The 122,860-nt window shown below is 52.6% G+C and overlaps 4 protein-coding genes across 4 annotated transcripts; 2 read left to right on the top strand and 2 right to left on the bottom strand.

The window, feature by feature from the left end:
• The first annotated feature begins 1,476 nt into the window (after positions 1 to 1,476).
• PLBD2 (phospholipase B domain containing 2) lies at positions 1,477 to 22,975 on the top strand. The gene is made up of 12 exons (XM_032876216.1): positions 1,477 to 1,817; positions 7,830 to 7,923; positions 10,834 to 10,992; positions 12,763 to 12,863; positions 13,083 to 13,297; positions 16,970 to 17,067; positions 19,219 to 19,379; positions 19,980 to 20,075; positions 20,336 to 20,407; positions 21,004 to 21,156; positions 21,650 to 21,812; positions 22,037 to 22,975. Exons 1-12 carry the CDS (start codon positions 1,528 to 1,530, stop codon positions 22,202 to 22,204), a joined length of 1,770 nt encoding a protein of 589 aa, XP_032732107.1. The 5' UTR covers positions 1,477 to 1,527; the 3' UTR covers positions 22,205 to 22,975.
• Positions 22,976 to 24,956: 1,981 nt separating this feature from the next.
• On the bottom strand, positions 24,957 to 32,852 carry SDS (serine dehydratase). Its single transcript, XM_032876215.1, has 8 exons — positions 32,715 to 32,852; positions 29,740 to 29,894; positions 29,303 to 29,342; positions 28,904 to 29,043; positions 28,713 to 28,804; positions 27,756 to 27,983; positions 26,005 to 26,129; positions 24,957 to 25,247 (listed from the first exon to the last, which is right to left on the bottom strand). The coding sequence occupies exons 2-8, from the start codon at positions 29,890 to 29,892 to the stop codon at positions 25,039 to 25,041; spliced, it is 987 nt and encodes a 328-aa protein (XP_032732106.1). The 5' UTR covers positions 29,893 to 29,894; positions 32,715 to 32,852; the 3' UTR covers positions 24,957 to 25,038.
• Positions 32,853 to 43,278: 10,426 nt separating this feature from the next.
• Positions 43,279 to 68,035, top strand: SDSL (serine dehydratase like). Its single transcript, XM_032876214.1, has 8 exons — positions 43,279 to 43,359; positions 56,777 to 56,970; positions 57,199 to 57,238; positions 58,110 to 58,249; positions 61,215 to 61,303; positions 62,005 to 62,232; positions 66,474 to 66,598; positions 67,662 to 68,035. Exons 2-8 carry the CDS (start codon positions 56,797 to 56,799, stop codon positions 67,853 to 67,855), a joined length of 990 nt encoding a protein of 329 aa, XP_032732105.1. The 5' UTR covers positions 43,279 to 43,359; positions 56,777 to 56,796; the 3' UTR covers positions 67,856 to 68,035.
• Positions 68,036 to 84,875: 16,840 nt separating this feature from the next.
• LHX5 (LIM homeobox 5) lies at positions 84,876 to 93,375 on the bottom strand. Its single transcript, XM_032876108.1, has 5 exons — positions 93,203 to 93,375; positions 90,835 to 91,058; positions 89,837 to 90,114; positions 88,997 to 89,162; positions 84,876 to 85,243 (listed from the first exon to the last, which is right to left on the bottom strand). The coding sequence occupies exons 1-5, from the start codon at positions 93,373 to 93,375 to the stop codon at positions 84,876 to 84,878; spliced, it is 1,209 nt and encodes a 402-aa protein (XP_032731999.1).
• Between the last annotated feature and the right edge of the window lie 29,485 nt (positions 93,376 to 122,860).

The raw sequence follows: 122,860 nt of genomic DNA, 5'->3' as shown, positions 1-122,860 counted from the left end.
TTAGTTTTGGCTTTATCCAACCTGTGTTTCCTTTGAAAAAATTAGAAGATTTAAGTACATTGTATCTCCCTTTCATTTTTTACACAAAATAAAGTGTACTATATATACTTTTTTGCACTTTGCTTTTTTCAGTGAACATTATGTCTTAGTAATCACTCCAATCCAGTTTATAGAAAACTTCCTTTTTCTTTCTTTCTTTCTTTCTTTCTTTCTTTCTTTCTTTCTTTCTACAGCTATATAGTACTCCATTGTGGGGTTGATCACTTCCTCAATGAATTTCCTACATATGGGCATTTTGGTGTTTCCAGTATTTCAAAATTACAAACAGTGCTGTGGTGAACAATGTTATGTGTAAATATTTAGGTGGGATTGCTAGATCAGAAGGTAAATCCATGTGAAGTTTTTTAAAAGACACTACCTATCTCCCCTCCATTTAGCACCCCTACCAGCCATGTACCTATGTCCATTTCCCCAGGGTCATCAAGAGAGTATGTTGTCAAGCTTCTTAATTTTTTCTAAACTGACGGCTGAGAAGTCATTTCTTTTAAAAGTAGTACACTTTCTGTGCAGTCTATCCAGCTTCTCCCAAAGATAACATCCCACGTAACCAAAATATAATGACCACAATCAGGACATTGACAATAACCCCTCACTTTTAACTGAATTACAGACCTCATTCCAATCTCACCAGTTTCACATACACTCAAAACTTCTGGTGTGTATTTCTATGAAATTTCATTCTCAATGTAGCTATAATTTGCGTTTCTCTTATGGTCAACGAAGTGAGCATTTTTTCTAAGTTTAAGGATTATTTTTCGATCATTTTTTCATGAATTGTCTGTTCATATTTTTTGTCCATTTTTCTATCTGGTTTTCACATCCCCCCTCAAATTTAAGGAATTCTTCATATATTAATGATATTAGCCTTTTATCTATGATATATGTTGTTAATATTTTCTTCTGGTTTGTCAGTTATATTTTGACTTTGCTTATGGTGTTTTCCGCATATAAGTTACAGAACACTTTATATAGTCAATTGTATATATCTTTTATTACATCTGAATTTTAAGTCATAGTTAGAGGACTTTTTTCACATACAAGTTGTGGAGGAATTCTCCCGTATTTTCTTCTATATATGCAGTTCTGTTTTTTACATTTAGATGCCCATCATTCAGGAGTTTCTATTTGTGTATGGTGTGAAGAGTGGATCCTGGAGCAATTAAGTAAATGTAGCAAATTATTAGCAATTGATGGGAAGCACACGGGTATTTACCACGGTTGCAATTTTTCTCAAAGTTTGACAATTTGAAAAATAAACAGCTGGGGGTAAAGCCTGTTAAGCAGAGTTTGCGGAGGCTGACGGAGGCGTCGGGGGCCCTTTAAGATAGTCCCCGCCCACCCCGGAAGGGCTCCTTCAAGCCCCGCCCTCCGCCTCTCCTCGCCCTCTCCCCAGTCAGCTCTGGCCCCGCCCTCCACAGCGGAGTCAAGTCACGTGAGCCGGGCTGCGGCGCCCCGCTCCGCGCCGTCATGGTGGCCCCGATGTACGGCTCCCCAGGCGGCCGGCTGGCCCGGGCGCTGACGCGGGCACTGGCGCTGGCCCTGGTGCTGGCCCTGCTGGTCGGGCTGTTCCTGAGCGGCCTGACGGGCGCGATCCCGATCTCGGGACGCCAGTGGGGGCCCAAGGGGCCGGTCCCTCCCGACTCCCGCAGCCGCTCGGTGCTCCTGGACGCCGAGACCGGCCAGCTCCGACTGGTGGATGGCCGCCACCCGGATGCCGTGGCCTGGGCCAACCTCACCAACGCCATTCGCGAGACCGGGTAAGGGTTGGCCTGACCTCGCGCGGGACCAGCTGGGGGTGGGGGTTGCACGGGCGCGGGGCCTCGCCTGCCCCTAGGGCAGTGCTCCTCGCTCCCTGGGGGTCAGTTTCCCCGCCTCTTAGGCTGCAGCACAGTCCCCTGGACCAGGTCCCTGGTTGGGTCGGGGCTAATGCAGTATCCCCTCAGCTCGTGGGGATCAGCCCCTCGCCTTCAGCTAGTTAAGGGTGACAGTACCTCGGTTACACTAGAGACTAGATCCCTGCCACCCAGGCCCTAGTGCCTCCATCTGGATCAGGTCCGCGGAGCACGGCACCCCCACCCCCGCCATCCCCACCCCGCCTCTGGGCCAGAAGGCTTGTGATAGCTCTTCAAGGGAGAAACTCTCACTTCCTTGACGGTGGCTTACCCCGTGGGTGCCTTCCTCTTGCCTCTGTTCCAGAACTAGGGCAGCAAGACTGAGCCTGGATTCTAGGCCAGTATGAAAACCCAGGATCTTTAAATTTATGTAGACCCAGATAGTATTTTTGCTGGGGCTCTGCTCCTTCTTTCTCTCCTCCCTCCTGGTGCAGGGGAAAGTTGCTCTCTGAGACAGTACCAGCCAAGTGCTCCGTCCTTGGTAGTCATGATTAGCTGTTGTTCTAACCGCCCCCCGCTGCCTGTGTGGGCTCCCATTTCCTTGTCTGTGGCTCCCATTTTGAGGATATGCTCTGGCAGGGAGGTTGGGTGGTACCCTTCTCAGGCCCTGTACCAAGGCCTGTGCCCATTCATTCATTCATTCACTCACCTGATGTACTTGGCCTTGGGGACACAGAGCTGAGCAAGATGGGTCTTCATTCAGAAGGGGAGACAGAGAGTGCCAGAAAGGGTAACCTGAGTCAGTGGTAGTGGGGAAAATCCACCTTAAAGCCTTGTCAGTAGGGCTCAGGCCGTGGATTAAGGCTATGCTGGGGATTTTAGTGTACCCTAAGTTCCCCCTCTTCCACCCATCCATTTTGCTGGCATGCATTAATTCCTGCAGGTGTTGGAGAAATACGGGACACATCCCCATTTTGATGCTTTGTGGCACTGGGGAGAGTATCAGATAGACAGAGGGAAGATTATGAAGAAGGGATTTGCGGCAGACGTAGGAGCTGGGTGGGGCTAATCTGGGAAGGCTCCTGGGAAGAGGAGGCCAGAGTCTGCTAGTTACTATTTGTGGGGGGAGCTAGAGCTCTGTGGCTCTGTGGCTCTGAAATCTGGTGACCCATTCTCTGCTGACTCACACGTGTTTTTGGCCCTGCTTAGCAAAGCCAAGAGGGCATGACAAATCTCTGCTTCCACGATAGCTAGGAAGGAGGCACAGAGGTGAGGTCCAGCTTGGGGAGGGGGCCTTGTCCTATTGGAGGCCCCTACGGGGCTGTGTTGCTCTGAATTATGGAAAACAGAAGTGGAAAGAGGGCTTCCTTGATGACTGTGCTGGATGGAGAGCTCTTTGTGGCCCAGCTCCCTTGCTGTGTGACCTTGGACAAATCACTTTGCCTCTCTGAACCTGTTTCCTCTCCTAAAAGTGAGGCTTGAAGGGAAATTCAGTGGGATCACAGAAAGCACCTGTGTTTGTTTACTGGAGGAAGGAATGAGTGAAAGAGAAAGGAGCACGTGTCCTCTGCCCCCCATTTTATAGTTAGGGACACTGAGGCCTGAGGCGAGAGCCCAGGTCTCTTCCACACTTCTCGCCCTCACATCCCGTTTCCAGCATCCTTTCTGTCCAGTTGGCCCCTTTAGCCCTGGGGGCTGTGCTGTAGAGAGAACTGTATTAGAAACCCCTATTTTGGGGTGGCTCAGTGGGTTAAGCGTCTGCCTTCAGCTGAGGTCTTGATCCCAGAGTCCTGGGATCAAGTGTCATATCGGGCTCCCTGCTCAGTGGGGAGTCTGCGTCTCCCTCTGGCCCTCCCCTCTGCTCATGCTCACTCTCTCACTCTCTCCCAAATAAATAAAATATTAAAGAAAAAAAAAAGAAGCTTTCATATTGGAAGCAGGGAAACTGAGACCCTTAAGATCGACCTCTTAGAACTTAGGGATAAGACGAAAGAAAGACACCTGAGGTTTCCTGGCCCCCGATCAGCAGAACCTCTGAACTGTGGGTGACTGTCTCATTTTTCAAAGGATGAAGGCCAGGGATTTGACTCTTCTGTTTACCTGGATTTGGGATCTCTCCTCTTCCTGTCCCGCAGAATTTGCCATGGGGGATCCTAGGATTGTCAGGATAAATTCCATGTCCTCTTTTCCCCCATGGTCTGTCCTATTTCGTTTGTGCTGTATCTGACCTTGGACCAGCACTCCCCATGAAGCCTGAGACATTGAGGATTTGGTGCTTGGCCATCAGAGGTGCCCCAGGAGGCAGGGCCTGTGTGTTTGGTTCCAGCCTTGATCTGGGGAGGCTGGACCCCTTCAGCCCTGCCTGACTCCCCAGCCAGATGGTTGGCACAAATCATGAGTCACCGTGGAGCTGGGGCAGGAAGTGAGTGCCAATAAGAAGGAATAACCCTATTAAGAAGCAGGGAACCCGCTTAAATCCACCAGCTAAGGAGCAGCAGCCCAGTCCAGTAAAGTTGGTAGATACCATCCGTCTGTTCTTGGAAGTCAGAAAAGGTGAACATAATGCCATCAAGAGTGAGGAGGAATGGTAGCCACAGATTATTAAGGTAGGCGAGGGTGACCACGGTGCACTGTCCCTCGAAGCAGGGTGTGGGGACTGGGGGAGGTGTGTGACGCCCTGCTCAGCACACAGCAGTGGTCTGGTTTTCCTCAAATGTGGCCTCTTTAGCGGAGTCATCAGGCATTAGGCCCCCGTGACATAAAATCACAGTGTGGCCCATAAACTCTCCAGAAAAAAAAAAAAAAAAAAAAAAAGATTGGAGAAAGAGATCAGTGCTGCCAGCTTCTTATTTTTTTTGAGTGAGTGCATTAAAAACAAAACAGAACTGCATTTATTGACCTCTGTTAAATTTTCTCTCCTAAAAGATCAGCTATTTTAGAATCAAGTGAGCAGAAAGGACATGTTCTTTCATAGAGAACAGTCTAATGGGTACATTTAACTTTAGAAACACTTGTCAGTGGTTTTCTTTTGACCAGGGATGGGGAGTTTTGCAAAGTTTTCAGTTGGCACAGCAGTGAGGGACTCTAGAGGCCGTTGCCCAAGTTCGAGCCTCCCTGTTTTACAGATGGGGAGGTCGAGGCTGGAAGGGCCAGGAAGTATAGTATAGAGCAGAGTTTTAGGTTTACTCTCAGACTGATCTAGGTTCCTATCTTTGCCTGCCTCATCTCTGTGGTGGGGATGGTGAGAACCCTGCAGAGTTGCGGGGGTGGGGATGGGGGCGTGAGGTATCGAGGAATCATTTGATTAGGCTTTGGCCCGAGGCAACAGAGGGATCCTCAGAGATCAGCCTCGGGCTCCGGCACTAAAGTCTGGTGGCTTGAACAAAACCTCTTATATGGGAACGTCCCCCACTCAAAGTGTTCTGGAAAGATGGGGGAAACCCATCTATCTAGGTTTTCTGAGGACTCGGGCCAAGTGACTAAAACCCATCTAAATGGAACCCCCCCCCCCGGTTGCCCTCTGGAACAAGGCAGCGCACAAGGAGATACGGGGGTGGGTGGTGATTGTTAGACAAATAATTAACCTTTCGTGGTTAAAAAAAAAAAAATCCCAGCAGTTTAGAAAAGTGAGACAGGATGTATGAGATAAGTCCTCCCATATATAACCACTGTTAGCTCTTTCTTCCAGAACTTTCTGTGCATAAATAGGCCTAAATGTGCATAGGTATGTGTAAGCACAGGTATGCACGTGTGCTTGCGTAAAATGCTTTCATACACAGTGTTGTCCTGAGTCTACCATTCATCCTTCTCTGATCCTTTTTTCTTCTTTTTTTAATGTTTTCTCTGACATCTTGTCAGCACATGGTACCTCTTTCTCATCACAGCCGTTGCCCTGCTATGTCATTACCTGCTTGCATGCCAGCGCCCCTCCCCTCAGCCACCCGTCACCCCTGCATTAGCCTTGGGAAGGCCAGGCCTGAATGCCATTCACTGTGGCGCGCGCTGCCCTCCATGTCTGGCACCCGGTAGGCTCTCAAAATGGCTTGCTTGACGAAAGTATCAGGTGAGCGTGTTTTGACCGTCTTTTCCTCTCCAGAGTCCTCCCCAGGCCACAGCCGTTCTCGCCCTGGAGCTCTTGGCAGATCCTGGCTCTGCTTTGGTTTGGAGACTCTTCTTGGTGCCCCTGGTTTTCTTCGTGGAAATTGCCTTAACAAATGTTTGTCCCTAGTTACAGAAGCCACCTGGCGAATAGTTTTGTGTCCTAGGAGCAAGAATGAAATCCGGAAACATAAAGGAAAGGATGGATAGGCTTGGCCGCACAAAACCCCCCCAAAACCTCTGTAGGGTAAAAGCAAAAGCAGAAAAATCAATTAAGTCAATTAAAACACAAACATATTTTCAATATTAGTGACAAGCAAAGGGCTAATGTATACATAGAGAACTTCACAAATCAATAAGAAAAGATAAACACAATGGAGAAAAGTGACTCAGGCACTTGAACCAAAGAACTATAAATGACCTATAAAAATTCAAAAGCAAGTGTAGGGGCGCCTGGGTAGCTCAGTCAGACAAGAGTCTGACTCTTGATCTCAGCCCAGGTCTTAATCTCAGGGTTGTGAGTTCAAGGTCCGCGCTGGGTCTGGAGCCTACTTTCAAAATTAATTAATTAATTAAATTTAAAAAATTAAAACAAGTGTAATTGAAGTAATTAAAGGATTATAATTAAAACAACACGATTGCGTTTGCGTTTTTCCACCGTTGCCTTGGCAAAGATGAGAAAGATCGGTAGGAATCATTTCAAGCAAGGGAGTGGGCAGACAGGAGCGGGTACGTTGTGGCGGGGTAGCCCACAGCCCAGCGTGGGAGTGGGCTGATAGTGTTGGCCTCACCTGGCTGCTAGTTAGAAATCCAGGGTCTCGGGCCCTGTCCCAGATCCCGATCCGAGTCTGCTTCTGAATCAGGTCTTCAGGTGACACGGCTACACGTCTGAGTTTGGAAAGTGCTGCTTCCCAGAGGGAGCAGGAGCCTGGAATTGAACCCCGGCCCTGCCCTTTGCCAGCTCTGTAAGCTTCGGCAAATGTATCAGCTCATGTCGGGCACCAGTGCCTTGGAACGAACCACCCACCAAACCTGCTGGCTTCGCAAATAACCAAGGGTTATTGAAGGATCCGGGGGGCACCAGGGCAGCTCTGCTTCATGCCATGGGTCTGCTCCGTGTTTCTCTCTTGTCCCTGAGAGCAGCGGGCTGGCCGGGGCGTGTTCTCCTGGAGGTGGCAGAGGCATAGCAGGGCAAGCGGAAACAAAGGAGGCTTCTCAAAGGCTAGTGTTCTACCTGGCACACGGGCATTGCCTTCCATTGGAAAGCAAGCCGGATGACCGAGTCCAGATCGGTGGGGCGGGGAAGGACTTGGCCGTGGGTAGAAGGGACCGCAAGGCCACACGGCAGAGGGCCTGGACAGGAGGAGGGCAGCAGCGTGGGCTTCCTCGGTTGTGAAGCCCTGTGCCTTCATCTCCTCCTCTTCTGTGCTTCGGGGAACAGCAGTGCCTGCCTGGTAGAATCATGGGGTTGTCGTGAGGATTGAGTGAGTCCGTGGATAAGAAGTGGCTAGAATGCCATCTGGCCCAGAGGAAGCCCTCGGTTGACCCTGACTGGTGTGATGGTGGGGGCTGGGACGTGGATTAGAACAGTTCTGGGCTGGCGGCTGTTTGTTAGTGCTTATAAAGTTAGAAATACCTGTGCCCTTTGACAAAGCATCACCCCTTTGAGAGATTTCCCCTGACATGTGCACAAAGACAGACAGACGGCCATTCACGTAAATGGCCGTTCCTCACTGCGTCTTTTATGGTTTAACACTGGAGATGGCCGTGTGCCCAGACTAGGGCTGGCTGCGCGCGTGCCCCCCGGGCTGACTGGTGTCCGCTCCCCTCTCTGTCTAGGTGGGCCTTTCTGGAGCTGCGCACGAACGGCCGCTACAATGACAGCCTGCAGGCCTACGCTGCGGGCGTGGTGGAGGCCGCCGTGTCTGAGGAGGTAAGGGCCAGATGGGGGAGCCTGAGGCTCCCGCCTCCCACCCCACCTGGCGCGCACCCCCAGAAGCTTGGAAGGGTCCTGAGATGAGATGTGTGCGGTGGGGCGGGGTGGGGGGGCTGTTCCCACCCTCCATGTCGTTGGGCAATAAGAGCTCACGTGCATTCCCTAAAAACTTAGGCTAGGCACTGTTTGATGCATATGAAATCATGAAGCCCAGTAGTGAAACAAACATACAGACTGAAACGTGCAATATTACTCATCCCTCTGAGCCCCCCCTTCCCAACCCCTGCCCCCAGAGGCACCATCCCCCTAAATGTCCGTTCATTCTTTCATTTATATTGAGATATAATTCACATGCCATAAAACTCACTATTTGAAAATGCACAATTCAGTGGTTTTTAGTGTATTCACAGGGTTGCCCAACCATCTCCAATACCCAATTCCAGAACGTTCTCACCGCCCTAGAAAGAAACCCCACACCCATACCTCCCCTCTCTCCCTCACCCCAGCCCCTGGCAACCATTAACCTACCTTCCGTCTCCACGGGTTTGCTGATTCTTGACATTTCATGTGAGTGGGTGGTCTTGTGTATCGGGCTTCTTTTCCTCAACATCGAGTTTTCCAGCTTCATCCCCATTCTGGACTATGTCAGTCCTTTTTTTTGTGGCCCAGTAATACTGTCTCGTATGGACGGACCACATTTCATTTATCCATGCATCCGTGGGCAGACTCTTGGATTATTTCCACTCTTACTTTCGTTAAACTGGTTTTACCACGTGTGCTGAATCCTCAGGCAACATACCATTCTGCTGTACTCCATCTGGGGCTTTAGAAAAGTGCAAGTCTCGATTTCAGAAGGTGGCCCGTATCAGAAGTGGGTGAGAGGTCACAGTGACAGCCAGTCCCCGGCAGTGTGTGGGTAGAGGTGTGACAACCACTTGGAAAGGTCATTTGGCAGTGGTGGCCTTGAGCCTGCACGTGCCCTAGGGCCACCGAGCACCATGTGATGGATCTTTGGGAAGGATTCGGCAATACAGACGCCTCCCACAGGCTGGCTGCTGAGCGGGAAAGAGCAGGTGACAGATGACTGCGCACAGGGGACACCCTGTGGTGAAACTCACACTTCTCATTCTGACAGCCGGCAGGGACCTGGGTATCCACTTGGGACCTTCATGTCTGGGGAGCTGCTCAGACGCTGGGCCTGGCAGGTGCTGCTTGGGGTGTAGTGAATGAGGCAGGAGTCTGTCTCTTGAGGGGCCCCTAGCCTGCCAGGAACTGAAGCAAGGCCCCAGGGGCTCTCCTGTGATAAATCCTGGACATACGTACCAGGAGCCTGGCCCATGTTCTCTCCCTCAGCCCTCACACTGGCCTCCCCGACCTACCGAGAGAGGCGTGACCAGCCCAGTGAGGCCCAGAGAGCTGAAATTACTTACCCAGGGTCACACAGCCAGTGAGCGGAGGGGCCAGCATTCAAGCCCAGCTCTGTCTGACCAGAGTCTCTGTTTCTAGGCATTTTGCTCAGCCACCCGCTACCGCTCACCACCACCACCCCCCCCCCCGCCCAGCCCCACTGGCCTGGGAGCTTCTTGTGTGTGGTGATTGTTTCCTGTCCCCAGCTGTGACCCCTGTACTCGGGCCAGAGCCTGATAGAGGACAGGCATTTGGGAAATGCTTCTGGAAGTACTGGAAAGCTGCACGGAGGAGGTGGCATCTCTTTGAGGCCTCGAGGGCAGAGGAGAATTTGGATGTGTTTCAGGGAGTTGGCAGTGGAGCAGAGGGGTCCCTAAGCGATCAGTCTTGGGGTACCGGGCGCTGCCACCATCCCCTCACTGGCCTGTGTGTCTTGGGAATATTTCCAGTGTGGTGAGGGGTGTGGCTGGAAGTTAACCCGCCAGCCTTGGCCCCGTGAGGTCTGTGCTTTGGGAAATTACAAATCCGCACATTTCCAGGGTTCAGATCTTGACTCTGATTCATTGTCTGGAGGACCTTGGGTAAGTTAGTCACCTGCCTGTGCCTCGATGTCTTCAGCTATAAAGCGGGGATGGTGGGGATAGCACTTTCCTTCCAGAGTTGCCGTGAGGTTGGCATGGGTCTGTTCATACAGAGTGCCATTCCTGTGAACTCCGGGCATGGACCCCTTCCCTGTAGTGCCACAATATAGGGGACGTCCCTCCCCCTGCTGGAATGCCAGCTGGGTGGATTTGGGATTCCGGGCTAGGCCTGGCTGACCTCAGCTGGGCTCACCCGTGCTTCTGCGGTCAGCTGGCGGTTCGGGGCGGGGGGGCAGCTGAGTGGCTTAGAATGGTCTCCTTCATGCGTCTGGGGGTTGGCTCTCTATCAGCCGGGGTGACGGGAGTGATGGGGGAGACGGGGCCGACATGGTCTTGAACCTGCCAGCAGGCCAGCCCAGGCTTGTTCACGTGACATCAGGCCTCTTGAGAGCTTGAGGCTTGTTCATGTGACATCAGGCCTCTTGAGAGTGAACCAGTCTGGCATTCACTTGCACACGTGTCCATTGTGAGTTCCCTGCCGTGTCCTCGGGGCTTAGGACAGGACGTGGTAGGGGTGCGAAAGTCGTACTTCGTTGACTGACCAAATACATCTGTAGCTTGGGGGTCTCCGGTAGCCGAGGAGCCCTTGTCTAGAACAGACTTGGAATACTAAAGTCTCTCAAGAGAGGGGGACATCCAGAAGCTTTGGGCCCTGATGGGACAAGAGTGGGATGGTTGAGAGGGGCCCCGGGGGGAAGAGAACCCGCGTGAGCAAAGGCCTCACCAGGGCACTGTGGTTCTCAGAGGCCTGGCTGAGGTTGAGGAGTCTGAGCCCGAGTGGGGAATCAGCGGGGTCCTTGGCAAGGCTGGCAGCCCGGCCCCCCTGTACCTGCCCTCGCCCACCTTGCCTGCCCCACAGCTCATCTATATGCACTGGATGAACACGGTGGTGAATTACTGTGGCCCCTTCGAGTACGAAGTTGGTTACTGCGAGCGGCTCAAGAGCTTCCTGGAGACTAACCTGGAGTGGATGCAGGAGGAGATGGAGCTGAACCGGGGGTCCGCTTACTGGCATCAGGTGGGTGCGGCCTCCACGCGCCGGGGGTCTGCTCTCGGCACCTGCCGCGGCTGTGGCTGCTACTGGCCCGGCTGGCCGGCTGCCTGTCTCGTGCCCCTCTTCACCAGCCCTTTCCCCCTCCCTCCTTTCCCCTCCCTCCAGCCATCTAGCCATCTATCCATCAGTCCTCCCTCCATTTGTCTGTCCATACATCCAGTCTTCCCTCCCTTCCTTCTTCTTTCTCCCTCTGTCCCTCCCTCACAACCATCCATCCATCTGTCCATTCTGTCTTCCGTTCCCTCCATCCTTCCCTCTCTCCCTCCCACCCACCCACCCACCCATCCAACCATCAGTCTTCCATTCATCCCCCCTCCCTCCCTGTCCACCCTTCCTTCACACCCAGCCATCCACGGGGCTCGTCTGTCAGCACACACACCACCCACAGGCTTATCCATCTTCCTCTCTCTTCCTCTCACCCATCTGCCACCCTCTGCCCATCGTAGGCCAGCTCTGATCTCTCACCAGCCACCGCCCCAGCCATTGACATACCCCCTTTGGTTGCCGTCCAGCTTCCCGCCCACCATCTACCTGTCTGTCCACTCCCTGCCTACACTTCTTCCCATTCACTTGCCCAGTTGTCTGTCTGATACCCACCTTGTCTCCTTCATTCCCCACCTACCTCCTGGCGATCAGAGCACCTCCAGGTGTCAGTCTGTCCATCTGTAGCTCCACCACAGCCACTCGCTCTCCCCACCGGGGGCCGTCTGGTTACCTGGGGATGATGCCTGCGCCCCTTTTGCGCCCTCTCCATCCCTAGGCTCATCTCCTGCTGACCTCCTGCTCTGTGGTCCAGCCTCCCTGACCTCCTGGTTCCTTGAACAAGATGTGTTTCCTCTTGCCTCGGGGCTGTGCTGCCCCTTCTGCCCAGAGCACGTCCTCCCCCACAACCTCCGTCCCCACTTACCTGTGGCGCTGTAGTGAGGGACTCAGAGTCTTGTCTTCAGCGAGACCCGAGCCCTGTGAGGACAAGGCAGGGATCAGTACTGCTTTGTTCACCACAGGATCTGAGGCGCCTAGCGCGAGGGCCAGCACATAGTAGGTGCTTTACATGTAAAGATTGGTTGAATATTTATAGATAAAGGAATGGATCTGTCTTGTCCTGTCCGCACATCCAGGCTCTGCACCCGACTGGACAGCTGTCATTCTGTCCACCCTGCCCTCCACCTGGACGATTGCTTCTCTGTCCTTGCCTCCGTTCTACCTAACTTAGCAGCCACGCATCCATCTCTCAGTGCTGTGTGACTGTCTGTCCATGTATCTTACCCTTTTGTCCGTCCGTCCATCCCTGTTACAGATGCTAACAAAGTGTCTGGTGTGTATCCAGAGCCAACCACGGCCGCTCGGGGACCCTGTGACAATCTCCCTAACTAGAGAATAGTGACGATGACAATGGAGACAAGTCAGCTAGTGAGACATATGCCCGGAGTGGCAGAGCAGCCAGGAGCTGAGCTCAGAATAAGGAACAGTTGACAGTGGGTCACGGTCGGCTGGGAGGTTTTTTGGAGGAGGGGGCTTTCAGCTGGGCTCTTAAGTGGAGGTAATTTAGGTTGGCAGAGGGCAGAAACATCTAGTTAGCTAAGCGATAGCAAGAGAGTGCTTGGCACGGAGGGCTGGGTGAGGGGGGTCAGGGCTGTCTAGATCCTGGAGGATGCACCGGGGCCCCTCACATTGTAAGAGAAGGCGTGAGCCCTAGGGGGAGAGGCCTCACCCCGCCTGTGCCCCTCCCCCTAGGTGCGGCTGACCCTCCTGCAGCTGAAAGGCCTCGAGGACAGCTATGAAGGCCGTATGACCTTTCCAACTGGGAGGTTTACCATCAAACCCTTGGGGTTCCTGTAAGTGCCACTCCCGGAGCGGACAGGGTAGGGGAGAGGGCCATGCACCTTATTCTCAGACAGACCTGGGCTCCCGTATGGGTTCTGCCTCCTTCTGGCCCAGCCTTGGACCGCTCACCTAGCCTTCCAGAGCCTCAGCTTCCTCCTCTGTGAAGGGGGTATAGAAACAGGCTGCCGGCAGGCCGGCATGGTAACATTCTAGCATCCTGCCCTCCTCAGCTTGTTGCAGCTCGCAGGGGACCTGGGAGACTTGGAGCCCGCCCTGAATAAGACCAAGACCAAGCACGTTATGGGCTCTGGCTCTTGCTCTGCCCTCATCAAGCTGCTGCCCGGCCAGACGGACCTCCTGATCGCCCACAACACCTGGAGCTCCTACCAGAACATGCTGCGCATCATCAAGAAGTACTGGTTCCAGTTCCGGGAAGACCCCCTAGGTGGGTGGACGTGGGTATGTCCGTGTGTGTGAGCGTGCGTGCGGGGCACACAGTGCAGGGGGTGGGGGTTGCTGGGAGCTGTGGGCCTTGGCCCTGTGCACACTGTGGAACCATTCTAGGCGTCCGCCTTATTGTTGACATCTTGGTTTCTTTTTAGTTCATTTTCATGAGGCGTATCAGTTACCTGCTGTTGTGTAGCAAGTCACCCCAAATTTAAAACAACAAAAGCTTAAAACAATCATTAATTTTTGATCAACGTGTCTGTGGGTCAGCCGGATGGTTTTGTTATGCTGGGCTAGGCCCGGCTGATCTTGGCTGAGTGACTGATGGTTCTGCTGTCGGCGACTGAGGCTGGCCTCCTCCGCATGTCTGGGGGTGGCTCTCCGCTGGGTGCGGGGGCAGCTGGGTGAGCTCAGGCTTATTCAGGTGACATCTGAGCGGGGCAGTGTGGAAGACCTCTTAAAGGCTGATTGAAATGGGCACAACCCCCTGCTGCTCAAAGCAAGGCAAGTGGCCAGCTCTGATTTGAGAGGAGGGGAAAACAGAGCCCAGCATCTGATGTGAGGAGTCACAGGGTCCCATGGCAGACAGTAGGGACGCAAGCTTGGGAAGACTTGCAGCAGACACTCAGGGCAAATGCTCAGCTACAATGCATGAAGACATGAATACACCCTTCCTGTCAAATGTGAAAACTTCGCAGCTAAGGTCCGAGTACCCCAGCGTGGCGATCTCCTGCAATCCCGGGCCCCAATGTCCACCCCAGAGGTAGCCACTGCCAGATGTTTAAAGTACCTCCTTCTTGGTGAAACTTAAAATTAAATCCAATGTTGCCAGGAGGTGGCGAGTCCCTCTGCTAATGATGGCAGTACCGGTTAGCGCTGTCACTTGGAGAAGAACCTCGCCGGTATCTGATAAAATTCAAAACCTGTCACTCCCGCGGTCTAGCAGTTCTTGGCTCAGATCTGTCCCTAGGGAGCCATTTTGCCTTCTGCACAACGATGGTGTACAAGGGTGTCAACTACAGTAATGGTTGGGAAACAACCTCATGTCCATTAACTTAAGTAGATTTCTGCGTTGACACGTACACAGAGAAGCGTGCACGTCACACGAGTACGGCTCCAAGTGTTGCTGCCTGTGTGTGCACCCAGACCGAGAAACAGAACGTTCCCAGCCCCCCTGCAGCTGCTCTCCCAGCCCTTTCCAGGCACGTATCCCCACCCCAGCATAATCTCCATCTGCCTTCTTACAGCGTAGATGCGGCGTGCCTGACTTTGCATGTTACGTGCACGGGCTCGCTTGTGTCTGACTTCTGTTGTCTAGCGCAGTGGCTGTGAACTTTATTCGTGTTGTTGTTTGTAGCCACAGATCTGTCCAGTTCATTGCTCTAGATCCATGAACATTGTAGTCTCTTCCGACAAGAACCTATGTGAGGGGGCGCCTGGCTGGCTCAGTCCGCAGAGCACGCAACTCTTGGATCTCGGGGTTTTGAGTTTGAGCCCCGTGTTGGGAGTAGAGATTAATTAAACAAAGAAACGAAAAGCTACATAAGTCATACACATAGGGTATAGGAAATTGGAAAATACACTAAAACATTCATATACAATCAGAATCACTTGAACACCCCGTAACTCACAGGAGATAATTTCTGTGAATATCTGGTTCTGTTTTTCTTCTAAATGAAATGTTCCTTATTTTCCCATTTGTTTTCGTTGATTTTTATTATGCTAGTAATATGTGAATACATTCTTGCTGATGCAAGTTCCAGCAATGCAGATGAAGAAATATATCTCTTGTGATACACTTCTTCCAAATTCTAGACCCTTCCTAAGGGTATACTTGCTGCCACTTTGGTTTGGATCTATCTAGACTTTGGATGTTTAGAATGCACTTCTATTGTGTATATATGAACCTTTTTTTTTTTTTTTTTTTTAGTTAATAGGCTTTATTTGTTAGAAAAGCTAGAGGTTTATAGATAAATCAAGTAGGTGATACAGAGAGTTCCCGTATACCTCCCTGCTCCTTTCTCCTGTTATAAATGTGTTGCATTGGCGTGGTACGCTTGTTATAATTATCTATCAATGTCAGTACGTCACTCTCAGTAGAAATCACAGTTGACATTCAGGTTCGCTCTGAATAGTATGGTTGTACGGATTTTGGTAAACGCACAATGATGGATATCTACTTGTAGGGTTCCATACAGCAGTTTTGCTGCCCTAAGCAGTTTGCTTTCTGGATTTTTTTTTTAAAACATAAATAAGACCGTACCATATGGATGGTTTGCAGCTTGCTCTCTTTGCTCAACAGCTGGCCTTGGAGAATTTTGGATATTGCCATGTTCAGTCCACCTTCTAACCGCTGATACTAAACTTTAACTAGTTCTCGATTGAGGATTTGGGCCATGTCCGGGTGTTTGGTGTTTTCGGTCGGGGCTGTGGCAAGACAAGTGGGCCCCCAAGTGGAAACCCTAGGTTAAAAGATGGACATAAGTAGGGGTACCTGGGGGGCTCAGTCGCTTAAGCATCCAATTCTTGATTTCGGCTCAAGTTGTGACCTCAGCGTTGTGAGACGGAGCCCCATGTCAGGCTCTGTGCTGAGAATAGCGTCTGCTTGTCCCTCTCCCTCTGCTCCTTCCCCCACTTGCTCTCTCTCTCAAATAAAATCTTAAAAGAAAAAAATATGAAGATGGGGATAATTAGTGGTGCCTGGGTGGCTCAGCTGGTTAAGCGTCCAACTCTTGATTTCAGCCCAGGCCTTGATCTTGGGGTTGTGAATTGAAGCCCAGCATTGGGCTCCTTGCTGGGTGTGGAGCCTACTTTAAAAAAAAAAAAAAAAAAAAAGATGGGTATAATTAAACATTTTAGTCTCTGGATACATACAGCCAAATTGCCCTCCAAAGTGGCTGGTCCAGTTTACACTTGTCCACAAGTCTATGAGCATGTCAGCTTTACCCCAAACTTGCCAGCACTGGGTGTTATGTTCATTTCAGTTTTTTTCATTCTGATAGGTGATACATGACATCCTGGGCTGAGCTCCACCCTCCGGGTCCGTATTAACTTTACTGATGGCTGGTTTACACACACCTTTAGGATGTATATATTGGGAGGTCTGGACAAACACATGCAGTCCTGTGACCTCGACTCAGTAAAGACAGAGAGCATTTCCATCCCTCCAGGCAGTTCCCTGTGCCCCTTTGTAGTTATTCTTCAGGTATTGACTCTTCTAGTTTTTTTCCCATTAGGTAGTTATGCCTATTCTAGAAGAGAAAAACAAACAAAAACCTGAATTACTTTTTAAAAAAATTTCTGGTAGTAAAAAAATAATAATTTAATTGAGGTGAAATTCACATGGCGTAAAGCGAACAATTCAGTGGCATTTAGAATATCCGCAGTGTGTGTCCCCATCACCCGCATCTTGTTCCTGGATACCTTCATCACCCCGGAAGGAAGCCCCAGGAAGCTGTCATTCCCCAGTCCCCTTTCCCACCAGCGGCTCATGGCCTGGTTTGCTAAAATATCAGAACGGATGGAGGCTCCCCCAAGACCAGCTGCTCTCCTACCTGGAGTCTCTGGCTCTTCAGTTGGGGTGCGGGGATCCCCAGATGGGTTTGTCTGACCTGTACCCCCATCCCCTGCTGGGCTCACTCTCCTCCCCCACCCCGCCGCCCCCCCGCAGAGAACTCTCCCCTGGCTCCGGGCAACAAGGTGGTCTTCTCGTCCTACCCTGGCACACTCTTCTCCTGTGACGACTTCTACATCATGGGCAGCGGGCTGGTGAGTGTCCCTCCCATGTGACCTTTCTCTCCCAGGGGTTTTGGGGCACCGGGCAGCTCGGGGCAGGTGGGTAGATGCAGTGCCCGCCCCCGCCACCATCCCACGCTGGGCCTCTTCTGCTCTGGTGCTTGGACCACTGGGGAGTGGCGGGTTGATTCTTACCAATGGATTCTCAGTCCCTATTGGTCAGGGCTGCCAGATCTGGCATTCTCCCTGGACCCTGCATTCTGAGCCGGCTCCTCAGCCTTCGCTGCACTTAATTTCCCTTTTGCAAAATCTTTGACCTTGACCTCAATGACCCTGTTTTGTTTGGCGGTCTTTAGCATAAGCCATCCCTCCCTCCACCGTGCCCTTGCTGTTTCTCATCCTGCCTCCCCTCCTGCCTTCCTCAAACTCCCTCTAACCCGGCCAGGTTTTCTGAATAAATGCTGTTTACAATGTGTTGTTTTTATCGGTTTTCCTGGCTGGGGTCCAGGCTCGTTTAGAAATCTGTTCCTGGCACCCCTCGCCGGGGCATTGAGCCCTGAGATTGCAACATGCGGAGGAGGGGAAAACATTGCCCTAAAAACACCCTCCAAGCAGAAGGTGCTGGTTTCCCTGCAGTTCTGCGACAAGGGGCTCTTTCCTTTTCTTGCTGCCTTCTGAGAGCAGTGGGGGGCTTAGTCCCCTGAAATGGGGAAGGAGGCGTGAGAGGGCCAAGTGGTAGCTGAGGGGATCCCCTCGCTACGGTCTGGCTGGGGCAAGGAGGGGACCGTCTGGGGAAGAACAGCTGAGAAGGTCTCACCCAGTGACCTGGTGGGAGGGGTCCTGGCAGGAAATGTACCTCCCACCGGGGTCTTTAAGGGTGGCTAAGCCACAGACCCCTTTGACAGAATCTGGGATGCTGTGAACCCCTTCTCAGAATAACATTCTCAGATGCAGACACCAAAATATATCGGATCATAAAGGAAACCAGTGATATTAAAAGGTGTTTGGCGAAATATTACATAAATAACCTCTTAACATTATATACGCGCTTCTTTGTGAACTTACTAAATCACAAGCTCTCGGAGCGGATGTGCTAACTACCTTAATTTCCAAGGAATGGGGCGCATAAGTGATATTTTGAGATGGGTGCAACCCTGTCGTATGGTGGGAACACATCTGATTTCTGTTGGTGACAGTCTCAGGTACCACTCACGTCACGGTGGCGGGTCACCTGTGCTTACGGTGCAAGGAGATGCTGAATGCGGTTTGGCAGTGGTGGGAAGGAAGAGGTCGTGTTTTCCCCTCTAAGTCTGCAGACTCCCGGAGTACAGCCCCAGGTTCAGAACTCCCCCATCCTGGGAGGGGAAACTGCCTTCCAGGGCTTTCTGGGCCACACTGATCTGAATCCCGGCAGTGGCTCTGGAGGGAGAGTGGCCGGTTGAGGGTCAAGGGAGGTATAGGCCGAAAGGAATGGAATTAAGTGTTCTCACCTGGGTATTGCTGTCAAGAGGCTTGCTTTCCAGATTCTTCCTTTAAACATCACATTTATGGCTCTTGCTATCTTTTAGCTGGTTTGGGGGCTTTGCATAAGAGAGGAGGAAGCGTGCTAATGCCCTGCTGTAGAGGAGAGGACATTGATTTAAGAGCTGCAAGTTTGCTGATGGAATCTTGGCCTGTCCACTGACCAGCTGTGACATTTGGCACGTCTCTTAGCGTCTTCAGGCCTCAGTTTACCTTTCAGTAAAAAGGAGCATTAGTAGCCATGCTGTGTTTTTCCCAGGAGGGCTGGAAGAGGTCGGTGAGACTGTGATGGTCTACCAGGCAAACAGCCTTGAGTCACCTGATTTTCTCCGCACAACTGCAAGGAAGGGGTAGAAATGGGACGCTGTCTCTCTGGGGAAAGAGTTGATTGACTCGGGTGGGGGACCAGGTCCATAGGAGCAGCGCCATTGACTCTCCCAGGGGCTCTTTCCCAGGGCAAAGCTGGATGCATGATTGTGAATTTCCCTCGGCGCTCAGCCAGGGAACCGGTGAGGAATGTGCACCCAAAGCAGCATGTGAGGTTTCAAAAAGCTGTAATCAATGTACGGACCCTGACTGATCAGCACTGCCACTTGGTGACAGCATACCCTCATCCTAAGTGAGGGGGCCCTTCCGTGCAGCACCCCCTCGGCCCTCCCACAGGTGACACTGGAGACCACCATCGGCAACAGGAACCCGGCCCTCTGGAAGTACGTGCAGCCCAAGGACTGTGTGCTGGAGTGGTTGCGTAATGTGGCGGCCAACCGCTTGGCCTTGGACGGGGACGCCTGGGCAGACATCTTCAAAAGGTTCAACAGTGGCACGTGAGTAGGCTCCCGGCACTGAGAAATGGACCACCTTCCCTACTGACAGAGCCCAAGGGACGTGGCACCGGGGCCACACACCCCCCATACCCTCTGCAGAGCCCTCTCAGGGTTCCTGCTGGAGGTAGAAGGTGTCTTAAAGTCTTCTCCCTTGTTTTATACTTAGGGAAATGGGGGCTTCGCCTCTCCCCTGCAGGCTTTTCCATCTAGGGAAAGGCCCTCAGAGGGAAGCCAGGAAGTGAACTTGGGATTTGAGGGCCCTGGAGGTGGGAGAGCTGTGTGAGCAAGTGGGCATGGGTCAGCGGGGGCCCTCTGAGCCGGAGACATTGGAACTAGATAGTGCAGGGACTTACAACGTCGGGCTGAAGAATTGACCTGTATTCCTATAAACACTAGCCTTCTCTGGAGCAGACAGACAGCATGATGGGAGCCGAGGACACCTGGTCAAGCGGCAGTGTCAGGGTGACAGATGTCAGGACACCCTCCCCCCCAGTGCCACTTCTTTCTCTTGATTGCTGGTGGTGCGGAGCACTGGGGCTGCAGGGAGGCTGGGGCGGTGGTCCCAAGGTGTGTTCATTCCTCCTTCCTTTGGCGTGGCAGGTACAACAACCAGTGGATGATTGTGGACTACAAGGCATTTGTCCCCGGCGGGCCCAGCCCCGGCAACAGGGTCCTCACCATCCTGGAGCAGATCCCGTGAGTAGCCTGGGAAGGAAAGCAGGGGGTTCCGCGGCTGCCTAGGCGGAGGTCTGGATGCACGCCGGAATGTGTGTGGGAAGGTGAACATCTTAAGGAAGGCCAAGTGGGAGGGGGAGGCAGCCTCGGGCTGGGGTAGAAGATCCAGGACCTAATCTTCCTCTGGGCAATGGGGAGCCGCTGGGGGTTCTTGAGCAGGGCAGTGCCCACAGGTGCCGCTTTTCTCACCAGTCTTGCTCCATCTCTCTTCTTGGTCCCAGGGGCATGGTGGTGGTGGCCGATAAGACCTCAGAACTCTACCAGAAGACCTACTGGGCCAGCTACAACCTACCGTATGTCCCCACCCCTGCCCCGTAGCTGCCTCACCCCTACTCAGTTCTCCATGCTGGTCAGGGGTTCTTCCCTGCGCCCACAGAGCGAAGAAACCACCTTGGCCTTTCTTTGGCGGAGAGTAGTGGGACTTAGGTCTGCGCCCACGGAGGGTCGGGGGTGGCCGGGCTCAGGTGCCGTCCCCCTGTGGCTCCCCCATCGGGTCTGCTGTAACCAGGCTGCGTGGCCGTCACCTCCGGACACTCGCTGTGCCCTACCAATGAGAGATTTGCTCCTTACAACCAGTGCATGGTCGCCATGACCCCCATTCCCATTTCACAGACGAGGAAACTGAGGCCTCTAGCAAATGCCTAACTTTCCCAAGGCGCATTCCCCAGCTGTTCAGTGGTGAAGTCAGCATCTGAACCATGTCTCTTGGACCACAGAGCCTAAGCTTGGTCACCCCAGCGAGCCACCTCCCAGCACACACAGAAGACATGACTGTCACTGTCCTGTCATGGTTGTTAGTGATCTTGTTCTGGTGTGACCACCCCTCCATCTTCCCGGGCACAGCCAGCATGGGCAGGGGCAGTGAGTGACCATCCTTTTCCCCCTATAGGTATTTTGAGAGTGTGTTCAACGCCAGCGGGATGCAGGCCCTGGTAGCCCAGTACGGGGACTGGTTCTCCTATGATGGGAGCCCCCGAGCCCGGATCTTCCGACGGAACCAGTCGCTGGTGCACGACCTGGACTCCATGCTCCGGCTCATGAGGTGCGTGGGGGAGTGTGTGCCACGAGTCCCATAGAGCTTTACGCACGCTTCACTGGCCCCCGTGTGTAAGCCTCACTACGAGCCCGGGGGTCACAGGGCGGCGGCCAGCCGTAAGCACACATTACAGGTGCTGAGTGGCCCCCTGGTGCTGGGCACCATGCTTGGAGCCAGAGGAACGGCCCAAAGCAGGGAGTCCCCACTGTGGGAGATGTGAGATCCGTCAAGCCCTCGCGGGGATGTGGGCACGGAGGGTGGAACGGGCAGAGCCCCCAGCACTGCTGTGAGGGGCAGGATGGGGTATCTAGCCCAGATCGGGGTTGGGGGCCCCAGAAGGTCTCTGGGGCGGATGTGAGGACAGGCGTGGAATGATGAGGTGAAGAGTGAGGGAAGCTGGGCACGTGAATGCAGGTGGCTTGTTTCCGGGGTTGCCACCAGTGGGAGCTTGGCCTCCCCTTCCCAGCACGCCTGATGCCTCCTCCCTTCCCACATCCAGGTACAATGACTTCCTGCATGACCCCCTGTCACTGTGCAAAGCCTGCAACCCTCAGGCCAACGCAGAGAACGCCATCTCGGCCCGCTCTGACCTGAACCCCGCCAACGGCTCCTACCCTTTCCAGGCCCTGCACCAGCGCTCCCATGGGGGCATAGACGTAAAGGTGCTGCCCCACCCCGGGCCTGGTGGCAGGGGGTGGGCTGGGATGGTGTCATCGCTGCGGGGCACGGGGTGGCGGGGGTCAGAGTAGATGGCGGACCGGGGGGCAGGGCTGGCATGGGGCTGCGGGTGGGGGCCAAGTTAGGGCTGGGGTCAGGGCCCTCTGGATTGGGGCAGCTCAGAGCCCAGCCCAGGCTGGTGCTCAGTGACCTCTGCCCTGGCCTCCAGATGACCAGCATGGCACTGGCCAGGGCCTTTCACATCGTCGCAGTCAGTGGGCCTACGTGGGACCAGCTGCCGCCATTCCAGTGGAGCTCCTCGCCCTTCAGCGGCCTGCTGCACATGGGCCAGCCTGACCTCTGGAAGTTCTCGCCCATCGAGGTCTGGTGGGACTGAGTCTCCTTCTCTGCCCTGCTGACAGCCACTGGGGCCACCCACCGGCCGCCACCCTGACCTCCTGCCCACCCCCTCCGTGGCCATCGTCCCCTGCTGTGCCCAGATTGGGGGGCCTGGGTCTGCCAGGTTCCCTGGTCTCCGGATCATCTCCTGGTTAGGATGCGGGGCCTGATGAGGCCCCAGCACTGACTCGTTCGCTCCCCTTCAGTGAGGGAGTGCCTCCCCTGTCCCCCACCTCTCTGCATCTCTCTCTCTCTTTCCTCTGTTTCCTTCTCTCTTTCTCCTATGCTGGAGCCCTGTCCTCATGCTGCCTCCTCTTGAGGGCTTGGGAGGGGTCCTCAGATGGGGTTTGGGGCCTCTGGTGGAGCAGGAGGGGACCTTTCCAGTTCCCGCCTCCCAATGTCATTCCTGCCAGTAGCTCTGGGACTTGTGGGGTTTTGGCCCAAGACCTGGGCATTGCCTCTGGTTGGCATCGGTCCTTCCATCTCCCAGCCCCAGCTGCTCTGCTCGCTCGGGAAACAGCCCCTTTGTTTCCCCTTCTGGACAGCTTCCCTGAGGACAGAAACTTGAAAACAAACAAAACCAAAGTTTCTGGTGACTTGAGGCTGGAGGGGCCTTCAGGGCAGAGAAGAGTGTCAGCCTCTCTCCTGCAGCCTTGTGCCCTCTGCCCCCAGCTTGGGCCCGCCCCTGGCCTCAGGGCAGTGCCCACAGCTCCCCTGCTATAGGAACCGAATTGCAGACTGTGCTGCCATTAAATGAGAGGCCGTGGCCCGTGTGCTGTGCTTTTTTAGATAGTGGGGGAGGCTGGGCTGGTGCCCTTTGTCCTCCTTGGTTTGGGTTCTACACCGTCCACCCATGCATCCTCCTGTCCATTTTTCTGTCTGTTCATCTGTCCGTTTATTCGTCTGCTGACCTGCCTACCCATTGTGCACCTGCGGTCTCCCATTCGTTCATCCATCTACTCATCTGTCCATCCATCCACACAGCCACCCAGCCACCCGTCCATTCACCTACCTGTCCATCCATCCATCCCACCATCAGTCCATCTACCTAGCCATCCATCCATCCACTTATCCATCCGTCTACGCATCTGTTATCCATCCATCCATCCTTCATCCATAGATCCATCCATTTTCCGTCTACTCACCTATTCATCTGTCATCCGTCTACCCATCTACTTATTCATTTATCTATATCTATCCGTCCATCCATCCATCCGTCCATCCATTCAGATGTTCTTGAGCACCTACTTTGTTCTGGGTACTATCCCAGGGCCTTGCTAACCAACAAGACTTTTCCAAGTTCCACTGTGGGATACAGGCTGACACGAAACAGAGTCTCTCCCCATCTGATTTTAGCCAGCTGGTTGACCCCAGCCCTCCACGCCTCAGCTCTTCTAGTGGACAGAGGTGTAGGCCTTGCCTCTTTGGGGGGTTTGTGCTGACTCAAGTGGGACAGCCGAGGCTGGAAGCAACCCTGTTCTGCACAGGCTTTCTTGAACTGAGCACCACTCTGTCCCCCAGGAAGAAATGTGGGACCAAGGGACCGATGGTTTGCTGTCTCTGCCTGCCCACCCTTGATGTCCCATCACCTATAACATATGTTTCTGTCCCTCCTGGCTGGAAGTCAGTGGATGAGCCTGTGTCCGGGGTGGGTTTGGGGTGGGTTTTACACTCTCCCCTGAATCTCCCAGTCCCTGCTGGTAGTAGGAGCTCTGCAGACCCGTGTGGATCTGCATCGTGTCCTGAGGGACTGGAGGGGATCTCAAGCTGCACTCTGAACTTGGGGACTCAGTGAATTGCCTGGGGCTGCTGGGGGTGGTGTGGTGGCGCCCCTTCCCAGACCTTGAGGAGCCCCCGGCAGGCCCTCTTCCCGGTTTCCCTGTGCCGGCATCAGCAGCGCTCTCCTGGGAAGAGGGTTTCACCTGGGAAGAGGGTTTCACATCTGAGAGGCTTTGCAAGGCATTCATCTCAAGTCCGCTCCTTCTGAATCCCTGAGATGGGTGTCCGGTGTCAGTTTACACACCCCCGGAGACGGGGGGCTCACTGCTCTGCTCCCATTGGTTCTATGATTGAGTCATTCTGATAGCAGGAAGGACTTCTTGTCAGAAGGAGGCCAGCCTCACCTGCCTCTTGGTTTGGGGGTGGGTTCTGGCTCCAACGGAGGCTGCCCTTGCACCAGCTCTTGCTCACCTTCCTCCCTTCCTGCTTTCTGCCTCCCTTCATGCATGCCCAGTTGGGAGCAGGGTCCTGGCCCCCACAGCCATGGGGCGCCAAGGTTCCAGGGGGCAGGGGTTAGGGGGCAGGGCTACAGGCAGGCAGATGAGGGGAGAGGAGGGAGGGAGGCAGACAGTGATGAAGGAGAAACTTAAAGGATCTTCATTTCATAAATACATTTTTTTCTTTTTCAATGAAAAAGCTGCAATTAGAAAAATGCCTGGGGGGTGGGGCCAGGCTGGGCTTCCTGGGGGATAGGACAGACGGTTCTCAGTCCTGGATTATAGCCCTCTATGCCTTCCGGGGAGGAGGCTCGTGCTGCTACGATCTCTACCCTCCTGCCCGCCCCCACCACGCTGGGGACCTGGTATAGGATACATGGGCCGCTGTCACCGAGCCACGGTGGCTAGGGACAGTCTCAGAACCACTGCGCTGTGGCCAGAGAGGTTCGGGCGGCCCCTCGGCACAGCGGGCTCGTGGGACTGAGAAGCGAACCGGCTGGCCCGGGCCGAGGCTCCCAGGCAGACACAAGAATATTTACAGCGAGGTGCTGGATAAAACTCCAGCTCCTCCAGGGGTTCCCCCGGGGAGGGGAGGCAGACGGGTGGGGATGGTCCCTCACTTGGGCAGCCCATTCTTCATGCCTAGCTGTTCCTTGAGGGCCTGCAGCTGGCCCAGACTGATGTTGCTGCCGCCACAGACAATGACCACGATGGAGGACAGTGGGGCCCGGAGCTTGCCTTCTCCTTGCAGCTTCTGAATCACGCGGCTGTACACAGCAGCCAGGGCTGCCCCACAGGCGGGCTCCACCAGGATCTTCTCGTCATCTGTGGAGGAGGGAGTGAGGAGGGTGGGACCGGGGGGCAGGGTGCAGGGGTGCTATTGGGTCATAGGGAAAGCCTGAGGGTGTGAGCTGCTGGGCTCTCAGACCTGGCCACAGACTCCGGTCCCAGGCCAAACCTCCCCTCACCGCCCCAGCTTGACCTTCCAAGTCCCGATCACGACTAGGTTTCATTATGAGTTCGGGCACTGATAAAATGATTATAACTGCCTGAGCTCTATGTTGAGAAGGCTTGAGTCATCATCTGAGCAAGACTGCCATGGTTGATGAGCACACTGAGTGCTAATACAGATTAAGTGGCAGTGTGAGTGCTTACCGTGTGTGTGTGTGTGTGTGTGTGTGTGCTTGCACACATATACATGTGTCATCCCTGACCTAGACTGAACCCACAAGGAAACCAGTCTATTTACCCATTTCTGAAGCCGGGCCTGAGGCCCATACTTTCCCTTTTCACCTGGGCTACCAGGAAGCTCAAAGTTCGCATTTTTAAATATTTAATTGCTATTCCCTGCTGTCATGGTTATCAAACTTACTTCTTCACTTGTGGCTTTGGCCTTTCCACTTCTACAACTGCACTGTATTACCTTTCACGAGTGGGAAGTTCTAGGAAGGAGTGGGAGATTGGGGTGGGAGCTAGGACTGTCAGGAAAATTTGCAGGGAATGGGATCTTTTAGGACGCCATGTGGATAGCCAGTTAGTTCCTGAGCTAGCAGATCAGGTCTTGAAAGGATGCAGCACATACCCACGAACTTCTCAATGGCGGCCACAGCCTCCTGGTCCGAGATGACTTCAGAGAAGATGGGGTGTTCCTGAAATAGCTTCAGGGCCTGAGCCCCCACGGTCTTCACACACAGGGCCTTGGCCACACTGGTAGAGGTGGGGATGGAGAAAAGGAGGGGAATGGGGGAAACAGGAGGGAGGAGGGAGGCAGAGATTGGGATGAGGAGGGATGGAAAGAGAAAGACGGATTTGAGAGGGAGGAGGGAAGCGGGATCCGTGGGCAGGCTCCCCGACAGTGAAGTCTTTTCTAATAAGGCACAGAGGCTTGACTGGGGGTAAATAGCATATTGTGCTCAACACCCACTGAGGAACAAACGCCAGAGAGACCGCCTTGTGGTTCCTTGAAAGGGCTCTGCCCGCCCAGGTCTGGCCCTGTCTTTCAAGGCTCAGGATTAAGGCCACCTCCTCAAAGGGTCCTCCCCATGACGCAGGCATAGTGACAATTTCTTGCACAAGTATTAAGTGCCAAGGATTTTACAGGCATTATTTAATTCTCACAACCATTTTTGCTATTCATTGGTTTGATTTTAATGGGAGAGGAAATCAAGGCAGAGAGTGTGCAGGTCACTTGCCTGAAGTTATGTGCCTAGGCAGTGGTGGTGTGAGCACTTCAAGCAGGATCCTTTTAACTCCAGGACCTGCACTCATCCTCAGTGCGTTCACTTTCTCCCTGCTCCTTGGAGTCATCACTTTCTATTCCCATCTTGCCCAGGAGCACCTGGGGCCTGAACCACCTTAGTCCTAAGCCTGGCATAGCTCACAGTAGGCACTCAACAATCATTTCCTCAATCCCAACAGTGCAGGATCAGAGCCCAACATGGTAGCTCCTGGGTGCCAGGTTCAGGAATCCAGAATTTTGGGCGCAGTCTTCCCTCTCTGTGATAAGGACTTATCTACCCAATATCTATTCTAGCTGCACACGTGGAGACCTGGTAAGATATTTCCAAGCCTCCCTTGCAGTAGCTGTGGCCATGTGACTAAGTTCTGGCCAATGAGCGGTAACTGGGAGCACTGTGTCTGTCTTTAAAGGGAAGGGGCATCACTTCTGCCCTCCCTTTCTCCTGCCAGATGGAGCGTGGGTGTGATAGTCGGCACTTAAGCAGCTATTTTGGGCCATAGGGCTCTATGATAAGGATGATGGAGAACAAACTCAAGGGACCTGTGCCCTGGCTTCTTGGAGCCCCTGGACTGCCTACCCGTAGACACTTTTTTTTCATTTTATGTAAGAGATGAAGTAAAGTTCAATCTGGTTTAAGACACTGTTATTTGGGGCTCCTATATAATGTGACAAACCTAATCCTAATTAAATACCATCTGTCAAAGGTTGGGGGCTGGGATATGAACTTGGGAGCAGGGGCTGTGTTTATTTACCACTCTGGCCCAGGATTAGCGGTGCTTGCATATAGGAGGGGCCCAGTAAATGATTAGCAAATGAATGAGGTGCGCAAAACCCTGCCACAGGGCAGTCAATACATGCTTAATACCGGACTCTTCGTGTGAGAAAGCATGACGTTCACAGTAGTGAGTCATGCAGACTCAGGTCTGGTCCCAGCAGTACCACTCGTGGTTGTGCGACTTTGGGCAAGTGACCAGAGCCTCGGTTTCCTCATCTGTAAAATGGGACTGACATGGGGGGTGTCTACCTCGCAGCCAGCCCTGAGGTGGGCTCCCCAAGGCTCATGAACAGCCAACGGAGGCAGCCCTGCTGCTCACCTGGTAACCTGGGGCAGGGAGACCAGCTTGCCGGCAGTGGTGGCAGCGTGGAAGCTGTGGGCTCCGACAGTCTCCATGGCGATGATAGGCACGTCCCCCCAGCCCACCTCCTGCAGGCCCTGGACCACTCCGCACAGCAGGCCCCCGCCACCCACCGACAGCGCGATGGCCCCTGGCTTGGCGCTCAGCGTCTCCTTCAGCTCCCTCACGATGGAAGTGTGGCCTTCCCTGGAGGGTGGGGGGGAGTTAAGGCTGGGCTCCCTGGAGACCCCACACAGGGGCCCTAGAGATGCCCCTTGTCCTCATCCCAGGCAGCCGAGGGGCTTGGGCTAGTCACCCCCTCCCCAGCTCCTCCCCGATTTCCAGCTGCCAGCATCCCATGTCCACGCAAAGTCTTCCTCTGGCTACTGGAGCTGCCTGCAAACGTAGGAGGAGATGACAGCCCCGGAGAGCAGCCCTCAGCCAATGCCTGTGGCCACCCGGAATGGTGACAGTGGTGTATAAGCTCCCAGCACCTCTCCCACAGCTGGATCACTCTGGTTTGGGTTCCACGCTGGCTCCCAGGGGCCCCCCTGATGGAGTAAGCTCTGGCCATCCACCGAGGTCTGCCTGCCCCTGAGAGCCCTTTATCCGCTCTCTTCTGGCCTTGGCTCCCTCCCCCCTTCTCTGTTGCGTCATCCCCCAGGTAAACAGCTTTCCCTGAAATCTTTGTCTTGGGGTCAGCTTTCTGGGGACCTGGCTGCAGGTACGTGTGCATCTGAGCTCAAACGTGGACTCATGGCCGCAGGGAACGGGCACTGGCACCCGTGCGTGTGCACCTGCTCTCGTGCCCGTTGCCATGCCCAGCACATACAACTGCTGTGCCTGTGGGAAGATGACATGCATTGTGGCAGGTGCCCACCCAGTAGTAGGGGAGATGGACCCCACCTGCGCCAGGGGACTCTGGGCTCCACATACCAGATGAGGGGGTCGTCAAAGGGAGGAATGTAGACCCAGCCTGGGTTGTTCTTTGCCAGGGCCTTGGCCAGCTCGAAGGCCTCATCCAACATCTGCAAGACCACGGCAGAGGTCAGAGGGGGTGAGGGTCTGGGGGACCCTGCCCTGCCACCAGACGCCCTCCGCAGCCCCTGCCCTGGGTTGGTACTCACCTCACCTACCACCTTGACTATGGCTCCCTCATTCTTGAGCCGCTCGATGGTGAGGGCAGGTGTGGTGCTGGGCACCACGATGGTGGCGGGGATCCCCAGCTTCCTGGCAGCGTAGGCGGCTGCCATGCCCGCGTTGCCCGCTGCCAGGGATGGGGGTGGAGAGTGGAGAGTGAGTGTGTCAGGGCAGGAGGGCCTGGGAGCCCGACTGGGACTCATCTCCAGCCTTGGGACTCTGAACACCTCCCTGAGGGACTACTTGCCTCCCCCTGGAATTCCAAACTGGGGCTACTGCGGATGTTTGTCCTGGCTTGTTGCTCGGGTAACCAGGGCCCAGAGAGGTAGAGCACCTGGCCCGGGGACACACAGCAGGGCACAGGAGGAGGCAGGCAGACCACTTACCCGAGGAGCAGACGAAATGTTCACAGCCTTGCTCAGCCCACTGTAGAGACAAGGTGGGGAGGGTGAGGCCCTCCTCCCAGTCTTCCCCTGGGCTCTCCCCACCACACCTGGAGTGCTTCCCAGTGATTCCAGTATACACTGGCCTCTCCTTCCTTCACACAGATTTTGCGCTGCCCTAGCCTCTCAGATGACATTGCTTCTCCCAAAGAGACTGGCTCAGGGATGTGTTGGGGGGTGGACAGTGGGGGAAGCAGGCAAATGACAGCTCTGGGATCAGTCCACGAGGAGACCCTCCGGGGTGGGCACTCCTTCTCTAGAGGGAGTGCTACTAGCAGATACTGGAGCATTGTGGGAGTCAGCACATCACGCTGGCCTGGCCCCGCTGAGGAAAAAGGACCAGCCACCCCCGCTCCAAAGATGCAGAGCCCCGCCCGTACATTCTTGCACAGGTGTCCAATGCCGCGGATCTTGAAGGAGCCTGAAGGTTGGGCACTGTCCATCTTGAGGTAGACACTGGTGCCTGCCACTTTGGACAGGGACATGCTGTCACGGATGGGGGTCTTGACGTGCAGGGGCTCTCCAGACGTCATTGCTGGGAGGACGGAAGGACACCCAGATGGTCAGGAGAGCTGGCCATGGTGCTGGCCGCTGCCATGTAGCCCTCAGCATGCCGGCGAGTGACCCCTCCCCTCGCTTCCCATGAGGCCGAGGGAAGAGCCCAGATGAGGAGCATCCTGGAGACCTGAATTCAAATCCCAGCTGAGCTGCCTACTCACCAGATGACATTGTGCAAGCAATCCCGCCTCAGCCTCGGCTGCCTCATCTGTAAAATGGGGACAAGGACCCCCCCCCCCACACACACACACAACATGCTGGGAAGCTGTAAAATTCAGAAATAACACTCAGACCTTGCACATTTCAAGGGACATGAGATGAGGATGGATTTGTAGGTGCTGAGTCAGAGTGAGTTTCAAAGATGGTGCAGTGCTAAAAAGGGGCAGGACAGCAGGTGCAGTCTATTTGTGCAAAAACATGGGGACAGACAGACACACACACACACGCACACACACATAATCCATAAGCTTTTGTGTGCAGAGAACATCTTGGGAAATATGCAAGAAACTCATGAGGGCGAGGGGCTTCTGGGGAGAGGGCTGGCACTCAGCATCCCTTTTGTGCTTTTTGAATGTTTTATTGTGCATAGGAAATACCTATTTAAATGCATGTATTTTTTTCATACTGACCTTCTGAAAGCCCCATCCCCAGTTAGAGTAGACTTTTTATAATAATTATTTTATTATGTAATAATCATTTCTAAAGTGATTACCACGTGCCACACACTGTTTTAAGCTTTATAGATATTAATGCATTTAATCCTTTTAATAATCCCAGGAGATGCGTTATTAGTCCATTCTGATAAGGAACAAGGCTCAGATTGTGTTTCCCAGAATGACCACTGCAAAGCTCTTCCCATCTGACACACATCTCTTACGATGTGACACAGATGCTTTTCCCAGTGAGAAGTGGGGTCTGTGCTTCCTGCTCGGGGACCCTGGAGGAGCTGGTGGCCTGTGGCTGTAGGTGGAAGGGACACTCTGTGGCCTCCAAGCATCGCAGTGCGGGTGAATATTTAACAACAGACTCCGCAAAGAAAAATCAAGCCCTGATTTGCTGTGTGCGCGCTTCTGTGCTGTACATGACCTTCCCCAAGGCCACCTTCAAGCTACCAACATGACATCACTGAGCGTGGAGCTGGGAAGAGATGGCACGGTCTGCTCTCTGGAGCCCGAGTGAGCCGGCTCCACTCCAGCCCCGCTCCCAAGGCGAGGTCATGGAAGGGGACGCAGCCTCCGCCTGGCTGTCTCTCTTTGGCAGCTCCGTCTCCAACCCCGGCTGCCGGGATGGGAGTAAGACCAGGCCTCACGCAGAGGGCACACGTAGATGGTCTACCTGACAGTGGATGGCCAGTGTCTCCTGCCAGACATGGGAGGTGACCTTGAGACATCAGCTACCATCACACATCTGAGAGACCCTAGTGAGAACTGTCTGCTGAGCCCAGTTAAGCCCCAGAGCCACGACAGACAGCAGCAATACAATGATTGCTATTGTTTTAGGTCCCTACACCTTGGGGCGGTTTGTCACTCTGGCCAAAGGGACTAGAATATTAATGTGACTTGCCCAAGGCCACACAGCTTGGGGGATGGGGGAGGCAGGATTTGAATTCAGATAGCCTAGTGCAGGAGCTAGGTTCTCTACAGGACCATGGGCGTGGCTCAGACCTCCTGCTCTGACCAACTCCGGGTGATCGAGAATCTGATGTAGCCCAGAGTCTGGCCAAAGACGTGCAGCCCTTTTTCCTCCTCTTCTCCTGGATTCTCCCCAACTTGGGCTGAGCCAGAATTTGATCAGCAGGTGTTTGGGTGGAGTAGCCTATCTGGTCCCCACCCGACAATGTCCTCCCTCATGCTAGAAGGCCAAGCAAGGATGGCTGTCTCTCTCCACGCACTCCCTCCCCCGCCCATTTCCAATGACACCACCTGGGACAGCCCTAGGCTTGGCCACCAGCCCTTCCAGACTGAGCTAGATACACCTGGGTAGAAGACAAGTGAGGGATGGGGTTCCTGACCACCCCACTAGCCTTAGCACCCCCAAACAGGGATAGCTCATGTCTGTCTGAATTAACTAACATTCAGGGTCTGGGAGGGGGTGCTCTCCCCTAGATCTTTTGAACCAAAGCCAGGAACTAGAGGCACTCCTTCACAGGAACATCCCATATCTTTTTGAATTAACTTTAATTAGCCTCCTGGAGGTTCTTCCCGAAACAATGGCACCCCCGTTCTGGCTCAGTCGACCTTGTGCACCTTGCCAAGCCCTGGCCTCAGGGAGCTCTCCTGGTTGGGAGTGGGAGGCATCCCCCACAAGACCCATTTCAGGTAGATTTGGGAAGTCTTCTCCCCCACCTGTGTCTGGCTGCCTTCAGGTGAGGGGCAGAGACCCCCCCATGGGCATTACTCCTTCTAGTACAACATCTTGAAGTTGTGCCGAACATGGAGGAGGGGGGCACTGGAAGCTGCAGTCTGCCGTCGTGTCCCCACTAGGTCAGAACTCACTCCCCTCTCACTCGGCTCAAAGCAAGAGTTCAATAAAAACAAACTATTATTATATCTGACTGGACATTTTAAGTGCATGCTCATTTCATCTTTACAACCTTAGGAGGAAGGGTCTGTTATTATTCCCATTCTAGAGATGAGAACACTGAGGCCCAGAGCTAGATGCCGACCCAGCCAGTCTGGCTTCAGAGCATGGGTTTTTATGCTCAAATGACTCTCTCTCCTCCTTCCCAGGAACCTCTTCCCCCTGCCCCTGGCCGCAGGCACTCCAGATTGCAAGTGGGGGAGGAGCGGGTACTTACCTGCCCAAGGTGGTGGAGCTGGGCGGCCGGGACGAAGGGAGCAGACCGGGAAGGGATGGCCTGGAGACCGTCTAGATGGAAAGGCTGGGTAGAGAGTCCTCAGAGAGATGGAGGGTAGATGGACAGGTAGAATGTCTCGGGAATTGTCCCAGGGGCTACGGATCTGGGGCTTTGGTCCGGGGCTTTATCCCCAGGGCGCCTCCGGGCAGCCAATGGGGGCCCAGGGATGGCCACGCCCCCCGCCACGCCCCGCCCCTGGCCCGCTGCCCCGGGGCTTCCAGGAGGAGAGGGGGAAGCTGGCTGAGCTTCTGCTGGCAGCTTCCTCCTGGCTCTCCCCCATTCGCCCCTCCCCTTCCCATTCTCAGCTTCTTCATTCGCTGGTGGGAACAACACCTGCTTCCCAAGACTGTTCCCAAGGGCTTGCAGGAGGATAGCCTGAGATCTTGCACTTCCCAGCCCTAGCATGTGCTTGGCACATAGTAGGCACCCAGGAAACACACCACGGGAGGAAGGGGGTACTCTTATCCCCATTTTCAAGAAAGAGAGGCTGAGACCCAGAGAGTAAGAGATGAGCTGGCATTTGAACCCAGTCTGCCTGCTATAATGTAAATGGCCTTTCCCTGTCATCCTTTATGACTCTTGTCTTGAAGGAGCAGATGGCTTTACGGGTATGACCCAGGAGGCTCAGGGTTCAAATCCTGGCTCTGCCATTTACCAGCTGTGTGGCCCGGGGCAGGTCAGTTTGCTTCCCTGAGCCTCCCTTTGCCCATCTGTAAAATGGGGATGAAAATGGAGCGTCCCTCTTCAGATGAGATGACATCACAATGTTCTGTGTAGGTATGGGGCCTGGACCTGAGTGTTGAGTGTTAGCAGCCGTCATCATCATCATCATCATCACATGCACCTGAACTCACTCCCCGCCCCATGCCAAGCCTCCTGCCTGTCCCTGGCTGTGTGCAGGGGTCTGTGTGGGTGGTGTGCCCAAACACGTCCAGCCGGATCTTTTCCTGGTCCCCTCAACAAAGCTCTCTTGTCCCGCCGGCCAGGACGAGAATAACAATGAGACAGAGGGCAGTGAGGGCACCAGCAGCCCGCACAACGGTTTCTCTCTGTGGGACATGCTGACCTTCCTCAGGGACTCCCAAGCCCTCGTCTCAGCAGGATGTCCACGCGCATGCGCAGGAGATACAGGGCTGCCGAATTGATGCCACGTGGGCGTCGTGGTGGTGCCATGCAGACACAGAGTCCCTGGGTGCCTCTGAGTGTATACAGTCGGCCCTCAAGTTGCCGGAGCTTCTGCTTGTGCCTGATCCCCAGCCAAGTGTTGCTATGTGGGGTTTCACTGAACCCTCGAAGCACCGGGTGAGTGGGCATTTTGAGTCCCGTGTCCCAGGTGAGGGGACAGGCTCAGGAATTCTGAGCCCTTTGCAGACATGAGGCTGATGAGATGGGGCAGGTGGAGGCCAGTGGGGGCATCTGGCCCAGCCGTGCCGCATTCACAGGACCTGGATGTGGGCTTTGGGTGCTGTGTCCATGTGAGGTTATCCATGCGGCCAGGGGTGACAACTGTCTCATCATGTTGGATTCGTCTCCTCTCCCCCGCGGCAGCATTGGGACTGGGGGACGGCAGGGAGCGGCAAGGGGTGGAAAGAGGTGATCCTGTCCTTCCTGGGTCCTCTGCATATTGCTCCATTGGTTTCAACAAGAGTGCGCCATGTCCTGAGTGCATCCTTTCTTAAAAACAACTCTTTTGAACTACAATTCACATACCATATACTTCACCCATTTATGGAGCATCAGTTTTAGAACATTTTATCACCCCAAAGAAAAACCCCAAACCTGTTCCCAGTTGCTCCCCTTCTGCCTTCCGTGCAGCCCCCAGCAATCACCGGTCTGCTTTCTGTCTCTGTGGATTCTCCCATTCTGGACATTTCATATCAATGGAATCATAGGGCGTGTGGCCTTTTGTGTCTGGCTTCTTTCCCTCTGCACTGTGTTTTCTTTCTTTTTTTTTTTTAAGATTTTTCATTTATTTATTTGACAGAGATCACAAGTAGGCAGAGAGGCAGACAGAGAGAGAGGGAGGAAGCAGGCTCCCTGCTGAGCAGAGAGCCCCACTCGGGGCTCGATCCCAGGACCCTGAGACCATGACCCGAGCTGAAGGCAGAGTCTTTAACCCACTGAGCCACCCAGGCGCCCCTGCACCATGTTTTTGAGATGCAGGATGTGCTTTCGTTGCTTTTCATGGCTGAATAATATTCCATCATAGAGATGGGCCATGTGCTTATTATCCAGTCAGCAGTGGATACACATTTCCTGTCTGGGTATAGCTTCATTTTTAAATATATATGAAATATGTAGGGTGCCTGGCTGGCTCAGTTGGTTAAGCATCTGGCTTCAGCTCAGGTCATGGTCCCCGGGTCCTGGGTCGAGTCCCTCATTGGGCTCCTTGCTCAGCGGGAAGCCTGCCTCTCCATCCACTTGCATCTCCCTCTGCCTGCTGCTCCCCTCTGCTTGTGCTCTCTCTCTCTCTCTGACAAATAATTAAATAATTAAGAAAATAATTTAAAATAACTTAAAATTTAAAAAAAAGAAGAAATATATAGGGATGACTTTAGCTCAGGTCATGATCCCGGGGTTCTGGGATCGAGCCCCGCATTGGGCTCACTGTTCAGCTGGGAATCTGTTTCTCTCTCTCCCTCTGCCTCTGCCCCCAACTTGTGCACGTGCACTCTCTCTCTCTCAACTAAATAAACAAAATCTTAAAAAAAAAATATATATATATGTATATATATATGTGTATATATATATACATGTGTGGATGTGTGTGTGCTTCTGTATCCTATCATGTGGGTGGGAACCCAAGAACCTAGGAGGGCAGGGGATTCACCCAAGAGAAGAGAATGGAGCAGATGCAGGAAGAGTGGCCGTGTGATGGGGACATTCTGACCGGGCAGCTGCTGGAGGGTCCTGGGGGAAGGCTGGCAGCTGTCACTGTGCAGCCATCAGGGGCATCTATTTGGGTCGGTGACTACAGCAACCCAGCGTGTGTCAATTTTCATACAGCAAGTGAGTGACTTTTCTGACAGGCCCAGGTTTTAATCCAACTTCATCGATTTGCTGTGTGACCTTGGATGAGTTAACCTCTCTGTGCCTAAGTTTCTTTAACTGATAGTAGTGTCCAACTCTTAGATTTGTTATGAGGATTTAAACCTAATTGGTGTGAAGTTATAAGGATAGTGCGCAGTGACTTGTGGGCACTTACTAAGTGATGGTCATCTTTATTTTCTGGTGCTCAAGAGGGCATTTGAGTCTAGCTCTGGGTGATGGGGCACGAGGAACTTCCTCTCCCATCTAGTCCTCCTTTAAAATATCTTCAGAAGTAGGGGAGGAAAGTGAAAGCCACCTTCTCCCATTTAGCAGATGGGCAAACTGAGGTTTGGATTTATCCAATGCAGAAAGGTGAGGGCAGAGCCCATAGTCCCAGGAGGAGGGGCGGGAGTCTGGCTGGGGGACCTTGGGCAAGTTTCCACCCTCGCCTCTGCCTGCTGGCTCTATTACATCACACCTTCCCCAGTAGTGTCCCCGAGGATGGCCAGATCCGTATGTCCTTGACTGTGGGAGGTGGGGATACTGATTGTTTTCACAGCTTCGAGAGGAACGGGCAGCTCTCATCTGTTTGTCCATTGTGGCTGGAACAGCCAGCCCTGGAGTCTGCTGATTGGTTAAGGTCTCAGGCTCCGGAGTCCATCACACCTGGGTTGAAACTGACACCCAGTTGGGACCTCAGAGAACTCACTTAACTTCCCTTAACCTTGGTTTCTGGCTGCCAGAAATGGGGACGAATCAGCCCGGTGCCAGGTGTGGAATAAGGGCTCAAAGAATATAGCTGCTATTATGATTATCTTTGGTTTTGTTATTATAATCCAGGACCTTCCCAAACCGTCTGGTCTCTTTTGCCTGAGTCTTCCCTCCTCACTCATGTTTCCTCCCCATCAAGTCTGGGTTGGTACCTCTTTGGGATTTTGCAGCCTGCCGGCCCCTGGAGCCTCTTCCCAGGGGCTCATGAGCAGACTTAGGACAGGTCTGCACTGACCCCTTCCCTGCTGGACTCCCCACTCCTGCCTCCAACCACTCAACATCCTGTGGGGCAGGACAGCTCCCTCTACCCTCCACCAAAGGATTATCTGGCCCCAAATGTCAGTAGTGTCAAGGTTGAGAGACTCTGCCTAAGAGTAATATGGAATGAGACTAATATCTCCCTCATTCTATCTTCTATACTTCTATTAATATGGCCAGGAGAAATTAACTAATCTTACATGGGTGAAATGCGCTTAATCTTAAAAGCCTGTTGTTCTATATCCAACTGCTACTCAATCGACCTCCAGAGAAGTTAAAAGATTTATTTTCTTGGTGAAATTAACCCAATCAGATCAGGTCTATCTTGTGTACTTAATCTCTGTGGCTTCCACCGTAGGACTTGGCATCCAGCCCTCTTCGTGCTCATTCACCTGGCTTTAGTCCATCATTTGATTTGATTGAGACTTTGTGACCCTTTCTTGGGTCAATCGACAACGCCGTCTGTAGTGATGCTTCCCCGCTTTGCGTCATCCAAAAATGTGGCAAACAGTCTCTTGGTGGACACTTATGGCTAAAACTGACCACGGCCAAGGTCAGAACCCCATGGCCACGCTGGGCCTCCCCCATGGGCTTATCATCACTCATCCATCAACATGTGATGGGTGGAGTTGGCCAGGTCCAGAGGGCCCGTGAGGGATTTGTGTCCAAAGTTCGTAGAAAAATCAAGATATTTGCAGTAGGATTTACTCTCAGGCCACAAACTCCATGTGCAACACATGGAGACTTCTTTATTTTTCCTTAACTTGGCTTAATTTTTATTTCAAGAAGATAATTCATTGGAGGCAATGAGGGGTTTCCCCTTCACATTAGAGACGGCAGGAACATTCAGGGGTGCTGGATGGTTCCATTATCTGCCCCCTGCCCCAGCTTGCCTGAGAGCGCCTTACTCAGCCCCAGCCACGTGGGTCCTTGTCCTATAGTCTGGGGCCCATGGCAAACATTCCAGAGAATGGCTGGCAGCTCAAGGTGGCTTCCCCCTGAGTTGTGGCCATTGTCATAAAGTCTTTCTCTTATTTTGCTATTACTTCCATTCCCAGAGGCAGAAAGCTCTCCCTGCTTGTAGGATGCCTGCCTTCCCCATCCCCCAGCAGTGGAGCTCGGGTCTAAACTCCTACCAACTGTTAACTTTGCAGGACGTTTTCGAGCCAGTGGTTAAAGCTTTCGTTGCTTGGAACTGTCCACTGTGGGAGTGTTGACACCATGGAAATCAGCAAATGCTACAAATCAGGACTCTTTTTTGCTAGCTTGCTTGCATTCTGTCTCTGTATTTTTCTCTCTGTCTCTCTCTACTTCCTGGGGGCGGGGGGTGGGGAGTAAGGGGGAGGGAGTGATACATTAGTATTCTCAAAAGATTATTTCTCCCTCACACATGCCCCATTGCATGCATTTTCCCGATTGTGCAGACAAATAACTGGCAAAGAGAAAAAAAAATAAAGACTCTGATGGTGGGATAGTTCTCACTCATTGCCCCTTCTTTATCTAATGGTTGCAACCGATGTCTTTTCCAGCTTTTTCTCTGTCCTCCACTAGCTTCTCGACATCTCTGTCCAAGCTCTATTTTAATGACAACAAAACCAGCCTCATTATTTGAGTCCTCTCTGAGGAGAAGCTTTCTGCAAAGAATTCACTCTTAAGTGGGTGTTCTTATTTTCCACTACTTTTGCAGGTTTGGGTGTAGGGACTTAAAAGAACCCTCTTTTTATTTTGGCATAGTTCTAAATTTATGGAAAAGGAAATCTAAAACCGTGTAGACAGTATTCTACACCGTATTCCTGGCTCCCAATTTCCACTGTTATTAACAACAGTACCCTTAATGTGGTACGTTTGTCACAATTATTGATCCAATATTGATGCACTAGTATTCATTGAAGTCCATATTCTATGTGGACTCCCTTAGTTTTCCCCTAATGTCCTTTCTCTGCTCCAGAGTCCCATCTAGGATAGTGCACTGTATTTTATCATTATGTCTCCTTAAGCTCCTCTTGGCTGTTACCGTTCCCTAAACTTCCCTAGTTTTCTATGACCTTGACAGTTTCGGATAGTCCTAGTCGTGGATTTTGTAATTTTTTTTTTCCTCATGCGTAGAATGGGTTATAGGATCTGGGGAGAAAGACCATGGAGGTAAAGTGCTATGCTCAGCACATGACACGAAGGCTGTATCAACTACCAACATGACTTACCACTGTTGACGTTGACTTTCACCGCCTGGTTGAAGTAGTTTTTATCAGGTATCTTCAGTGGAAAGTTCCTTCTTTTTTTCCAGGTGTGGAATTTTTTTAAAGTTGTATCCATCTGTATGCCACATGGATTCAAGGATGTTTATATGGGGTCCTTACTGTCCTGTTTGGTAATTATCTTTCATCTGCAGGTCACTCAAATCTGTCTGTCTTGGGATGGGGGCACATTACACAAAGCTGAAGGATTTATTAATGCCCCCTGCTTCCCTGGTGACAATGACCTGTCTCATATTGGGTCCACACCATCTCCTAGACAGATTCTTCAGACCTGTGCTGTCCAATCTGGTCACTGCTGGCCGCTTGCAGTATTTGAACTTAGTAAAAATTAAGCAAAATTTGCAATTCAGTTCTTCAAATGCACAAACACATTTCAAGGGGTCAGTGACCACAGGTGATGAATGGCTAGTGTATTGGACAGGGCAGATTATGGGACATTTCCATCCACAATTTCATTATGGCCCCCTGCCCCCTTCCCCCTCTTCTCCTCCTCCTCACTTCCCCAGTCACCCCGGGACAACCAATGTGATCAGCATGATTCTCCTCAAGGTCTTTACATGACTGGTATTTTAGGCACTTTGGGTCACCGTTCTTTGTTAAAAAAGAAAAGTTCTTACCCACTGTACATATATATTTTTTCATTTTCTCACTTACAATGCACCGTGAATATCTCTGTAGGTCCATAAATTTAGATCTAATTTATTCTTTGCGATAGCTGCATGAAATTGCATGCTGAAGGTGTATGATGACTTACTCAACCATTTCCCAATTCAAGGGCATCCAAGCTTTCAGTTTTCTGTTTGTCTGTTTGTTACTGTGAAGATGATCCTAATAAACATTCTCATACTCTTATCCCTGCCTTCTGGCACTTTTAATTTTAGAGAATAAATCTCCTAAATTAAGATTTCTTGGTCAAAAGAATGGGTATTTATCAGTTGTAATCAATATTGACAGATCTGTTTTCCATAAAGCTGCAGCAATTTCTGATCCCACCAGCAATGTGGGAAGGTGCCTATTTTCCCTCATACTCACCAGCACTGGTTGTTATTGCTTTTATGCCCTTCAAAATTTTTTTGCCAACCCAATAGTTTGTTGTTGTTGTTGTTTTTGAAGGACAGTTATTGTTGCTCTGATTTGCATTTTCCTGTTGCTGTGTCTATAACACTTCATGTATCTGTTTACTGACACGTTGACTATAAGCCAGGAGGGCCAGGAGTATCTGTCTTCATCTCTCTCTTCCTAGTGGTCTAGATTTTGGTTGTTTGGAGTAATGTTTGATGAATGCATAAATGAACGGCTTAATTCAGAAAGCCAGCTGGGATGTGGACCCGGGTCTTCTTCTTCTTTTTTTTTTTTTAAAGATTTTATTTATTTATTTGACAGACAGAGATCACAAGTAGGCAGAGAGGCAGGCAGAGAGAGAGGGGGAAGCAGGCTCTCCGATGTAAGCAGAGAGCACGATGAGGGGCTCGATCCCAGGACCCTGAAATCACGACCCCAGCCGAAGGCAGAGGCTTTAACCCACTGAGCCACCCAGGCGCCCCTGACCCGGGTCTTCTGACATTCAACACAACACAGAATCTCAGCTGAGGTCTTGGACTTTTTGAGCCTTGCCAAGATAAGTATTTCAAACCCAGAGAGGGTCTCAAACTAGGGAGCTGCTGGCTTACTCACCAGCGAGATTGCTTGCTTCACTGCCCCAGGCCCATTTCTTTCACCTGGTTCATGCAACTGGGCCTCTGTGGCCTGGAAAGTGCATGACACAGAGTCCAAATGCGATTCGAGAGGACTCATCTCCTGTGTCTGGGGCTCCATCCCTCCTCCCCATGCTGTTCCCTCATCTTGGGGACATCTGGAGGTGAGGATGGTGAAATGAAGCTTAATGAATAACCCAGGGGACTGGCCTGGGTGAGTGTTTGGTGGCCCTAGGTGTCAGGGACAGGGGCTGGCTGACGAACATAGCTCTGGGCTCTGGGACAGGAAGGGTCAGTGACCTGGTCCACCTCTCCAGTCTTATCTGCTCTCTGATGCAGCCATCCTGGCATTCCCACCTTATGCTCTTCCAAGCCAAGTGCTCTGGAGCCAGGCCCCTCTGCTTCTGAACACTGGCTCTGCCACTGCTGTGTGACCTTGGGAAAGTGACTTGGCCTTTCTGAGCTAAGTCTGATTCCACAATAGAGGCTTTGTTACAACATATACCTCCCCAGGATGTTGCAAACATTCTGTGATGTGATGATGTCATCCCTGACCATTGAACATTCATTGCCACCTTTGGCGTTTTTGCCATATCTCTGTGTCACCTCTTATAATAATGCTAATACCAAAATAGCATCAAACACAGAAAGCTCTTTCTACTGTTCTTTTTTTTTCTTTAATTTATTTATTTGACAGAGAGAGAGGGATCACAAGTAGGCAGAGAGGCAGGCAGAGAGAGAGGGGGAAGCAGGCTCTCCGCTGAGTAGAGAGCCCATTGCGTGGCTCGATCCCAAGACCCCGAGACCACGACCCAAGCTAAAGGCAGAGGCTCAACCCACTGAGCCACCCAGGTGCCCCACTTTCTACTGTTCTAAATAGTTTACATATATTAACTCGTTTGGTTCTCACATTAACTCTACCAGAGACTCCCTCAAAACCTAATTCCCAAAAGCCCATTGCTGGCCAGAAACCTTATCAATAACAGAAAGTTGGTTAACATGCATTTTGTGGGCTATACGTACTCTATACTGATTTCTTACAATAAAGTAAGCTGGAGAAAAGAAAATATTATTGAGAAAATTGTAAGGAAGAGAAAATATGCTTACAGTCCTGTGCTGGAAAAAGTCCACATATAAATGGACCAGCGCAGTTCAAAGCCATGTTGTTCAAGGACTGTCATGTTTCTCGTCCAAGTCTGAGTTGTGTGCTAAGGCCCCACTCTTCCAGGAAGCCCGCCCTCATTTCACCCAGACCCAGCTGCCCTATGAGGACCTGCTGTTCTCTGTCTTCCTGGAGGTGGTAAAATTGTCACTGAATTGGATGGCTTCCTCTCCCCTCTAGTCCAGAGGCCACCTCAGGATACAGACTGGGTTTAGCCATGGGTCTGTCCCCAGTTCAGGAGGATACCAGACAAAGATGAGTATATGTTTAATGGGAAGATGACAATGAAGCTGCCAGAGTCCTCATCAAGGATCATGGCCAAGCAGCTCAACTTTACTCCAAGCAGTCAGAAGTGAATCATCAAGCTTGGGGAGGTCACACTCGGTCCTAGAAGGGCAAGGAATATTTTGCCTGCCAAGTCCTTCCTGGAGCTCACCTCCCATTTTTTATATAAGGAAACTGAGGCTCCGAGATGGATATGACTAGGTCAGTTTCACCCAGTGAGATGGAGACAATGTAAATCTGATCATGTTATTCCTCTGTCTCTAGCATTCTATGGCTCCCTAGTATTCCTGGGTGAGGTCCAGACTCTGGAATGGCACAGACATCCCTGTGGACTCTGGCCCTTGCCCACATCTCCAGCCCTAAACCTGCTTTCCTCCAAGAGGCTTTCCCAGCCCTCTGGGGCCAGGTAAGTTCCCCGCTCTGACTGTCCAGAGCCCTGCCCCACCCCTGCCTGACCGCATCTGGGAACACTGATTGCAACGGCTCTCTGGTGACCCGTTGGGACTTCATGAGAAGAGGGGACATGCTGCATTGTCGGAGGCTAAAGTTCCCAGGACTTGACACATAGTAGGTGTTCAGTAAATATTTGTTGAGCAAACGAATGGCCAGAGGCATTCATCTGAACCATAAATGACTGTTTGAATTCCTTTGTTGGGTGTAAAATATTAGAGGTGAGAAGGTGCTTCAGAAAAAACTATGTTTTCTCAGGTGGCAGGTAACCATTGTTTCTTTGGGCTTTTGCCCTAAACTGACCCTGACAGTGGTCAGGGGTGATGACTTGACTCTCAGGGCAAGCCGTGGACCCGGAGTAAGAAGATCTGGGCATGTCTGTGTCACGGAAGAGGTGGTCCAGTGTGGCTCTTGCTGGCTGAGTGGCCTTGGCCAAGTAAGTCTTCCTCTCTGAGCCTGGTTCTTCGTCTGTCAAATGGGACCATGGACAGCGCACAGGGAGGCAGTGAAATTTGTCTCGTCCCCTTTCACAGTGGGACAGTGTGGAGCTGTCCCTTTAACACGGGAGGAGGGGCCAAGACCACAGGAAGTTGGGGGAAGCTGGGAAGAGCTGGTGCCCAGGCAGGCTGGTGGGCTGCCGGCTGGAGCCAAGCTTGGTCTGGAGACTGCTAGGCAGTCAGGTAAGAGGGGCTGGGGCCAAGTGGTGCCTCTAGGGATCTGTGTGCATGTGTGAATGTGAGTGTAGGGCCATCTGGAAGCTTCTGGGGCAAGGTTCAGGGTGAGCGGACAAAAAGTGAAGGGTATGGGTGCAAAACCTTCCCAGGAACAGTGATTTAACTCAGGGTGCTCTGTGGTCTGTGCCCTGGAGAAGAAGGCTGGGTGCCAAGAAGGCTCTGATGGCTGGGCAGCAGGTCCCGCTTGCCAGCGGGGCAGGACTGGGCACTCTGCTGTTGTGCCCAAGTTTTCGTGTCCGAGAGACCACCAAGGAGCCAACACCGATGCAATCACATGAGGGTTTATTCGTCAAGCTTAAGCTTGGGCCCAAGTATACCCGACACAGCGGAATAGGGACTTGGACCCCGAACCAGATTACAGTCAGAGTTTTAAAAGGCAGAGTAGGGGTGGACTTGGCAGTGGGTAAGGACAAAGGGGATTAGGGATGATGTCAGTCTCTAAGGAATTTTGGAAGCAAGGTCTCCAGGACCTTGAGGGGCTAGCTATTGTTGGGAGAAAGGTTATTTATTACCAGTAATAAAAATCTTCTCATGAGACCCTTTAGCTGTCTATCAGTGGGTCATATGCTTGGGAATGATTGTTGACACTATCTTGGAGGTTTAGAGATAAAGTTTCCTAAAGGAATTGTTAAAGTAGACTTATAGGATCCTGGTTGGACCTGTTGGAGTAGGGGGTCGGTCAGGCCAGGATTGTCCTTAGCAAAACCTCAAGGTGAGGGCAGTTGAGTCCCCAGGGGAGAGCCACTCTGTCTGTTTCAAGGGCTTGTCAGTAGGTAAGGAATTTTAGTGGTTTTCTTCTGCCTGTTTCCCACATCATTCCCCCCTGAACAATCTTGACCCTTAAATCTTTAAGGTTGTTGAAGGTGGAAGGTCTCATCTTCTGTAACTTTTCCTGCTGAATAGGGACGTAGAGTTGTCCCTACCTACTCGGGTCAACACTGGTCAGTTGGGGAGTGTGTAGGGAAGTTACGAAAGACAGAGGCAGCTGAGTCCAGGGGAGAATGCTTAGGTGATCTTCCCAGGTGGAAAGGATCATCTGTGGAAGTTATGACAGCAAAGGAGTCAAAGTCCAGTGAGGAGACATGGGAGAAAATAGCAAAACATGATTAGTGTAACAAAAAGAAAATGAAGCTCAAATAGGTTTTTTTGCTATTTGACAAAAAAACCCTTTTCCAGTCCAGGAGTTTAAATCAATCATTAAAGGAGAGACGGACGGTTTAAAATGCTAACTTGAGTAGGTCAGAACCCAAGAAATATTTTGTGACAATCTGGAACGTCAAGATGGCTGCACTTATGCCAGAGCTGGACTCGAGGTGGATACAGCCTTGTTTTTCTTGGCCTCCACATTTCCCCCTCTCAGAGGAACCTAAGGTAGGACCCAATCATGGGTCCCAGCTGGCCTCAGTAACAAAGTCCAGTGGTTGGTATTGCTGTCTGAGTACCATGAGTTGAACCGCACCGACTCTGTCTTTGACAAAAGTAACTAATCTATTGATAATGCAGGGCCCGAAGGTAAGGAGGAGGAGGAGGATAATGAGGGGTCCGGTTAAGGTGGACAGCAAGGTAGTTAACTGTTGGGAATGATTGAACCATGATTCAAACCAACCTTGCTGCTGTTCCCGTCCCCGTTTGCATCTAGCCAAACCTTCTCTGACTTTTGCCAAAGATTCTCGGACTATTCCTGAGTGGTCAGTGAAGAAGCAACATCCCTCGTTTAAGGCAGCACATAACCCCCCTTGTTGTAAGAAGATTAAATCTAGTCCTCTCCTGTTTTGAAGGACAACCTCAGACAAAGATGTTAGGGAGTCTTGGGGGTGGGAAATAGAGGTCTCTATCCATTCTATGTCCAGATCGATGGCTGTCCTGAGACTGTTATAGTGGGAGTTCTGTACGGCTAGTGAAGCAATACCTGTCCCTGTACCTGCTAACCCCATTCCCAATAGCGTGGCGATGGTGATAGCCGAGATGGGCTCTCTTTTATCCTGTCTGTGGGTATCTGCATCGAACCACAGAAGTACCTGCTCATCTGAGTGGTAGATAATTTTAGGAAGTAGCTGAACTAACACACAGAAACCCTTTGTCTGTAGAATCTGACCATGAAAACAGGGGTAAGGCCTGTAGAACATGCCCACCAACCGTCTGGAGGAGGTAGGTGGTAGTCTAAGTTAGATATAGGTCTTGTCTCATTACATAGGGAACGGTATTGGGGTGAGGGGGAGCCTATACAGAGTTCCTGACCTAACACTGATTGTAAAGTGAGTCCTTGAGTCTTTTGATGCCATCTACAGGCATTAGGGCTGGAGGTTATGTTGTACTGACCCAACATTGCGATTCCCTCATAGAAGGGAGGCTGGATGTCATAGCAGAGCCAGCAAGATTGGGTAAGATTGGGCTTGGTTGCATTGAGGAACCTGTAAGCTTGGAGCATCAGGTCCCAAAGTGGGTGCTGAGAGGGGCTGAGGAAGGGAGGATCTTGTGGGAAGGAGGCCAGGATGGGAGTGATTGTGTCTGCGTCAGGGGTGTTATTGGATGCAGATGGCATGGTAGGTACAGGAGTGGGCGGTGGGGAGATAGGGGTTGTCTGAGGTTTGGGGGGAGGAGGTGCTAGCACAGGGTTTGGGCCTAGGTTAACCTGATTATTCTGGGCTGAGAGTCTCAAGATGAATAGTTTTCCCGGGTCCTGGGAACCGAGTCTTACTACGTCATAGATTCTTAAGCCCCAAGTAAGTCCTACCTGCCATCTTGCATCTAGTTTGCCGGGTTCTGTGAATTTTAGGGTGATCAGATTATTGGTTTCAGAGTTCTGCAATGTGCGGTTTCTTTTAAGAGTAATTAAATCATCTTTGTAGGGAGCTGTCCACCAAATTTGCAGGTGGGGACACAGCTCCAGCTGGCACAGTAAAAGTGGGAGGGGCCTCCACACTGCCTTGCCTGGTTTCCTGTAAGGTGTCCCGGGCAAACATAAAAATGTCATTTGTATAGTTGGCTTCTTAATCCGTGGAGATGGGTGTCCCCAAGTAGTTTTGTTAGATCGAGAGTAAGGTCAGGGAACCAAGCCTGTTGTGGGGCAATTTTTGAAAGGGAATATACAACCTCTGCATTAGAAACACGTATTACCTGTCATGTTAGGTTAAGTGGTTGGTGGGGATTGGCCCTGGCATGAGGGGGACATGGCATAAGCAACATTAGTGGGGTAAGTGAGAATGGCACAGTCTTAGCTTTAAGGGATTGTCCTTGTCGGGCTGCAATTTCCATTCTGGAACAAAGTCCTTGAGAGCAGCGTGTGGGTCAGCTGGCTGGACATGGGTGTAGCGGACCCAGGGAGTAATCCCGTCGACCTTGAGAGTGGTGGGCGTGGTCAGGATCACGATGTAGGGTCCCTTCCAGTGCAGATGGAGTGTCTGGTGTCTCTGAACGTACACCCAGTCACCCGGTCGATATCGATGAGGGTCTGGGGGTGGCCCAGTCTCGTAGAGGGCCCTCAGCTTAGGCCACACCTGTTCATGGGTTCGTTGTAACATTTGGAGGGAGAAAAGGAGTTGGTGATCATCAAACTCAGCAAGCACCTCAGGTTTTAAATTGGGAATAATAGGTGGGGGAGTACCGAACATGATCTTGTAGGGGGTAAGTCCCATCTTATTTATGGGGAGTTTCGTACCCTATATAGGGCGAAGGGGGGAAGAGTCACCCAATCCCCGCCAGTCTCTAGGGCTAATTTAGTTAAGGTCTCCTTTAATGTTCTGTTCATCCTCTCTACCTGTCCTGAGCTTTGGGGCCTGTATGCACAATGTAATTTCCAATCTGCCCCAACTACTAGTGCCACTCCTTGTGTTAGCTTAGAGACGAATCCTGGTCCGTTATCTGATCCAATCTTAATGGGAAAACCATACCTCAGTAAGATGTCTTCCAGCAGTTTCTTTTTTTTTTTTTAAAGATTTTATTTATTTATTTGACACAGAGAGATCACAAGTAGGCAGAGAAGCAGGCAGAGAGAGAGGAAGAAGCAGGCTCCCCGCTGAGCAGAGAGCCGTTGCAGGGCTCGATCCCAGGACCCTGGGATCATGACCTGAGCCGAAAGCAGAGGCTTTAACCCACTGAGCCCCCCAGGCGCCCCTCTTCCAGCAGTTTCTTGATCACGGTCTGCGCTGCTTCATGTTTGGTGGGAAATGCCTCTGTCCATCCTGAAAAAGTATCTACAAACACTAGTAAATACCTGTACCTGTATTTTCCAGGTTTTACCTCAGTGAAGTCCACTTCTCAGCAGGCTCCTGGGCGGTCCCCCCTGAGCCGGGTGCCCGGGTTAGATCCATGGGCGGTGGCATTAGTTAACTGGCATGCGTGGCAGCTTGCCACAATCTGTTTCGATCTTAGATCAGGAGTCTTTGATGGTGATCTTTGCATGTCCCACCAAGTCTTCCATTTTTTTTTTTGTTCCCATGTGGGTGCTCCTATGCATTTTGGATAGGACTTGCGGTCCCAGTTCCTCTGGTAGGATTATGCTGCTATCTGCAGCTCTCCTCCAGCCATGTAAGCATTGTGTCATGGGCAGATGCCTGATCCATTGTAAGTCTGTGTCAGTGTAGTTGGGGTTGTCTGGCAAGCTCGGTGCTCCCGGATCAGGCAGTGTGGTCACTAAGACATGGTCCACCAAAAGAGCTGACTCTTTTGCCTTTAAGTTGGCCAGCCTGTTTCCCCTGGCCACTGGTGTGTCTGCTTTTTGGTGTCCCGGGCAATGGATAATGGCCAGTGCCTTAGGCAGCCAGAGGGACCTTAGGAACTCAAGGATTTCTGCCTTGTTTTTAACAGTCTTTCCTTCTGCTGTTAAGAGCTCTCTTTCTCTATAAATGGCTCTGTGGATGTGGGCCGTGGCAAAGGTGTACCTGCTATCAGTATAGATGTTTATCCGCTTGCCTGCTCCCATTGTTAGCGCCTTGGTTAGCGCAATCAGTTCTGCACGTTGGCCAGATGTACCAGCTGCTAACGGTTCTGCCCAGACAGTCTCTGTCTCTGTGGTCACAGCTGCCCCTGCATACCTGATTCCTTCCCAGACAAAGCTACTGCCGTTGTATACCAGGTGTCATCTGCATTCAGCAGTGGTTGGTCCTGGAGATCGGCTCTGACTCCGTGCACCTGAGCCAGGATTTCTTGGTAGTCATGTTGGGGGGGGCGGTTCCCAGTCAGGGTTAGGGAGCAGTGTCACTGGGTTTAAGGCTGTTGGCGCCTGGAACAAAATTCTGGTAGGGTTCAAAAGCAAGCCCTGGTTATGGGTCAAGCGGGCATTGCTGATCCATCAGTCTGGGGGTTGTTTGAGTACCCCTTTCAATGGCATATGGGGTAGTGACGTATAGTTCCTGCCCCATAGCCAGCTTATCTGCATCTTTAACCATGGTGGCCACTGCAGCAATAATTTTTAAGCATGGAGGCCATCCAGTGGCCACGGCATCTAATTTCTTTGAGAGGTAGGCCACCGGCCTCTTCCAGGGGCCTATATACTGAATTAGGACTACCTTCGCCACCCCTTCCTTTTCATCCCTGTAAAGGTGGAAGGGCTTAGTCAGATCGGGCAGCCCGAGTGCCGGGGCCGAAAGCAGGGCTTGTTTAAGGTCATTGAAGGCTTTGTTCATGGCCTCAGTCCACACAAAGTCCTGTCTTTGTTTTGTGGCCTCGTAGAGGGGCCTGGCTATGTCAGCGAAACCAGGGATCCACACCCGGCAGAACCCAGCCGACCCCAAGAATTCATGCACCTGGAGGATGTTTCGTGGCTGCGGGACCCTCATGACGGTCTCCTTCCGTGCATCCGTTAACCACCTTTGTCCATCTCTCAGTTTGTACCCCAGGGAGCTCACCTCCGTTCTGCAGATCTGGGCTTTCTTAGCTGAAGCCCGGCATCCCAGAGTTGCTCTCGTTTGGAGCAAATCCTTGGTGCCTTGTAGGCATGTTTCCTGGTCTTCTGCTGCCAACAGGATATCATCTACATATTGTAATAGAGTCAGATCAGGGTGCTTGGCATGGAACTCACCTAAGTCCTCGTGTAGTGCCTCATATGGATGGTAGGCGAATTTTTGAATCCTTGCGGTAGTCCAGTCCATGTGAGTTGGCCATGGATGCCCTTGTCCGGGTCCGCCCATTCAAAAGCGAAGAGGTCTTGGCTCTTTGGGGCCAAGGGCAAGCTGAAAAAGGCATCCTTTAAGGTCTAGCACTGTGTACCAAGTCTTGTCTGGGGGCAAGGTGGAGAGGAGAGTGTAGGGGTTTGGGACCATAGGGTGCACGTCCATCACCCGTTTGGTTAACTTCCCTCAAGTCCTGGACCGGTCTATAATCATTCGAGTGTGGCTTTCGCACCGGCAGCTGGGGAGTGTTCCATGCCGACTGACAAGGCCATAGTATGCCCGAGTCTAGCAGGCGCCGGATGTGTGGGGTGATCCCTGTCCGTGCAGTGAGAGGCATGGGGTATTGGCGGACCCTGACTGGATCTGCTCCTGGCTTTAGTTCCATGTATATCGCCGGCCGATGTTGGGCCAGTCCCATTCCCCCGGTTTCTGCCCACGCTTGGGGAAACTCCTGCAACCAGCAGTCAATGTCGGTCATTGGTGCTGGGGGCGCTTGGTGAAGACGATATTCGTCCTCTAGGTTCATGACAAGCACCTGGATCGGGTGCCCCTCTTTATCCAGAACCTTTACCCCTTTAGGGTGGAAACTAATCTGGGCTCCCATCTTGGTAAGTAGGTCCCGGCCTAACAAGGGGTAGGGGCACTCAGGGATGACCATGAAGGAGTGGGATACCTGGCCCACGCCGAGATCCACTGTTCTTCGGGTCATCCACGAATATGTTGAGTGCCTGTGGCCCCCTGTACCCATGAGGTTCTATTGTCAACTTCCCTTGAGGTTGTAGCAAGACAGAGTGCTGTGCCCCGGTGTCTACTAGGAATTAAACCCGGGGTAACCCTTAAAGTGGAGGGGCAACGATTTAATTCCTAGTAGACACCGGGGCACAGAATCGTTGCCCCTCCACTTTAAGGGTTACCCTGGGTTCGGAGAGGGGTGCCGAACCCCGACCCCCTAGTTGTCTAAATCTTCGACCTCCAGGATAGTAGCGGAGGCCTTTGGTTTTTTGTCGGGGCAATCTTTTACCCAGTGGCCTTCTTCCTTGTAATACACACACTGGTTTTTATTCAGTTTGGGGCGTTCTCGACGGGGGCCGTCCTCCTTACCTGCTCCTGAAGCCAACGTCTTGAGACGTCTCTGTTTTTCATGTGGGTCATCCGTGGTTGTGGCCAGTAGGATCTTAGCCAGGTTCCGGGTCTAGCGGTCACTTATCTTAGCCTGTTGTTCCTCTAGGCTCTCTCTGTTATTGTAGACTCTTTCTGCCACCACTATCAGATCCTGTAGGCTCTTTTCTCCTAGTCTTTCTACCCTCTGCAATTTCCTTTTAATGTCCGGAGCGGCTTAGTTAACAAAAGCCATAACAATGGCAGCTCTGGTTTCTGGGGCCTCTGGATTCATAGGGGTGTACTGTCTGAACGCCTCTATGATCCTTTCTAGAAATGCCTCTGGACTCTTCATCTTTACTCTGTCTTACATCATATACCTTGGCCAGATTGGTAGGCTTGCGTGCTGCAGCCTTGAGACCTGCCATTAGAGTCTGGCGGTAGACCTGGAGCCTCTCCTTACCTTCTGCTGAGTTTTAGACCCAAGCGGGGTGAAAGGGGAAAGCTGCATATATGAGATCGGGGTTCTGGGTTGGCTGTCTGTCGTCACCCAGGACGGCCTTTCGGGCTTCCACCTGGATTCGCTCTCTTTCCTCAGTGGTAAAGAGAACCTGTAAGAGCTGCTGGCAGTCATCCCAGGTAGGCTGATGGGTGAAAAGAACAGTATCCAAAAGACCAATCAGATCTTTTGGGTTATCGGAGAACTTTGCATATTGGGTTCTCCAGTTGTATAAATCACTAGTAGAGAATGGCCAATATAACATTGGCTGTCCCCCCGTTTCATCGGGGGGTCCCATGGCACGGAGGGGAAGGACAGTGGAATCGGCCGGTCCCAGGTTTGGGGCTGGGGCTGCCCGATGGGTCCGTCCACGTGTCCCTGCTGCTGGCCCACGCATGGGGACCCCTCCATCTGGGAGGGGGAGCGGCACTCCCTCAGCAGCCCCTGATGCTTCTGCTGGAGGGGCAGATGTGGGGGGGACCTGGTAGGGCGGTGGAAAAATCAGGTCCTCCGTGGGAGTTCCCTGAAGGACTGGGGAAAACAGAGTCTTTGGCTCGGACTCTGTTTTCTTGTCAGACTTAGGAGTTGGGTTCCACAGGGCTAGGATCTCAGATGTAGGTCCTGCTTTGGGAGGGAGAAAAGGTTTAAGCCAGGAGGGAGGATTTTCGATCATGTCCTGCCAGACCAGGATATAAGGTACTTGGTCAGGGTGGCCGTGTGGTTTTTCTCTGAAGATGACGGCCTTAACCTCTAAGATAATGGGCAGTTGAAAAGTTCCCTCCCGGGGCCATCCAACATTAAATGCTGGCCACTCAGACATGCAGAAATTCTGAAACTTTCCCTTTTGTACGTCTGTGCTTGGGTTATGAGCTCTCTCCCTGACATCTGAGAAGTGGTCAATCATCAGAGACAGAGGGGTCTTCTGTGTCTGTCCCATCACGCCCTCAGTCCACAGCAAGACAAATACACTTATGACAGTTAACAAGAACACACTCACACAGACAAACGATCCGGCGCGGCCGCGAAGACAAAACTGAAAGTAAGTTAAGGGAGGATCTGACCGCAATGGCAGCCGATTCTCCCCACAGATGAGGACTTCGTCCTCCAGGCGGGGGCGAGGGACGTCTCCCAAGACCCCCGGTTGACGGCCCGCCAGCGCGTCTGCTGAAGCCAATGTCGACCCAGATACTGCTTGGAATTCCTACAGGTAAAAATGCAGATTGGAGCTCCCAGAAAGTATGCGCGCAAACAGGAAAACGAGTGCACTCACCAGCCGGCGCAGGACCCTCCAGGTCGGGGTCCTGGGGGTCTCTCAAATCTCGGTGGGACCTCCAAATGTTGTGCCCAGGTTTTCGTGTCCGAGAGACCACCAAGGAGCCAACACCAATGCAATCACATGAAGGTTTATTCGACAAGCTTAAGCTTGGGCCCAAGTATACCCGACACAGCGGAATAGGGACTTGGACCCCGAACCAGATTACAGTCAGAGTTTTTAGAGGCAGAGTAGGGGTGGACTTGGCGGTGGGTGAGGACAAAGGGGATTAGGGATGATGTCAGTCTCTAAGGAATTTTGGAAGCAAGGTCTCCAGGACCTTGAGGGGCTAGCTATTGTTGGGAGAAAGGTTATTTATTACCAGTAATAAAAATCTTCTTGTGAGACCCTTTAGCTGTCTATCAGTGGGTCATATGCTTGGGAATGATTGTTGACACTATCTTGGAGGTTTAGAGATAAAGTTTCCTAAAGGAATTGTTAAAGTAGACTTATAGGATCCTGGTTGGACCTGTTGGAGTAGGGGGTCGGTCAGGCCAGGATTGTCCTTAGCAAAACCTCAAGGTGAGGGCAGTTGAGTCCCCAGGGGAGAGCCACTCTGTCTGTTTCAAGGGCTTGTCAGTAGGTAAGGAATTTTAGTGGTTTTCTTCTGCCTCTGTTTCCCATATCACTGCCAGCCCTGGCATCAAGGATTTGGCTGGGAGTGTCACCCACGTGGCCTCTGGAAAAGCCTGAGGGACAAAGAGGCAGAAACAGTAGATGGTCCTTGGGCCCAATTCATAGAGGCAGCAGGAGAGGCCCAGTGAGGAAAGGTGACGTGGCCAAGGTCATGCTTGCTGGGACCTGAACCCAAGCCCCAGGCTTCCCACTGTACTGCTCCACAACAGGGAGGGCCCAGGGCTCCTACCTCAGCCCCAGTGGTGGCCACATGCTGTGAGAGCCATGTGTCACTAGGCCACGGTCTCACCTCGGCCCTTGACCTTAGTCTGGGAGGCCTGGGCCCTTATGGGCACCTGGGCTTGATGAGGCTGTAGGAGGTTCGGAGGCTTGTTCATTTGACAAGCCTGCTGTTTTCCTGTGGGCCTTTAGTGTAACCCAGAGGGCTGGGAGAACCCGGGGGTTGAGCCAGGGGCATTTGGCTCCTAAGGACGACTGGGAGTTAAGAGGAGATGCTCATACCTTTAACCACCACTACCATCACCATCACCAGCAGCAGCAGCAGCAGCAGCAGCTCATAGATAAAGTGTGGCATGGTGTTAAGAGCACAAATGCCAAAGTGCACTGCCTAAGTTTGAATCCTGGCCATGCCATTTCCAGCTGCGTGGCCTTGGACAGGTTACTAAACCTTTCTGGGCCTCAGCGTCATTATCTATAAAATGGAGATAATAAGTGAACCTATCTCCAGGTTGTCGTAATGATTATACAAGATGGTATACGAGGTCCTTGGCACTGTGCCTGGCTGGCAGTAGGTCCCACACAACTATTAGCTATTGTTATATGTCATGCATAGAGTCGATGCCTTCACTGTATGGCCTCACGGTGTCCGCATGGTGATTCCGTGATGCCCAAACTCTTCTCCTAGTTTGTTGTATGATTAATTCATTCTCATTTTTCAGGTCTCAGTTTTAAAGATTTTATTTATTTATTTGTTAGAGAGAGAGAGAGAGAGAGCGTGAGCACAGGCAGACAGAGTGGTAGGCAGAGGCAGAGGGAGAAGCAGGCTCCCCGCTGAGCAAGGAGCCCGATGTGGGACTCGATCCCAGGACGCTGGGATCATGACCTGAGCCGAAGGCAGCCACTTAACCAACTGAGCCACCCAGGCGTCCCTCAGGTCTCAGTTTTAATGGTCATTTCCTGCCTTTCCTGTTCCATCCACAACAAGTGTCCCAGTTCTCCTCTTTAAGACTCCCTGTATGTGTGCTTTCCGTAGTAGTTTTCACCATTTTTGATTATGTTGTTTGTCTATACACTTATTTGTCGAATGCTGATCTCCCCATCAGCTCCAAGAGATGTCTGTCTTGCTCACCTTGGTATCCCCAGTTCCTAGGTCAGGGCCTACACCTCGCGGGTGCCCTATAGACATGCGGGAGAAAGGGTAGGCGGGCCTGCATAGCTAGAAGGCCCCAAAGAGATGGGGCCTCTAGAGAACTCTGCTGATGTCTGACATAGAATAGAACAGAAGGGACGATGGCACAGAGAAGTTGAGACTCTTGTTTGGGTCACACAGCTAGAAATACAGAGCTGGTTTCTAACTTTGGTCCCTGACTGGCCCCCTAAGCCCAGAGCCGAGGTGAGGCCCAGGCTGAGGTATGCTGACTTTGAGTGACCCACTGGTCTCTCTCCCTCAGTGCCATGTCCAGTGCCCTGATACAACTGGGTGGGGGTGGCTTAGACTCTGCCGGGCCTGGGGAACCTCAGGGCTATCCCAACCAGGGCCCTGGGGTCCAATCCAGAGACAGGAGATCTGGAATCCTCTGGTGGGGTGGCGGGCATAGCCAGAACTAAGAAAAGGTGAACAAGCAGCTTGGGCCCTGGAGGGTGAGGGAGGCTGCAGCGCTCCTCCTACTGGCCAGTAGTGGAACTGCAGGGCGTGGCCCCATGCTTTTTCTGCCCCAGAGAAAAAAGATGGGTTGCATTTGCTCCTTAAAAATACCCCTCTATTTCCCTCACTTCCCATTTCCTCCCTTTTTGTTTCTTGCTTTTTCCCACGGGGTCATTCACTAACTGTGCCTTTGCTTCAAACCTCCCGACGGTTTCCCCTTGCAAGCGTAATTAGGATAACATCCCAGCTCCTGACCGCTAAGAAGGTTCCCCAAGGGCCTGCCCACCTCTTCTTGCTCGCCTCCTGTGCCCAATCACTTCTCCCTGCACTGGCAATAGCCCGAGTTCATTTCTCCCTCAAGGTGAGACCCTTTAGATGTCTATCAGTGGGCATATGCTTGGGAATGATTGTTGACACTATCTTGGAGGTTTCCAAGGCTTCCAACTGCTCTTCCCTCTGCAGGAATGCTTTTCCCTGGGCTCCCTGCTGTCACTCCTCTCGAACATTCCCCTTGGAGAACTTGCAGATGAAAAGAGAAAATTCAAAGCCCTGTCAGCCAACCCGATACTCTCAGATCCGATTTTGCATCCTGATTCAAATTGTTAGAAACCCCAAACACTGACTGCAAAACCAACCATGTGTCCCATTTAACGAGACGATCGGAAAGGTGAGCAATTACCAGATAGTGGATGATATTGAGAGATGATTATTAATAGTTTCAGATGTTGATAATGGTATTGTGATGACATTTTTTTAATAGCATCTCTGATATGATTTCCATAAAATAAAATTAGCTCAGTGTGCCTGGATGGCTCAGTAGGTTAAGTATCTGATCCTTGATTTTGGCTCAGGTCATGATCTCAGGGTGGTGAGATGGAGGTCCCTGTTGGGCTCCATGCTGGGTGTGGAGCCTGCTTAAGATTCTCTCTCTCTCCCTCTCCCTCCACCCTTGCTCACTCTTTCTCTTTCTCTTAAAAAAAAAAATTAGTTCACTTTGAATAAGAATTCAGTGAATTTGCACAAATGTATACAGTTGTGAAACCATGTGGTTATATTGTTTAAAAAGTTCTTTGCTTTTAGAGATCTATGCTGAAGTATTTACAGATGAAGTAGTATAGGAAGAAAATATATTGTAAGAAGGATAAAGGAGGGAAAAAGCATAGTACAGGGAGGTGGGGTGGGCACAGGTGGGGATGGAACAAAGCAGGCCACGAGCACTTGCCTGAGCCTAGTGATGGGTTACACCAGAGGTTCCTTAGAGAGTTCTCGATATTTTGCTGTGTTTAATTTCTCCATAATTCAAGTTTTTAAAAAGCTTTTCTCTCTTGAGAGACCCTTTCTGACCATGTTTGCTAATACACTGCCTCCCACCCCGTCACCCCTGTTTGAAATCGTGCGATTCTGTCTCCCCAACTAGAATGTGAGCTCTGGCAAAGCAGGGGCTGCCTCCGACTTGTGCGCCCCAAAACATGGAACAGCCTGGCACATAGTAGGTGCTCAGTAAAGGGTTTTTTTTGCATGCATGTATGCACGAATGAATGAAGAATGAATGAACGCATTTTCCCACGCTCATTCATTCATCACCAATTATTGGCCATGTTCTACACCCCCAGCCCTGTGGGCAGCCATAGTTACAGAATGAAAGAGTCCCTAGTCCAAACCTTTTTGTCCAGATGGGGAAACTGAGGCCTGGGGAGGAGCAGATACTTGCCTGGAGTCTCACAGCTTGGTAGCCAGATAAGGCTAAGGAGCCCAGCTGAGGCTCTTCTCCTTCACCCCCGTGCCCCAGGGAAGGGGACTCTTGCTGGAGCTGCCCGAGCTATGGCCTTTGTGATCTCCTGCAGGCCTCCCAGTGGTTGCTGGAATGGAGAGCTCTCTAACAGGCTGCACTAAGCCTGAGCACTTCCACACAGTCACTCCTCTGCTGGAGAGCTGGGCGCTTTCCCAGGTGGCAGGCACGACTGTCTTCCTCAAGTGTGAGAATGTGCAGCCGTCTGGCTCCTTCAAGATCCGGGGCATTGGGCATTTCTGCCAGGAGGTAAGGTATTGGCAGGAGGGGAGGAGTGAGATGGTTCGGGAAGGAGGAGCGGGGAGATGGATGCTGGCTGGCTAGGGGTGAGGGCAGGAGGGGAGAAGTAAACTTGTACTGGGGCTGGATGAGGGGCGAGGAGTGTTGGGGTGGGCTGGGAAGGGACTAACTCCATCCCACACAGGCCCTATGACATCTGCCTGGGTCAGTCCCCAACCCCATTCCTTCTCTTCCCAGGTGGCCAAGAAGGGATGCAGACACCTGGTGTGCTCCTCAGGTGACCCTCAGGGCGGGGTCCTCAGGGCTGCGTTGTGGGGAGGAAGAGCTGGCTGGAGCTGCAGTAAATGTCCAGGTTTCAACCCCCTCAAGATGACCACTTCATGTGTCTTCTTTTAGCCCTCTTCCCATATTCAGGACTCATATCCGAAGTGACAGAAACCCATTCCATACATGTTTAAGATACAGGCTCCAAGAAATGAAAATTCTTGGAATAAGTGGCTTTCAGGTATAGCTGGATCCAGGAGCTCTCCTTTGTATCTCTCTTCCCTTGACTTGTCTTTTTTATTTTTTTTTAAAGATTTTATTTATTTATTTGACAGACAGAGATCACAAGTAGGCAGAGAGGCAGGCAGAGAGAGAGACGAGGAAGCAGGCTCCCCGCTGAGCAGAGAGCCCGATGTGGGGCTCGATCCCAGGACTCTGGGATCATGACCTGAGCCGAAGGCAGAGGCTTTAACCCACTGAGCCACCCAGGCGCCCCGACTTGTCTTTTTTCTATACTAGCTTCATTTTCACACAGACTTCATAGCAGCAAGATGGCCATCAGGAATTCTAGGCCTGCCTCCTATCATCCTGTCGGCTCTAGTGAACAGGAAGCAACCCCTTCTTATTGGTTTTCCTCAATCCATCATTTGGTCTTTTTCACCTAGCATGGCTCATGTACTCATCCCTGAACCAATCATGGGTTAGGTGCTTGAGTTCTCTGATTGAGTCCATCTAGATCACATACCCACCTCTGGGACCAGAAAGAGAACTCAAAGTTGGGGCATACGAGTGCCGGGAAGGAGTAACCCACAAAGGGAAATGGAGGGGAAAGATGGTGTGTTAACAGGCTAAAACAATGGCACCCCCTTCTGTTGCTTCCACAGGGGGCAACGCAGGCATTGCAGCTGCTTATGCTGCTCGGAAGCTGGGCATCCCTGCCACCATTGTGCTCCCTGAGGGCACCTCCCTGCAGGTGGTGAGGAGGCTGCAGGGGGAGGGGGCTAAGGTGCAGCTGACTGGAAAGGTAAGGACCCCAGGAAGGAGAAGCCAGCTGGGGTAGGCTCTTCCCTTTACCCCCACCTCAACCCTAGGAGAGGGTAGCTCCCTGCTTTTTTCTTTCCTTTTTTTAATGAGCAATACCCGGAGCCCAGTCTTCTGGCTGAGCTGAGAGGTGGGAGCGAGGCATATTGTACATGGAAACCTGGGACCTCCTGCCTCTACCTACCTTGAGAAGACTTCCCCTGCATGAACCCAGGAGAAACAGGAAGCTCAGAGACCAGGAGTGTGTTTGTCTCCTTATAGCCTCATTAACACTTGGTATTATTCATTTAAAAATGTTTGCCATTTGATGAGACAAAAAGTATAAAGAAAGGTGATGGTGGCATCATTTCTCATTCTGAGACCACTCCAATAATGAAAGGTGCCCATCACCAGGGATAGCGCTGATTCATCTTGTTGCCAAAGAAACAGAGATGCAAACATGTAATCCTTCTACCTTCCTAGAAGGAAGTAAAAAATTTCCCTGGAAAAGAGATTTTTTTTTAAACAATTAAAATTCAAAACTAAAAGCTGGTCTGCAAATACGTAGTGTCCAGCTTCCTTCCTTGCTTTCTCCCTTCTTTCTTCTCTTTCTTCATCTATTCAACTGTCCTCCCATCCATCACCCTCTCTCCCTTCCTCTCTCCCATTCATCTGTCCATCTATCTGTCCATCCATTCACGCATTTATCCACTCATCCATCCATCTGTCCATCTATCCCATCCATCCATCCATCCATCTGTCCAACATCCATCCATCCATCTATCCACTCAACACCTTTCTCTCTCCTTCCCTTCTTTTCTTCCTTCCTCCCTTCCTTCCTTCCTTCCTTCCTTTCTTCCTTCCTTCCTTCCAACTCATACTATGTGTCTGTACTAGGTTAGAGCTAGGGATATAGAGCTAGTAAGACATTGTCTCTATTCTCATGAAGCTCAGGTGTTGTTGGGGAGACACACAGATAACCAGATGGTGATAAGAGATTGCAGTAAGTGTTGTGATGGGAAGAACACGGCCCTGACAAAGAACAGAGAAAACATATTGCTTTAATCAGCTATTGCTGCTAGATTGTGCTGCATAACAAACAGCCCCCAGATAGCAGCGGCTTATGAGAAACCCGATCTCTCTTGCTCGTGGGCTTGTGAGTGGGCCAGGGTGGCTCTGTGCCAGGCTGCAGGCAGGATTAAGGTCTGCATACATGTCCCCCACATCCCTCTGGACTGGTGGCCACCTGGGACGTGTTCTTCTCCAAGTGAATGGCAGGAGGAGTGGGAGGAAAGACCCTTTTGAGGCTTTGGCTCAGAATGGCTACACTGACACTTCTGCCACATGCCACTGGCCAAAGCAAGTCACATGGCTGGGACCTACATCAGTGGAGGTGAGGAAATGGACTCTGGCCCCTGGTGGGAAGAATAGCAGTCACCTGACAAAGGGCGTGGACGTGTGATTCTAATGGAGGGAGGGGGGAGAGAACTGGGCAGTGGTCCTGTGCCTCAGACTGGGGGAGGTGATCCAGGAAAGGCTCCCCAAGAAGGGTCCCCTGTGTTATCTTGAAAGGGAAATATAAGTCCTCCCATTGGGGAGAGGGTCGTGGACAGAGGAAGGAGCCTGGAAAGGCCTGGAATGGGAGTGAGCCTGGTGCATTCCACTTGCTGTGGCCTGGCCCCTGGGGAGAAGGGGTGACAGGTGAGGCCTGAGAGGGGGACAGTCCCCTCGGCGGACAGGGTGGCTCATAGGTGAGGCTGGCGTAGGGCAATGGGGAGCCATGGCCAGAGTCTGAGCAGGAGAGGGGCACAGTGGGCCCTCACTCTGCCTGCTCTCAGGCCGTGGACAGGAGGCAGGAAGCCGGTGAGTGGCACTAAGGGCTGCATAGTTCTGAGTCTCATGTTTGTTTCAATATCTCTAGAGAATGAGGCCCGTCTCTTCGGTTCAACGGGCAATTCCTTGTGGACAGAGACTATCTCTTTGTCCTCTCTGTGTCCCTCGGCACAGGCTGGGCCCAGCGTGGGTGTTGCTGGGGGCCAGAGGATAGGCGAAGGTGACCTCCAGCCCCCTTGTCACCCTCTATCCCTTGGAGGGGGGCTGTTACTTGTCACTTAGCTTCTGCTGGGATTGGCCAGGGCGGGGGCCCCTCCGAAGTCCTGTCTTAGTTTGGGTTCCCCAGAAGCAGACCCTGAGACAAGGAATGGGGTGCATGTAGTTTGAGAGGTAATTACAGAGATTGTGGGGACGTAGAAATGAGACAGGGAAGGGAAGAAAGCTCACAGTGGTGTGTCTGGGAGTCATCTCTGTGGGCAACTGGGGTTCAGTCCCCATTCGGGGCTCCCATGGAGGACACACACAGGGAGGGTCAGAGGGCCTGCCCCTTGGCACTGAAGTCTATCCTGCCCACTGCCCCGCAGAATCCCCTGGCCAGAAAATACCCTGCAAGTGACCTCTTCACTGGGCTGAGGGGACGTGGACTTCTGCCACAGATGCCAAGCCCACGAGAAAAGTGCACCCACCTTTGATGTGGTCCACGTAGGTCTGTCAAGACCCAGGCTGCCTCTGGCTGCTTGAACTCAACTGGCAGGTCATCCACTGAGCAATTGCTGGTTTTCATGGACACCATCTGTAGGGACCAAGTTGCTATTTGGGGCTCTGATTTGAGGGGGCTTCTCACCTATTGGCTGCTTAGAAGCAGAAAAACTGCTTAGCTGGCCTTGGAGCTCACCCTCCCCTACCACTGCAGGCCGGCCTGTTGGGATTGCGGAAAGCACGTGACATCTACTTACCCGACTGGAAGCCTCCGACTTTGACCGAGGAGGCTGCCGGGCCCACCCCAGCTCTGGTCTCGTCCTTGGGGTTCTCCCCAGCCCATCAGACCCTGGGGCCAGGCAGGAGACCTCAGGCTCTGCTCCAGCCTCCAGAGCAGTCCGATTCCTGGGGGTCCTGAGGCCCTCGCTTCTCTTTAGGTCTGGGATGAGGCCAGTCTGAAGGCGCAAGAGTTGGCCAAGAGGGATGGTTGGGTGAACGTCCCTCCGTTTGACCACCCCCTGGTCTGGTAAGTTTGTTGCCCCTCCCCCATGGAGCTCAGGGCCCAGACCCTCCTTGAGTTAGGGTCCTTCCATTGGACAGAAGGGGAAACTGAGGCCTAGAGAGGAGAAGAGGCTCAGAAGGCAGGCACACTGGAGTTCAGACCCTGCTTCTGCCACTTGAGAGTTGTGACTCTACAAAGTATCTCTCCTCCCCAGGCCTCAGTTTCCACATGGGTGTACAGTGGAAATGGCAATAGTCAATCCTACTTATTCAGTGTGCTTTGGGACGCATTTATCCATTTGATCCTCCCCAGAGCCCTCGAGGTGGGAGTTTGATGTCCATTCCACAGGCACAGAGTGCTCAAGGAACTTGCCCGAGATCACACAGCTAGTAAATGGCCAAGACATCGGGTCCCAGGCCCAGAACTTGCTGGATGCCAATTGATAAGCTCATCCCCTCTTAACACACACATTAACGCTGCTTCTTTCCAAGATCATGGAGGGGATTAAATGGGATAATATCTGAGAACATGGCTGGGAGGTGGGGGGAGGGGAAAGAATGAGTGAATGAGTACATTGAATGGATGAACGCTGAGTGAGCTAAGGGTTGCAGGGTCTCTGCTCCCCTTGCTGTGGATGGGGATTGGGGTGGTGATGAGGAGAGTTTGTGTATACGTCAGCCTTTGGGAATGGGGGCATTTCTCACCCTGCTTTCTCCTCCCCCCAGGGAAGGCCACGCCAGCCTGGTGCGAGAGCTAAAGGCAGCACTGGGAACCCCACCGGGGGCCCTGGTGCTGGCAGTAGGGGGTGGAGGGCTCCTGGCTGGGGTGTCAGCTGGCCTGATAGAAGTGGGCTGGCAGCATGTGCCCATCATCGCTGTGGAGACCCAAGGGGCCCACTGTTTCAATGCAGCCATCAAGGCAGGCAGGCTAGTCACACTGCCAGAGATCACCAGGTAGGCGTGGGCTGGGGCATGTGTGGGGGCTGGGGGCATGCATGTATTGGGGGGCTGAGGGTGGGAGTGTTGCTGTCTTACCAGTGGAGGTAGGGAGTACCCAAGAGACTCAAGTTCACCCTAGGACTCCAACCACAGTAATACCAGAAGGCAATGCTAAAAATGTAGATGAAAGATAGGATTCATTTACGTTTCAGTAATGGATAAAAAAATTTCATTGGTCTGTATCATTACAAAGGCAGTTTAAGTGTTTTGCAGGTAAGTTAGAAAATGTAGGCAAGCCATAAGCAACAGAAAACAAAATGGCGCCCTCCATTCCACCCTCCAAAGATGAACAATGGGTTATGTTTTCCTAATCTTTGTTTTCCCCTTATGCATGCATAGTTACATACAAGTGAAACGAGCCTGGCACATAGTAGGTGCTCAACAGATGTTTGTGAAGTAAATGAATGAATGAATTGACCATATATATTTAAGTTGGGATCGTATCCTTCCTAAACTCTATTTTTCTAGTTCATGTGATCTATCATGACCATGGTTTCATTTTTTTTCTGCACTATCATTAGAGAACTTTTTCCTTGTTACCTTATGTAACCGATTTTAATTCAACTGAGGAAAAGTTCTTATGAACCAACTAACTAACTAATAGAGAGTGGCCAGCCTCCAGACCCTGGGTCATCTTAACATCCTTCATTGTCATCACCCTAACCATCCTCACGGATGCTGTGTTAGTTTCCTAAGGTTGCCATAAAGATGACCACAAACTAGTGGCTTAAAAGAACAGAAATGCATTCTTTCATAGCCCTGGAAGCTAAAAGTGTGGCATCAAGGAACTAGCAGGGCCACACTCCCTCGGAAGGCCCTAGGGCCTCCTTCAGCTTCTGCCTCTGTTTTCATATAACCTTCTCTGTGTGTCTGTCCTTTGCTTGGAAGGGCGCCAGTCATTGAATTTAGGGTCCAGTTTAATCTAGCGTGACGTTATCTTCTAATTCCATCTGCAAAGAACCTAGTTCCAAATTAGATCATATTCTGAGGTTCTGTATGGTCGTGGATTTGGGGAGAGACACTATTCAACCCTCTACAGATACCAGCACTGCCCCTATTTTATTAAACACCCATTACGTGCTAGAACTTACCGTATCGCGGTGTATGACAGCAAGGTGGCTAAAATCAGAACAGCCTGTTAAGTCATCTCTATTAAGCACCTATTGTATACAAGGTTCTGGCTGGCCAGTTAGAGAAACAGTATTTGCTTCAAGGAGAATTCTGTCTGGACATACGAGTCTCCTTAATGTCTTTCTGGTACCGTTTCCACTCCTATCTGACGCCACTCACCCTCCCGTGTCTCCGTGCTGCCTTTCCCTGAAAATTATTTGTGCCTCTAACCTCGGAGCCTTTCCTGTCCCTTGCACCTGAAATACCAGTCCCTCCTATGTTGATGAAATGCTCCAGGGCTCAGCTGGGCAGTTGCTTCTCATATGCAAAGGTCCCGAAGACCTTCTGTGTCACTCCTTAGCTGTGAAAGAGCTTGTGGATGGGCTGGTTTGGGCCCCTAGTTGGGAAGGAGGGGCTTGAGGATGGGGACTGGCTATTCAGCTCTGAGTCCCTCGTACCTCCCTCAGAGCCCAGCACAGTGGAGCACTGAGGAAAGTTCGTGGATTTACCATTTTTGTAAAGGACACCCACCGCTCTCCAGCCTGGGGCTCTGACTGGACCCACCTGACAGTCACCTTGCTGGGAATTCTGTCCACTCTCCCACTGGAATCCAGCTCCTTTCCAGCCCTTGTCCCCACCCCGGGGCAGCAGCGCTCCCCTGGATGGCTGTCACAGCCCTCCTCCATTCCCTGGCTCTGCTTGGAGCTTTACTGAGATAGACTTCATGTTTCATGTAATTCGTCCTCTTAGAGGGTAGAGTTCAGTGATTTTAAGTATATTCAGAGTTGTGCCTCCGTCACCAAAATCCCTTTTAGAACATTTGCCTTTTTTATTTTTTTAAGATTTTAGTTATTCATTTGACAGAGAGAGACAGATCACAAGTAGGCAGAGAGGCAGGCAGAGAAGTGGGGGAAGCAGGCTCCCCGTTGAGCAGAGAGCCCGATGCGGGGCTCGATCCCAGGACCCTGGGATCATGACCTGAGCCGAAGGCAGAGGCTTAACCCACTGAGCCACCCAGGCGCCCCCCTTTTAGAACATTTTCATCACCTGTCCCCAAGTCCCTCCTCCCCTCCAGCCCCCTGTGATTACTGCTCCACTGCCTGTCCCTAAGGACTCGCCTGTTGGGGACATTTCCATTTGGATGAAGTCATACGATACGTGGCCTTTTGTGTCCGGCTTCTCTCACTCAGCCTCACGTCTCTCAGCTTCATCCGTGTTGTTGTCCTCACTTCATTCCATTTTATGGCCAAATACTACTCCCCCATGTGGCCGGACCCCACCTTGCCTATCCCTCCCTCAGCGGCTGCACTGTCTGGGTTTCGGGCTATGGGGACCTTTGCGTGTGGAGGACGTGTCCATCTCTCTGGGCTGCGTCCCTACACGTGGTATTGCTGAGTGTCCTTGTTGCCCCGAGTCCTTTGTCTCCTGGCAGGTCAGGGCGTCCTTCCTCCGCTGCTGACCTACGGGACCCTTCAACCCCCCACCCCCTGGTTGCGTAAGGGGTGCCTTTCCCAGGCTCTCGGGCCCAGATCCACACTCCCCTCAGCCCCACTCCAGCTGCTGGCCTGTCTTCCCGCCCCTTGGCTGGGTCACGTCTTTCCTGCCACCAACCTCTGCTCATGCTGCTTCCTCTGCCCAGAATGTTCCTGCCCCTCCCTTTCCCTCCTTTCGGCCGGGCTCTCTCACCCCAGGGAGATTGGCCCCACACCTCTGTTTCAGGGAGGGTGCCCTCCTGGCAGTCTCCCTCTGTTTATCTACTTAATTCTCTTTCCCCTCCCAGACTTTGTTCTTACGTATTTATTTATAATCGAGGTTTCTGGTCAACCTAAAACATCATACTCATCTTGGTAATTACCAGGTAGCGATCCGGGAAGCTCTGCATCCCGCTGTCTCACCAGCAGGAGTGGAGTTGCCAGCTGTCACCACACGAGGTGACGACCGTGTTATTGACTCTTTCCTGGGATGGACTTTCCATCCCTGTGGCTTATTAATTTTATAGCTGGAAGTTTGTTCCTCTTCATCCTCTATCAGTTTCGCCCAGATCTGCCTGCCCCCGCCCCACCGCCGCCCCAGCCCTCTCCCTTCCAGTGACCACTAATGACGGGTCTGTAGTTGGGCCCGTGTCTCTCTGGCCATTGTTGTTGACTTTGCTCTTAGTAACCGCACTGGTGATAGCCACCACCAGCCCTTCCGAAACCTTACTATGCATCAGGCTCTCTTCTATGCACTCGGACCATTGGAACTCCACCCCCAAGGCACTCTCATAAATAAGGGACAGTCGTCACCTCCATTTTCAGACTTGGGAAGCTGATGATTGGGGAGGTGCAGTGACCTTCACAAGGTCCCCCTGCTAGCGCGGGGCTCAGGTTTGAAATCGGGCAGCCTGGCTCCTGAGTTCTGGGCTCTGGGCCCCTCGGGGCTCAGGGCCGGTTCTGATGGGCTCTCCAAAGGTTCTGCCGGGCCTGAAATACTGCCTGGCTTGGGAAGGAACTGGCAGGTGGGCCATCCCAAGCACAGAGATAAACAGCATGGATGCTGGAGCCAGACTGCCTGGATTTCAATCCACAGTGCTACATTCAGACTCGCTGTGTGTCCTTGAGCTACTTCCCTAACCTCCCTGAGCCTCTCAGTTTCCTCCCTTGGAAAACGGGGCTCATACATTTCTAACTCCAAGGGGGGATTACGAGGATTAAGAGAGGAAACACATGCATCTATCACCTGGTAGATAGTCAATAAATATTGTTATCGTATAGACATGATAAGTAGCTATGAACGAATAAGACACAACTTAGTCCGTTTCCATGCTTGGCTTTCTGGGGTCTGTGCAAGGACAGCCACAATCGCGGTTACAGAGTTGGAGGGGGTGGTATGCCTTTGTTGGTCCCTCATGGGGCGCCCAATTTGGGGGCCACTGCCTCTGTGCCAGTGCTGTGCTGGGCTTTTGCGAGGCTGAGCCCCTGGTCCGTTGCAGGATGGGAAGGGGGCCTGAGGCTTAGAGGGCTGGGTCTGTGAGGGCGGAGGCCCAAGGAGTCCCCAGCTCTGCCCCACACCCCGGCGCTCCCTGCCCCGCCTGCCCTCTCCCACAGCGTGGCCAAGAGCCTGGGTGCCAAGACCGTGGCCGCGAGGGCCCTGGCGTGCACGCAGGAGCTAGACATCATCTCCGAGGTGGTGGAGGACCGCCAGGCTGTGAGTGCTGTGCAGCAGTTCCTAGGTGAGTGAGCCTTGCCCTCCCTCCCCAGGCTCGGGGACCTCCGAAGACCCTGGGTCTCTGGGTGTTCTGTCTTGTCTGTATGCTCAGTGCATACCGCAGGGCTGGGTGCGTACCAGTTATGCGACAAGTGCAGGCTGAACCTGTGGAAGAGTAGGGCCAGAGGCCATGGTGGTGCCTCTAGCCTCCGGACATTTGTATGTGCTCTGCTTCCTGCTGGCCACGCCCCCTACCCCCACCCCAGGCCCTGTTCCCTGCTGATTTCATGTGACTCAGGGCTACTCAGTCAAAATGGCACCTTCTCCGATCTTCCACTCTCATCCCACCTGGGCTGGAGACTCCCCATGGCCTCTGTTCATAGCTGCCTGGTTGTTGTTCATCTACAGTGCTAGATGCAAGCCCCGTGGGGGTGAGGCCGGGCATGTCCTCTTTACTGCGGTGACCCCAGGGCCTTCCTAGCATAGGGCCTGGCAGAGAGTGGGTGCTCCATAAATATTTGTCGAATGAATGGGTGAATGTATGAGTGAATGGAAAGGTAGATAATGGGTGGATGGATGGATGGATGGATGGGTGTATGGACGGACACATTGATTAATGGACACATTGATGGATGGACAGACAGTCAAGTGATGGATAGGGGATGGATGGATGAATGCATGGATGGATGGATGGACGGATGGATGGATGGATGGACGCACTGATTGATGGATACACTAATGGATGGACAGACAGACAGTCAAATGATGGATAGGGGATGATGGATAAATGGATGGGTAGATAGATGGATATGTTGATTGATGGATACACTGATGGATGGACAGACAGACAGCCAAATGATGGATAAAGGAATGGATGGATGGATAGATAGATGAAAGGTGGATGGATGGAGGGATGGGTGGTCAGATTGATGGATGGAGAGAGGGTCAGGCAGATGATGGATTGTGAGCTGGCTGGCTGGCTGGCTGGTGGGCTTCGTGGATTTGCGGTGCCCAGAGCCTACCGAGCACTAAATGCTTCTTCTTCCCTTTCTCTCTTCTCATGCACTCCATTCCCCTGCTCCGGGCAGATGACGAGCGCATGTTGGTGGAGCCCGCCTGCGGGGCCCCTCTGGCTGTCATCTACTCAGGCCTCCTGGGGAGGCTCCAGGCTGAGGGCCACCTGCGCCCATCCCTGGCCTCAGTCGTGGTCATTGTGTGTGGAGGCAACAACATTGATAGCGGAGCATTGCAGGTTCTGAAAGCCCAGCTGGGTCAGAGCTGACGGCTCCTCATCTGGGATGGACACCCCCATAGCTGGCTGAGGGGCCTCTGTGCTCATGGATGGCCATGGAAGCTGCTCTGTGCTTCCATGCCAGCTGCCTCCTACAGGAAGCCCTCCTGAAATGCTTCCCTTGGCTCCCCCACAGACCTAGTCAATAAACACTCCGAGATGAAGTTGTGACTCCAGCTGGTCCCATCTTTCTGGCTCTGCGAGCTCACAGAAGGCCCCCAGCAACCTTGAGGCTGGCCCTGCATGAAGGGACTCTCCATCACACAGCTGGGACCAGAAAGCAAAGGATTCAAACCTTGGAGACAGTCCAGTCATGCTGAACTCCTGGCAGGGCTTCCCTCACCTGGGGGACCTGCCCAGGAAGAGAGGGGGTCATTCTGCACAGCTGTACTCAGACCCGGGTGGGCAAGGACAGTAACACCTGGCTTTTTCCAGAGCTTTGTATGTGCCGGAAACTTCTAAGACCTTTCCACTCATCGCCTTCTTTAATGTTCGGAAAGGCACCATGAAGCAGAAACCATTATATCATCCCTGTTCTAAAGATGGGGAAACTGAGGCACAGGATGGTGACCAAACCCACTCGCTGTCCTGGCGGGCACGTGGCCCAGCCAGGCTCAAACCCAGTGATTTTCAATATGGCTCTATTTCTTGGACCTCAGCCTTCTTCGTGTGCTGGCTAGTGGTGATGGGACCCTGGGGTAGGAAGCAGGACTGACAGATGGGTTTGGACGCACCTGTGGGTCACAACGAGGGTGGGTGCTGGTCCTGGAATTGGGTACCTCTCCCCCACGGGAAGAATCTCTTAGGAAACAGAGGGGAAATTTGAATCTTTTGGAGCCACCAGGGGGCAGCAAAGTGTCTCTGATGGGGAAGCCTGGCTCAGGGCAGGGGAGGCCCAGCTCTGCCCCTCCACTCTCCCTTGGCTCTTTCTCTAGAGGGGGCCGGTCCTTACCCCATCTGGGGGCATGCTGAGGTCCCAGAGATGGCTAGGACCCACGAGAGCTCGGCATTGGGGAGCCCTATCCAACCCTCACACTGCCTGCTGGAAACAAGGCTCAGAGAGTGGAGTCCACCAAGCATCACAGCCCCTGGTAGATAGTGAGGCCTTCCCCTGGGGCCCCCTTTCCTGCCTCCTGCAGGCTGTGTGTGCGTGGGCAAGTGCTCTCCCTTCTCTGGGCCTCAGGCTGCACCTCTGTGCTGGAGAGGGCCCACTTGTAGCTTCCCACCTCCTTTCCTCTCCCCAGGCTGTTGCCCCTGCCAGGCACCACCTCCCTCTCTCAAGAGGAGAACTTGAGGGCGGCAGTGACGTCCCTTTGCCTCTGTCCCCTTCTCTCCTGGACCCCAGACACTGCCCTCCATTCTCAGCTTTGTGCCTCCCGAAGCCACCGGGCCCAGCAGTATTTCCTTGGAATCTTACAGCGTAAGCTCCCCACAATAGAGGGGGCGCAGAGAACCCCAGCAGAGGACTCAGCCAGAATCGAGCTGACGCCGTTCCTCCTCACCAGCCTTGAGCAAGCGAAGCTCTGCTTCAGAGCCTCAGTGTTCTGATCTGTGAAATGGGTGGTTTGCGGGTTCTTGCTACGGACCTGGCATATGTCAATCAAGGTTGGTTCTTACTATGTCCTGAGCGCTTCTCCCCAGCCACGAGGGATGGGAAAGAGCCAGAATGTATTCACAGCTTGAGTACCTGCCACGTGCAAATGGGCCTTGGCAGTCATTTCGTTTAATCCCCCGCAATTACCCACGTGGTTGATACTGTAATGTTCATTTTTGCAAATGAGGAAACTGAGGCACAGAGAAGCTGAGCGCTCCCTCCAGTGAGTGGTAGAGCTCACCTCAGTCCCAGGTGTTCTGTCTCCCAGTCAGGCCTCTGCCCTCAGCCACACTCCTGGGAGACTCGTCAGCTGCTGTTTGCTCCCTTCCTCGTCTAGGCGGGCCGGAGATAAGAAGCCGAGGAGCCTGTTGACCCCATTCAGATAACACCCGCCAATGACCTTACTGTAGCCCTCCCTGGCTGACACCCCAGGAATGCCAAGGGCAGGGTGGGGGCTCAGGGAGAGGGTAAGGACACGGGTGGTGGAAGCCGAGGCCGTGGATGCCATGCAAAGATGGCATGACCTGGTCTCGCAAGTTGGGGTGTGGGCACAGGGACCCTCACTTTCTGTCTCTGCCCTCTCACATCGCTCCGAGGGGCATTGGGAAGCCTAGCCGAGGGTCTTGGGAGCAGGAGCGTCTCTGTGTTTGTCCAGGGCTGTGCGGAGAGCTTGGCAGCCTGGGCCACCAGGTGTGTGTACCTGTCTGGACACGCCCAGCCTCCCCCTCTCCCTGCTGGGGCCCCTGTCCTGGGTCGGAGGACCCCGTGGGCTCCCTGTGGCTTTCCTTTGTCCCCTCACCGGGCTGATTCCAGCACCCTGCCTCCCGAGACCTCTCCTCCATCTAGTCCTTTATTCCAGCCTCAAGCCTGGGAATCCAGACAAGGTGGGATGTGAGGAGGGGGCCCAGGGTCATACCACGGCTGCTCTCCCTTTCCCAGCTTGGGAAGGACCCGTACAAGGCAGGACATGGGGCTCCGTACCTGTGGAGTGGCAGGTTGTTGGGGACCCTCTCGTTGGGGACATGACAACTGAGGCTTCGTGTCCCTAGTCATCTGTGTGTGGTTGTGTGTGCACCCGTGTGCTCATGACCCTGCATGCACGCATGTTTGTGTCCACGTGTGTGCCTGTGGGAGAGTGCACACACTCGTGTATTTATGAGGGAATAGTGCCATTAAGTGAGGGTTATCTGATTTCCCTCCAAGTGTGTAATGCTTCCCATTTGTGCATTTGGGACTTAACATCTCATCACTAGCCCCATATCAAACTTAGGTGTCTGCAGAGAGGCAGGGAGGCAGGGAAGGAGCTAGACTTTTGGGAATGGTAGGGATTGGAGCAAACTGAGAGCTTCTGTTCTATGGAAAGGAGGCAGCCACTGCTCGAGTGCAGTGTAACAGATCTCCCAATTGTTTAGCTCAGAATCAAAGCAATTTGGGAAACACCATATGCGCTCTTTCCCCACATATTCATATAAAGTCTCTGACAAGTCCTGCAAGAAAGTGACTGCTCTGAATTGGGAGGAGGAGCATGTGACCCCAGCCTGACCCAGTGTGAGGGTCCTATCTCCCTGGGCCACAGTGACTGGTTCAAGGGTGGGACCAGGGGCCACACTGTTCAAATAGACTGTCAGGACTTAAAGAGGGAATTGGGAGACACCCATGGACTATTTATTTATGCAAGCCGGGGCCTTCTCCTTTATTCTTCAGCCCACAATTTCTGTCTCTTGCAACAGGAAGCACCCCGATTGATGGCCCACACAGTTCATACAGGTCTCCCGAATTGTATTCACTTGCTTTGAGCTGCCTAGGTTTGAGCCCAATCCGGGCTTGGCCCTCCGCAAAAATGAGGCCAACCTGGGCAGTTTGTTTTTCATTCTCTGCCTGTCTAGGAGTGCACTTTCCCTTCTTGGTCACAGGCACAAGGCTTCATGCTGCTTGCCTTACGGGGAGAACAAAGCATAACCCAATGTGATATTAATGATTGCGGGGGTAGAGTTTTATGAAGCTGGGAGGGTGTTTCAAATCAGTACGTAGGAGCCGCTTTTGGAAGTAGCTGGTGTGAGTGGAGGTTGGGGTGGGTGGAAGTCAGAGAAGACTGTTGCCTAATTTTCCATGCACCCTTGGGGCCTGGGGCCAGCATTGCTCTGACTCAGAGCCTCAAGCCCATCTTCCCTGGGAGGCCTGACAGGACTGTTAGCTGCCGGTGAGGAGGTGGATGAGGCTTAAAGAGGGGCAGCTACTCATGCCACAACACCAGGGGTGAGGGCCCAAGGCTCTTCGTGGTGGCCTGGTAGGGCTCTTTGCTCTCACAAGGGTGTAAAGCCCACTTATTCCTAATCTCCACGTCCAGCCCCTCCAGAGTTTTCTGGGGGGCAGTCTGGCCTCTTTGCGGCCCACGCAGAAGGGTACAGAGGATCCATCCCAGACCTGCACACCCAGTTCCATGATTTTGTGTTGATGCTTTGTTTCAGAATGAACTAATGCATGTGAGTATATCAGGATTACGTTTAGCTTTGTAATCCAGAAAATACAAAATAAGTGGCTTAAGCCAAAACGGAGGTTTATTTCTCTTTCACTTAAAAGCCTGTAGTTAGGTTGCCTAGGGCTGTTGTAGTGGTGTCTCATTGATACCAAAGACCCAAGCTCCTTTGCTTTTGGTTGCTCAGCTGTGAATTAATTTCATTCCCAAGGTCACCTCATAGTCCCATATGGGTGCTGAGGGGCCAGCCATTATATCCTCATTCCAGGCAGCAGGAAGGAGGAAAGGATGAAGAAAGACACATTTCTTCTTTTTAAGGACACTCCCTATAATTAATACATGCTATTTCCACTCATAGCTCATTGGTCAGAACTTAGTCACATGCTATAGTTAGCTGCAAGGAGGCTGGGAAATGTAGTCTTTATAACAGGCAGCCAAATGCCCAGCTAAAACCAGAGGTTCTTCAACAGGAAAAGAAGAATAAATGAAGTCTTCGACATACAGAATAAATGCGTAAGCATACAGATTAAGTTGCTATAATGAAAAAACCCCCAAACTGGAACACTGGTTCCGAGAAGGTAGGCAGTACTATTCCACTGGGTTTTACAGGGACCCAGGTTCGTTCTATCTTATTGTTCCGCCATCCCCCCAAATACCGTCCTCATCCGCATGGTCTAAATTGGTCCATAATCACTAAGGCTGCAGTGGGGGAAGAAGAAAGTAGAGGGCAAGAAGTTTTCTGTCTAAGGGCATCACCTGGATGTGGCACGCTTTGCATCCGCTCACAGCCCACTGACCAAAACTGAATCACATGGCACACCTTGCTGCAAAGGAGTATGGGAAATGTAGTCTGTAGCCCAGGAGGCCCTCAGCCTACTGAAGCTCAGGGTTCGGTTTCTAAAAGAGGAGAATTGGGACCAAAGGGCAATTAGCAGTCTTCACTAGCAATTGAGCAGCTGGGATGAGGGGTTGGGAAGGACCCTGGCTAGACTGAAGTCTGTCTGCCCTGGGGTTAGAGCTCAGATGCCAAACTCCAGACTCACCTCTGCTTGGCTGGGTGATGCTGGGCAAGACCCTGGAGGCTTTGACCATCTGGTCTGACCATGTGGTTTGCTTTGGAGAAGAGGTGAGGAGTCTGGAGAGATATTGAGAAAGTGGAATCAACACAACCTGGTGATTGATTTAGTGGTGAGTGGACCCCCAGGGTTGGTGACCATCTGGGAGGATGGCTGAGAAGGGAGATCCAAAAGGAAGGAGCGTGTGAGAAGAGCCAATGGTCTCATCCATCCATCCATCCATCCAATAATTCATTTAACAAATATTTATTAAGCAACTACTCTGTGTCGGACATTTTTGTAGGTGCTGGGAATATAGCAAACATTCTGACCTCAGGGGGCTTACATCCTGGCAGAGAGGGGCAGACAATAACAAATCCCCAATTAAAAATATGACCTGTCAGATGCTGATAGATACTGTCTGGAAGGATGGGACAGGACACAGGGAGACAGAATGCCTGGGAAGAGGTGGGGGCTATTTTGTTTCACTGAAGTATGCCAAAACAATCCCAGGCATCATGTAGCCTCACTCATAAAGTCTGTCAGTATGGTCCCTAACAGATCAGGAAAAAATTTTTTTTAATGTAAACATCACTCCATTATTGCATCAATCACAATGAATGAATAATTCCTTAGTGTTCTCCACTACTCAGGCTGTATTCAGCTTTTCCAAGATGGTCTTGAAAAAGTCTTGTTGGTTTGTTGGAATCAGGGTCCAAAGGGTTCACATTGCATTTGGTTGTGAAATGGGTCTCGTGGGTCTCTCTCTTAATCTATTGGTAGGCTGAGGTAGGATGGCAAGTAGGCCTCTTAGAAAAGGTGAAATCTGAGGTGAGGTCTGAAGGAAATGAAGAAACAAGCCACATGGGGCGGCGGGGACAGCATGTGCAAAGGTCCTGAGGTAGGGACATGTGAGGAGGCCAGCGTGACTGCAGGGGAGTGGCTAAGGGAGAGAATGGCAAAAGATGGTAGAAGACAGAGAGGTAAAGAGAGAGAGAGAGAGTGTGTGTGTGTGTGTGTGTGTGTGTGTGTCTGTGTGTCTGTGTGTGTCTGTGTGTGTGTCTGTGTGTGTTTAGGGAAGGGAATAGGACATTGGATCATGGAGGGTCTTGTAGGCTGTGGTTAGGACTATGGTTTTTACTCTGAGCATGAGGAGAGCCCTGGAACAGTGGAGCATCAGACCCATGCCCCCGCCTGTATCCCTCAGCCCTGTCTGCAACTTAGAGTTCCATATCCTGTCCAGACACACCTTTGTCTCTGCAATGGACACTAATGGTGCTCCAACCCCTCACTCAAACCCCTTTATCAGGTGGGCTCCCCAGCTACTGGGGGTGTGGCTGTTAACAGCCCATAGCTGCTCCCACCCCTCTTCAAGAATAGCCCATGGGAACGGCTGTGTCCGGAGATACATGAGAAGTCATGCCTTCCTGGGGTAGTCCATAACCAATGACCGATGGATGGAGATATAGAAAAGGCAGACCCCCTTGCGAGCCCCAAGGGGAGCACCTCAGTGGGTGGTGCCATCCATGGAGTAGGGATCCCAGCTGGTGGTGGTTGGGATCAGGCTGAGGCCAGACTCCCCCCAGAGCCCTCTCCTCCCTCTGTTCACTCCCACTGCCCTCCCACCCCAAGCCCTCCCTCCAGAAGTGGGGCCCCAGGAATCCCTGGCTTAGGCTCTGGCTTGTGGAGAACCTACCCTCGACGGACCCTCCCTCCCTCTCCCGGTCCCATCCGCCTCTCCCTTCCCCAGTGTTTGTGCTTTTTAAACTCCACCAAAAATGTCATGGGCTGGTTTCTCTCATTGCTTCCAAACTCCCTGATAAATTCCACTGGCCAGGCAACCCCAGGAGAGGTTTTCTGGAGCAAGGAACCCCATAAATCACCTCGCTACCACTCCAGCGTGGGCAATATCTTATGTAAAAAGGTGTTTCCTGGGAGCGCCACAGGCAGGAGAATCCTATTACAAGCCGCCCCATTAATTATAAAGAGTCAAGCCGACCCTTTGCTGCGATTTTTTATCTTAAGTCCGAAAACTGATTACCTTCACCAATCCTTCCTCTTCCACCCACCCCTCCCCCCCAAAAAAGAAAGAAAGAAAAAAAAACCACCCCAAGGAATAAAATAAATGTTTGAAGACCAAATACCAAAGTTTCTCCATTTAGGAAGGACCAGCAGAGAGAGAAGTGGGTGGGAAAAGGCCTTTTATCTTCCTTTTAAAGTAGGAGGTAGCAAGGGCTTTAGCCTGGGCTTGGCTTATGTACTTTCCTTGCCTCGTCACGCCTAGGAAGTGGGAATTATAGTCCGTCCCACGTTACAGATGAGGGAAACTGAGGCTCATTTGAGGTTACGTGATGTAGTCCTTTCTTCTGTAAGGTGAGCAGAGTGTGGAGCAGGCTGAGTCTTGAAAGAACCAGGTTCCCACTCCACCTCGGCTTCTTACTAGGTGGGAACCTGAGCAGGTGAATTCACTTCTCTGAGCCTTAGTTTCCCCTCCTGCAAAACAAGGAATAAAAGACGCCAGTGGTCCCCCTGCCCGGTCTTGAGGCTGCCCTCCCCCACCCGCCACGCTGATCTGTTTGGTCTTGAACAAGCCTAAGTCAGATCTTTGCCCCTTCCCTCACCCTGTTTAAATCCTATGTCCCCGATGCATTTAGGATAAAGGGCCCATCCCTCACCTTGGCCTACAGAACCCTGTATCATCTGACCTCTGCTGACCTTTCAGACCCCAGCTCCTGCCTTGTCCCAGCCCCTCCTCTTCTCACTCCTCCAAGGGCAGCCATGCCGACCTCCTCCTCTTCCTGGAATTCACCAAGATTGACCTTGCCTCAGGGCCATTGTCAGTGCTGTTCCCTTTGCCTGTCACACTCTTCCCCCAGATCACAATTAAGTGAACACTTCTCCTCATGCAGGTCTTACCTCAGAGGGGCCCTCCCGGCTCACAGCCTGGCCTTGCAGGGCTGAATCTAGGTTTAGGCAAGCAAGGCACTCACCTGGAGAGCCAAAAGCAGGGGTGCTCCAAACTCAGCAATCGAGATAAATTATATTGTAATAAAACATTTTTCCAATTAAAATTTATGCGAAAGAAATTTGTGATGAATAAAATAGTGACATTTTAAATAAAGATGGGATCTCACTTGGTCTTGGGTGTCTCACTGCATCAAATCCCAGGCCTGTCAGATCCTGTCTTGATTGAAAAGGTTGCCGTTTTGCTCATTATGGGCTATTGTGCATTAATTTTGACTTTTCAAAATATTATATGAAAACATGACTTTCCTTGATAACTGAGTTTTTGGTACGCGTCTCTCCTGTCCCGCCACTTACATTTTGCACACAAGGCAGTACCCCTCTTGCCCGACCTTGGCCTGGCCAGGCACCTCTCCCAGCACCCCAGCCCTCTTGATCTCATTCTCTTCTCTTTCTTTTTTCTTTCTTTCTTTCTTTCTTTCTTTCTTTCCTTTTTTTTAAGATTTTTTTTTATTTATTTGACAGAGAGATCACAAGTAGGCAGAGAGCCAGGCAGAGAGAGGGGGAAGCAGGCTCCCCACTGAGCAGAGAGCCCAATGTGGGGTTTGATCCCAGGACCCTGGGATCATGACCTGAGTTGAAGACAGAGGCTTAACCCACTGAGCCACCCAGGTTCCCCTGCCTTCTCTTTCTACTGCTATTTGCAATGATGACTCTTCTCCCTTGGCTCTTGTCTCTCCCAGTAGAATATGAGTTCCACGAGGACTGGGATGGAACCTGTTGTATTCACATCTGGAACCCAGAGCTCAGAAGAATGCCCAGTGCATATTAGGCATTCAACAGATATTTGCAGAAAGAAGGAAAGAAAGAAAGAAAGAAAGAAAGAAAGAAAGAAAGAAAGAAAGAAAGAAAGAAAGAAAGAAAAGAAAGTTCAAGAAGTCAGGTGGATGTCTGTCTGTACAACTTCATTATAGGCTCTTTGGTCCACCTCCCAGGCCCATTTTCCCAATGAGGAGGCCGAGGCCCAGAGAGGGTGAGTTACGTAGTCAGCCCCACACAGGAGAATCCCATGGGGCTACATGTTGACCCCAGAGAGAAGTCTCTGGTGACCTGGAGTGGGCCAGGTCGGGGCTCCCGATCCTGGCTCGCGAACATTCCGGGAACACGGTCCCTGAGCTCCTGTTACCAACTCAGGCTGTTCGGAACCATGCGTCATCTTTACTGTTAAGGCAGTTCATACGTTTCTTGAAACCTTAAATGCCTTTTAGAAAGAAAACGTTATCACCGCTCTAAGTGGAGAAACGGTATCACTTCCCAGAATTAGGTAATAAACATAGCAATAAATAAAAGCAGAAACAAAACGATTCCTGGGTGTTGTCGCTGGCTTCTGCTGGGCCAAGTCCCAGAGCCTGCCTGCAGTGCGTTTGATAAGCCAGCTGGAGACGGGCCTTTACGACCCACTAGCACCCGACAGAGACCGCCGGCCCGTCTCCTCAGTCAGGGGAGTGGAAAAGGCGCCCCAAAGAGTGACTTCCTGCTGTGTATCAGGCTCCTATGGAAATGCCCCATTCCTCCAGATGTCCCTAGATGTCGATCTGATTTCAGGGACCCCCCCCAAAAAATGCATGAAGCAAACTCCCTCCAGAAAGGTCCACGAGGAGGGGCTGGAGCCCGAGCTCCCCCGGCTGGCTCCCACATAGGCTTCGAAGACTCCTCATGCAGCAGCAGAGAATGGACTTTTTTGTGAGGCTTGGGTGTCCTGGAGGTCCCAAATATAATGAAACTGCATTTCTTTCTTTTTTTTTCTTTTTTTCATTTTTAAAAAATGGGGTGAAACACAACGTAAAATTAATAGCGTGAACGTGAACAATGCAGAGGCGTTTAGGGCACTCATAACGTGGCTTAACCTCCTTCTTTATCCAGTTGCAAGACATTTCCATCACCCGAAAAGGAAATTCCGGGCCCATTAAGCAGCCACTCCCCGTCCCCATCCACCCCCCAACCCCCAACCTGTTTTCTGTCTCTATGGGTGTGCCTGTTCTAGACATTTCATATAGATAGAGAAGATCAGACAATATATGGGTTTTTTTAAGTATTTTTATTTATTACTTTATTTATTACGTATTTATTTTTAAGTATTTTTATTTATTTGTTTATTTATTTTTGGGGGTGGGACCAGCGGGGGCAGAGAGAAGCAGGCTCCCAGATGAGCAGGGAGCCAGACTACGTAGTTTTCTTGTGCCTGGCTTCTTTCCCTCAGTGTCATGTTTTTGGGGTTCCCCTGTGTCTTAGCAGGTGTCAGTCTCTCCTTCCTTTTTATGGCTGGGTCGAAAACCCCGCTGAATGGACCTACCACATCTTGTTTATCCTTTCATTGTGGACAGTGCGTTTCCCTTTAAACAGATTGCCGAATTATTCCTGATTAAGCCTTGACCACCTACTACGCGCCAGACACATTCTTATCTTCGCAGGCCCTATAATTTTCCAGCTGGTGGAAACATGGATATCTTTAAGTACATTCTGGAAAGTAATACATTGTGTCTCTGTCCATGTAGGCCGTGAGCTTAGTCCTTGTTTTAAAAAAAATGTAAGAAGTCATTGTTACTCTAACTATACCACGATTATGTCAGTCAGGGTCTGACAATGAACCCGTGCGGGTAGATCTGATTATAGCCCTTCTGTTCACAGCGAACCTCAGAGAGGTTGAGTGACCAACGTCAAGTCACACAGTCCCTGGTTTCAAGATGCTCACAGCCTGGGGATGGGGGACAGAGACACGGCCTGGGTTGGCGTGTTACATGGAGGCTCGGCTGGTGGCTTCCTCTTCCCTTAGTCAGCTTGACTGTGGAATTGGGGACCCTGCTGCTTCTGAGCAAAGAAGACTAAACACGGTGAGGTTTTCCTGCAGTGAGAAAGGGATCGATCGCTCAGGATCTGGGTGTGTTCTAAGCTAGTACTTCTGAAACCGACCGTGTCCTCTGAGCCTCTGGGGGTCGGACGCATTCTGGATCTGAAGTTCCAGAATGGAGCCCTGAGGGTCTGCCTTTCTGCCTTGCTCCTGGGTCCCCCGGGATCTGAATTTGGTTCCCAGCTCTGGTGTGAACTCTCTGTGGGCGCTTAGGCCAGTCTCTTGCCCTCGCTGAGTCTCAGTTTATTTCCTTGGTCAATGGGGGCATGGTCCTCCATCTGGAACATTCTCTGAAGGATTAAAAAAAAAAAAGTGGTATTGGAACTAGAAAGATGCCGGGGTGAGGGATTTCCTCCCAGAGCCCCCAGGAGCCCATCAGCAGGTGCTAGGGGGAAGTGGGGGGCAGTCCTGAGCTCTGGCACAAAATGCAGAAAGAGGAGGCCAGGGGCAGCGAGGCCCCAGAGAAGTGGCGGGAGAGGTTTCTGTTCATCACAGAAATGGCCCATTTGTAATGATCGGTTGCCCAGGAGTTAATAACGCTAATGGCATAGGAAGGGTAAACTCGGTCACTTGGCTTAACAGAAGCAGTATGCAGGGAAGTGTTCAGGTTTCCATAAATCAGCCGCGTGCGGCACTACGAGGGAGACAGGACTTAAAATTCTGGTCAGGAGATGGGTATTCTCATAATCCGAGCTGGAGAGGTAATTTATTCTGTTTATATCTTTTTACTGCACGACAAGGCTTGGGAGCAGGAGCCCTCCACAGCCATTCTGCATTTTAAATATTAGTCCTAAGCACAGTGGGTCAGCTTTTGTGCTCCGTGGGGTGTTCATTTCAGGGCCGGGGCACGGGGCTGGGGCCTGGGGAGAGCCTGATGATGGGGGCTGGAAGACACGTGGTTTCACTGGCCAGTGTTGCCAGAATGACAGCCTGGGGGCCGCCAGGGACAGGCGAGGGGCCCCTTCTGCCCTGAGCTGGAGGGCACAGCCGGGGGCCGGCTAGTCTCCTTACTTGCACGGCTTAGAGTATTTTTTTCCCTCTCTCGGAAATCTTTTATTTTTAAATGATAATAAATACAGGTGATGGAGAGATGAAGGAGAGGAACAGATACATTAAGGGAGGTGGAAGGGGGTGGGGGGGCAAGGAGGATGAGTGGAGAACCAAGGGCAAGGTGGAGAAGCCGGAAGTCCTTGTGTCTTTTGACCTTGGCAGTTTTTATTATGCCCTTTGCCCTCTGGCTGGTTCTGTTGGAAACCACGACCCCACCCCCGCCCGCCCAGCCTTTTCACAGCAGCTGAAATGCACAGATTCATTCATGTAGTTGCTCTGCAGAGAACACAGAGAACGAGACCTTAACCTGGGCCAGGCTCTGTCCTCGGTCCTGGACCAACGTGAGCTCTGGAGGCAGGATGTCTGGATTCAAAGCCTGGGTCTGTCACTCCCTGGTGGCGTGACCCGAGGCAGCTCACTTCACCTCTAGGGGCTCAAGTCTTCTCATCTGCAAAGTGGGGTTAACGGCACTCATGCTGAAGGGTGCCTGAGGGTCTGCGGGGACTCCAAATGGACAAGACTTCGTTGGGCAGTGCTCCTGCAAAGTTGGGGGACATCGGAATCAGCTTGGGAGCTTGAATGTGTGGAGTATCTGGGACCCCATGCCTGGGAGCAGTGCCAGCAATGGGCCAGGAGGCCTGGGAAGACAGGTCCTTCTAGCAAGCAATGATCTCCGATCACACTTTGGGAAAATGGTTGGGGTGTCCAGGGACCAGCAGTCCTCCAGCTCTCCCTCTTCCCTGTCCAGACTCTCTGAGGAACTGCCTCCCTAACTTAGTACACCCAGTGCCACGACTATGGGCCCCACAGGGACACTATGATAGGGTGGGTGGGGTTGGAGTTTCTCCTTTTAGAGTTCCTGGGTCCAGTAGGCTCTTGGAGAGGTGAGAGAAGCTGATTTTGGCAAGCTCCCTGCTCCCCTCTCCGACTTGTCCTCCTCCAAGAAAGCTGATGGGGGCAGGGAGACAGGAGTGGGGATTGAACCTGGGACCTAGATTTCCAGGAGGAATGACATCGCTCCAGTGTGGATGAAATGCTCTTGTGAGCCCGTTTTGCAGTGGGGCAAACCAAGGCTCAGAAAAGTGACAGAGTGACCAGTCAGAGTCTCCCGGACCCCAGAGCCCTGGCTCTGTTCTGCCCCCATCCTCTTCCCAGGTGGCCACTGCTCCCATCCCGCCTCACTCACTAACACTCGGAGGAAGGGCCCTGGGAGCTGGCCCCAAATACTGACCTGGACCCCACAGATGCTGCCCCCTCCTGGAATCTGGCGTCTGGCACAGCCTCAGAGTGTTGATGTGACCACCCTGGGGTTATTCAAGTCCTTCCTGATGCATGGGTGGGCTCCTGCCCCTCCCCGTTCTCCCAGATGGAAACTGTGGGCCTCTGAAGGGCAGGTATACCCTGTGTACATGTGTGAGCACGCACGCGCACAAGGACGTGAGGTTCAGGTCTGTGTGTGTCCATGGGGGTTGGGCATATGGGTTCAAAGCAAGTATGCAGGGGCACGTGGGTGGCTCAGTCAGTTAAGCATCTGCCTTTGGCTCCGGTCATGATCCCATGGTCCTGGGATCAAGTCCCACATCGGGCTCCTTGCTCGGCAGGGAGCCTGCTTCTCCCTCTGCCTGCTGCTCCCCCTGCTTATGTGCTCTCTCTCTCTCTCTCTCATATAAATAAATAAAAACTTAAAAAAAAAGCTGGTATGTGTAGAGATGCATGTGTGTGCTTGTGTGTATTTCTGTATCTGTGCAAAGATGTGTGGCGCACACAAGCGGTGAGAGGTGCACATTAACGGGCACGCGTTTGCACATAGCTGTGTGAGCACAAGCCTGTGGAGTGTGTGCCTGCTGTCTAGCCTGTGCCTGGGTGTACAGCTCAGGAGCGTGTCCATGTGGCTGGTGTGTGTGTCCATGTGCCTCTGCCTCTGTCCATATGTGTGGCCGTTTCTGTTTCGGCACATGTTTTTGTATGCGTGACTGTGCAATTGTGTGAGCATCTACCTGTTTGATGTGTGTGTGTGTGTGTGTGTGTGTGTGTGTGTGTAGCTGGATGGGGGGAGGGGAGGGGTGCTGCCACAGTGAATTCTCACCCTGCAGGTCCACTCAGCTGTCCCTGTGATGGGGTTCCCTGACAGCTCTGGCTCAAGCTTTCCACCTGGGTAGGCGGCTGGGGGTCTGAGCGTTCCCACAAGAGGGAGTCCTCCCACCTCTTGCAAATCCTCTTCTTCCCTGCTCCTCCCTGCCTCTGCGACCCTGTCACAAATCTGTCTGCAGGGAGCCACGTTCTCTCTGTGGTGAAAGTTCTTAGGGAGCCCTTCTCGAAAAATTCACATGTTTCCGGAAAATGTTTGGGGGGCCTGACAGAGATAGGGCCTAGAATCTTGCAAATTCTCTCTTGGGTTCTATGACTCATTAGAGTCAGGACACTGTTGTGGAGTAGAAGCACAACCCAATACGTACATGGGCTCGAATCCCTGCTCTGCCACTCCCCAGCTATGTGACCTTGGGCAAGTCCCTTCACTTATGTTAGCATCCTAATGGGGCGCATAATACCTACTCTGATACAAGTCCAAAGATTTAGCTAGGAGGATGTTTATTCCAGCGTGGTTTAAAGTGGTAAAACAAACAAACAAACAAAAAATAGATGGACCCAAATGTCCAACAACAGAACTGGTTAAAAAGAAAACAAAACCCAAAAAAGGATGGGCCACCCGTCACCAGCAGGTTTCAGCCTATCACTACCAAGAATGATAGAATTCTGACCATGATCAATTTATTAATCCGGGCGATATTGCTGAGTGAACCAGCGCCGGTAACCGCATGGCGCATAGAGAATGATCTCTAGTTTCAAAACGAAGAAATAAAGAAAAAGTCTGGAAAGCAAGACATCAAATACATTACCAAAGTGTTTGAGATTCTGGGTGATTACATTTCCTTCCCTTTGTTTATCTGAAATTTTGAAATTTTCCTCAATGAGCAAGGGGTGTTCATGTGAGAAAGACAAACACATATAAAGGAAAGGAAAAGCCAAGCCAGCCGCCTTGCGGTATTCTCATGAGGTCCACATCCAAGAGGGACAGGTAAGCTGGACTCTTGGAGTATGCCTATCTCTTGGTGGGCCACTCCTCTGCTCCCTCGTCCCCCTCCCCTCTGGTATGCACCCCCTCCCCGTCCCCAGCTTGGATGAAAAGGAACTCAAGGCAGGACACGCTCACATTTATTTTTATCTCCCTCATCTGCTTTTCTATCCCTACAGTGTCCAGGTTGGAAGGGAAGGTAGGAAGCCCTCCCTCCCATCTCCGCTTTTGCAAGTAAGGAAACAGGCCTTGTGTTCAGGGAGTGGCTCAGGCCTCCCAGATCTCATCTAGCGCTCTCTCCATCACGCTGATTTACCCAATGGTGCCAGCATTCCTTCCATCGGAGTTGCAGATCACATCAGCTTGGCTCTCCCTGGGCTCCTTCTGCCCTGATACAGCCTTGCCGGTAACTAGAATCAGCTTACCAGCCCGCCTGAATTACACGAGGCCTCATTAGGAGGGAAGCTAGAGTCTTTCTGACATCCCAGCAGCAAACATATCACACAACCATTCATTGGCCAAGTATCTTGAAGGCCTACTATGCGCTGGGCAGGCTTGTGTTAGATGGTGGGTGGTCTTTATACAAAGCATGGGGCTACAATGCGTTGGGCACGGTGTAGGCAGCCACTTTCATTACCTAGTGGTTCTCAAACACACACCCCTCCAGGTGTGTTCCCCCCACACACACACACACACACGAACTAGAGAGGAGAAGGATTCTGTTCCCTTGGAAGGACTCTGGGGGCAGGCACATACACACACAAACACACACACACATGAAAGAAAACCACACAGCACTGAGGGAAAAAAAGAATTTTTTTTTATTAATCTTTCTTTTTAAAAAAAGTTGATTTTTTGTTTTTTTGCGTTTTTTTTTTAGGTAAACCTCTTTCTGTCTCCCCTCCCTCACTCTGCCCACCCTCCTCTTAAAAATATAAAAATGTCCAACCCCAGATAACTAGAGTACAATAAATAAACAGTAAACACAAAAACATACTTTATTTGTTTCTTCTTTATACAAAATAAGGAAACTAGAAGCGTTCGACTTCCAAAAAAGTATAATACTGTACATCCTGACGACCCCGCCTCCAGGCTCCGGGCAGGGAGGGTGGTTTATGGGCCGGAGCCCGAAATCTTGGCGCCTTGCCCAGGGGGAGAGCGGGGTGGGCGAGCGTTCCAGTCTGGCCTGGACCCCCCGGGTTCACAATAAATGTCAAAGGAAGGAAGGGTTGGTGGGGGTGGGGGGTGCCTGGCCCCCAGGCCCGGGAGGTCCGGACCGCCCCCTTCCTAGAAAGCTGACCTTGATCCTCAAGTGTGGCCACCAGGGGGCGCCCGCGCGCAGGCGGCCCGGTCCTCCCGCCGGTGACACCCCCACTCGAGCGCGCTCCTCTCCCGTCTCTCCATCTTCTCGCGCCCTCTCCGGCTGGCGCTCTCTCCATCTTCTCTCTTCCTCATTTTGCTCCCTTCCCTCGCTCTCCCTTCACTCTCTCCCTTTTTCTTATCATCTTGTTTTAAAGACGGGGAAAGCAGAGTGAGAAATAAGGTCATCACCAAAACGCCACTCGGATGGCAGAGAGGGGTTACGACCAGCTCCGGCCCTCGGCCTCAACCCTATGTTGGTCCAAAGAGGTGGTGATAGGGGTCGGGGGAGGTCTAGAGCGTGCTGGAAATCTGTCGACCCTCCGCAGTATTGACTTTGGTCCCGAGCACCGCTCCCGCCGCCCGGAGAGCCCTGGCAGCGGGCCGGGGTGGGGGTGGGGAGACCCGGGGGCGCCCCGCCGCGCGTCCCGCCGAGGAGCCTCGGCCGCTGCGTGCGGACCCGGGAGGGAACCCCTGAGCGCGGCGTTTCGGTTCCGGCGGCTGCGTCCGGGGGCGGCCCGGCCCGGCGGCCTTACCACACGGCGGCCTCGTTGAGCTCGGGGTTGGGGTGCGACAGGGGTCCGCTGTAGCCGCTGGCGCCGCTCATGGGGAAGGGCGGGCTGGGCCCGCCGCTGAACACCTCGCCGGGCAGGGGGTGCAGCGCGCCGGGCAGGCCTGGCTCGGGGCTCGGCGTGTCCGGGTGCGAGATCATGTCGGTGAACCTGGGGTTGTCGGCGGCGTGCGGGCCGGCCAGCGGCGGCTCCAGCGCGCCCAGCGGCGTCGAGCCGGGTCCCGACGCGGCCAGGAAGCTCGAGTCGGCCGGGGACTGTGCCTGCGACGGCGGGCCGTGCGCGAAGAAGTCGTAGTTGCCTCCCGGCGCGTAGTAGTCGCCTTGATAGTCTGCAGGCGGGGACCGGGAGGAGACAGGGAGAGGTCAGAGGCGGCCAGGCCTGGAAGCGGACCCGCGTAGACAGAGGCCCAGACCCAGCGGGGACCGGCGGACGCTGATTCAGGTTGGCGAGCTCCGCGGAGACGGAGAGAGAGCGTGGCTGGCCGAGGAGGGTCTGCGGGGGAGGATGCAGCAGACCCAGAGCCAGTGTCAGGGAGAAAGACTGTCAGAGGTGCCCAGAGGTCCGCGACACCTACCCTGAGAGACCCGCAGACCAGAAGGAGGGACTCAGAGACAGAAACACAGAGAGAAAGATGTTGTGACTTCAAAGTCAGAGGTTCCCCACAGGCAGAAAGGGAGAAAGACAGTGAGTGGCAGGGGAGACACAGACAGTGACCCATCCTAGACCGTGTCTTAGGGCTGGGGAGAGATCCACAGAGAGCCAGAGAGAGACACAGAAACAGCCAGAGACAGGATCAGCGAGAGATCGGCAGAAAACAGAGTGACAGGGGAGCAAAGAGGGGACTCAGCAGGGAGCCCCGGGGACTCCAGTCAGAAAAGAGACCTAGAGGCACCAAGACCAAGGCAGAGACAGAGACCAGGACGACGGTCTAGGACAAGCACAGAGAAAGAGATGAGAACAGACGTGTGGTTAGAGACACACTGGTAAAATCCTGCGAGAGACCCAGGAGCGAGAAGAAAGGTCAGGAGAGACAGAGGCGCCCACAGATCCGCCAGATGAGTCAGAGACATCAGAGATGCGTGGAGTAGAGCTAGGCAGGCGAGGCTGGGGTGGACAGAGACCAGGGCATCAAATGGTGGAGGGGGGCGGCCGCCTGGCGGGGAAGAAGCCAGACCTAGACCCCACACCCCAGCAGCAGAGAGGGACTGGTGAATTGGCCCGGGGCTGGGGACGTGGCCAACAGCACTCTGATCTCACAAGGCAGCTGAGTGCCGGCTCCTTCCCCGCGAGTACCGGGTGGACCTGGCCCACCCTTCACCCCCTCTAGTCCAGCCCTGCGACCTTCTGGGAGAATGTGGGGGTCTGGCCATTCGCGCCACCTCCCTAGGCCTGACAAGGGAGGGAGGGCATTGGCCTGATCACCCACATCCAACATTTCACGAGCGCTTAAACATGCATTTGCCAGGACATCCAGTTTCTGAAATATTTGGGGACAGAATCCTTTTGAGAATCTGCTGATAGCTATGGGCTCTCTCCAGAAAAATGCAGAAATCGCATTTTTGCCCAAAAAATCAGGGGGCGTAAGGGCTCCAGGTTACAAACCCAGCCATTTTCAATAAATGGTTTCTGCATCAACTGTCTGACCTCTTCCCAGAGTCCTCACCCCGGGGACCTCCTACAGGTCGGCCTCCTGAGGGTTTGGGGTGTGGGACCCCATGAAAGGAGCCGCTTGTCGCTGGTACCCGTGACAATAACCCGCTTTGTGCGGTGGGAAAACCAGCGCACCCCCAAGCGGGGTTTCCTCTGCAACACCCCCACCCCACCCAGCGCTGGGTCTTCGGGTCTCAGTCACCAGGGTGACTTCTGGACGTCCCCTGACGCCCAGCCCCCCTTCTTTCTCTAAACCCTTAAATCAGTCCAAATGGGGGTGCCCTAAGGCGCAGCCTGTAGACGGTTTAAGCAACAGCTAAAACGGTCGTCAATTACTTTTTAAAATCACTCATTCCATTCTCCCCGAAAGTGAAGAGAAAGGTTGGAAGCGGCGAATTGGGGCCCCTAAGGGACGGGGATGGGGGACGGCTGCAGCCCGCAGCGAGCCGGCAAGCCAGCAAGGGCCGCGGCCCCCGCGCGGAGCGCGCCGCCTCCGCCCATATGGCGGCCGGGCCGGAGGTAATTGGAACAAACGCCGTCTGAAAAGGGCACAAAAGCCGCAGCTGGGGCTTTGTCCGCGCTCCCACGGGGAGCCGCCGGCCCCGCCGCCCAGCCCCTTTCTCGCCCGCTGCCGGCCGCCGCCGCCCGGATCTCCCAGCGCGGACTAGGCGGGGCTGCCTCCCTGGGGCTGGGGGGTCCTGTCCCCCATTCCGGAGAAAGAGGGGCCCGCGTGTCCTGGCCCCCACTCCATCCAGCAGACGCGCGGGTAGAGGAGGCGGCTAGACTGGTGGGGGCACACCAGTCCTCGGGGAAACCTTGCTTAATTACCCAGGCGGGGAGAAATTCCCGACTGCACCGTCCCACCACCTCCCAGCGCCGGGCGGAGATGGTATGTGGAACGAAGCAAAGATAGGGAGAATTCGTGGCTGAAGACAGCAGGACGGGTCCACCTTCCGAGCTGCCCTCGGCGTCCGCAGCCCCAAACCCGGGCAATGACATCGTACAGTCTCTCCCCCAGAAGCAGGGCCGCGCAATTTGCCCACAATTTCACGGTGGGGTGGGCCTAGCCAGACCTGAAGATCTAACCTCCTAGGAGGACCATGTGCTGAAGCCTTCCTTTCTGGGTCTGCCTGGGTGCGGCAGGGCCTACCCTACACGTTGGCCCTGGCATTGCCTCCAAATCCACGTGTCTAAGAAAACTCATCTCTCCCCAAACTGGGCCACTAGCCTCCCCGCTCCCCAGACCTGTGGCACTGAACAACTCAGCAGAGATCGGTCTCAAGCACAGGCACTCAGAGGACTCTCCAAATTCAGAGGCTCAGAAACACAAGGGGGAGGTGTTTTCCTTGAGCCCAAAGGTGGGGGAAGTAAAGGACCATGAATGGATTTCCTAGAGCACCTGGGGTCTCAAAAAGCCAGTGAGGGAGCTGGGAATGGGTCACCACTGCCAGTAGGAAGGAAATGGAGGGGTGAGGGGACAAGGCAGGAAGGAAAAGAGGGAAGAAAAGGGAGCAGCGGCAAGGAGAGTTCACCGGAGCCTGAGCCCCAAAACACCAGCAGCAGAATGCCTCTCTGGGAACTCCAGCTCCTTGCAGAGAGTGGGTAACTGGGTGGGCCCATCTCTTACACCTCCAACCCCAGTGAACACTGGTGGGCTTGGGGCTGGACAATGGGCGAGAGTCCTGCCCAGAGCAACTGCCCGCATCCTGGCTAACAGTGCCAGACGCTGAGGGCATAGTCCCCGAGGCAGAACAGGAGGTTTGGACTTGCAAGCTAGCTAGCAGGTGGCCCCGGATGGATTTGGACCCCTCCATCCCTACTGCCTGCGCTGCCCTCCAGTGCCTATGTTCCTGCTGGTGCCAAGTGCACCACACCGCCAAGGGCAAGGGCAGCAGGAAGGCTGGGTGTCAGGTGGGGGCAGGGTGCCTGTTGATTTGCAGTGTTCTCCTTGGTATGATGCTTGGAGTGTGGGAGCCTGTGAATCTCTTTGGGTGTGTTTGTCCGTGAAGTGAATCTGGGGGAGTGGCGTGCACCTGTGTGTGTTGTTGTATGTGATCACGTGCCTAGATTTGTATCCCTGAGGTCTCTGAACTCGTGCGTGCGCACAAGGGAGTGGCACCCATGTGGCTTGCGTGAGTGCGTGTTTATCTGCGTGTATCACTGTATGGGTGAGTGGACCCATGCATCTGATTTTGTGTCCAGGAGGTATCTATGGGTGAGCGGGCGCCCGTCTATTGCTGTGTGTCTGTTAAGGGGTGTTCATGATTGTGTATGTTCCGCGTGCACAGAAGGGAGGGAGGGATCCCCGGCGGCCAACAGTGCCCGCATCCGACGCTGCGTCCTCCGGTCCCTGCGTCCTCAGTCCCCAAAACCGCTGGGGCCTGGTTGTAGGGCAGCGCGTTCCAGGGTGGGCGGGGGCGGGGGTCCTTACCTCCGTAGTAGGTGTACGGAGTGGACCCCAGCATCTCAGACTCGTCCAAGCGGCCGCCCAGCGGACGCATGCGCCGCGGACTCCGGAAGAAGGCGTGTCTCCGGGCGCCCAGTGCGCTCAGCTGTTTCATCCTGCGTTCTTTGGACCTTCGGTTCTGGAACCACACCTGGGACAGGGCGGGAATTGTGAGCTCGGGTCCGGGGTGCCGATGACTCCCTGCCCAGGCCTCCCCTTCTAGGTCCTATAGCCTCCTCCGCATCAAGACTGCCCAGAGGCGGGGGCCGGGCGGATTAGGCCGGGAGAGGTGGAGAGGGGCTTCGGAGAACCAGCCAAGGGTGAAGGATTTCGCGGACCCGTGGGGCGACTCATAAAGACTTGGGCTTCCTGGTCCTCGGCCCGCCCTCGGCCTGACGGCTTTATAAAGGCCTCCCGCCCTGCACGGCTCTAGTCCCGGCCCCTCGGCTCCCCAGCCTCCCCAGCCGGGTTCTGGCGGTTTGTCTGTCTGCCGGCGCACCCGCACAGGGAGGGGGGCACGTGAAAAACCTTGCCCCTTTCTCTGCTCCGAAAGATGGGAGGAGAGGAGGGATACCCCAGTGAGGCTTAAACGGGGAGCGGGCGGGATTTCGAGGGGTGAGTGACCCGCCCAAGACTGCACCGTCGGGAGTACAGCAGGACTATTCCCGATCTTTTGGTTAGAGGTTTGACCGGCTAGCCCTGACGTCGGGCACACAGTCTGCGCTTCGGCGGACCCGAACTAGGCCCCCTCTCAGCCAAGGGGGCTGGGTGGGAGGCTCCCGGACTCAGCTAGCCTGGGGAAGGGTGACCGGGGGCCGGCCGCACCTGGATCACGCGCATGTTGAGGCCGGTCTCCTGCGCCAGCTGTTCGCGGATGTGGCGCGTGGGCTTGGGCGTGGCGGCAAAGGCGGCCTTGAGCGTCTCCAGCTGCTTGGCTTTGATGGTGGTGCGCGGGCCGCGCCGCTTCGTGCCAGAGTTCTGCTCCTCGTTCTCGTTGTTGGCTGTCTCCTTGTCCGACGACGTCGAGTTGTCCGTCTCCTTGGGGTCGTCCTGGAGTGGGTCCTGGAGGTCCGGGGACAAACTGCGGTCCGTACAGGATGACACTGCGGCGGACGAAACGGGAAGAGGACAGCGGCGTCAGCGGCGGCCCAAGGTCTTTCCAATCCGGTAGCCGGTTCCCGCCGATCCAGGCCCCCCGCCCTCCGCGCCAGGTTCCCCTCCGAGCCACGCGACAGCCCCTCCCCGCGGGGGTCCGGCGCCCGCCCACTCTCTCCAGGTGGGGCCGGGCCTTAGAAGGGACCCTTCAAAAGCCCTCGGGGCACTTTTGGGCTACTGCTTGGGTAAGGGGGAGGCGCACCCTCTGGGGGAGCGCGGCCTCGGTGGAGAGGGGAAGGGAGGAAGCTACAGATGCCTTCTGGGCCTCAGATCTTCCTCCCCATTTCTCCTTCCTCCGGACCCCAATTGCCGTCCTCCCAGTGCAGCCTGAAATTACCAGGAGCTGAAAAGACTCCGAAAAGGGGGGAATTGTGTGAATCCAAATTGGGGGAGGAGGGCAACTTGGAAAAGGCCCCTCCGTGGAAGGAGGTGGGGAGGGGAGCTGGTAGTCCTATCCTGTAGGACAGACTCCAAATACTATCCCCCTTCCCCAGCTCCCCTCGCCCCACGCCTTTCTCACGGCCCTTTCATTTGCCCTAGAAAAGCTTGATGGGAGTGGAGAGCTCTGAGCCAGGCACAGAATGCGCACAAGGGCCCCAGTAGAAAGCACCAGGCTGGCCGGAGGGTCTTTTAGGGCCTGAGGCTGGGGAGGGGAGGAGATCGCCTACCTGAGTTGAGGCTGCCCTCCTTGAGGCTGGAGGAGCTCAGGTAGTCGTCCTTGCACACGAACTTGTTCTCGTCGATGACGTAGAGCTCCTCGCCCGTGGACAGCTGCTTGTTGCACACCATGCAGGTGAAGCAGTTTAGGTGGAAGACCTTACTGCGGGCCTTGCGCACCAGGTCGCTGGGCGAGATGCCTTGCGCACAGCCCGCACACTTTGTGCCAAAGCGCCTGCACACACAACATGGCCTGTCACCTTGGAGCAGCCCGAGGTCCCGTCCTCTTGAGCCCCTGACCACTTCCCACCCACCTTGGGCTTTGAGAGGTCCCCATTTCCACATCTGCCAAATGAGAGCCCCCATCCTGTACTCTCTGGCTAGTGCGAGAGAGGGGAGACAAATGTCCTGGGCCGTTCTTGGGGCTGGAACTGTCAAGCCCTGTTCAGGTTTATTTGTCCTCCCCAAGGTTTAGAGCAGTGGGTGCAGCCTTCCCCCAAGCACAGACCCAGAGCACCCCAAGATGCTCCCCGCATCCCTGCCAGATCTGCCTGGGCTGCTTGAGACAAACTTGGCCATCCAAGTTATTTACAGTTTAAACCAGGCCAGCCAGGTTTGGGCCACTCCTTGGCTTTGCCTCCTGGATCCTGTCCAGTCTGCTGCGGCCCAGGTAAGGCCAGTTGGCCTGGCTGGCGGGTTCAAGCCATGGGGTGGGGAGCCTCTCTCCTGAGCTGGATCTGAGCAAGCGGGAAGGAACCAATTGCCGATTCCCAGCGCCAGCAGCTCCCAAGGCCTTCCCGTCCCCACTCTGGGACCTGCGGGAGCTAGCTGGCCTTGTGGACAGCAGGGCCTCGGAACAGTGGACTGTGGAAGGTAGGGATTGAGTCCCCAACCCCCCAAAATCTCCGGCCCTGGCAGGCACCGGGAGAATGTGGCCAGAAGGCAATGCCAAGCCTGCATGGTCGTTACAGAGGATCTCTCAAACTCCCCCCTTCCCGCGTTCCCGTTCCCGTTCTAAATCCCTTTCTTTCTTCCTTGAGCGCTTGGAGAAGGCCAGCCTCCCCCAAGTGGGTGGTGGTGGCCAGCACTGGGAGGGGTGAGGTGCAGGTAGAGAGGGAGAACGAGGGCCCGGGACCCTGGGGCCCCACATCTACTCATACCCATGTCTCTAAACAGGGCGAATTTGGGTGACGTTGATGTAGTGAGGGCATTAGAAGCCATAAGTCACTTTTGGCCTTATCCGGCAGCGTAATTGGCCATATGCACCTTATCAAAAATCATTAGGCACTTTGCAAGCCCCCCACATTAGGGGCCTCAGGCCTCCGGAGCCAGGGAGTTTACACGTGTAAAGCCGTGGCTGACATTTTCTCCTATTCAAATTCCCTAGTGCCGAGCCGCTGGGGCCGGTGAGCAGCCTTTCTCCACGGTGTTAATCACGCCCCCCTTCCCTCGGTGCCCGGAATTCACAGGCACAAAGCCGGCTGCGGGCGCCTGGTGGAAGCAGGCAGAGCTGAGCTGCCGGAAAACTCACAGCCTTCCTGGCCATCCCTTGGCGTTTCCCAGGTGGGGAAACTGAGGCCCAGAAAAGTGATCTGCCCTGGCTCACCTGAGGGCCCCTATGGGCAGCAAGGGAAGGTGACACATCGCAGACTGGACCCCGAAGGTCCTGATTCTCAGCTTCAATTTCGTTTGTACATTTCAAGAGGGGAGGAAATGTGTAAGGAGTTGGTGGAGGGGGGAGCAAGGAGAAGGTTCCCTCCCTCCCTCATCAGAAGAGATCTTCTGGGCTGAGCCCCCTTGGAGTTGGGGAAGTTTCTGTTTGTCCAGGAGGGCTCTGGGGCCCTGGCCTGCTGGGAGGTCAGCGCCCCCCCCCCGGGGCCCCCCCCCCCCCCCCCCCCCCCCGCCCCGGGCTCCTGAACTCTGCCCGGTGGGAGAAGCCTCCAGCAGCCCCTAACTTAGGCAAAAATTCTTCCTCTCTCAGAACCGGGTTTGAACTTCCACCCTGGAAGGGATTGAGGTCCCTAGCGTCGCAGCTGCAGGAAAGAGGCAGAGACGCGCGGGGAGCAAGTTTGTAAGGGCTTCTTCGCCCTGCCCCACCACGGCTCCAAGCCGGCCTGGAGGAGAGAACTAGAGCCAGCGAAACAGCGTTCTTCTTACTCCACCCGGGCTCGGCGCTTTCCCGGACCAAGGACAGGACGAGAGCAGCAGGCTGCCCCGCTTCCCGTGTAAGCTTGTGAGCCCAGGAGGCAGGTTGCGCGGTCTCCCCTTCCCGGGCGCCCCAACGGAGCGCGCGCAGGGCGGGCGCGCGGGGCTGGCGGGCAGGCGGCAGGGCGGCAGGGTGGCGGGGCGGCGGGGCGGCGGGGCGGCGCGGCCTCTTACCTGAAGAAGTCATTTTTGCAGTAGAGCTTGCCCTCGCGCGAGAAGCACTTCTCCGAGAGGTTGGTCTTACACTCGCAGCACTGTACGCATTTGATGTGCCACGCGCGGTCCAGCACGTTCAGCAGGAAGCGGTCTAGGATGGGCCGCTCGCAGCCGGCACAGTGCACCATCATAGCGCCCCGGCGGCTCCGGCCGCCCTGCCCTCCCTTTGGGCCCCCGGCCCTCGGGCCCCCGGGCCCCGCTGCTGCACTCCGCCTCTTATCTCGGCCGCCGCCGGGCGAGTCCGGTCTGGACCAAGACTCAGCCGGTCAAGTCCTTGGGTGATCGCTGGCCTGGCGCTGGGCTGCCCGGGGTGGGGTGGGGAGGAGTGGCTTTCACAGCCTCATGCCCGGGGCCGCGCGTCCCAGTGCTTGTTCCGGGCTCCCCCAGGTGTCTTGGGTGGCTAATGGCCTCGGCGCTGCGGAGCGGCTTTCCCCGGTGGCGGAGGCGCCGGCACTTTCCCCCACTTTCAAGCGGTCCCGATCCTCATCTTTGTCTGGCCGCCGCCTAATTCGCGCATCCTTATTCAGATTTGGTGACGTGGCGCGGCACGTAGGGGGCCCGGCGGCCAATGGGCGCGCGGTGGCCATGGCAACCTCTTAAATTTATAGCATATCTAAATTGGCTACAGCGTTGCGGTCCGGACAGAGCAAAAAAAACAAGGCATCAGTATTGTTGAGTATTAGCTTGTACCTGGTTCGGAGGCTAAGTAAGTATTTACCTTCCAGTTTGGGGCTGGGGGCGGGGGGCCGCGTGATCTGAAAACTGCATCTCCCTTCCTCTCTCTTCTTACAAATATCTGGGGGCCAGGATTCCAGGGCCTGATGGGAGAGGGACCCCTGCCCCGTTCGCTATCCCCGGAACTTGCAGAAGTTGCCCGAGGCCCGGAGCGCGCTCTATGTCCGCCTCCTCTTCGCGAGTCCAGCCCGCCCAAATTAGACTCCCTCATCCTCTTGTCCCTGGGGTCTGCGCCCTGGAGCTGCGACAGCGCGGTTCACAGGGCTCCCAAAGCCGGGCCCAGCTTCTTTTGTCATACACAGAGCTGGGGCCCAGCCTGGGCTTTCTCATGGACACAGAGAGAGAGCGAGAGCGAGAGAGCGAGAGCAAGCGAGCATGAGCGCGAGCCGCGCCCTTTGGGTATCTTTCCCCGCGCAGGCCCAGGCCCAAGTTGGGGGAGGGTGTCATCTGGCCTGGTCTGGGACCCTGGAGTTTCAGGCCTGAGCGCGCGGCCCACAGGGCTCAGGGCGAGATTTGGGGAGGAGGCGGTCTGGGGAGGCGGGTCTTTCTGAAGCCTGATCAGAGGTGGAGGTCACCACGTCTCTCCTTTCCTCGGAGCACCTTCCAGATCTCGGGCCAGCCAGTTAGAGCGCCGGGATGAGTGGGTCGCACTGCCCTGGCGGGGAACGCTAGAGATTGCGTGGGCGCTGCTTGCACACCCGGTGCGCAGGCTGTATGTGCAAGTTCCAATCTCTGTAGGACGAAGGAAGAGTGGCCCGTTGTTAGGGAGCTGAGGGTCTGGGGAGTGTGGGGGTGCGGAGGAGTGCTTGCAGGTGTGTGTGAAGAGGGAGATGGGGGTCTGGGGGATAGAGGAAGAAGCCAGGCCTCCTTTCCCAAGGGGCCAGCCTGGACCCGGGGCACTCCAAGTTTGGGAGGCCCGGAGGGCTCCGCAGGATTTTTCCATCCTGCTCCCGGAAAGTATTGGCAGCCCGCTGACTGGGGAGGTGGACCCTGGGCAGGAGGGAGCCAGAGAAGTGTGTTTGTGGCAAGCCTTGGCTGTGAATGTGTGTTTGGGTGCATTTACTGAGTTTGTTAGTGTATATTTGCTGTTTGAGAATTGCATTTTTGGCTGTTTCTAGACCATAATCCAGCATGCGAGTACATTTGGGTATGTGTCTTTTTTGTGCGAATTTGTGTGTTTGTATTTGTGAATAGTTCTGCTGTGTATTTGTCTGTGGACTCTTATTTTCGTTGGTCTGTGTATAGGCGTGTCTGCTTACTTTTGGACACTCGAATGTGAGGGTGTTTGTATATGCATCTGTGTACAACTATTGTGTGTGTGCACTAGCATTGGTGTATATGTCAGTGGACTTAAAAAAATCTGAATGTGTGTTTTTGTGTGTGGGTGACCGTGTGCATGTTTGAGATCCCGGGTGGATGTGACTGGGTGTGTTTGTGAATGCAGAATTTTGTGGATTTTTGTTTGTGCGCCATTCACAATGTGTGTGTCTGCATGGGATAGCAGGTTTTTGTTTATATGACTCCTGGAGGTTTTTTTTTGGGGGGGGGCGTGCATGTTGTGTGTGTCCTCCTAGCATTGCCTTTGTGGGTTTGGCGGGGACAGGATTTCTGGATGCCTGTGTGGGGGCGTTTGGTGGAGGCACAGAGATGCTGACTTCTCTCTCTGTTCCTGTCTAGGCCTAGCTCTGTCCCCCACAGTCTCTAGGGGAGGTGATCTTGCTGGGGACAGGAAATTGACAGATGCTGGTCACCAGGTGGGACACTGACCCACAGCTGGGCCTCTGAAAGGAAGTCCCCAAATCGGGTAGCTGCTGCCTGATGGTGCTGTTACTCCATCCTCCGGCTTGTCCAGGGACAGGTGTCTACACCACGTAGTGTAGCGTTGTGGCTGGTTAGACCCTGGCTCGGCCAGGCACAAGTAGACTGCATCTCGCCTGGTCCCCACCCCCTCACCCCCCGCAGCCCAGCTGGGAGAGGTCCAAGAGCCCCAGATGAAATCACAGTTTCTGGAAGCACCTGGCCCTACCCTCCTGAGGCACGAGGAGCCCTGAGACCCAGCAAGGCAGGGTCCGAGAGAACCAAGAACACAGCAAGAGAGAGGTACCAGGCTGGAAGTGGAGGCCAATCGGGTTGCCTATTTACCCTTTGTTTCACGGGGGTTTCTCTCTCCCACATTCTCTGCATGTCTGTTTTCCTTTCGGTCTCCTTTTCTTTCTGATGTTCAGCCTCTGTTCTCTTTCTGTTTCCCTTTCCCTCTGTTTCTCCATCACTTTCCTTCTTGATTTCACTGTTTTTATTTCCTTCCCTCTGCCTCTCTACTGGGCGTCCAAATCCAGCACCCGACTCAACGCTGCAATGAACAGTTCTCATCGTGCACCACACAGCTATTGGGTTGCTGGAAAACTCACATACAGTCATTAAAAGCCCCCATCTGACAGCCTCTGCCCTGCTCTGGACTAGGCGCCCTGAACCTGCCCTCCTCTAACACCCACCCACCCACCCCGGTCCTCCCTGAGAGCCGGGGTGCTGCGTCTTCCTAGCCCTGGCTTTGCCAACACTGCCTGGTTGCTGGGGCCTGTGTACTGGACTCCACATGGGACAAATCCACCCACCCCCACCTCCTGGGTGTGTTTAAATGCCAATGCACAGCCAGGCCCCAGGCTGTGGGAGGTAGCAGGAGTTGGGGACAGTCTCAGAGAGCAGCTCTGGTTCTTCCGGAGCCTGGATGTTGTTGGGGGGCTGAATGCCGGAATTTGCAGGAGATGAGGGCTCTACTTCCAGAATCCCTGGTCTGGCCTTCTGCCTCCTATACCTGAGTTTGACCCTTCTCTCCCTCTGAAGTTGCCCTACGAGCCTCAGCCCAGCCCAGCCCCAGTCCCAAACCTCCGCGCCCCAGCCCCGCTGCAGGAAACCCGGCTTGGCCTTTGCCAGCCCTCCACCTTCCAGGGAGCACGGCATCCGAAAAACGCCAGCAGACCAACTATTAGACGAATTATCCCGCCCTAACAGCACTAACAGATGGCGACCAGGCAGCAAAATCCCCTCCTATATGTAACTAATAAACCGCTTGTGTCTTAACAGGGTAATGCATGGAGACGCAATGTCACTTATACAAGATGTTGATGAAATTTACTATATAAAAATCTTCCTCCTAGACTAAAGAGTATCAACATTACATCTCGACAGACGGCGGCGGGATAAGTAAAACAGACAAAAGACAAACAAGATAATAATCTGTTTCCAATCACTTAAGCCCTGTAGAGTTAGTAATATGCGGTTTGCATATTCCCCCTTGAGTTCGGTAATTAATTACCGGCGAAGAGGCACACACCCGCCCGGGGTGGGAGTTTTGAAGCGCGCTGAGCTGAGGCTTGGGTGGGGCGGGGGAGGGATGTGCGGCTTTCCTGTCCTCTCCAGCCCGGGACGCAGGGCAGCGGCCGGAATGGGGACTCTTCAGGGCATCTGGAGCTCACCTACCCCTCAGGCTAAAGAGAATTTTCAGCTGCACCTCCCTACTCCTCACTGGAAACTCTCTTGCGTGGGGTGCGGGGGGAGGGACGTGGCTGTGGTTCAACAGCTCAGAAGGAACGTGGGGGCTTTTCTGGCGGCCGGAGGATCTCCCTTCGCCCCTCTGAAGGCATCCCCTCCCTTTGAATGGGCCGGAGTGGCTTGCTTTCTTGGGGAACGCGCGCTCTGAGGAAACCCGAGGGGTGCGCCCCTCGTCCTGTCCTCCGCGCGGTATCTTGGGCGGCGCAGCGGGCCCTCTCCCGACTTCGATCATTACTTCCCCCCAACCCCCCAGCCAAACGCCTTCTCCTCACCCCCCCCACCCCGCCCCCAAGAGCCGGCGCGGCTTTAACATTAAACAAACGCAGCGAGCGTCTCAGAGCTGCGCTCTCGGCCGGGTCTGCGCGGCGGCGGCGGCGTTACAAATTGTAAATTTAAATTGCTCGCCGGATTCATTACCTCCCCTCTTTGATTTCAGCCAGCCGTGAAAAATTATACTGGTGTACCACTGAGAAACTGTTTTGCCGCAAAGAGCCCGCGCCTAATCACTGGCTTTCTCCCTCCGACAAAAGTGTAATTATTTTGTTTGGGGTGTAAATATAGGCCGCGCCGCGCACACACACTCAGCGTCCCGCCGCGCCGCCGCGCACTGCCCGCCGCCGCGCGGCATCGGCCCGGAGTAGGAGCGAGCGGGGAGGCCGGGCCCTGCTGCCCCGAGGCCTGAGAAGAGCGGTTGGTTTGGCGCTCCGGCGAGACCCAGAGAGCCGGACTGGCAGGCCAGGTCCCCAGCCCCTGTCCTCAGGAGTTCGAGTTTGCCCGAGGACGCCCAGAACGTGTGCGCCCTGGCTGGCCTGGGTGGACGCTGGTGGGGCCTGATGCGAGGGTCAGGGCTCGCGCTCTGGCCTAGGTATCCGCGCAGGGATGCGGAAGGAATGTGGGGGTGGATCAGCCTCCCGCGAGCTCCGAGGGGGCGGCCACCGGGGGGGCAGCCCTGAGTCCACGCTGGAAAAGTATCTGGGCTTGGGCGCCCCCAAGAGCACCGGGGCGTAGGCGGAACCCTGGAAGACAGGGGCGATAAGGCCGGTGTGCCCCTTGCGCTCTGCCTTGGACTGCTTGGTTTCCAGAATATCTCCGCGGGGCGCAGGGCCTTCCTGTCAGCTGAATTGCGCACGGCTTAATTAACGGTCTCGTTAACTGGGCAGCCCCGACCTGGAACGTTTAATCAAAAAGGCAGGGAATCCCTCTGTTTCCTTCCTTCCTTCCTTCCTTCCTTCCTTCCTTCCTTCCCTCCCTCCCTCCCTGCCATTCGCTGGCTGACCCACCCACGCACCCTTCCTTCCTTCTTTCCTTTCTCCTTCCTTTCTTCCTTCTTTCCTTCCTTCTTCTATTTATCTATTCAACAATGACACTCCTCCCCATTCTCCCGCCCTCCTGAGTCCCTTTCCCAGTGCTGGGAGGGGGGGGGCAGCGGCTCTTGAGTCTGAACTTAACCCCTGCCCTATATCTGGACCGGGACTCAAAGGGGCCTATAGGGTGCGAGCCTGCAGGGGCTGGGCAACACTGTCGTGTTGGGTGGCTTTGGGACGGGCACCGGTGCCAGAAGGCTGTGTCTGAGGTGTGCCGGGAGCCAGGAGTCCGGCCATGATGGAGGTTGGCTGGGCAGACTTACCAGGCACCTGGCATATCTGAGAGGGAGCAGGTGGGGAGGACAGTGGCTGAACAGGACTTTGGGTTGTGGGAGATCCAGTCCCAAAGTGAGTGCGTGTGCTTGGTAACGCTGGCCAGCTTAGAGACCCAGATGCTTCTGTGGCCAAGGCCAGGTTTGGGGGGTCCTCTCTCCTTCCTGCAAGCCCGAATCCTGGAAGGCACCCCCTCCCCCAGTGGCCCTACCCTCCTGGTTGCCCGGCCAGCTTATGCGCTATATCCCCAAGGGTGTGGGCTGCAACGCATCGCCAAACTTACACTCCAGTCGCTGGGAGGGCACAGGCTGGGGCTGATTTCTGGGGGCCCGAGGGGGTCTAAGGAGGACAGAAAGAAAGGTGCAAGCCAGTCCGCCAACTTGTGAGGAAAATACTGAGGCTTTTGTTCAGAGAGGGAAAACCCCGGCCCTTGGTGCTGAGCTGTGCGCTGTCCCAAGGACTGCCCGCTGGAGCGCGTATCCCAGGTGGCCTGATAAGCCGAAGGTCTGAGCTGAGAACCGCTGGGATCCTCCTCCTCCTTGCCTCGCCTGTTAGGCCTGGAGGCCGGCCCCAGCTGTTTGGCGTGGGAGGGCAGGCAGCTCTGGGAGCTCGGGGCTGTGGTCGCGGCTTCTTTGGCCCCATTGAGCGTATCTGAAGGTGGAGACCATCCGCCTGCGGAGGAAGCGGTTTCTAAAAAGATGCCTGCAACCCTGCTCCATTTCCGGAACACGAATGGGGAGAGCTTTCCAGGGACGTTAACCTTCAAATTAAGGGTCCCCTAGACTTTCTAATTATCGGCCAGTGAGCGTTTGAGTCTGTATCTTGCGGTCCCTTTCTTTCCTCTAGGTCTTTTTCACGGTCTCGATAACATTGCCCCCCTTCTCCTCTCCTCATTCTAGCCCACCTCCTCTCCCCGCCCCTCCGTATTCCACCTCCTTTTTGTTAGCCTAATACGGGTTCCTTTATAATTCGCTCGACTTTGGCAGCCCGCTCGCTGTGTGTGTGTGCGTGTGTGTGTGTGAGTGAGTGAGTGAGCGCGCGCGCGGACGCGCGCGCGCGTTTATTTCTCGGCTGCTAATGATTGTGTGTTGATAGAGTAAAGCAGTGGCCTCATTAGCCTTTGTTTAGAAGGTGTTAAAAGGGAAATCTGCATCGGAAAGCGGCGGTTTACACCGCAGCCGGGCTGAACAGCGAGCCGGAGCGGGCTGGGTGGGGGGCGTCCCTCCCCCACCTCCACACCTCCAAGCGCCCACCGCCGCGGACCCCGGGAGAGGGGAGGGGCCCAGGGAAAGCGACCCCCAGCTCCTTCCTCCCAAGGCGAGTATGTTTACCCCTCTGAGCGCCCTTCTGCGCCAGAGGCACCTCAGCGGGGATCGCGCTTTCTCTAAAACTCCTTTGAGCTGCCCAACAGTGTGCAGTGGCCTTTCTCCTCCAGGTTTCTTGGGGGAGGAGGAGGGGAAGGACAGAATGCTGTTTGGGGGAAATTCCAGGGATTTTTTTTTTTTTTTCTTTTCCCTGAAGGGGATGGTGAAGCATCTTATTTGGGAGGCGGATACCAATCCATCCACAGTGTTTGGACTGGGCTCCGGGTCTTCTGGCTGGTTGGCTTGCTGCGATATCTCTGTGCTCCAGACGTTGGTGTGGGGGCCCTAAGCTTTAGATCGGCAAGAGTCCTCTTTCTTTCCTCTTAACATATTTGCAGATGGCCACAGGAAGTCTTCTTGTACAGGAGGCTCATTCTTAAACTTTCCTTGTCTATACCCCGCTCTAAGGCTCCACTTGGGGAACAAATTGTGTGAGAACAAATCGTAGCTTCGCTGGCCCACTTCTCTGAAGCTTGGCGAAAGCGCAGAACTTTATTGTCCCTGGCTGCATTGTTTTTCTCTCTGTTTATGTATGTTGAGTGTAAGGTTTGGAGAATGAGCTTTACATACGGGGCATTTCTCAATCCCTCGGGAAAGCAAGGTTTTAGGCAAGCGAGAACATGAGAAGAGATTCTTTATATCCTGGATCCTACGAAAGGGCCCAGAAAAAAAAAAAAAAAGTCTTTTGAGCAGCCTCTGTAGATGAGGCTTGTTGAACTCGGAATGAGATGCTTTCTCTGGTAAAAGGGAGAGAAATGAGGCTGAATTCGTGTGCCGGGATGTATGGTTTCTGAACATAACATAATCCATTGCTTTTTGCCAGGCTTAGGTTGAATTGGAAGAAACCCTTTCTCATCTTCCTGGCTTCTGTCTCCCAGGGGTGGTTTTTCCTTTCCTGGGTTTGATGCTGTGGGTCTTGGGCCAAGCTCAGCTGGTCTGGGCGTCCTTCTGTGTCCACAGCCCGGGATGCGCACCAACGAACTGATCGACACCGCCGGATTTTTTTTTTTTCTTTTCTTTATTTTTTTCAGTCGGAGGGTAGGCCTTGTCTGGGGACAGATGTGGGAGGCTGGGGCCTGGGACAGTGACAGTGAAACGAATTTCAAATTCAATCTGCACTCTCCACGGCGACACCCCAGCCCCCAACACCATGTAGACGGAAGCGGGATTCCGGGTGAAGCCAAGTTAAAATCGGCAGCCGCGATGTGGTGGGATGAAATCAAAGCCGAGTTCGGAGGATGCGGGGAGAGGATAGGAAGATCTCTCTCTCTCGCTCTCTCTCTCTGCTATGCGCGCTCTCTCTCTCCGAAGCAGGTTTGGTGGAGAAAGCAACGGGCGCGCCAGCCGTTGCGGTCGGGGTGAGCGCGGGCGCTGGAGTTTGGACCAAGACAAAGACGGGAGCTGTCCGCGGTGCTGACCCTGCCGCGCCTCTGAAGGAGCAAATGGGCTCCTGTAACCTGCCCTCTCTTCCATTACCCCCTCCTTTTGTCTTTCCTTTACTCTGTGATTTTTGCCCTCTCCTATGCTTATTTCCCCCCTTTTGTCTTTCCTTAGAACCCGCATCCTGTACACAGGTATATATATCAAAGAACAAAACAATTGACTGAAAACGGTGTCTTCTCCTTTCTTCCCAAATAAATGATGTAAGAAAGGTTTATTTTAAATGTACTCTAAAACAGTTACAAGTAGCTATCTCTAACCCCAAAGAAACGAAAATTCATGCTTAAAACAATAGAATTGTGCAATAGCGAATGCCATGAATCTGCCCTTTGATTTATTCTGAAGAAGAGGCTAGGGTTTAGACACTTTGGTTTCAAGAAAATCATATCCTTGGCATCTTCGTGGGTTCAAAAATATAAGAGCTGGGGAGGATTGGTGGTCAAATATGAAGGTGAACAGAATAAGGCACTTGCCTACAAGTCAATAGATGGCTTGTGAGGGTCAAAGCATGGACATTAAGTTGACTTAACCCTTTGAGGCTGAGACGAGATCTGAAAGGATAACAATCTTCAGGATTATTAAGATGGAAATGATTCCTTTTGAAAGTTTGGGTACAGAAGGGTTAATCTGGTGTTTCATTTTCTAAATGTGCACTGTGTTATCTAGACGCCTGGCATGGTGTATAACCAAGCATCGATTCCTCTGCTCAAATTTGTATTCAGCACTTGTCTAAAGAAGTTTGTGCAGGGGAGAAAAAAAATCACATACTCCCTCTGGAGGGGGGTGCTCCCACCCATTCTAATGCACACAGATCTGTACACATTCCTTCTGGCATCTCATAGATACACTGCTTTCCAGAGAGCCCAGATACCCTGAGGCCACTTCTTCATGTGGTCTTCTCTGAACCCTCCAAACCTCCCCACCACAGGGGTGTCAGCTAAGCCCAGTTGTTAGCATTGTCAATAGATCTGGAGAGAGGTCCCTGTGAATTCAATGGGATAGATTCATTCTGGCTCCCCCCCCAGGGCATTCTAGAGCTAATTTGCCCATAAAGGCAGAGGAACCAGAATTCTCAAATGGGGATAATTTGTAATAGGAGGTTGAATCTTTGGGTTGGGATAATGAGCCCCAGTTCCTCCAACCCCTGTCTGTTAAAATTACCGGAGATGTTTCATTAAGGCCAAAGCAGTCATCCCTCTGGATCATATACCTTTCAACCTCTTAGAATGCAGAACCTCATAGTGCCAGGAGGGAAACCTTGACCTTGAGTGAGTAGAGGAGAAGGGGAGGGAAGGAAGCAGTCATTTACTGAGTAACCATTATGTGCATTTGATTACTAATCTTCACTGAGATTCTGAAAAGTGGTAGATATTTATCATGGCTCCATATTACAGATGAGGAAATTGAGGCTCAGAGGTGTTCATTAAGTTTCTTACAGTTACACGGTGATTCTAATCTAGCTCACATTGGTTCTAGAGCCTGTACTTGCTCTCATACCCCATCTTTTCTGGGGCCACACTGATAGTTATACTGGTGGTTCTATCAGTGGTCACTCTGCCACAGTCCTTTTGGATTCCCCAGCCATCATGGCCTTTGGTCTGGATTTGGAAGTTGGTTTAAACTCTAATTCTGGAAGCAAGAAAAAAGAATGGAGAGGACAGAGGAACCCTCCATTCATGTGGATTAGGTGCGTTTTCACAAAATGTGAAAAAAGTCCAGGTCCGTCTTGTAGGAGTCACACCTCATAGTCATCCTTACCTCCCCCGTTCTCTCCTGCCTCATATCCAATCCATCAACAAGTTCGGTTAGCTCTGCCTCCAAAATATATTCCAACCCATCTACTTCTCATCTTCTTCTCCATTATCACCCTAGTCTAAGCCACCATCATCTCATCTGTTTTCTAACAGTAGCTTCCTGACTGGTCTCCCTATTTCTTCTATCCTTGCTTTCCTCTGCAATCCATTCTCTACACGATAACCAAAGTTACATTTTAAAATCATAAATCAGATCTTGTCATTCTTCTGCTTTTAGCCCTCCAACGACTCCCCAGTGCACTTGGAATAAAATCCATACTCCTCACCCTGCTCTGCAGGGGCCTTTGTCATTAACTCCCACCCATCTCTGTAACATGCTCCCCCTTCATTGGCCCGCCTGCTATGCCTCACACACTTCTCATTTTTCTCACCTCCAGACCTTTGCACTTGGCTTTCCCCTCTGCCCTCCGATCCCTATGATATCGGCTCCCTCTTGTCACTTAGGTCTCAGCTCAAATGTCCACTCCTCAGAGAAGTCTTTACTGACCACCTTAGCTAAGCACCCCATCCTCAGTCACTCCCTCCCTAGTCTACCTCTCTGTCAATTTTCTTTGTATCCTTTATCAATATCTAGAATTATCCTATTTATAAGTTGAAGTGCACATTGTCTGTCTTCATAAAATATCAGTTCTTTAAGGGCAGAGACTGTGTTCATCTTGTTCACTGTTGAATCCCTGGTGCCTAGCCCAGGACCTGGAATATAGCTCTTCAATACGTATGTGTCGACTGAATGAATAGTAAATGAATATATAGATGGCCCACGTGGTTCAGAAGTGAATGGAGATGGATGTGCAAAGCTGAGGAGGGGCTGAACTTCATTTGCCTATCTTCTGGGCTCTACAAATGGAGCAGCTGGCTGGGTAGGTTCCCAGGATGGAAAGGGGAAGAAAGAAGTTTGCCCAAAGACCCCAAGAGGGTAGAGTATTTAGGTGGATCCTAAAGACCAGATACAGGATCAAGTTGGGGTGGAGAATCAAGTTCATGCCTTGGAGAGTGATTTTTATTTGTTCTTTGGGGTCTGAAACCTTCTCTTGGTTACAAACAAAAGGGTGATAATGGAAAAAGCAACGGCAAATCACAAGATAGCTAAATTACAAAATCTTTTTTGAAATCTAGCCAGTACTACTTGTGAAAAAGGCAACACAGTATGGTGTTAACAGTTTCAACTCTGGAGCCCAATTCTCCTGGGCTGGAATCTGGATCCATTGCTGACCAGCTGTGTGATGTGGGGCAAGTCATTTAGCCTCTCTGTTTCTCAGTGCCCTCATCTGTGAAATAGAGATAAAAGTAGCATAACCTGTCTCCTGGTGGCCTTGAAGTTTGGCTCTAGTCTGTTTTATTTGTATTGGAGTTTGGTATAGGAGAGGAAAAGGGAGAGCATAGCACGTTCAGGGTTGCGAGTGGGGAAGATGATGGTACAAACAGACTGAATGCAAAGGGAAGAAGATGAGACTCATCTTTTCAGACCTCATTTTCTCCTTCAAGAGGTCTTCTCATATCTGTCAAGGTAGACGAGGGCTCTGAAGGGCCTGGCTTAGAGTCTTAGCTGCATTGCTGACCAGCTCAGTCATGGCAGGAAGGAACGCTCAGCCTCTTTGGGCCTAAGCCTTCTCATCTGTAAAATGGGTACTAATTGTGCTTGCTTCAGAGGGTTGCCTAGAGCATTTGGGGGGACGATGTTTGGGAACCTGGATAACATCCAGCTTTCTAGTAGTTAGCTGCTATTACTGGGTCTAAGTTGGAGCCTATTTTCTTTACAAAGAGAAGTGTCTCTTTGAGCAGGTGAAAGTGAGTGAGACCAATTTGTTGGGCCCTGGGATAGACAGAGTAGGAAGGTGAGAGTTGCATTCTCGGAGGAAAGTATAAGTAACTACGTGTCTGGAGTCATTAAAGGGTCTTTAATGTCTCCGGTGCTGTGGCTGGGGCTGGCCCAGTTTCAGATGGAGCTGGTTCCCATAGGCCACCGTAGTCCCTTTCACCCTTCAGGGGAACCATCCTTTACACAATAGAGATGTTGTACAAAGACGTGTCTTCATCCCACAATGGTCAATGTCACCAGGTATTAAATGCACTACGGAAATGTGACATTAAGATAATTCTCCTGCTAAATCGTTTTGTTAAGTTAATGATCACTCCCTAATCTGTACGCATTAAAAGAAGTCACCGAGTCTTCTCAGGTGCCTGATGTTGTGCTATGCATTGCAATGATCCGTGGAAAACTTGTCATTTTGTTGCGTGCTCAAAACAGCACTAGGAGGCAGGCCCCATTTTACAGATGGAGAAACTAAGAGAAGGGAAGTGACACAGCTGGTAAGTGTCAGAACCCACCACCCAGATTTATACCTGGATCTGAAGACTCAGTCTGAATTTCTGGCCACCGTAATGACATGCCTCTCTCTCTCTTTCTCGGTAAAATTTTAAAGAAAAAAATTCACATTATAATATAATATATATCTTTTATAATTTATATATAATATATAATTTATATATAATATAGTATAATATGTAGTATAAAATATAATATATAATATAATAGGGGCTTCCATGAAAATCTTCCGTGAAGTGGTGCCCAGCGTTAGTTGTGAACAGAGCAGGTATTTCTCCCAGGGTGGTCCCCCCCTGCTGGTGCATCTCATTGACACATAGTCCAAAAGATCCCCTGATGAAATTGAAGTGGGTTGGAGTCCCCCTTTCTCTGAGTAACTCCAAGGAGATTTCCTCCTTCCTCTTCTTGGGTTCATCTCTCTATTTGGTTGACTCTGGAAGCCACCCATTTCCTACCCAGCACTCTGGTGTTGCTTGTCTTTACCAGACAGTGCAGGAGCTGCTAAGCTTGGCAGAGGGGGGCTGAGCTGTATTCGTCTGTTTCTTCCTTCCCCTTCCTTCCCTTTCCTTCTTACAGTTCTCTTCTATCAGACTTTTTTTTTTTAAGATTTTTATTTATTTGTTTGACACAGAGAGAGAGAGAGAGATCACAAGCAGGCAGAGAGGCAGGCAGCAAGAGAGGGGGAAGCAGGCTCCCTGCTGAGCAGAGAGCCCGATGTGGGGCTCCATCCCAGGACCCTGAGATCATGACCTGAGCTGAAAACAGAGGCTTAACACACTGAGCTATCCAGGTGCCCCATATCAGACGGTTTTGATGCAGGTGTTTTGAATGAGTGAATGAAGACCAGGACCCTGTAGTGTCTTACCCCTAAATATCTCTAACAATCCCTGATGATGTTTCATCTGCTGATAGGTCCACCTAGAGCAGGCTTTATTATAATATGCCAGGCACTATTAACATTCTGGGCTGGACAGTTCTTTGTTGTGGGAGGCCGTCCTGTGCGTAGAAGGCACCCTCTTCGTCCCCTCCCACTGGCCAGCAGCTGCACCTCCTCCCACTTGGGACCACTGCAAGCATCTCTAGATGTGGCCACATGTCCCCCGGGGTACAAAGTCATCCCCGCTTAAGAAGTACTGATCTAGAATCAGATCTGCCAGACTATCTCCAGCCCTAGAAAGCCTAAGGATTCTAGAACCTGCCCTGAATTCTTTGAACAATGTGTAGTAATACTGAGATTCTACTGTGGGATAGAGCCTGTGCCGGGACTGGGGCATGGTGTTTATGGAGGACGATGATGCCTCCTTTCACTTGCTCACTGCCTAAGCCTGTATTGTCTCCTACTGTGTGTCAAGCTGAGGCTGCAGTTAGCTCTGGGAATGAGGAGCACCCTTCTCCCCCCCCTTCCCCCCCCCTTCACCCTTCACCCTTCCACCCACATGGCTCACGGCTTGGCTGGGGAGACCCACCATCAACTTAAATTTCCCTTCAGTGTCTACTGCATTACTAGGAACATCAAAGGAGGGAGAGCTGCAGAGTTGCTGGGCTGTTCATTCCTTCCTTCCTTCCTTCCTTCCCCGGAAGCCATCAAGCCCGGTGCTTTTTGCTCTCCTTACTTAATGGCTCACTGTCCTCATTTGCAAACCAGGAAAACTATAATCATGATAAAAGAAACGAAGAAGCTCATGGAGTTTGAGGATTAAATGAGATGATAAATGTAAAGGGCTTCATACAGTGCCTGGCCCAAGGTAAATGCCCAATTAATGACGGCTGCTATTAATTATTAGTGATGAAACGCGCGGTAGTAATAAGAATGGCACAGATTTGTTGAATAATTGTTTGGAACGCATGCGTGGAAGTGCCTTGTCTACAAAAAGGAATCAATAAATATTTACATACTAGAATCATATCCGTATTAAGGAAAATAAGAAGGAGTGATCCCTCAGAATAAAGGAGAGGGGGTGTAAGCTCTCTTTCCTGGACCAGGTCCCCCAGGGTCCTACAACGCACAGGACCATTTCCTCCAACCCCAGAATTTCTCACAGTGTCAGTAGGTGTAGAGGCTGAGAACCACCCCCCTTACACTCCATGGTTGGTAGGAAGACCTCATTCAATTGTCTGGGATTAAGGCCTTGACACCCAAGCCCTCGCACTAAAGGACCCTACTGCAGTGTGTGTGTGTGTGTGTGTGTGTGTGTGTGTCCACACCCAGCCGGGCCTGGCCCACTCCTTCCTGAGCCATTCGGTAGCCCCAGCCAGTCCCATCCCCAGGGCCAGCAACTCTATGGGCTTCTCCAGAGGGTTCTCCTGGCAGGCAAGTGTTGTGAAAACCTCTCGGGGCCTCTTTGCCTTTTCAGCTTCTCCCTGGGAGGCTTCAGGATTTTAGAGACCTCGTGAAACCAGACCCAAGAAGGTCTTTGTTTGGTATTGTTTTAAGATTTTATTTATATATTCCAAAAAGAGAGAAAGAAAGAGAAAGCAGGGAGCAGGGGCAGAGGGAGAAGGAGAGAGAATCCCAAGCAGACTCCGCTCTGAGCACGGAGCCCGACACAGGGCTCGATCTCACCACTGTGAGGTCATCCTGAGCTGAAGCCAAGAGTCTAACGCTTAACCGACTATGCCACACAGGCGCCCCAAGAAGGTCTTTGTTTTCAAAGATGCCACTGGGTCTCTCTCTGGAAGAAGGTGACCCCACCATTGCACACAGGTTTCCACTGGGCCATGTCCTTGTGAAATCTGCGGGTGGGGTCGGGGCATGCAGGTGACCAGGGTGTTTGGGACCAGATTCGTGGGAGCTTTGAGGGGTACCAGAAGTTCTGTGGTCTATAAGGTCTCCCAGCCTGCTCTGTTTCAGTGCAAGTCATTTCTACCAATAGCAGGACCTCTCAGGGGGGTCTTTTGAAAAGTAGCCTCAAAGACGTGTGCCTTGTTGAGGTCGGGGCTAGTATTCTACCTGCCGCGTAGATAAGGAAACTGTGATGCAGAGAGGCTGAGCAACTCTTCTGGATTTTATAACCTCCAACTTGCAAAGCCAAGACGGCATCTGGGGCTATCTGATGCTAACTCAGCAGCATGCTCTCCCGACAGGGAGGCTTTGGTCTAATGGACCTTGTGTTGCCAAACTCTGCCACTCTCTCGCTGTGCGAGCTTGGGGGAATCACTCCACCTCTCTGGGCATCAGTCTGCGGAGTGCGGCTGGTGGATCAGCTACCCCAACCCTGCATGGTCTCGGTGTGTGTGTTTGAACTGATTATTTCCCACCGCGGATAGCAGCGGACCTTTCCCGGACTCTGATCTCAAGGAAGTTTGAGAGCAGAGAGGAGAAAGTAGCAGGGCGCCCCACCCCCTTATTTGATGAGAGAAGTGATTCCTTTCATGTGAATTCTGATTGCCTAGACCTCAAGTCCTTCCTTCTATCATTACTACCACTTCACAGACATCTGAGGCCCGGAGCAGATGGCCGCCTTGGTATTTCCCACGTGGTCAGAAAAAGGGTCCAGATAGAAATCCAGATTTCCGGAGGGCAGTCCGGGGCCATGAACATTATTCAGTCAATGGCTTGTTTCCCCCCTCCTCCAACGATTTCTTCTTTCCACCTCATCAAAGGGTCAAAATGAATCAGCAGACTCTTACTGAGCCTCCTTCGAGATCAAGGCACTTGGCGAGGGGCTGGGGAGCAAGAAGATGAATCAGACTCAGTTCCTGCCCCAGGAGTTCAGCTGGAGAAGATTAAATACGAAACCAGGAAAAGATACGAAATGCCCCCAGGAAGGAAGAGTTGGCCGTGACCAGGCTCATCAGTGTAGATAAACAGAGTGACTGCTGACTGTCCGTGTTCCCTGGAGAAACCCAGGAGTGGGGGAGAGGAGGAAGTCTAGCTTCTGCTCCCATGAGAAAGCACCCTTCCCCTTCCTAGCTGTGAGGCTGTGGGCAAGTCACTTTACCCCTCCACACTATTCATGACTCTTCTAATCTGAGACCCTCAGGGTCCTCAGAGGCCGACTTTTGGAGAGTGTAGAGAGGGAAGTTGAGCCAGTGTTGGGGACAAGACACCCTCAGCACTGGGAGGCATGGTTCCACCTTCAGATTTGCTGTGTGGCCTTGGGAAGGCTCCTGAACCTCTCGGTTGCATCTCCCAGTCTTTGAATTGAGAATTATGCGTTCCCAGCCTTGGTGACATTGGCCAGAGCTTGCCGGAGAACAATGTTGGAGAAATCGGAGATACAATGATTCATATTTGGCAGACACAGAGTTCTGTTTCCTTCTGAGAGTGAACTGATCATGGAGAGGGGAGGCCAACCAAAGACCTATTCTTCTCCAGGAACGAGGAGCCTATGTGGGAGTCCTGGGAGGATTTGGTGGAGTTGGCCCATGGGAATTTAGGGTTGCTCTCCATACCCTGTTCTCATCTGGGGCTTGGACTGAAGAGAGATGGAAACCTCTCCAACGAACAAACAGATGTCCCTCGAGACTGAGTGTATTAGTACAAGTCTGGAGAGAAAAATCAGCAATGGGTCAATCAACAAACATCTGTGAGGAGGAAAGCATGTGTCAGGCCTTGTGTGCAGTTTGTTGTGGGTTCAGAGAGGGATCTCATAACTTCTTCAAGGACCTCGAAGCTTAAGGAGAGGATTCGAGACCTGGCTCCTGGATGTCAGGTTCATCTACCCAGCTACCCACTGAACAGACTCCCATGGGGGGAGACTAAGGACCCCTCAAACTCAGTGTGATCAGTGCTAACTTGTCATCTTCTCCCTCCCATACCAGCTGCCCTTCCAGCCATCATCCACCCAGCGGCCCAAGCTAGAAACCACACTGGATCCTCCTCTCTCGCCCCCCACAACGTCTCCCAAATCCTGCCCAGTCTCTCACCTGCTTGTGGTCACACCCTAGTTCAGGCCAGGCCACCTCTTATCAGGACACCTAGTGTCCCGCCAGAGCGATTTTGCCGTAGAACAAAACTAGCGAGGGGACTCCCATGCTTAAAACCTTCCAGGAGCTTCCCTGTTGCTGCCAGGACGAAACGCAATGCTTTAGTTGGTTTCCAAGCCCCTGCCCCCACCAACCCTCCTTACTTCCTCTCTTGCCTCCTCCTTCCCTCCAGTCCGACTGTCTTGAGCTTTGACTGGATTCACCACCAACACACTCCGTCCCTTCTGAGCCTGTTGTTAATTTCATCTTAATTATTCTTTGTCCCCGACTTCCACTCGCTTCTCTTGCTTTCCAGGTCGGCTCTTAGACACATTTCCTCCAGGAAACCCTCATAATCCTCTTGACCTCTTCTCCCTTCCCCCCACAGGGCTCTGGGCTCACTAGGGGCTGGGACTAGTCCTAGCATCCTGCCCAGGGTGTGGCCCATAGTAGATGCTCAGTACATAATTGCTGGATGCATGGAGACCCAACATGGACAACTAGGGATCAGGCATTATTAGGAAGTAGGGAATATAAAGATTTTGGGGGGGGGGATTTTGTTTTTGGTCTAGCTTTATTTAAATACAATGGACGTATAATAAACTGCACATATTTAAAGCATATGATTTAATGCATCTTGACATACGTATATGCCTGTATAAACCATCACCACAATCAAGATAGCGAATATTGCCATCAGCCTTCAAAGTCACCTCCTGTCCTTTTGCATCTCCTTACCCCTCCCACCCAACCCCATCCCCAGGCAACCAGGGCTCTGCTTTCTGTCACTACGGATGAGTTTGCATTTTCCAAAATTTTTATAAATGGAGTCATAGAGTATGTATTGTTTTGTTTCTTTTATTCAGCATACAGGGGAGCGGAATCTGAGCTGGGCTGGGAGGGATGGGGTATGACTCAGAGAGGAAGCAGAGGGCATGTTAGGGGAAAAGACTAGTGTGAACAAAAATCCAGAGGCAGAAAAATGCAAGGTAACCAGACTAGGCTGCGTCAAGGCTCACTCACTCACACAATACATCGAACATCTGTTTGAGCTCCAGCTTTACGCCGGGCGCTGTGCTAAGAATGGGGCTAGAATGGCATGTGGGGTCTTCTGTTTGATGCTCTAGGTTCAGTGTCCAGCCTTCTGGGAGGCTGACCTGCATGGAGTACAGGTTCTCTTCCTTCTGACTTCTGCTTGGCTTTGGCCAATGGGGATACCAGTGGGAGATCAGAGGGGGGTTGGGCAGTTCCTTGGAGCCACAGCTCCTGCTGAGAGACCGTCTCTACTGCCCGACCAAGCCATCATTCCAGGTGCTTCTCTGGGCATGTGGACCAAAGCCCATGCTCAGTGCTAAAAAGCACCAGAAAATGGTCTGGTGAGGGGACAGGCTGTTTTCTGGTGTCCTTTCCCATTGCCATCCTTGGATAACAATAGAGGCTCATGGCCTCTCCCCGCCCCCCCCCCCCACCAGCCCCAGGGAGGAGCTCTGTGCAAAACCTTCAAACCTGACTCACTCCAAGGTCTTTGCACAGAGAAGCTGAGTCTTCAGGGTTTCTGGGAACTGAGGTCCTGGCCCCACCTGAAAGAACAATTTTTGAATGATCAGAAAGAGATTTTTGAATTTATACCTGGTCCCATTCTGATCAGTATGCTTCTCCCAACAACACAGCCAGGACTCACTCGGTGCTGAAAACCTCTAAAATGAAAGTCCCTAAATGGAAAGTTCTATCTTTTGCAGGAGGGCAGGTCTGATTGTTTGGGCTGGTCCGAGGTTTGTCACAAAGTAGGTGCTACAGGGCCTGTGACCTCCCCCCACCCCCACATGGACCCCATGAAACAGGGCAGACATTTGCATTTCTCCTTTGGAACTAAACGACAAAGCATTGTGAAAAAAGGTCTCTGCGTTTTTGGTCACTTCTGCTCCTCATTACCGAATATCTTTCTAGACCACAAAGACCCTTGTTTTTATTTAGTGAGGAGGCGGTGCGGGAGGAGGGACTGTTGCTTTGAATAGTGTTACTTCTTAAATACTCTTTTCTCTGATTATGGAAGGAATCCAAGTTGATGGTGGAACATTTTGGAGATGAAGCCGGATGTCAAAAATAATAAATAGGGGGTATCTAATCCAGAATAAGGATTTACTTTAATTAAATCCTGCTCCTCCCCTAGGAGGAGAGAAAGCAAGAAATGGGACTTATTGAAGGGCTTAGGGAGGTACAGCCTAAAGACCTGAGGCTTTTTGGCAGGCTGTGGTTTGATGGGAGAATTAGGTCTGTTCAGAGGGACTTTGTGGGTCAAATAAGGGTCAGTCGGTAGAAGATATGGGGGTCAGATTCAGCATCTGTAGAAGGTCAGTCTTGCCAACCCTTAGGGCTATTGCAAAAGGGGATGAGCCTCCCCATCACTGGGGGTGTGCAAGAGAAGGCTGATGGGATGTAGAGGGCATTCCAGTAATGACCCAACTAGGTCATCCATTCCCAGACACCTGCAAATCACCCAGGCCCTTGTAGAAAACACAGACTCATTCATTCGCATACATACCTGATGTTTATTGAGCAACTACTATGCGCCCGGCCCTGGGTGTGGCAGCAAGGCCATCACAGCCACAGGACAGATGAGGTCCTGGTGACCATGTAGCTCATGTCCTGGTCAGGGAGACAGACAACGAAATGTACATATGTAAGGTATTTTTATGTGGTGATCAGAGCTGCAGAGTTAACCAACTCAGGTCAATAATAGAAAGGGACAGGGCCTGGGGACCTGCTTTGGCTGTGGGCCTCAGGATGTGACGTTTAAGCAGAGCCTTGGGAAGGTTCAGGAAGAGTGTGTTCCTGATAGAAGAAACAGGAAGGGGGATGGCAGAAGAGAAGAGTGTGGGCCAGCCAGATGGCATGGGGTTCTGCGGGGACCTGGATTTTATCTACCTGCACAGGAATCATCAGAAACCCTGGGAATGGTGGGCCCAGACAGTCCACTTTTCCAACCTGTTTTCCGGGCAAGCTCGATGTGCAGCTAGCCAGCTTCGAGAGTCTCCAGACAAGAGGGCCTCCTCCTGCCTGCTGGCTTTCTCGTCCTCACTAGCTGTGTCTCTAGGGCAGCCCATGGTCTCTGGAACGAGGAGGGGAGAAAGCTGGGGGAATTCGAGTACTTTCTGGGTGCTGTTCTTGTCCCCCATCCCCTTTGCTAGTCCCTAGAGGGAAGACATTTAAAATAGGAGGAGGGTCATGAAAGTCGTGATGAAGCGGACTGGTAACCTCGTGGGTGCAGCCCCTTCCTGCTGGGAGTTCTAGAAACACTTTCCTGCACACCCGAAAGGGGCAACATGGTTCTCTTGGTGGGGCAGGGTCTGGACAAGGGAGTGGCAGGAGCCAAGGTGCGAAATGAAAATGAGGGCCCTTCACAGTGATTAGGAATTTTTAAAGAATTTTAAGATGGTGATAGCAGAGCGTTTAAGCAAGTGGGGAGTCCCGTGGGACTCCACAGTGTGCACGCCCAGGAAACCCATCCTGGAGAGAAGGGAGGGAGGAGGAGGAAATGGGAAAATAGGGAAATGGGAAAGGTGAGGAGGAAAGGAGCCGTGAACAAAAAGGAGCAGGGAGGAACCATGGGGCTGGGAATCCATGGCTTCCCACATAGGCTTTCTGCTTCACCTACCTGCCAATGAATCCTTCTGACAACCTGGGGGTGGGGGGTAGGGACCATTATGACTCTGGCTCAGCAGAAACAGACCCAGAAAGTTGAAGTCACCAACCCAAGGTCACACAGCTGGGAGGGCAGACCTGGAACCTGAACTCTCAGGTATGACTCTACCCTGAAGCCCCCAAAGCTGGACGTTTCTGCCACAGGGAAGGGTGTGGAGGCGGCAGTCCTGGGTTTGAGTCCCAGCATTAACAGCGCCACAGGGATGCCTTGGGTAAAGGGCTCTGGCCACTATGGTCTCTCGCCCGGACAAAGGCAGTGGCCATCCCACTGGACTCCCCACTGCCATCCCTGCCCTTCCATGGTGGGTTTTTTTTTTTTCCTTTTACTGTGACAAAATAAATCTAATGTAAAACTTGCCATTGTAGCCGTTTTTGGCATATGATTCAGTGTCCTCGGGGACATTCACAGCATCTGCAAATGTCTCGTTGTCTAATCCTACAACACCTTCACCCCAGACCCTGCCTCTGAAGAAACAAAGCCCCCCTTCCCCTGTCCCAGCTCCTAGAGAACTCTCTGGAGTTGACTCTTCAAGATACTTCGTGGTTGGAGGCAGGGCACGCAACAGGTGTCCTTTTCTGCTGGCTTCTCTCATTCGGGGTCGTGTTCTCAAGGCTCCGCTGTGTGGTGGCAGGTGTCCATGCTTCACGACCTCTTTGTGACCAGACAGGATTCCGTTGTCCGGATCAGCCACATCTGTTTATCTGTGGGTGCTGGACATTTAGGTGCTCTCTACCTTCTGGCTGTTGTGAGTAGTGCCTCAGTGAACGTGTGCGTTCCAGTGTCTGCTGGAGTCCCAGTTTCCAATTCTTTTGAGCATCTACCCAGGAAGCAGTGATTTTTTTTTTGCTGTTCTTGTTGTCTTTTAAATATTTTATTTATTTATTTTGAGAGTGAGAGAGAGTGCATGAGCAGGGGAGAAGGGCAGAGGAAGAGGGAGAAACAGGCTCCCCTCTGAGCAGGAAGCCCAATGTAGGGATCAGTCCCAGGACCCTGGGATCATGACCTGAGCCAAACGCAGATGCTTAACCCACTGAGCCACCCAGGTGCCCAGAAGCGGTGACGTTTTTCACGTAAGTCAGATCATATCACTTCTTTGCTGTGAGTTCTCAGTGATGTTGACTCCCCCTACAGCTGAATAAAACCTAGGCTGCCCCCATGACCGGCTCCTCCCAGCCCCACTGCCCTCCTTTCCCAACCCTATCTCACTCCTCGGCCCCAGGCACCTCCCACTTCCTGCTGACCTTTGAACTCCACCACACTTCCTGCCCCAGGGCCTTCGCACTGACCTCTCTCTTTGCTCAGGAATGGGGCTCCGCTCCTCAATTCCCTCAGGCCCCGGCTCAGATGTCAACTTCCCAGAGAGGTGGTCCCTGACACCCTGTATAGAGCAGCCCTCACCCCACTCCCACGACGCCCCAACCCCCTGCCCGGTGCTCTTGGCTTCAGAGCACTTCCTACCACCTACAAGTTTGTCATCCATGCCTTCCTTCCCTTCCTTGAGTACCCTCTGTCTCGCCTCCTAGAACTCAACTTCAAGTCATTCCCTGTGTCTCCAGGCCTCGCCCAGTGACCAGCACGAGGGACCCGCTCATTAAATATTAGGATGAATCATTTGAATTTGCTGACATTTGACTGTTTTGACCTTTCAAAGATGGCCATTCCAAAAGGGTCAACCTAATCCTGAATGAATGAATGAATGAAATGAAAACATGCCTCCTCTCTGAATCTCTGCCTTCTCATCGGTGGGTTGGGGCAGTCATGGCTGAGCAGGGGCAGGGATTGGGAGGCCAGTCCTCCCTCCCCCAGAGTAGCTGTGGCTGCCCCTCCATGTGGGAGGGGCTGGCGGAGGGACATCCGCGGGAGGCCCTGCGGCTGGAGATACGGGGTGATGAATGGTTCGCGAAATAGGTCCTAGGAGGAGACGGAAAGGATGGGCATGACACTATTTAGCTGAGGAATGACCTCCTGACACTCTTCAAATAAATGCAGGCTTGTTATAGAGCGGGGGAGGTAGCTGCCGCTGTGGCCGCTGCCTCTGAGTCTGGCTGGCGGGAGAAAACAGAACGAACCCGCGGTGCGCGCGCGTGTGTGCGCGTGCGAGTCAGTCCCTCTGTGTGCGCATGTGTGCATCCGAGTGTGTCTCTGTGTGTCTGTCTTCTTTGTGTGTCAGTGTGCCTGTCTCCATTGGTGTGCGTCTGACCATGTCTGTTGATGACTGCGTATATGATGGCGTCTGTCTGTCTGGACGGGTTTCTGTCTGTCTTTGTGTTTCTGTGTGTCTGAATGTGTCCTTCTTGCCGTGCGTCTGTCTGTGTGTGTGTCTGGCTTTGTGTGTGTGTGAATGTGAGAGCTGCCCGGACGTATCAAAGGAGCTTCTCTGCATCCCTCGAGCTGGTCACTGCCCATTTTAATTCAATATCCACCTACTACCTTCCAGGCACTGTGCTGGGTGCAGGGAGTGACCCCAGAGTAAAACCTAAACCATAACCCCTGGGCGGTGGGGATGGGCAGAAAGCTCTCAGTACCCCTTGGATTCCCACCAGCCGGCAAAGGGTGTTGTATTAACCACACCCGCAATGAAGGACCACTAGCTGGGTGTGTCTGCTACTACTTGTGCATGTCTTAAAATCTGGCTTCTGCTCCTATGAGGAGGTTTCTGCTCTTATGATTATGCCCACTGGCTTATGGGGAAGCTGAGTACAGACAGGGGAATCCCTTGCCCAGTGTCACCCAGCAAGCTGGTGGCGAAATGCGGGAGTTGGTCAAACCCAGGAAGCCGGACTCTAGAATTCACGTTCTTTTTTATTCACACTCGAGATCTTTATGGATTGACAGTAAGAGCCACCATTTGGGAGAATTTTTTTTCCCCCCAAGTTTCCAAATATCTCTTAGTTTGGAAAGAGAGTTAAGAAAAATAACCTTGGGGCGCCTGGGTGGCTCAGTGGGTTAAAGCCTCTGCCTTCGGCTCAGGTCATGGTCTCAGGTCCTGGGATCGAGTCCCGCATCGGGCTCTCTGCTCAGCAGGGAGCCTGCTCCCCCACTCTCTCTGTCCGCCTCTCTGCCTACTTGTGATCTTTCTCTCTGTGTGTCAAATAAATTTAAAAAATCTCAAAAAAAAAGTTTTAAAAAATAACCTTGATAACTGCCCCAAGGGCTGCATGGGTGCCCACTGCCCACAGACAGAAGATACCCCCTTCTGTGAGCAGCTGTGGGCAGCTGTGGGACTGGAACATTCAGGGAAAGGACCCCCACTTACCATGGTCCAGGCAACATCCTAGCGGGGAACACTAGGGAAGAGCACCAGGTGGAAGAAGTGAAGGTGGCCTTTGGCGTGGGGGGGGAGGGGTCGGCGTGGGCAGTCCTGAGCAGGTGCTTAGGTCAGGTGGGTTTACTCAGGTGGAGGCAGAAGGGAATTTCAACTCATAAGACTGGCAGCAAAGGGCCTGCCTCACGGCGTAGTCTGAGGGTGACTTGTATGCAGTTTCCTGAGATAATGGTTGAAGATGCAGATTCCTGGGCCCACCAAGGCCTGCAGAAACAGACTCTCCGAAGCGGGGGGGTGCCCAGGAATCTGTATTTTAACAAGGGCTCCTGGTGATGCTTATACTCCCTTATATTTTAGAACCACAGGCATTTGGGGTGCTGAGAAAACCTGGGGGACGTTAGGTAGTGTCAGATCACAGATGGCCTTAATGTTATGCTATGTTTAGATTTTGTCCTGAGAGCCAAAGGGAGCCATCCAAAGTGTTTGAACAAGGGAGGGACCTGGCTTATTCTTCTGGTGGTGCCGGGAAGGCTGGTTGGAAGGAAATAAGGCAGCAGGCAGGGAGAACCACTGTAGGACAAGGGTGCAACAATTCATGGGAGAAATAATAGGGCCTGAACTTGGATAGAAAAGTCTAGAGAGGAGGCAGAAAGTCATTGTGCAGTGCATCTGTGGCACTGCAGAAATTGCAAATGGTTCTGCCTTCTATGGAGGTCAGGGATGGGGGACGCATAGTCTTGATCTTTCCACACAGGGCCTTTTTCCAAGTTTAGATCCATACATTGAATTTCACCCAACCAGAGAAGGCTTCCTGGAGGCGGTGATGCTACCCCCAGATCTCAGCGAGGGATAAACCCAAAGAGAAAAGAAAAGGTATTTCAGGAGAAATGGTCCAGTGTTCAAAGCCACTCCCTCCCAAGATGCTTCTTGCATCCAACACATTGGGAACTTCTCCACCGAGTTTTAGAGACCCCTCCTGGGTGTGTGTCTTCCATCAAGACATGGGGAAAGTTGATTAGTGTGAGCGTCAGCAAGGACTGGCGTTTCTAATTAACACGCAGGCAGGGAGAATGCCTCTTCTTCCAGAGTCTGTATTCAGCTGATTGAATATCAGGGCTCGGGCTAAACTATGAATCGTGTGTCAAAAATAAAGCCTGCGCTCTCTTCTTGTTAAAGGAGCAGAGTCCCCATTTCCAGCCCCCTGCCTCCCTGTCAGCTGGCATGCTGCTTAGAGCCTGGTGTGGGGACTGGGGGCTCCAGGTAGGGATGAGGAAGGAGAGGACTTGGGGGGGTCGGGGACAGTGGGCTCGGAGTGGGAAAACACCGGAGGAAGGTGGAGAGGAGCCCCAGGTGGGTTTTTGGGGGCTGCCGGGTTCAGGAGGAGAAGGAAGGGAAACGGGCCATAAAAAGAAAGGCGGCTTGCTGTGGCGGGAGAGGGAGGGGGGGGGCGAGCAAACACAGGTTCATTAATCTGTAGTTCGTCTGCCTTTTCTGTTAGGAGGATGAACTTGATGAGTTAATTAAGTCGCAGTCTGTAAAACCAGTTTATTTGCATAGCAAACTCCTGGGCCAGTGTGCTGTGAGTTGAGTGTGTACGAGCAGACAATTCGGGGGAAATTACAGCCTCATTAATATGCTAATCTGGTTGCAGGCCTGGAACGGAGTTTTGGGTTGGTGGTGCTCGGGGGTGGTGGGTGTTTGGTTGCTTAGCAACCTTTTTCTCCAGGTAACCCTTCTCTGGCTTGCCCTTGATATCCCCCAAAGGATTGCAATGTGGAAGAGGAGGTAAGCGGGGGAAAGCATTCTGTTGTCACAGAACAGTGAGCAAAATAAAAGGCAAACACACACACACATTCACACACACATCCACATTATGCCGGGTGTCTTTGCAAACAGGCTTGGGGAGGGGGCAGGGGAGGCGGTGTGAGTGCAGCAGACAGACACCGATATGCAAATGCCGCGTGTGGTCTGTGGAAATAGACACAGGGGTAACACCCTCCTACGCGCACAGACACACACACACACACACACTCGCGTGTGCACACAAACACAATTGCTGCGTGGGTTTTGTTTAACAAATAAACCCACAGAATGAGACCCTCAGTTTATATAATAATACATGCTCTAGGTAATATCCTCCCACCACACACACACACACACACACACACATCACACACACACGCACCCACACACCCATATCCTGTGTGCCGTCTTTGCCAATAACACAATACATACAAATGCATTAAACACAGTGTGTGATATTTGGATTATGCAAATGATAAATAATAATCAATAATCAACAATGAAATGCACACGTGTGCGCGTGCGCACACACACGCACACACACACACACACGTTCCTGCAGCAGCCAGAAAAGCAAACCAGGGCTACCCAGGGCAACGTGGTGGCCATACAAATATTTTATGCAAAAAAGTAAGAAACAGCGTAAGATGTGTAAAAAGCATATCATTTATGTAAATTAGAACCAGTGCGATAGTCCCTCAGCAGTTGACGGGGCAGATACCCTGTGGTACTGTCACCGAATGGAGCAGTACTCAGCAATAAACAGGAATGGACCGCTGATTCAGACTCAGCACAGGGGAGCCGCGGAAGCCTCCTGCCAGGTGAAGGCAGCCACGCACAGAAGGCTGTGTCTGGTGGGGTCCCATTCGTATACAGGTCAACAACAGGGAAAACTATCTATAGGGGCAGGAAGGTGGGGTCTGGGGAGGTAGAATTGTCTCCAAGTAGGTATAAGGAAACTTCCTCTAGGATGATGGCAACATTCTATGTCCTGAGGTCAAATTGTTTGCATACAACCATATATCCATACCTTATACGTGCCTGGGTAAATGGATACATTTATCCAAACTTACCAAATTAGATACTTTAAACAGGATACATGATCTTACTAAGTGTAAATTAGCTTCGCTAAAGTTTATTTAAGACCAGATTTCATTGGGGCACCTGTGTGGCTCAGTCGGTTAAATGTCCGACTCTTGGCTTTGGCTCAGGTCACGGTCTCGGGTCTTGAGAATGAACTCCGTGTCAGGCTCTGGGCTCAGCGTGGAGTCTGCCTGGGATTCTTTCCCCTTCTGCCTGTACCCTCTCTCTTCAAACCAACCAACCAACCAACCAACCAACCAACCAAATCTTTAAAAACTCCCAAACCCAAGATTTTATTGCAAATAATAAAATATAAAACACAAAAGGATATTTAAAATTTTAATTTTTAAAGATTTTATTTTATTTTTAAGATTTATTTGTTTATTGGAGAGAGAGAGAGAGAGTGAGAGAGCACAAGCAGGGTGAGGGTCAGAGGGAGAAGCAGGCTCTCCACGTAGCAGGGAGCCTGATGCGGGGCTCGATCTCGTGACTCTGGGATCATGACCTGAGCCGAAGGCAGATGCTTAACCGACTGAGCCACCTAGGTGCTCCTAAAGATTTTATTTTTAAGTAATCACTAGACCCAGTGTAGAGGCTTGAACTCATAACCCTGAGATCCAAGGTCGCACATTCCGCTGACTGAACCAGCCAGGTGACCACTACTTAAAAAATTTTCATGACTATATTTGTACATATGCCTCAATGTCTCTCTCTCTGTGTTTGTTTCTATGTATGTATGTATGTATGTATGTGTCTTCTATCCATTGGAAATAGAGGAGTAGGTAATACAGTGGGGAAGAAAAGGAAATTGTGAATGGGTGATTGTGGTAGATTGGATCATTGTTCCCAATTCCCCACTCCCTCCTGGTATAAAGTTAAACTTCTCCACCTTCATTATGTCTTCAGTGTGGTGGGGTGAACTTTGCTGTCCCTTGAGTTTGAATTTGGTTATGTGAATTGACCAATGGAATGTTAAATAATGTGATAGAAGCAAAGGCTGTAAATGTGTCTGTGGGGTCTGCCCTTCTTTCTTGTACATTCATGATCTGCTATGACAAATATTTGACCTGGGCAGCTGCCGGGCCCCCGGAGCAGACCCATGCCCTTCGTGAAGCCTGGAGCCCACCTGCCCCCGATGGGCTCAGCCTGGATCAACCAAACCACAGCCAACCTGCAGACCCAAGTGTGTGAAACAATTGTAAATTTGTTGCTGTGGCCCTCTGAGTTGTGAGGTTTTTGTTACACAGCATTATTGCAGCCATAACTGACATACACAGGGACAGAGGGAAACATAATAATAAAATAAAAAGCAAAAGGGGAGCCTGGCCTGAAGAAACGGTGATAACATACCCTATGGATTGAGAATAATCAACTTGATTTCAACCCTTGAGGTTAAGAACAAACCGACCCACCTGTTCACTGGGCACCTTTCCTGCCGGGCAGAGTAACCGGCCCCAGATTCTGTCTTTCCTTGTCCTGAACTGGGGAAGTCCACCCTTCCTGCTTGCATCCCGGGGTACCTAATCTTATTGTCTCTAGCTCGAGGGGAGGAATTAACTTGCCTAAGTCTGTCTATCTGTCGGATCCTCCCCATGATGCCCTGAGCAACTCCTCAAAACCACATTCCTTTGACCCGCAGGATCTGATACGCTGTTCTGATGGTGGATGCTGGATGCTATTTACCCTTTCAAGACTTAGATCAAAGAGGCACCCAGGAACCAGTACGGTCACCTCCCCCAGGTGCCACACACTGTGCTCAGAATATCATCTCACTTTATCCTCCAAAGAACGTTGTGGGCCAGTAGTGTTGCTGTCCCCACTTCACAGATGGGAAATGGAGGCCAGAACATAGACATCATTTGCCCTGGGTCACACCTCTAATAGGCCGTGGAAATCTACGAATCTGACCCCCAAGTCTAGTCCAAAGTTAAAGAACTTTGCTTCCAGATGCCTTTTAGGATTTTCTTTTCTGTTGGGTGTTTCCGCCCT

The sequence above is a fragment of the Lontra canadensis genome, unplaced genomic scaffold (genome assembly GCF_010015895.1).
Source record: "Lontra canadensis isolate GAN:19392208 unplaced genomic scaffold, GSC_riverotter_1.0 scaffold58, whole genome shotgun sequence".
NCBI lineage: Eukaryota > Metazoa > Chordata > Mammalia > Carnivora > Mustelidae > Lontra > Lontra canadensis.
Note: the sequence above shows the minus strand (reverse complement) of the source record. Positions and strands in the feature narration are given on the sequence as shown.

Bases quoted from the DNA above. Each gene is read 5' to 3' on its own strand.
- PLBD2 (XM_032876216.1), top strand. From the start codon at position 1,528: ATGGTGGCCCCGATGTACGGCTCCCCAGGCGGCCGGCTGGCCCGGGCG. The intron at 20,408-21,003 runs GTATGTCCCCAC...TTCCCCCTATAG, and splicing joins TGGGCCAGCTACAACCTACC to GTATTTTGAGAGTGTGTTCA. The intron at 21,157-21,649 runs GTGCGTGGGGGA...TCCCACATCCAG, and splicing joins TCCATGCTCCGGCTCATGAG to GTACAATGACTTCCTGCATG.
- SDS (XM_032876215.1), bottom strand. From the start codon at position 29,892: ATGACGTCTGGAGAGCCCCTGCACGTCAAGACCCCCATCCGTGACAGC. The intron at 28,805-28,903 runs GTGAGTACCAAC...GTGGTCTTGCAG, and splicing joins TAGTCAAGGTGGTAGGTGAG to ATGTTGGATGAGGCCTTCGA. The intron at 25,248-26,004 runs GTATGTGCTGCA...CCTCCTCCACAG, and splicing joins CGCCATTGAGAAGTTCGTGG to ATGACGAGAAGATCCTGGTG.
- SDSL (XM_032876214.1), top strand. From the start codon at position 56,797: ATGGAGAGCTCTCTAACAGGCTGCACTAAGCCTGAGCACTTCCACACA. The intron at 61,304-62,004 runs GTAAGTTTGTTG...TCCTCCCCCCAG, and splicing joins TTTGACCACCCCCTGGTCTG to GGAAGGCCACGCCAGCCTGG. The intron at 66,599-67,661 runs GTGAGTGAGCCT...TGCTCCGGGCAG, and splicing joins TGCTGTGCAGCAGTTCCTAG to ATGACGAGCGCATGTTGGTG.
- LHX5 (XM_032876108.1), bottom strand. From the start codon at position 93,375: ATGATGGTGCACTGTGCCGGCTGCGAGCGGCCCATCCTAGACCGCTTC. The intron at 89,163-89,836 runs GTGCGGCCGGCC...GCCCTGTCCCAG, and splicing joins TCAACATGCGCGTGATCCAG to GTGTGGTTCCAGAACCGAAG. The intron at 85,244-88,996 runs GTAAGGACCCCC...CCCCGCCTGCAG, and splicing joins TCCGTACACCTACTACGGAG to ACTATCAAGGCGACTACTAC.